We start from the raw sequence: 144,179 nt of genomic DNA, 5'->3' as shown, positions 1-144,179 counted from the left end.
ATGCTAACAAAAGTTGTAACCAGGGAGAAATTGAGAATATTCTCAGTTTCAATTGGTCTTCAAGTATGATGAAGAAGATGAGAAACAACCAGGTCCAAAAGAGGAGTCATTGTCCAACAAATGAAGTAGCGGTGGAGTTGCTATAATCAGTCTCCAAGTGGGAGATTGTTGGGTGTGGAGCCTGATTATCTTTTGTATTCAAAGGTATCGCCACATTGGACCCCAGTTCGAAATGGGCTGCCCATAAAATATTCACTGCAGGGGGGGTCTAGGGGTGTTGTGGGGAAAAGTATCCGATGCGGATGACCCTATCCCTACTCTAAAGGTGACAGTCTTTAGCAACAACTGAAAGTAAAGCTTTGATGTTTTCCTTTATGAAAGTACAGAGAGGGGGAAGAAATGATCAACCAACCTGGTATCCTTCGCTTAGTCGATCTTGATCCTCTCTCTTTGTCTCTTGTTCCCAGCTCCTTGCTCTCTTTGCCGGTCCAGCTACACACAAGCCCTGCACAAAACGAGAGAGGAAACTACAAGATACAAGTACTCATAACTGATGCATGGATTAGAGTGAATCAAATATACATGTAAATACAATACATCAATGCAATACAAGTATATAGGAGAACATACAAAACTTTATTGATAGAAGTAACAGGGTTCTGAGAAGGTTACAACCAATGATGGCTCCAATCCAGCAGCACCTCCCCAGCAGCAAGAACTCTCCTCTTCACCTCTAGTAAAACAATCACCCAATAACTCTAACTGTAATCCAACAGCACCTCCTTGCTTTACACAAAATTCCAGCCCCCTTAGACCTCATAGAAGAGCTCTATATATAGGATAGAAGAAGAGAGGATGAGTCAGCTTGAGACTGACATGAAGCTGCCTTGTGTCCTCTTCCTCTTCAGTTAATCTTCAGTTCTTGAGTCCACTTGGAGATCCTTGCTTACACATGGTGATCAAGTACCTCTTACTCATCACAAGGCGAATCTGATGAACCAAGTGTCAGTTTGGAAGCTTCCTGGGCAGTTGACACCTTGCAGGATGACTGTGCCACTTGGCCAATCTCGCCCAGCGCAGGTAGCCTTCATTACTTTTGACTTCCAGCGCAGGTACAGAGTGGGACAGTTGCATTCCAGCGCAGAAGCTCAGTTAAGCAGCTGACATGATCCAAAATAAGCCTGTTTTGAAGTGTTTTCAGGTGGAGAACTGATTGGAAGTGCTGTTGTTTGATGACCTTGTTCTTTTAGGGGTAAGAACAACATGTTTAGGGACTGAGGATCCCTGTAATTATTGACATTCCATGCTCCATGATGCGAGGCACAAAAATGTCTATAATAGTTGCCCCCTAAAGTATGAGGCCGTTTATCGGGTGAAATGCTTTATCTAGAGGATCCGAAGTTCGTTCCAGTACTGAGGAGAGTGCCCTGTAATACAATACAATACAATACATTATTTTTCATTCATCATTATTCTCATGATCTGGCTGAGGCGGGCATTCCCATGCTCAGCTTTTTATAAATACATTTTGGTACATATGACAGACGATCGTCTGAAGATAGACTGATATTTTTCTGCTGAAATTATCATCCTTTGAGTAGGATGATCATCTGCTGCAATGATGTACATGGCAAATGCTTTTATATTTCCTGAATATATATCGCAGCCTGGATGGATGAAACTAGATCCGGGGTCTTCAAACTCGTTCGATCTTCACTCTAAGTACAAGTCGATCCATGTGAGAATTGCGCTGAAGTCGAACATGGAAAGACATTGCTTGATTACCGGTCAATAATGTAAACCGTTAACAAGCGCGAGAGGAATCACCAATAATGACGATGACCCTCAAGGTACTGCAGTACAATTCACGTGGCGTGAATAAAGGACTTGGCGTCGAACGCCACGCAAAATCTTCTGGTCGAAGGTCATTGATGTATACCTGTCGCCGGAAGTGAGAAACTTGCCATTGAGGCATGCAAGCTTCAAAGTACTGATGGGGGTGTTCCTAGATCCACTTCTTGGATAATGAGCTGAAGTCGACAAGAAGCGATCCGTCAAAGGAGGGCCTTAATGAATCCCACATCAATGACACGGAACGGAGCTAATGACTTTAGTGGAGGTGAAAACAAACTGTGACATATGATTCAGGGTGGCGATCATGAATGGATGAAGGATAATGTATGGCAGTGGATGGGACACGGTTGACACTTTCAGAATGACCCCTCTTGAACATATAACGACACTGATGCGATGGATCGGTAGCATTACCCCAAATGTGGATGGTGTGGCGAGGACCATGGTGATGAGACCGGTGAATGAAACAACCCAACCCGATGTGATACGGAGGAAAAGTGTCATGTTCAAGAGTGACTTGCTACCATTAAACTTTGAATGTTCTCCCAATTTTTCCCCAGTCATTTCTGACCAGTACCTCTTTATTTTTGTCAAGCTTGAGGAGGATAACATATGCTTGTTCTATAACCTGCCCTTCGGGCAAGCCCATCGCTATGATTTAACGAGCCTAGCGATAGGGAAACTCGTTCCCGTCTAAAGACAAGTTTGTCGCTATTTAATCATTTTAACGAGTCTAACGACAAGGAAAACTCGGTCCTTTTCATTTTTAGAGAGTCTGAAAAGGTACAGAAAGTTAACTCCATGATTCCTTTTTCGTCAGCAAATCCCTTAAGTCCGAAAAAAGTATAAAACAATACAGAAGGGATGGCTGTTCGGTATTTTTAACGAGCCGAACAAGACAAGCGCTCGATCCTTTTGTGCAATAATCCCTCAGGTCCAAAAAGATTAAAATTTAGAGGAGGGATAGCGTTCCGGTCATTTAACGAGCTGGAAGGCCAAAACTCGGCAAACTTTTCATATTTTACGAGTCAGTGAAAAGAGCTGAAAGAAGACTCGTCTTTTGAGGAACGAGTGATAAACAGGGATAGCTACAGATTCCAGGTACAGGTTGGAATTTTCCAATCATGGCAGTGTCACAAGGATGGCTAGGTGAAATCACTCTTCGCAGCTGTTTCTCAAAAGAGGTAAACACACAAATGGAAGTGAATGATCGGCCAAATGAACAGTGGAGGTGATGGATGAAAACACGATCAAGGTTCTTATGGCTGATGAATTTACGATCTCAAAAGGTTATTTACCGGTTCATTTTTTCCATGAGCTTGAACTCTGAGGGAAACTTTTGCTCACACTTTTCTATTTTTTAACGAGCATAAATTCAGTCCTAAAACTGCTCGGATTTGCGTTTATTTTTTAACGAGCATGAACTATATGCTAAAACTGCTCGATATACCAGTCATATGAAGAACGCCTCTCGTAAGGACCAATTTTTATAGAGCTTATGCCTTACCACAGCTGTGCTCACTTTTGGCAAATTTTACTTTTGCCCCACAGGCTTTCTTTCATGCAAGTTTGGAAACGGCTAATCTTAAAACCAGATAAATAACCGCCCCTAGCTTGCACTCCAGAAAGTTTGCATGCCCCCAGGTATAGGATAGAATTTCGAGGCTGCCCCTCCTCTCCCCTACTTCTGCTTTTCTTTGGGTGTTCACATTTATTTGTCATCTTGCTAATCTAATGCTAACGATGCTTGTCTTCTCGTTATTTTAAGGGGTCTTACGCAGTACTCAGGCTTCCCGTCGGCCCACTTTTAACAAACAGCTATTTATGACAATAGGAGAACACTACTCAAAGATAAAACATTGGTATTATTGAGGGAGGCTTGCCTCTTTCTTATTATTCCAAAGACGGTTCGATTTGCTGCCGCAGATCAATCTCTTTCTTCGGCGGTGCCTATCATTGGGTTGTCCTAAGATGGTTACCCTCTGTCACAACAATACGGTCTCCTTCTTAATAGACTGCCCCTGCTTATCCTTCAAAACACATGTTTCGATGGGCGAGGCTTGAATTTAAAGATGGTGACTACTTGTTGTAATAAGGGAATTCCTACTCGGGCATTGCCCACTTTTTTAGACAAAGGTGAATGATTCCCAAACACATAACTTTAACAAAAGATCATTTTTCCAGAACAACCCCACTTCCTACGGACGGGGTACGGACTAGTCATGTTCTCCTGCGGAAATTTTGTCTTATACCCGGAGTTTATTCTGCCCGAAGCAGACCAGGGTGCATGCCCCCTGGGTCCTAGTCTTTCTTTCCGAATCACTTGCGCTCATCGGGAAGGAGGACCGGGGGCGGAGGCAAATCTTGAGTGAACAGACCATTTAGGATTGGTATTTGACTATTTGCGATGCGAGATCCCGGAAGTGAAAGTTGGTCTACGAGCTTGACCACCCTTCCTTCATGTGGAAAACACATTACTCTAAAGAGTGAGGAGACTATCGCTCCCATGCAATAAATATAGTCGCGTCCAAGGAGTAGGTTATAATCCAAGGGTCCTTGAACTACCAACACGTTCATCCTGACGGTCTTCCCCTTCAATGTAACAGGTACATCGGGGAGGATCCCTAATGGTCGACTGGTTCCTTTATCAAAACCTGAGAGATTTCTCAATTCAGGTAAAAGCGCCGGGGAACCCAGTGCTTTCCAAGCAACAGAGGAAAGGATACTCACAGACGCCCCTTCATCAATGATAGTACCATCCATAATCATTCTATAGATCTGGACAATGATTCTGAATGGTACACTGGCTGGTAACCGGGGTCTGCCTAGTTGATTCCAATCAAAGGATACAACCAGGTTGCTTGGCGGTGGGACCGAATATACGGCCGGATACGACTCTGATGATGTTCCTTCCTGCGATAAAGGAATGGGCGCATTGCCCTGATGCTCATCGGAGTCGGTGATGATGAAAAGAACCTGGATGGTGTCATCCTTGTTCTCATCAGTGAGGGTGTCGCATGAAGATGACTCTTCGGCGACGGTGCCATTTGAAGACGGGTCTTCAATGACGGAGTCATTGGACGATAGAACCTCTGAAGGAAGAACCGGGCCAACTGCCGTATCGACCTTTAGACTTTCGTCTAGTCTAGATTCAGTAGGTTCATTCTCAATGACCGACACTTCAGCTGACCACTTGAGTGGTTCAACTGGATTTTCAACTATCGAGGGATTAGGCGTGAGTTTTTGATATCCAGGTGGAAGTCGCACCGGTGACACCGGGCGATCTTCTAAAACTCTCTTGGCCTCATCTAAGAATGGACATTTGTGGATGGCATGATGACCTTCACACAATAGACAGGGTGATCTTGGTCCCCTTCTTCGTCCTTCACTCTCGCTAGTTGACGGAATGCAATCAACATGACAACCAGAGGTTGATGCTACCGGATTGTGCAACCTTGGGGACCAGTCCCTTAGTATCCGGGGAATACAAGGACAATCACGATGGAAATGGATCCCTTTGCAAATGACACATGGCGATTTAGGCCCGGTCGGTGCAGTGTGTGGGTTTTTGTCAGCTTTCTTCTGCTTGCCCCCAGTCGCCTTCGCAAGAGGCTCCTTCTGCTTCTTTTCTTTCTTCTTCTTTCCCTTCTTCTCCTTGGGAGGCTGACTTTTGCCGGCTCTACCTTGCGAAGATGAAGGATCAGAGGAAGTATCATAAGAAGTGGAAGGCTGGTGGGTAGTTCTAGATTGTTCTGACTGTTGATTCGAATGCTCAGGATTAGTGGCGATCTGGACTACATTAGTTGAAAAGAGCCATACAGGGAGGCCGATTGTCAATCCTGGAAGCGACAATGTAGCCATATGAGGCGCACCAACATCTCCCCAAGAGGAGAAGGGATTTGGACTTCCGCCAAGGTTTCTTCCTTGGTTGGTGGGCTCCATACTTTTCAACTGAAAGATCAACGTGGGAATAACAGGTGATTATGTTCCGCTTTAAAATAAATTTTATTAACGACGCTTTTAGACACAAACTTGCTTTTTCATGTTTTAAGAGTCGAGAAAAAGCTAAAGATGACTCTAGTCGCCTTCGATATATTAACGAGCCCGAAGTGACAAATGCTCGGTTGGACTTTTTCAGTTATAGAGTTTGAAAAAGGCCAAAAGAAACTGCTCTGGAGATCTAGGCAGAGGGTGTGCCAAACCTTTCGCGAAACCACAGAATACGTTTTACGGTACGGGTGGTCGATCTTCGTGAATGCTGTGTTCACTGCATCGCGATCAGTAGGGCGGCCGACACGGTTTCCTAAGGATAAAGGATAAAAACCTATAGGGGTCTCCCAATATACGCGACGGTACGCGGGAGCTCAAGTCCGTGTTAGTGCCACCGACTCTCAGGAGGAATCACCCACCTTCGTAGAGATCGACAGTCACTATGTTTAACGACGCCGGAACACGTCTCTACCTAGACCTCTAGATGTTTGTGTTAAATTCCAAAGCGTTGTTATGTAAATTGAGTTTATTTTAATGTTGATCTTTCTTAACAGTTTGCCTTTCAGGTTCGCCACGAGATGTATATATACAACTTCCTATATGCAATCTAAGAATGAGAAGCAAATCTTTAATCTTTCAACTTTGAAAACCTTAATCTATTTGAGGGAAAAGAAGGACACAACTTTTTCCACAGATCAAAGAACACACACTAAAATGCACATCTTCCTAAATCGTCAAGCATACAGTCAAATGCAAAATGCACAATGCATGTATTTCTTTTCGTTATCCTTAATGTTGATGCTAGACAAAAAGGAAACTGTTGTATGATTTTGAATCTAATTTCAAGTAGAAATAAACAAGCTTGTCCACAATCAAAAAGACACCTTATGATAGACTTGTTTGAACACAGGAAATGTATAGATTCAAACCATAAAAGTGAAGAGCAAACAAACTCAAATAGCCATGAACAGTAATAAAACTAACTCAAAAGATCACAAAGACACTTTTACATTTCAGGATCTAAGAGGCCACAACTATACTGGTTCGCTTTTCACAATGGGAAACTGTAACTGCAACAAGAAATACTGAAAGAACATTCACAGTTTCATCACACAACTGAGGCGGAATAATGTCAAGGAGAAGTGGCTTACAGCAAGTACAATAACCAGCAAGCAATCAGCCAAAAACAAGTGCAAACAGGGCTAAGACACAAAGGGAAACCTCTGGAAGACAATGGCTAACTGGACCAGCGCAGGTTCTAGTCTGCCAATTTGACTCTCAGCGCAGTTCCCGAAGGGAGTACCTGCGCTGTAATGCAGGCTGCCTGTGTACAGCCTGCACTGACTCACGAGAGTTTCGTCTACAAAGAATTCCGGGTCATAAAAAGCTCAAAAATGCACTGTTTTTGCTGAAATAAAAAGCTATAGGTCAAGTACAGGCTAAGGGATGATCAAGAGGATGAAAAGCTATCACAAAGAGTAAAGAGTCTTTTGTAGATTAGCTCTTTAAATCTTGAATCTGCTCAGAAAATGAGCAAGAGTAGCAGTCCCTCTACTTCGCTTTTGATATAGTCAAAAGCTTTTCGATTTGGTACTCTTTTCTTCAAGAAATGAATAGCAAAATACTACAAACACCAACAAGATACTGGGTTCCCCAGTGGAGTCGCCAGTTTGTTGTGGGGAAAAGTATCCGATGCGGATGACCCTATCCCTACTCTAAAGGTGACAGTCTTTAGCAACAACTGAAAGTAAAGCTTTGATGTTTTCCTTTATGAAAGTACAGAGAGGGGGAAGAAATGATCAACCAACCTGGTATCCTTCGCTTAGTCGATCTTGATCCTCTCTCTTTGTCTCTTGTTCCCAGCTCCTTGCTCTCTTTGCCGGTCCAGCTACACACAAGCCCTGCACAAAACGAGAGAGGAAACTACAAGATACAAGTACTCATAACTGATGCATGGATTAGAGTGAATCAAATATACATGTAAATACAATACATCAATGCAATACAAGTATATAGGAGAACATACAAAACTTTATTGATAGAAGTAACAGGGTTCTGAGAAGGTTACAACCAATGATGGCTCCAATCCAGCAGCACCTCCCCAGCAGCAAGAACTCTCCTCTTCACCTCTAGTAAAACAATCACCCAATAACTCTAACTGTAATCCAACAACACCTCCTTGCTTTACACAAAATTCCAGCCCCCTTAGACCTCATAGAAGAGCTCTATATATAGGATAGAAGAAGAGAGGATGAGTCAGCTTGAGACTGACATGAAGCTGCCTTGTGTCCTCTTCCTCTTCAGTTAATCTTCAGTTCTTGAGTCCACTTGGAGATCCTTGCTTACACATGGTGATCAAGTACCTCTTACTCATCACAAGGCGAATCTGATGAACCAAGTGTCAGTTTAGAAGCTTCCTGGGCAGTTGACACCTTGCAGGATGACTGTGCCACTTGGCCAATCTCGCCCAGCGCAGGTAGCCTTCATTACTTTTGACTTCCAGCGTAGGTACAGAGTGGGACAGTTGCATTCCAGCGCAGAAGCTCAGTTAAGCAGCTGACATGATCCAAAATAAGCTTGTTTTGAAGTGTTTTCAGGTGGAGAACTGATTGGAAGTGCTGTTGTTTGATGACCTTGTTCTTTTAGGGGTAAGAACAACATGTTTAGGGACTGAGGATCCCTGTAATTATTGACATTCCATGCTCCATGATGCGAGGCACAAAAATGTCTATAACAAGGGGGGGCGGCTGCGACCTTTGGCGAGCCCCCCCCTGGCGGGGGGTTTCGGGGGCAGTGGCCCTGAAGCTAAGAATAGATGTAAAATTGCCTTATAAAAGCATAGTAATTTGTAGTCAATCTGGGTAGTTCATTAGGTAGAGATCTAACGGTAGAAGTTATGTATAGGTTTTATACTATAAACACAGAAAATGCATAAAACAAGAGAGACACAAATATATGTGGTTCACCAAGTTTGGGCTACGTCCACGAAGAAACAACTAGTCCTTCCTTTTATATTATCCAACAAACTGAAGAGATACAACCTACAACAGATCCATTGTAACACCCTCTTTGCTTTCAATCTCCTCTCTCTTTCTCACTTAGGATACATATCTACATAGACGCAATACAATTCCCTCATATATAGTGAGGGGTTGCCTTCTAGGGCCAAAAACCCTAAATTAAACATAACTTCTAGCATCGGATCTCCACCTAATGAATGGCCCAGATTGACTAGAAATTACTATACTTTTACAAGGCAATTTTACATCTATTCTTAGCATCGGGGGCACTACCCCCGAAACCCCCCGCTAGGGGGGTCTCCCCAAAGGTCGCAGCCGCCCCCCTGGACCCCCCCTGCAGTGAATATTTTACGGGCGGCATTGCCACCCCATTTTGAATTGGGATCCAATGTGGTGATCTTTTAATACAGAAGATAATCAGGCTCCACACCCAACAATCTCCCACTAGTGACTGTTTGAAATCTGAGATGCTAAGATTCTGGAAAAATAATCTATTTTTATAAAATTGCCTCAAAGACCGTTATCTAACTTTTATAACATTATCAATTCTAGAAATCGGTTTGAGGCTTTGTCAATTTGCTATACTAGAACCAAAACCCATGTTCTAGAATTTCTCCATTCACCTTTACCTGCATGTAAAGTGAGGCAGAAGTTGGCAGTTTGGAAACTGTTGTGAATTTGGGGTTGAGGCATTAATTATTGCCTAAACATAAATCCGTACGACTTGGGTGTATCTGAGCTTATGTCGAAGTGTTCAAACAATATTTTGAACAAAAACCTCTTTCATATTTCCCTGGAGATGTGTGTCAATGTATGAAAGCCCCAAATCAGCGCAGGCATGTTGGTGGATGCAGAGCTGGTGTAGGCACAATTGCTATAGGAACTGCTACTATAGGAATGTTAGCATCTACCACAAAAAAGCCTGACATCAATGACATTTTCGTATTAAATTAAAAAAACAATAACAGTTCATAGATCAACAACTGTCAGCTCTAAATGCCTCTAAATAATATCTTAATAATGTGCAAATCGAATAATAATGATTATAAACACTTAGTACAAGCATAAAATTATTCACTTAAATTGTGAAAATTTTCGAAAAAATGGAGGCTCAACGCTCCCCCACACTGACCTTGTTGCATGTCCTCGTTCAAGCCAAACCATAAGATTATAAAACCATGGAAGAAGGCAGGGGGAATTATTAGACTAAAATTTGTCACCATGACTATTTGCAGTTAGTATGGCTCCATCAACTGTCATACTATCCTCCTTGGCAAGCCTCATACCTCTGCTCTCCATGTCAAACTTCAAGAAAGAGAGAAAGTCATTAAAAATCTATATATCTCTGGGTACGCAGTTTCTCTTAGCCTTACCTGCATGTACGCACTCCAAGTTCACAATACCTGCGTACTTGTACGCTCTGTATGTAAAGCAATGGGTGCGTACTCCTGTAAAGGTCAAAAGGCGCAAGTTTCACTCCAAAAAAGTTACTTGTGGTCATTTCTAGAGCCTTCTAGAAGCTTGTTTGACGTGTATGAAGCACCTCTAGATGGTTCATGTATCCCTACCAAAGAGGAACTTATCCCATCAAGAGGGGAGCTATCCCATCCAAAGAGGGGCTTATCCCATTGATGGTGGACCTGAATAACTTCCTCCAGAGCACTATAAATACAGGCATTGGGCCAAAGGGAGGGAAGTTGAAAGCTGAACATTCCTAAGGGTAGATGCTGCTGGAATTAGGACTCCCTTGTAAAGCTTGAGAGGAGAGATTCCCATCCTTTCCTAGCCTTATTTGAGAGTGGGTGAGCTGATCAAAGTAAAGGAAAACTCTTGCTGGACCCTAGGAGGGACTTGCACAACACCAAGGCTCAGGTTGTAATGGTTCCTTTTGTTACCTTTTAATGCAAATGAACTTATTTTTCTCAACAGATTGTTATTCATGGTTTGTTTCATATACTCCTTGGTCTGTATGATGGATATGTATTGTTTTATGAGTTTATCAGGTGCTATTTAATCTTTTGGCTTGTTAGTGAATGCAGGTTTCGAAGAGAAGGAGGAGCTCATCCGAATCGGCGAGGCTGGACTACTACAAAGCGTTGGACTAAAGGTATGTTAAAGATCCCCTGATTACTTGTATTTGCAATGCATGTTTAGAGAAAGGTAGCTTTATTTGTCTTGCTTGTCACTAGAAATCTTTTGCTTCTAGGGAGGTCGGTTGTGTCCGCACTAACGACTCTTTCCGCATGACAAAATGGCAACCATACTGGGGAATCCATTAATGTGAATGTTTTTTCCTTTGTATGAACTTTTGATCTGAGAAAAGTTATTTGTTTTCTGGTTTTTGACTATCTGACTGTGTGTTTGGGTGGGCTAGCTTAGGGTTAAATTAGATTTTAGTTTTTCTTTGTTTTGCTAGAAGTACGCAGCCTCTGAGTTGAGCACAATGCGTACCTGTACGCATTGTCGCTTTGTGCGCAGAGCGTACCCGCACCTGTGTAAACAGGTCACCTGCGTACCCCTGTCAAACTAAGAAAATTTCATTTTCCTTCTTTTTTGCCTTTTACATTTTGTTTTTAATTTGTTTTTCTGCCCAGATCCACTAGTTTTCTGCCATAAATCTTCACCTAAGCTTGTTTCGTCAGCGTCGAGGGTTTTAGTGAAATTCATAGGGATTTTGCCTTAGGGTTTGATTTTTAACTGGTCCTGTAGTGACTTTGGCATTAGAGGTTGTCAAACTTTGGATCTCCTTGGTTTTGTTCAGTCCTCTTAGGAGTCGGGCCTATCATAGAAATCACCCTTGTGAGAGACCTACCTTTGTGTCTTCTCTTTGCGAATCTCGAAAAAGTTTGTTGTTTGAACTTTGAATTTTATTCTTGAGAAAAGAGCAAAAAGATTTTGTTTTTTGTTTTGACTGGTTTTTGGTTCTGCATTAACTAGTCCTTAGTTACATTTTGACTGAGTAAAACATCCAGGAATCATCTTTAGTAAGCTTTTGACTCGTTAGATTTACTTTTATATTTATTTCTCTTAGACTTGCTTTTGAGTGGAATTGAGTTGATTTGGTTGCCATAGCTTTTTTAACTTTGATTTTTGTTAAAGTAAGTTTTACATGCTTTATTAATTAGGAAAAAATACAAAAATATCTTTTGAAGGAAAGTTTGCTTTGGTAGCATTTGTGTCTTTGAAAGAAAAATGAATTTTTGTTAAGTGAATAGTGGTCATGTGTCGTATGTTTTGAAAAGATAAAGAGTTTGTTTCTTTGTTTTTCATTGCCAAGAAAGTTGTTTTTATTTCAAAATTGCATTCTCCAACTCTCTTAGCTAGGAAATTCATTGGAAAAGGAAAAATTAGTGTAAATCATCCTAAGTGCATCTTTTTAGTGGATTTCGGTCGAGTCTACACACCATCAGTTTCATCTCCACTACCTTTTGTCTTAAAAAAGCCATAAAATTAACGCTTAAAGTAAAATCAACTTAGTAACTTTTATTTACTAGGGCTCTGAAACACCAATATAGATCAGGCTAGTGTCTTGGAGTAGGAGAGTAATTAAATCTCCAAGACAGCAAAACCAAACGAGTAGCTCATCTTGTGGTAGGATAAATCCAACTGTTTCATTTGTACTCTAAGAAAGCTCCTCTTAAAGGAGAAGCACGAGCTCGTGTCCGAACTAGTGAGGGGATCAATCCTCCCTCGTTGGGAACGACGCCAGACACGCACGTATTACAAACGGTAAACCTCGGATTAACCATTGTCGAGGAGCCAGGGGTCACTTGTCGGTAAACCTTGGATTATTGTCAAGGAGCCGGCAAGGGGATTGAGCTTGATACTCTGCCCTTGCGTGCTGTCGGAGTGTAGACTGTTCCCCCAGGTGCATTTGTTGTTGTTGGTAACCTTAGTGACCATTATCTTTAGGATTCTACCAAGGTGACGGTGGAGGGAAGATCCCACTGTACCTGGAGCAGACGTCGGCTAGACTCACTTGGATTTTCCGGGGGGTTCACTTCACTCGAGACGGTTAAAGTGGAGGAACTTGTGCCGGTCTATTCATTAAGCAGGTTGCCGGGGTAACTGTTCCGCCCACCACTTCTGTACTGAATTCGGCGATGTTGGGTTTCATCTCCAACTAGTGTTTTCGGTCCGAAAGGCTACTGTTTGTGCATGGTTTGACGCCCTAGATTCTTTAGGCGTGTGATTCAAATTTGTTTGGTTCTTTAGAGACTTTAGGTGGTTTGCTTTGAGATTTTACTTTGATTGCGTGTGCAGTAGTTAAAAGCTTTTAACTGTGGCTGAATTACCGAGATAGTCCCATAGACTTCGGGGCAAGTCTCCTGAGATTGTTACCGTGGCCGATTTGTTGAGGAAGTCCCGTAGATTGCGGGGCGAACCTCCTGAAGAGGTCCCGAGTCATTACGAAGGTTTAAAGGTCCTTGTAACTCCTAGTGGCAGTAAAGTAGGTTCACCTGAAGAAGGAGAATCGTCGTTGGTAGTCCATCCAGATTACCAAGGTCTAGAAACAGGTTATAATCCCGAAGCAGTTGCAGTTTCCGAGCTTGCTAGCAGTTTTTCATCTACTAGTGATATAGGCGAAGAACCTGAAGTATCTGAACCTGTTACTCCAACTTCTAGTACACCTGATTCACCTAGGGTAGAAAGAGTCATCACCGAAAATCTTCCTGCTGGTTTGATCACTATTGAAGAACTTGCTCCAGAGGAAGAATTAGGCGTATCTATCCTTGAAGATCAACCTACTATTGATCTAAGAGAGCGTGAATCTATCTTTTACAGTCCTCCTAGAAGTACTACTTGGTACCTTTCGTTAACCAATTATTTAGACAACTCAGGGATAAGTTTTTCTCCACCTCGAACTCCTTTTCCACCTGGAGGTATTTATACTCCTGTAAATATGTCTGGTCAGTCGTCCGTGTTCACTCAATCTCCTGAATCTTTCTTGTACGGTGGTCCTTCTATTTCTTCCGGGTATCAGTCACTTTCTGGTACTTTTGCGGGAGCATCTCCTCAACCCATTGAACATGGGTTATTAGCTGGAAACAATGGTAATAAACCGTTGGGTGTAGGGGACATTTACATGATGTCAGGGTTAGTTCCCGGTTCTCAACCTCAAGGTGGTCAATTACCGCCTGGGGGGCAGCCCCAATTAATGCCTGGGGGGCAACCTCAAGGTACACAAATTGCGTCTGGGGGGCAACTCAGGGACAGTATGTACCCATAGTACAATACATTCCTCCAGGTCAACCCCAGCCTCAATATGTACCCCAGGGTCAACCTCAGTATCAGTATTTACCTCAAGGGTATCAACCTCAAGGTCAAGGTCAACCCCAGTATCAGTATTTACCTCAAGGTTATCAACCTCAAGGCCAATACTTGAGTCAAAGTTATCAACCACCTCAAGGTCAATCATATGTTCAAGGTACGGGAACTGTGCCTTTCAGTTATCAATCATATCCTCAATCCGGTTATGGATCTCAATATCCTCAACCTGTCATGGGTCAATATCCCGGAATGAACAAAGTGTGGGATCCATCGCAAGTTCAACAGGTATTGCAGCCAAGTATACAGTTGTCATCTCAAGCTGGACAACCTTTAGTTGCTGGTCCATCCCAGCAACCAGTCCAGTCTAATGTTCAAACTTTTGTAACTTCGGTAGCTACTCAGCCCCCAATTGCACCTAGTACTCCATCTCAAACAACGGCTGCTGCAACTACCGCAACATCTGCTCCTTCCACCACACTTGCTTCTGGAGTATCGACAGCTCCGGTTTCTACTGTCTCTGCAACTACTCCTCAGACATCTTTACCATTGTCTGGATCTACGATTCAAACTATGGTTCAGATGCCTGCAGGACAACCTGGTTTAAGTACGGTTGTCACTAGTCAACCACAATTCGCTTATCAACCATACCAGGGACAGTACCAATACGGACCTGCTGTCCAACAGCCGGTTTACCAGTATCAACCGTATCCTGGGTACACTTATCAACAACCTTAGCAACCCCAGTACGGTCTGGTTAATCCTGGTTTTCCAGGAGGATATAATATCCCGAATGCGATTCCTGTTCCAAGTTATCCTGGATATCCTCCTCCTGGGATTGGTCTTGTGACCCAAAGTTTTAGGGATCCTAATCGGCAATTACCATTTATCGCAACTTTGGATTTACTAGACTTGACGCGCCTAACGAACGATCCAATACAATATCTTCCGTTCTGGCCGCCAATGCCAAATAAGTTGCCCAGTGATATACCCAAGTTCGAAGGTAAGTCTGGAGAGGATCCGTCCAATCATGTGATGACTTACCACCTCTGGTGTGCTTCAAATTCCATCTCGGATGATTCGATCCGCTTACGTCTTTTCCAGCGTACGCTCATTGGTCTCGCGGCCAAGTGGTACATTGAGTTACCACGGGCCTCTTTTTACAATTTTAGTCAGTTAGCTACCTCGTTCCTAACTCATTTTCAGTTGCCGGTCAGATACGATAATGGCACGGAGCTACTAACTTCACTAAAATAGTCGACGTCCACTTATATTTCCGATCATATACATGAATGGAGACGTCAACGGCGATTAGTGAAAGTTTTTATCCCGGACCAAATCTTAGCTGAATGGTTTGTTAAATCATTATTACTGAAGATTACTGAAGATGTAGCTAAGGCTGGAGTAGTTACTGAAGAGCAAGTTATTGCTCAAGCGTAGTACCTTGACTTAGTTTACACTCAGTCAGGTACGTTACATGAAAAGATCCTAGATCTTCCAAAGTCAAATCAAATCGCTGCTGCTCCTTCGGGATCTCATGCTGCTGATGGCATGATTGGTTCGGTAAATACTAAAAGCAAGAAGAAATCTTCAAAGAATTCTTCGCCCATTATAACCTTACCAGATTCCCCGACAGGAGAGTCTTCTCCTGAAATTTCTGCCGATATTCACGCTGTAGAGTCATCTACGGCTAAATCAAAAAACGGTGGGAAGAAGAAGGGTAAGAAGAAGGGTAAAGCAGACAAGACTCCAAAGGAGAAAACAGAAAAATCGGAAACCAATGACGAAAAGCGCAAACCTCGATATCCTTGTCTTATTTGTGAAGAGGATCATTTTACGAGAGATTGCCCCCATCAGGCCGAGGTTGTGAAAATCGTCAAAGGTTCCTCAACTCCTGCTGTTTTGAAAGATCCATTTCCAAAGCAGGAGAGTAAGATGATAGGTTATTCCTCGAGTGCCACTGAAGAATCCATATTGATGATGTCTCATGTAAGGATTGTGACTCGATCTCAAGATTATGGTAGTAAAAGTCCTGTTGATGGATCCAAAGAAGCAGAATCTTCTCGTTCAAATCCATCAACCTCAGCTCCCAGTTCTGATCCACTACAGATCGAGAAACCTAACCCTGACTTAGTAATAAAACTGCCTGCCAAGGGTGTACTTCGAAGGTCTGATTTCAATCCACATGCGAGAGCGGCCCAGAATTACAACATTGTTGAGGATTTAGCTATTTCACCCTCAGCAATGTCGGCTTTAGAAGTGCTGCAATCATGCCCAGCACAGCAAAAATTACTTTTGTCGGCTATAGGAGCTGTTGATGTTCAGGACCCGAACCTGATAATCTTTGATCTAGAAAATAGTACACCACGTCTCCCTCATCAGATGGCTTTCCAGATTCCAGTGATAGTCAAAAACAGGCCTATTCATCAGACTGTAATTGATGAGGGAGCTTCCACGTGTATTATGTCGATTCAGTGTTGGAGATCGCTTGGTTCTCCTTCGCTGAACCAATCCCCGACTATTCTTAAGGCCTTTGATGGCCGTGGGTTCCATCCGTTTGGCATTTTACAGGATTTTCCTATAGGGGTTGAGTGGAAAACCGTTAGTCTAGATGTGGAGGTGGTTGATGCCCCTCTAGACTACAACCTTCTTTTGTGTCGAAGTTGGTATTACGCTATGACAGCGGTCGTTTCATCGGTCTTCAGAGTCATAAAGTTTCCACATAATGGCAAGATCGTGACCATAGACCAGCTGGCTTATTTTTCATCCGACCCAGCCTCTTCAGAAAGTATCCAGCATGTCGGTAAAACGACTATCCCCTATAAGGATGTTGGTGTAGGATTAGTTAAAGATTCCGGTTTACTGGGAACTTTTCCTTTTCCTCCGATCAATGCAGACCCTTCATTCGCATCCATTCATATGATTACTTCAGACACTATTATTTACGATGATCCTTGGATTGTCCCATATGAATCTGAGATAGACTCATTCAGTGATGCAATGCCTTTGAGTCCATATGAAATTGCTTATGAGGCCGTGCAGTCTTTTTCCGACCCAAGTTCAACCCAAATCGACCAAATGAATGTGGTCCGTGAGGAATCCCTTTTCGCGTCAACCTCGGAGTTAATAACGTTTCCCGAAGTTGTGTCATCTGACGAACAACTTTGTGAAGTCCTATGTGTAGACGATTTACCATAGGACGATCTCCATCATAGATTGTCGTTTTTACCTGAGGATGATCGTTTTGAAAACGATTTCTCATCAATTTTTACAGCTGAATATGTCAAAGACACTCAGAGTCCAATGAAACATCTTGATTCAGAACTGAATTTGGGAAACGTTTCTCGCACTATTCCCATTGACATTTCAGTGAAGCCCGGAATTGTTGAACACATTCATATAGGTGCCTCGTGTTCAGATGACGAAATTCAAATATACAAGACCCTATTTTAGGAATTCCGCGACGTGTTTGCCTGGTCCTATGAGGAAATGCCAGGAATTGATCCCTCCATTGTTGTTCATGAGATCAAGACTTACCCGGACGCTAAACCCGTTCGGCAACGTCTGCGTCAGATCCACCCTCGGAAAGCGGCTGCAATTAAAGCAGAAGTTGAGAAGCTGTTGAAAGCAGGTTTCATTTATCTGATCCCCTTAACGGATTGGGTATCGAATATTGTTCCGGTTAATAAAAAACAGGGAACAATAAGAATATGTATCGACTATAGGGATATCAATCGTGCTTGTCCCAAGGAAAACTATCCAACGCCCTATATCGATCAAATAATTGATGATTGTGCCGATAGTGAAATATTTTCCTTTATGGACGATTTTTCCGGTTACAACCAAATCAATATTCTACCTGCCGATCAACCAAAAACGGCTTTCATTTGTCCATGGGGGACATTTGCTTATTGCAAACTACCTTTTGGGCTTAAGAGTGCGGGGGCCACTTTTCAAAGGGCGATTTCTTATGCATTTCATGACATCAAGCACATTGTGCAACCGTATTTCGATGATTTGCCCGCTCACTCCTTACGTCATGTTGATCACCTTGTCCATTTACGAGCAATTTTTATGAGGTGTAGGCATTATCGTATATGGTTGAACCCACACAAATGTGTCTTCTGCATCGAAGTGGGGCGATTGCTGGGATTTGTAGTTTCAAAAGCCGGCATTCGCGTCAATCCCTCGAAGGTCGAAGCTATCATCAAATTGCCTCCTCCTTCGAGTTTGCGCCAACTCCAAAGTTTGCAAGGGAAAGCAAACTTTTTACGCCGATTCATTCCTAACTACGCCGAGATTACCAAGGGTTTTACCGGGTTGTTGAAACAAAATGCTCAATTCTCTTGGGATGAGATAGCTCAGAAATCTTTTGATGCGCTAAAGCACGCGTTGACCCATCCACCGTTGCTGCATCCTCCCAACTACAACCAGGATTACTTTTTGTACCTCGCCGCCGCTCATTCCACCATTGGAATGGTCTTAGTATAGGAAGATGAATTCGAAACAGAACATGTGATATATTATCTTAGTAGGACGTTAAATCCCACTGAGCTAAAATATTGACATGTGGAGAAATTGGCCCTGGCGGCTGTTCAGGCTGTCCAGCGTTTCTGTCATTACATTCTTCTCCGTAAAACTACAGTCATTTCGGATTGCAACCCTATGATTTACATTTTGACTAAACAATTGCTAGGGGGCAAGTACTCTAAATGGATTGTTATCTTGCAAGAGTTCGACTTGGAGTTTGAAAAATCTAAGTCTAAGAAATCTTTAGTTTTTGCGGAATTGATGTGTGACTTCCCGCGTGCTGACACGGAAACTGTGGCAGAGGAACCCATTGCAGACAAATCTCTGTTTCTCATCAGCACTTTAGATCCGTGGTATGGGGATATAATTGTCTATCTCCAAACCCAATCCTTTCGGCCCGAAGCTTCAAAGTCGGAACGCTGAAAAATTTGATTCCAGTCCCAACAATACAAAATTATTGGAGATACTCTTTATCGTCGTGGGGCAGACTTGGTTTTTCGTCGTTGCTTAACTCATGAAGAGGCAGAAAGGGTTATGAATGACTGTCATTCTGGAGCGTGTGGCGATCATATGTCTGGGTATGCCATAGCTCAGAAGGTGTTGCGTGATGGCTACTTCTGGCCGTCCATGTTTAAAGATTGTATCATTGCGGTCCGAAAATGCCACAACTGTCAAGTGTTTGATCGCAAGATGCGCGCACCACCTACTCCTCTCCACCCTATAATTACCGTTGGTCCTTTTGCTAAATGGGGTATCGATTTTATTACATGTAACCCTCACTCGGCCGGGGGGCATGCGTATATCATCCTTGCGGTTGATTATTTTACTAAGTGGGCCGAGGCGATGCCTACATTCGAGGCTGACGGCAAGACAGCTGCGATTTTCGTATTCAATCATATTATTGCTAGGTTTGGTGTCCCACAAGCGATAATCACTGACCATGGGCGCCATTTTCGAAACATTATGATGACAGAACTTACAAGCCAGCTTGGTTTGCGTCATGTTAGTTCTACTCCTTATTATCCCCAAGCAAACGGTTTGGTTGAGTCCATCAATAAAGTTCTAGTTATCATGATCCGACGAATCATTGGTATTCATCGATCGAATTGGCACAACATGTTATTTTCAGTGCTTTGGGCATACCGAACCTCAGTGAAAACATCAACAGGGTTCACTCCTTTCCAACTAGTTTATGGTTTGGAAGCAGTGTTGCCCATTGAATGCAAAATCCCATCACTTCAAATGGCTATCGAATTACTTCCAGCTACTTCTGAAGAGGAGAAGCGTCTATTATACTTATCTAAATTAGATGAGACTCGACGTGATGCTGCATTGGCAATCGAGACTCACGCAAAAAGGATGAAAGCTCAGTATGATCGCAACGTGACCCCTCGTAATTTTTCGGAAGGAGACCTAGTGCGATTATATGATCAAGCTAACGATAAATTGGGTGCTGGTAAATTCGTTCCTATGTGGCATGGGCCCTACATTGTCAAGCGAAAGCTAGCAAAAGGGTCCTATGAGCTGGTAAATTTTGATGGGGACTCTTTGTGTAAGCCCAGAAATGGACTTTACCTAAAGAGGTATTATGCTTAAATGATGGGTATGGAGATTTAGTTAGGTTAGTTTTTCTTTCTAGTTGGTGTGTTTATTAGTATAGACAGTGTGCTTAGCTTAGAGAGTGTGTTTTTCGTCGTTATTCTGGCTTATCTTGGTTTTACTCTTGATATTGCAGATGTCGAAGCCTCTCCAAATGTACATTGGATTTGCTGATGGTGCTTGTCGTAATACACGGAATATCTCTTCCGCAGCTTGGGTTATCTATTCACCCTCTGACGAGTTAGTTTCTATGCATGGGGTGAGCCTCGGTTAAACAACAAACAACATTGCAGAATACAGTGCAATGATTGAGTTATTATCTGAATCTATTTTGTTTGGGATTCGGAGTTTGATAGTGAGGTTAGATTCTGAACTCGTTGTATTACAACTTAATAGAGTATATGCCATTAGAAATCCAGTTTTATTAAGGTTATTTTTGAGAGTGCGCCTCTTGGAACGTGAATTTGACTACATTGAATATCAGCATATTCCAAGGTCATTAAATACATTAGCAGATGCAATTTCTTCTTGAATGTTAGACAGACATTTGCAATGATCATAAATGTAAATTTAAAAACATTTCATCATACATGTTTAACAAGATAAGCCGGTAATAATGATATATATATATATATAGATAGGAGTGTGTCAAAAAATATACATCATCTTCGATCATAGGTTGAAAAACACCTTATGATCGGCAAAAATGATAAGTACAAAAAACCAAAAATGTCATATGTGTCTACAAAAAGTGACTAGCCAATCACTGGTGGTGCTCTCTATACGAGACCACTGCCTGCGCTACCCTACACAGGAACCTCCTGAAAGGTCCTGGGACTGCGACCACATAGCGCTGAAGTCGGATAGGAATATCGTCTATAGTCGTCTCTGGTATGTCCGCCGTGAGACGCTCTAGGTCCTGTTCCAGCTCGGCTAAGGTCTCTGTGGCCGCATCCTGTGGGGCCGGTGCTGGTGCAACTGGTACTCTTCTCTCGAATGGCCGGAGATTGGCCGGACGTTGTGGACCTACATCTTCATTTTGAAAATTGTCACTGTCAGTTTTGAGACGATATAAAAACAAATAAAAAGTAAATAACTTAAAAAACTTGTGAAAATGAAGTACCTATGTCGTCCCATTGTTCTCCCTGTGGAAGAACCATGTCCGGATCACCGCGAAAATCTACTCCGGCATAAGGAAAGTCCTGAATCGCAAAGACCTGGTCCTCCAACCAGTGAAAGTAACCCGCAGGAAATCGAACAACTCCCGCTCCCTCATCAGGATGCCAGGCCATCATCGTAACCCATCGCATCAACTTCGGCTCCCGAGGAGGCCCAGCTGGAACAGTGAGATGCTGTGGGATCAGCATCGGAACCCTCTCTAGGGCAAAGCTCACAACTAGAGGCCCATACCCAAAGGTCTTTAATTGCTCGTTCTTTGCCCTAGTCAGTTGGCCCTTCATATTGGCCAACACAGCGTCACACCAATTGAAAATGGTGCCTCGGTAGCAATCTATCGCCATCCGCATTTGGGACCCGATGGCAATGTGCAAAGCGGCTGCGCCGCAGAGTCTGGTAACTGTAAAGGCAATTACCATAAGTTCAGGCAGGGATATGTATTTGATTTCTATCCCTTTCTCCTGGTTTTGATTGTTGCACCACTCTAGCCGGAGGCTAGCAAGGGATTGGCCACCTGGCCTAGTTCCGGATAGAGTCAGTTGCTCGCCCCTATTAGGCAAACCAGTGAGAAAATATATGTCAGAGGGCTCTATCTCGAGCTGGTGCCCTCCGATGTAGAAGCATTGATCCTGGACGTTCCACCTTTCAACCAGCCATTCTAAGAATCGCACCTGGGCCCTCATGCCAGGTATGGCCCAGTATTTGTAGAGACCGCATGCCTTCAAAGCATCAATGGAGGGTTGATGATCTATTGCGGCCAAATCGACATATTCGTGTTCTCTTTCGCGCCAATCAAGCATGGTGGGCAATCTACACACCAGAAAACATTCATTAGAATTCATTAAATCAAAATTTGATGGTTTGATTTTGATTTTTAGGGTTTTGAAATTGCTTTGCACGGAGTACGCACCCCGCGTTCAGAAACAGAGCGTATGGACGCAGCTGTTCTGAAGGTAGGCTGCGTACTCCGGCCATTTTCCCATTAACGAAAATGTCGGGGTACGCAGGTCGCCCGTTGGGCACCTGCGTACCCCGAAAGGCGGATCCTAAAACCCCAAAGCCCTTAAAAAATCAAACTAAGGTTTAAAATGAAATTCTAAACGGATGAAAACAAAGAGGAGGATGTTGTGAAATACCTGAAAGAGACGACACTCGATTCCGACGGTCGTATTCTCCGCAAAGTCCATGGGAAGTTTCTTGCCAAAAGCCCTTTTCTCTCCTTGAATAGTAGAATGGTAAAAATGACATGGTAAAAGGTCTTTTTATAGGTTTTTTGGATAAATTAATGTTAAATTTGTTTATTTTTCACCATGGAAGGATATTTCTCAATGCATTTTTGCTTATCTTAAACAGGTATGAGTAATGTGTCGTTTTTGTGCAGGACAATAGGACTTTCAAAGAAAATTATCATTTTTCACAAACCAAAATGTCAGAGTCATCTTTTAAGCCCTTTTCTGACTCCTAAAACATGAAAAGATTGCCGAGCGTTTCTTTTACACTCGTTAAAACGAAATTAAAAGACGGTCCCCTTATAGCTCTTTTATGACCGTAAAAACAGGAAAAGATTGCCAGGTTTTTGTCGTTTCAAACTCGATATGGAAATAAAACGACGTGTCCTTGATCGCTTTTTAATTTTCAAGTCAGAGGCACTAATCATGAAAGTACTCCTTGGTCACAAGACTAAGCGGCTCTCTCAAGTATTATTTTATACTTTTTCGGGCTTGGGAGACACAACTTTACGAAAAAGTTCAACCTGGAGTCTTCTTTAGTTTTTTCAGACTCTCTAAAAATGAAAAACGCCGAGTTTCTCCTATACTGGACTCGTTAAAATTTCACAGTAAAGGACCTGTTCGATTACAAACAGGAACGGACCACTCCTTCTTAGGGTTCGAATCAAAACTAAGTTGGACTCATCCAAAGGATGAGCTTATAATCAAGCATATGTTATCCTCCTCAAGCTTGTTAAAAATAAAGAGGTACTTGCCAGAAATGGTGGGGGAAAAGAGAGAAAAATGAGCCCATTTGTTATCCTTTATCTCAGAAGAAGCCTTATTACCACTCTTGAACACGACACTTTCATTCACCTGGGTTGGGAAATCCGTTGCCTCACAGTTGATCAAACACATTGAAAGTCTTTAGCCGGGTATTAACTTTGGGTCAAATGTCACCAAGCCATCTATCGTGTCGTTATGTGTTCAAGAGGTCTCTGCAATAAACATTCATCTGCAAAATACTCGTCATCCATTTTGACCATCCCTGAGTCAGTCCTTACAGCTACATTTCTTCAACTTGATCTATGATTTCGTGTTGTGAGCTTGCCTGCAATGGGTCGCTTTCTATCGACATCAGCACATTATCTAGAAAGATGACCTAGGAATCGTCAGTACCTTGAAGTCTGCATGCATCAATGGCAGGTTTCTCGCCTTCGACGATAGTTTACATCATTGACTTTCGATCGAAGGATTCCGTGAAATGTTCGACATCAACTCATTCATTCACATCTCATGGATTGTACTGGGTACTTTGAGAACCATTGACATCACTGGTGGTCTCTCTCACGCTTGTTAACAGTTTACATCATTGACTGGTAATCAAGTGGTTTCTACCATGTTCGACATCAACTCATTTATTCACATGGATAGATTCGTACCTGTTCGGGAAGTAGAAATGAAGACCCTCGATCTAGTTTCCACCATCCAGGCTGCGAGGAGTTTTGTATTCATTGTACAGTAGACTAATCATAAACAGATGGCTGCGTCCATACTGTGTCTACAAAAGTCTATGATTATGATGTACTGCAAAATCATTCCTGTATCAGAGCAGTAGATAGTCAATTAGTTAAAGTTTTCAATCTGAGTATGGGAATGCCTACCTCAGCGATGATATGATCATATATATGTATTTTGTGTTGAATACTTGCAGGTTCCGACTGGGCTCTCCACAAAATAATCCTTGAAATGATAAAGTACTTCACCCTTCCTAGATGATATGAAACCCTAATCTACTACAGGCTTCGCACTTTAGGGGGCAATCTGTTACACTAAAATTTGTCACCATGACTATTTGCAGTTAGTATGGCTCCATCAACTGTCATACTATCCTCCTTGGCAAGCCTCATACCTCTGCTCTCCATGTCAAACTTCAAGAAAGAGAGAAAGTCATTAAAAATCTATATATCTCTGGGTACGCAGTTTCTCTTAGCCTTACCTGCGTGTACGCACTCCAAGTTCACAATACATGCGTACTTGTATGCTCTGTATGTAAAGCAATGGGTGCGTACTCCTGTAAAGGTAAAAAGGCGCAAGTTTCACTCCAAAAACGTTACTTGTGGTCATTTCTAGAGCCTTCTAGAAGCTTGTTTGACGTGTATGAAGCGCCTCCAGATGGTTTATGTATCCCTACCAAAGAGGAACTTATCCCATCAAGAGGGGAGCTATCCCATCCAAAGAGGGGCTTATCCCATTGATGGTGGACCTAAATAACTTCCTCCAGAGCACTATAAATACAGGCATTGGGCCAAAGGGAGGGAAGTTGAAAGCTGAACATTCCTAAGGGTAGATGTTGCTGGAATTAGGACTCCCTTGTAAAGCTTGAGAGGAGAGATTCCCATCATTTCCTAGCCTTATTTGAGAGTGGGTGAGCTGATCAAAGTAAAGGAAAACTCTTGCTGGACCCTAGGAGGGACTTGTACAACACCAAGGCTCAGGTTGTAATGGTTCCTTTTGTTACCTTTTAATGCAAATGAACTTATTTTTCTCAACAGATTGTTATTCATGGTTTGTTTCATATACTCCTTGGTCTGTATGATGGATATGTATTGTTTTATGAGTTTATCAGGTGCTATTTAATCTTTTGGCTTGTTAGTGAATGCAGGTTTCGAAGAGAAGGAGGAGCTCATCCGGATCGGCGAGGCTGGACTAATACAAAGCGTTGGACTAAAGGTATGTTAAAGATCACCTGATTACTTGTATTTGCAATGCATGTTTAGAGAAAGGTAGCTTTATTTGTCTTGCTTGTCACTAGAAAGCTTTTGCTTCTAGGGAGGTCGGTTGTGTCCGCACTAACGACTCTTTCCGCATGACAGGAATGTTTAAAGATCATACTATGCTTCCCGATAAAAATGTTAGCAAGAAATCTCAACAAGGAAATATTAAGGTACCATGGTATGTCATCATTTAAAGAATTCATCAAGTATGCAATATTATTATTACTATCCCAAATAAAACCATGTTACAATCTTGATGAAGATATCAATTCTACAAATGGTAAAATTGCAATGTAACAGATCAGGTACAGGAAAGCAATGCTTTGTACCAAACATTATGGAAAAAGTGTATTTCACCTTTATGATAGACATCACATACCTGCTATCTTGTTTCAAATGAATTCTCTACTTGTCATATATTTCAGAGCTCTTATTCCTGTCCAGAGTCTTATTAACAATCATGATAAAAAATCAAATCTTTGTTGAAAAGGTGCAATTTCAAGAAAATTACCATAAGATTCCCGCATCTAATACAACAATGTTCTACCTACATCACATAGTGCTTATTTAGAGGCAACCACAATCAATAGAAATTTTTTCCATCAACACCTGGTGAGTAATCATCGCTGAGTAATTCATCACTCTAAATACCATAAAGAATTGGAGTTATGATACCAAAAAAGGGAAATAAAAATAGAACAGTATGACACCTTCTTGGACCCATCAACAAACACTCTAAATTTTGTTGTCATCTAGATGCAAAAGTAAGTTTCTTCTTAATCTAGTACAAATAATTACCTTCACTAAGGGTACCACATCATTAAAGATTCTTAATTTTTGAAAGATAGAACTCAAAGCATCATGCTCAAATCATCTTAAAGCCATTATCCAAGAAAGAAAATGATGAGTTTTATGGAAAGAGAAAGATAACTAAGTAAATCATAGTATGCAATTAACTTTAATACCACAGACATGGTCCTGTTGCCCGCAGGTGTCTATAACCTCAGCAAGGAAGTCTTTTAAACCAACGAAATGCTTGTGTCTCACTTAGTAGATATAGATTCAGAGTTATATTACTTAATTTTAAAAATTAGATGAAGGCCACTGTCCTGGCTTGGTAACTAGCTAATGGAAGTTCCACTCACAAGAAGTAACATGGATGAACAGGTCGGCTCGTGATGAGACCTCCTGTCTTCTAGCTTTTCAGCTGAAAGCCATTACTCTGGCTTAGTGGCTAGCACAGTAATGTCATGCATGTTATGTCCCATGATCACGGTAGGTCGGCTCATCACGAGACCTCCTATCCTCCCCTAAATATTTTTGTAAACTCTAATTATAATTGACTTCAAAAGTCACTTAATAAGTGGGGACACAGATCTACTCCTTATGAGTACAGGATGGTGTGAAAAGTTTTTAATGACTAATTATTACTGGCTAGTTCCTCTACACTAAAGACTTATTAAAAATATCGCAGATAATGACTGAAAGATTCTTTAAGTTAATATTGATAGTGTTCCCATGAATAGCTTATTATGATCTTCACAAGAGTGGTCCACCATAGGGGGATCTCCAATAGTACCTTCTAAGGGAAACTAAAAATATATATCTGAGATGACAACTTCATTAGAGTGGTTAGTCATGGTTACTTTTGCAAAATCATGAGGTACCAAAGTGAATCATACTCAACAAGATTTGTCAAAGATGTGTGTGTTAACAACCAATGCACATCAAAAGCAATTTCAGTGGCTATGCTTTGAAATTCAAAACCCCAATTGCATTGTTGTAACAAATTTATTCATGGCATTTATTTGTTCTTCTACCCTACTCTACCATAAGAAGCGGAAGACTCCCTTTTAAGTATAAGAGAACTTTCATTGCAACCAAGTGCGCAACAATATGATAATCATATTCATGTTCAAATTTAGAAAGTATATGTGAGAAAATACCAGAAAATGAGGTACCAACTGCATTAACTGATGTGATAATACAAATTGTTGAATGATAAGGGAGGGATGAATACTAACAGTCATTTGAAACTAAGATTCTATGGGATCCATATACTCTTGGTAATTTTATTTATGGGAAACATCTGGTGCATCATGCAAATCCTCCCTTTTTCTTTTTTCATCCTCTAAAGTGAAGGCCGGATCAGGTTGGTGTTCTTCAATCTCTGCTTCTAATGGCTTCTCATCATCAAGCATGATCCATAGCTTCTGAATCTCCCTAGGAACATCTTCTGGTTCTTCACGATCTTCTTCCTCCAAAGGAGTAGACCGATTTCTAATTGATGCCAAGATGTGTACATTCTGTGAAGCAGAGACCCTAGCTTCTGCTAGAATTTGAGATAGTTCTTCGAATAGCATTACACTTCCTCACATTTTCCTACTAGCTGGGAAGTCTTGTCAGCACCGAGATTGAGAGCAGGGGGTTCTTTTAGCACCTGAAAAAATAAAAAAAATCAATTGTAATAAAAATAACAAACCAAGATTGTAAACTAAGGAAATCACACTTGCAGAAATTAAATAACCTCTGTTGCAGAAAAAAAAAAGTAACACACTTTGCAGTAAAGGAAATCAATCATTTTCAGAAAGGAAAACCTAGCTTGTGAGCTCTCTGGGAATTTCGTCCAGTGTTGGGCCTAACAAGTATGCTTCAGCAAGCAAGGGAAATCTCATTAATATAGAAATTCAATTGTGAAGTAAAGGGAAAAGCATCACAAATCATTGAGGCCTTATCCTATAATGCCTCCGCGGCAATGGTGCCAAAATGTCAGGCGGTATAAATGCAAGATTTACACCAACATCTAATTTTTCAATATAGGTAAGTAAACTTAGAGGCGTAGTATAATATATGCCAGAATATGACCTCAGGGATTTGTTAAATAAAAACCAAGCTCTTGCAAGAAATTCAAAAGGAGCATCATTCAGGAAAAATAAAAAAGACTCTTCAAAGAAAAGTAAACACACTCTAGGAATCTACTTCTGGCTCCTCTTCTGGGTTGAGTTGACTCCTGCAGTAAGTCTTCCTTAGTTGTCAAAGGGACAAAGGAATGTAGGCTCATTCAAAAGAATGTGATTCAAGAAATAAAGAATTTAAATCCTCTTAAAAATTACTGCTATGTTGCAAGCATGAAACTAGAAATCACAAGGCAACTTCATTCCAACTAATCTAAGGAAATAATCGAATGCCTTAAAAAGAATCAAGATAATAATGCACCGCTTCTCTTAAAGACAATTCAATACTTTTGTTGTAAGAGAAATATACAATAAGAACCAATATATAATTAGTGTTATTTACCCTGATCTTATTAAATACTTCATTATAATATATGCAACATTTAATTATAATGAAGAATTCTGTGAGCTTTTTATCAACAAGATTCATAATATTTTCTTATGTTAATCTAGGCACCTGCTTGCAAAAGTGCAGGAATAAATGCTTTTCTACAAAAGTGCAGGAATTTGTCTCATATAATATCAAAGACAATCATGAATACATGTTAAGTTAAGTTAACCAGAATTCTTTCTCAACAATTTTTTCACCATTGCGTCCTGGAAATAAACTTTGTTATGCAGCAATGAGATCATGGTAAATCTTTGTAATAATAAATAAGAGATGCAGTTAAAACATTCACCATTTACTTTAGTTCAAACTTTATGAAAATACATCCAAAAGAATTGATATTAAACTTAAATGAGCAGAGTAGAAAAATAAATCTTGTGGAATGAAATTGAAAATTAAATCACTGAAAAGGAAAAGGAGCTATGCAATGAAATTGTGAAATTATCTAAGATCACACTAACACCAAGCAACTAAAATGCAGAAAAAGAAAGTTAAGAGGTTTAGGGCAACGGACTAGCTGGTGGATCCAACCATCCAGCTCGTTTCCCTTGCAGCGATTAAGTCACAATATTAGAACAATACGGAGAAACAAACTTACTCAGAAGTGATTGTCAAATAAACTCATTTCATAATAGAAACGAGAATTCAGAATTTAATGCCAAAGAAATTCATTTCATATGTCTTGTTACAAATTCATGAAACAATGTTGCATTGGTTCTAGTGGTCCCCTTGAGGGATCATCCCACTAGTGCGAAGCTCCTCCCTTCCTGCACATCAAGTTCGATTCCCTCCACCTGCAAACAAATATGATTTACATAATACAAGCTTCCATATACAAAAACTAGCCTTCACACCTACGTGACTTCTTCCTTTTATAATGCTCTTTCATGGTAATTTTGGCTATATTCCTTAGAAAACAACATGGGGATTGTATCCCAAATGATATTCATCAATAGTATATCAATACAACCATTAACCCATTGAAGGAATGAAGATTTGGCACGAATTTCCCAAATCTGGCCGTTTTCTACAATTCTGGAAAAATTGGTTTTTTTAACAAAATGCGTCCAAAGAACTCTGTGTATCTCCTTAACCATTACAAATTTTGGAAAACTGTTTGGAGTAAATATAGCTTGTTATATTTTCAACAATAACTTCTCTCATAATTTTTTGGTTAGATCCATTCCCTCAAAAATCGTGCCCAAAAATGACTATTTGAAATATGAGATGCTAAGATTCCGGAAAAAACAATCTATATTTAGAAAACTACCTCAAAGACCGTTATGTAAATTTTATAACATTATGAATTTTAGAAATTAGTTTGAGGCTTTTCCAATTTGCTATATCGGGACCAAAACCCATGTTCTAGAATTTCTCCATTTGCCTTCACCTGCATGAAAAACGAGGCGAAAGTTGGTAGTTTGGAAACTGTTGTGAATATGGGGTTGAGGCATTAATTATTGCCTAAACATAAATTTGTATGACTTGGGTGCATCTTAGCTTATGGGGAAGTGTTCAAACAATATTTTGAACAAAAACCTCTTTCATATTTCCCTAGAGATGTGTCAATGTATGAAAGCTCCAAATTAGTGGAGGCATGTTGGTGCAGGCAGAGCTAGTGCAGGCACAACTGGTATATGAACTGCTACTATAGGAATGTTAGCACCTACCACAAAAGAGCCTGACATTAATGAAATTTTCATATTAAATTAACAAAACAAGAACAGTTCATAGATCAACAACTGTCAACTCCAAATGCCTCTAAATAATAACTTAATAATGCGCAAAATGAATAATAATGATTATAACCACTTAGTACATGCATAAAATTATTCAGTTAAATCATGAAAATTTTGGACAAAATGGAGGCTTAACAACCACCTGCTAGAATCCACCACTCCTAATAAGCCTCACCCAACCACCACTTGATGGAGATGTCACTCCCAATATACCATTTTTCTAGCCATTTCTAGCATGGAGCCACCACCCCTATCTTGTTTATCCACCACTTAATTGAGGCCACAACCTCCTCAAACTCTTGGAGCCACACTTTCATTCATGTTAAAATGACGCCAAGGAGAACTACAAAACTCAAAGAAAACACATCAGTCCTTTACAAAATGATAAATCTAATCAACACAAACACCGCATATGATTATTTGATAAATACATTAGCAACAAAAATATACACAATATTTATCTTTGAAACTCCCTTAGCTCTATCTCCTCACTCTCTGCTTGAGATGCTAGCTAAAAAATGATTCTTCTACCTTTTGCAACATCTACAAACTACTTCAAATTTTCTACATAATGCCCCTCACAACTTGCACACTCTTTTATTCTCTCACACTCACTCAACCAACAATATAACCAACCTAAACTCCTCCAATAAATCTCTAATATATAATTTTCTAGAATGATTAAAACAATAATTGCAATCAAAGTAATGGAGAGCTAATCATCTTTGTTCACATGCTTTAGATTGTTCTGGTATTTTGATATTTCTCCTCCTTGACCTAATCCTCCATGATATTCATTGAATGAGAGATCTTATCAAACTTAACCATCTTCTAAAATACTTCCTCATAATTTTGGACCAATTACCAAGTGCAAAAACCATAGTATTGCCCCTATAAATGTCTTAAATGTGCACAGAACCTGGGAGAAACCACCTATAGAGTGTAACGCAAGTTTTCCTTTTGAGAAGTGCATTATAACACACCATAGAACATTGAAATCCATCATTACAATGCAATTTTTTCTCATGCTACCAAGGTTACCCCTTCCAAGCCTCATTTTTTTCTATATTCTCAGCTTCAGGACTTCCAGAACTTGTCCATCTTCTACTTCAAGCACCTCCTAAAATTGTAAATCCTTGGAAAACATATTTTAAGCCTCTAATAATCATGAAAAGTTCTCCAAATCTATCCAATATTCCTCTGCAGGTATCAAGACATCATTATAAGGCTCCACCTTGCTAGGTAACTCTGCATCCTCCTGCAATTCTTCTTCCAATCAGAAAGAGTGAGATACAATCCAGGTTAACATCATGATGATACAAATAGTGCTAACTACTTGTTGACACCAATTCCAATACTGAATTCCAACATACTCCCCCTTTGGCATTAATTTCAACCTTAACCTAATCTCCATAACCTGATATGACCTCTAAATTTGATCTCGAAACTTTGAAGTTGATCTAATCTCCATACTCTCTCCATCTCTATAGTCTCTCCCCTTTTGAAATTAATGGAAAAGGGAAATACCAACATTTGGAGAACAATTTCAATAATGTGAGGGGATGAGAAAAGTACTCCTGCTGAAATACTCAACACCATGTTGATTACAAGGCTGATACAAACCAATGAACCAAGGATGTCTCTCTTGCAAGATAAGAATGTAAACAAATGAAATAAACTACCAACCATGTCTATAGCCAATACGATGCATCATATCATGCCAAACATGATGCCCCCCCGAAACATGTAATGGGGCTGCAATCATACTTGCTTTGTTGTTGTAGTAACACTTTCACTCATCTGCAATAAGCCTCCTTGCCAAATGCAAGAGACAAATCCACGTGGACTAAGACTCCAACTAAATTTGAGAAATTATGTATAATTAAGTGAAATATAAATACAAGGCTTTATGTATCAAATACATGGTTGTGATAATTACATAAGACTGACATATGACTCCTCTATAAGCATACCTATCACTAACTAATGACTATATGGACCCAAGTTTACATTATTCACCCAATGCAACAGGGTTATATCAGTGATACACAAGATAATAATTTGACACCTAATAGCCCATACATAGATGAAATTGACAAATTTTATGATACATGCTAGACACTAAGGGTCTCTCCAACACCAATGCACCAAAATATGAGACAATGATCATACATGGATTTTACGATTGTACACAAGCCTGTTCTCCTCTATGCATGCCCAATACAATGATATAACGTAAATACATGGAATCAATGAGAAACAATATATTCTCTATATACTATCAGCAATGAAAATAAAATACATGTCGTATGATATCACATGGCTACACTCAACACCTTTTCCATAAACAAGTATCTATCCTGCAAAATGTGTGCAACTCACATCAATAGTAACAATGAAACCTCTATAGCAAAATCATGATAACTACAATCATCCTCCAAATATACATGTAGAGCATAATCATATGATAACAACAACTCAAATAAAATTACATAATAAAAACAATAAATACATCCCCATCACTATTAAACAATGTATCATCAACATAAGTGCATATTCCTGTAGCACCTACTCTAGCTTTGAGCAACAAAACAACAAATAGAAAAAACAATAAGAAATCTCTCCAAAATCATCAATGTTTTGTCAATAAGTAATGCGTCTGAGAAGAAATAACTTAGAATCGATCTGTGCAACAATAACAACAATATAAGATTTTGCAATATAGCACCACCAACAACTCATCATCTCCTTGACCTCATGCTATCAAGTTCAACACACTCTCTCCTCATACAATGAGATAAAAAACCAAGCAACAAAAGCATATCAATCATAACATCATATTCAAGATGCATACTTTCATGAGACTTATGCAACAATATACTCTCTCTATACATCAGTAACAATATACCTCTAATACAACTCACACTATTTCATAAACTCATCATAACTCAGCCATGTAAATGAAAAATGTCTAAAAAACAACATGCATCATGTGTCTAGATACATACAACATAAGTAACAATATGCACACTCTAGATGTGCCAACTCCAATTTATCATCATCTAATCTCCATAATAGCCTCACATGTGTGATAATACATGACATAAATGTGATCTAGCAAAATGAGTACTAGCAATATAAAAATTATGCTTTGCAATCATAGAAACACATATTAATCTCTATGAGGCTACCACAACAAAACCAATGTCAAATAGATGCACAACAAGGTCCTCCACAATGAACACAATGCCAACAATTTGTTGGTCCATTCGAAGCAAAAGTGTTCCCCTCAATATGCGCTCTTCCTTTACTCCACATTAATCTATTTGAAGAGTACATGCTCTAAAACGTAATTACAAAACTATACACAGATTCACCACTAGTAGCATAAATCATGGTAGCATATCATCAACAAAAAAGGAACGATTTTAATTGAACCAAACTGCTATAAATGATGACACAACAAGACTCTCCCACAATTTGGTCACAAGATCTCGTTGCATATATCAATAATTAAAAATATGCAATATAAATTGTCTTCAAGAAAACACTTGGAGGCACATCACACTTGTACTAAATCAACTCCTTGATCATACGCATAAGAAAAAATGCATGGTTTTCATGCCTTGAAAAATATCATAAGAATTAAAATGAAATTGATACAAAGTTATCAGCAAATATATGTGGTTTATCCAATTAACAAAATGAAATAAGGATAAAATATGAAATAAATACAATGCTTCGAACCTCATGCGGCTCCTCTTTGTTGACAAGGTTAATCATCTCTGTGGATAGAGACGATCCCTCTAGCCCAATGAGTGGGTCTTTCAACTAAAGTGATAATCAACGAGACATCTTCTTAGATTATAATTTAAAAGTAGAACAAGAGAGATGACCTTCGTTCTAATGCTATTCAAATTTCCTTTGTTGATATCCTCGAAATTCTTGTGTCACAGACTTGTTCCTTCTTCTCTTAGTGCTTTTGTTCTTGCACAAGTAATCAAGAGACAACAAAGCATGCCAAAACCAATAGCAAATCCATTAATAACCTACTTAGCTGATCAAGGAATGCCAATACATACATGAACATATATATTTTGGGAAGATGAACCAGTATTTTTATATTATTTAAAGAATAAAGGGAAGCTTACAACCATAGTCTTGATGTTGAAAGGCTATCCTTGAGTGGCAATCCAAGTCCAAGCCAAGAAACTCTCCAAACACTCCTTCTCCAAGTCTAACGAATAGCCTCTAAGCACAAGCTCAACATATGGGTGAAAATGGACATAGACCAACCATTTGGAAATGGGAGAGGAGGAATTTATAAGCTAGGAGAGGGAGTTAGGACTCCTCCAAAGATAAGAATAGGTCCACATCTTAAGGAGGTAGCTCATAGCGATAAGACAAAGAGGTCAAGTTATGAGGATTCGACCTCATCTATGTGAAACCACCTCCATCTCGTCGCTCTAGAAGCTTCTAGATCATGAAGCTTCTCATCCTCTTTGGGAAAATTACCTTTTTTGGATCATCACGAGTATGATAGGGAACAGAGCAATGCCATCACAAGTCAAACACGGTGCAACAGGCGACCATCATGGTTTTGAGCTTCATAAGAGTGATGACCCTCATTTTAGGATTTTAAGAGCTATTTATTTAGGGAAAGCTCAAGAAATTTTCCAAGCAAAGTTAAAGGAGGGATCTAAACTGTATACATGGATGAGTATGCTATATAATGATCATGTTTCAGGCACTTCAGGGTATGTCATAGGGAAGTGCAGGAGACGTGACAAAATACTTTGTAACAAATGTCCCCTAAAGCATGAAGGCAGAACGAGGAGTGATGGATGAGATGCTTTACGAGCTTTTGGCAAGGACGGGGACATGCATTGTCAAGAAACCTGCAAATCAAGGATGCATATACATATACATGTTTGAGATCAAGACATGAATCCATGACATGGATGCAGCCATCTGGATTATGAAGACTAGATTAAAAGATCCATGGTATGGGCACAACCATCCAAATAACAAGGATCATCATAAATATAAAGTCTCACAGTATGGTCACAACCATCCGTATAGTAGAAACATGTGTACAATCATGAATGACATATAACTCCATGCAGTCTGAGCCATAACAGACAAGACTCAGGGTCTTGCATTCCATCCTGACCCGATCAATGTACAAATCCTAACATGTGAATAAACACGTTGAAGTCGAACATGCTATAAAACCACCTGATTACTGGCCAATGATGTGGACTGTAGTGTTCTATCTAGGGTACTAGACTAGACCATATTTATTATCGACCAGGATGCGTAAGCTTAGAGGCATGCGTCTAAAGTATATAGAAATAAAGGATTATTAGCTAAGTGGTTATGATGTAGGTCACAGAACTTATTTACAGAAGATTGGGGTATGTTACCTATCATCCAAACACTTAGGTCACTCTGCTAATATACCTGATTACAACACTGTCATTAAATTCATTTACCAAATTAAACACCATGTATCACTGCAAAGCAAGATTTCAATTTCCTTACAGAGACATTATACATAAAACCATTGTTTAGCAAATACTCAGCATTCACTAATATTCATACAAGATAAAAATATACAGAGATCATAAACAGATTTTGAAATGAAAACAAAGTTCATGACATTGCTTTAAAAGACAATAAAGGGATCGAATCCCTTACAGGATATGATTCACGATCTCAGTGATGGACTGTTCAAGCATTATCACAAACACAAACCATATGCATTCGATTGAAATCAACAACCAATCTTAACTATTGAAATCGGAAACCAATCTTAATTACTGTGCATGTCATGTAATACCCTAAGTTGCGAATAAAAAGGAAATGACAGTATACCAGTTTAACACAGGGCCCGTCCGCGTTCCAGAGGTATACTAGACTGTGTTCAACCGGTTATCAAATCAATGCAACAAGACAAGGATCGTGACTGTAACTGTGTTCTTGATATTAAGTTCAAACTCTGTTTCAAATGATACAACGATTACCCCTACATTGATTACACAGGACTGTATTTACATATGTTTTTTTACAACCCTTACATTTCGAAAACGAATGTACATTCATGATATGGCTGTTGCCGCTTTTACCATGTCGAGATTTTTAAAATGTTTCCATCCTAAACTGATTTCAAAAAGGAACAAAAACTAAATCAATTTAGAATGCTCTGCTGTTGCTGCCTTTGTCGCCAGTATGCCATACTTTGACCTGTGTTGACCGCGCATGTAGGAGGGTCGATTCTGCTGTAGGATAGGTATTCGTCCATGCTTGGACATTCTACTTTTCATCCCTACCTTTCGCTCTAGCCTAGCTGTTGTGCCACATGTCAAACAATGAGCCAATTACAGGATGTTGGAACTTCCTGTAACCATTTTACCAAAAACTTCTAATTCTTTAACATAAAACTCCTAAATCAATTTCAATGCATTTTAATAACTATAGGACTATTAACTAATCAATTTTCAAGGAATCTAAGAGATATATGATGAAAAGAAGTAGGAAAATGATATGTTTTAGGAGGAAAAAGGAGGTCATGGGATGGTACCAACATCTCTCCCCGACTTAAGGAATTAGCATGTCCTCATGCTAACCCCGAAGTGCTTCCCTTGAACTCTGTCCCTGCCTGGATCTCTGCTGCCTTTAGCAATGTGTCCACATTCTTTTTCACCTGGGTATCTTTCTGACCCTTGAGCTCCTGCTTTAATCTTTTGTATTTTTCTTTGAGGGTCTTCTTCTGATTGTACCACTTAGTGGCCCAATTACAAATATCCGTTTGCTCAGCCTCCAGTTCACTGATTCTCTCCCTTAACTTTTCATTCTTCTTTTGAGTTTCTTTACTCTGCGCTCGGAGCATTTCATTTTCTTTCTTGATAACTTTTTCTAGCATATTAGCCTCCATGAGCTCTTCCTTTAATTTTTCAATTTGTTTCTCCAATTTCTTCTGTCTCTTAATGGGAGGTGGTGAACCTTTTTCCTGCCTGTTATTGCTTTCTACCTCTATATCAACTCCTGGCCCTGGTGGTGAGTGGTCACCACTCTCAACATCCATTGGTATAGGTGCATTGGATTCAAGCTGGTCTTCTTGTAACTGGGCTTTTGGTGTCCTCCTTGTTCTTCGTGAGTAAGTGGTGAAAATTTTATCTTGTTCTGCCCTCTTAGCATCTTCCTTTCTCATTTTCCTAGTCCTTATGCTGCTCACAGGTAGAGGTGCCTTGCTGGCTTTGGATACTGGGATTTCTTCATCAATATCCTTCATGAACCCTGAGTCCTCCTGCAATTCTTCTTTGTCTTCCTCATCTCTAATTTGGTTAGCAGCTAAGAACTCCTTCCACATTTTCCCTCTTCTCTGCAATTCATGCTCAATAAGAATTTTAATTAAGCCAAAGTGGTATAGGCTCTTGTCTTCATTTCCCTTCTGCTTTTGAATGGTCTTCGACATCTTAGTTAGGCTTTGTAATAGAAAATATGGTAGACTGATAACACATTGTCTTTTCAAGTGGAGCAGTAATTTAATATGGTATAGATAGACAATACTGTAACGGCCTTCGCAGGTTATGAATTTTTGAAGGATATAGACCATCTCATCCCAGGGATGCATCAACCAACTTCTTGGAACACCTTTCTTCCAGTTAACTGATGAGACTCTGGATCTAGACATAAACTGCGTCCACGATTTCTCTTTAAATTGCTTTGTTTTAAAGTACTTCTCCCCTTCTGGGCTAATCCCTATTGACTGGGCTATAGTGTCCTCTGAAACCCTGAATGAGAAGTTACCTATCAGGGCTTTCTCTCCATTGAATGTGAAAGAAAATTGTTTGGTAACCTCTTCATTACTTCCATGAAATTTTTCTAAAAAGGGTAACCACTGTATCTCTCTGAGAATGGAAATGCAATCTTCATGATATTGAGAGCTGTCAAACATGCTCGGTTCGACCCTATTAGTCATCTTGGCAGAGGGTCATGCCCTAACTCTTCTCTGTTTATGTCTTGCAATTTCAACAAAGAAATTTCAATTTGTTACCTGGTGGTGTCACTCCAATATGATGCTCGGTTGACTGTCTTGTGACTTTGGTGGGAGTCGAAACTGAATGGTTATATTTCCCTTTTTGTGGCGCTCACTACTTTCAATCCTTACTGTGGAAGTCACGGGAGTTAACTGCCAGCGTGAAATAACTGAGAATGATGGTGGAATAACCACTGCACTTACTTCATAGCGTATTCATTCTTTTAGAACAGAGGAGTGTTGTACCGCTTGTATAGATGTCATCATAGGAGCGCTGAAGGCGTATATGCAATATTGGGGTATGATTTCAGGGAGTCCTCTGAATCATTTGGCTACGTCGGGTGGTGGAGTCATAATTCGGCCGTGTGGAATACAATGAATAGGCCGCTTTACATTTGTTTCTTTCCCCTTTATTTTTTAAAAACACAATCCACCACGTGTCCTGTTTCGGTTGGCATTCGGTCAAATGGAAGATGTTGGTATGGCTGTAGGATGCATTTAGCATAACAAGGTTGATGTGTTGGTAATGGGTTTAGAGGTATGAATAGGTTGAAGTATGAAAAATGATAAGAATCAGTGGGATAAGGGATGATGGAAAATGTAGGTGTCCTTGAAATCGATCATAACAGTCACAGTCATTAAATTTACATTAAAAATTAATCTAAGAAATTAAATGTTAAGAATAAGAAACATATTACTCTTTTGTTGGTTGTTGTTGTATTGACATGCTGAGTAGGACTAGTCTCTTTTGACTATTCTTTTGCTTGTTGTAACAGGTCCCCTGAGAAAGATTGAATGCAACAGGTCCCTTGAGAAAGATTGAATGCAACAGGTCCCTTGAGAAAGATTTGAAGATGTTCATGCAGCTCCTTATATGTATACAGGTTCCTTGAGCCTGGGTATTTGATGGAGTCTTAGTGCCCAGCAACCTGTGAATGAAGCTTTGTTGAAGTAACCCTGAAGTAACAGTTTCTTAACAGGTCCCTTTGATGTGTCTTAAACAGGTCCCATTACTGCTGGTGTTGATAGCATGGTCTTCTGGACAGAACAGGTCCCCCTGCATAATGTTTATAACCAGGTCCCTCTGAGATAAAACAATGACAAAACAACTTATTTATTGAAGTCTGGAATGCTGGAACAAGCTGCTTTGGAAATTTACAGTGAAGAGATAGGATAAGAAATCTTTAAGAATTTACAATGGAGAGATAAAAGAACAAAATGCTGATGCTGCTCTCCCCCACTAAAGTTTTGACTTGTCCTCAAGTCATTATTGAGTTGATAAATCAAACAGTGAACAAAAGAAAGAGAATTCTTACCCGCCAATGAATTGGTTTTCAAGTAAGAATTCGGGGTTAGAGTGTGCCAGAGGCTGGTTTTCACATCTAACCCATTAGTTTTTATATGTTTTTTATTTTTATTTATATATATATATATATATATATATAGTTTTTGTTTTATATTATTTTATTTTATTTTTTATTTCTTTTTGACTCTGAAATTGAAAGGAAATGAACTAAGGCAGTGATACTACAGCTGAGGGCTGCAGTATCTCAACCTCTCTTTGTTGAGATATTGTTTGGAGAAAATCTTGCTTGCTGATGGGCTTAGTGTATAGTTTCAGGCGATGACCATTGACAGTAAAGGAATGGCCTTCTCCATCAATAGTTTTGAGCTTGACTGAACCATTGTCGTAAGCCTGAACAATTTGGTATGGGCCCATCCAATGGGTGGTAAACTTGGCTTTATGATCTCTGAATTTAGAGTCAAAAAGTAAAGCCCAGTCACCTTCCTTGAACTGCTTCTTCTTGATATGTGCATCATGCCACTGCTTCCTTTGTTTTTGCATGAGGATTGTGGTTTCCTCTGCTTGCTGCCTCATTTCATCCAGCTGGTTCAACTACTGAATTCTTTCTTGTTGTGCTTGGTCCAAGTCAATTTGCAAATCTGCAGCCAGTTTAAAAGTATGTATTTGAAACTCAATAGGAAGCATTACCTCTTTGCCGTACACCAATTGATATGGTGTAAATCCTGTAGTATCTTTCCACGTAATTCTGTAAGCCCAGAGTGCATCTTTGAGCTTCTCTTCCCAATTCTTCCTGTTCATTGCAACAGTTTTAGTAATGATCCCTTCCAAGGTTTTATTTGTGGATTCCACCTGCCCATTGGCCTGTGGATGGTAAGGGGTACTTTTCCTATGCTTGATTTGGTATTTGTCTGTGATGTCCTTCACTAGCTTTCAGGTGAATTGAGTACCTTGATCAGTCACAATTTCCCTTGGTACTCCATACCTCACAAAAATCTCTTCAAAAAGGAAATTTACCACTGTGTGTTCGGTGGCTCTAACCAGTGCTTTTGCTTCATCCCACTTTGTGACGTAATCAGTACATACTAAGATGTACTTCTTACCATTGGAGGTTGGGTTAATGGGTCCTATAAAGTCTAGAGCCCATTTGTCAAATGGCTCTAAGTGAACTTGGGTCTGAAGGGGCATCTCATCTGTAGCTGTTGGCCTACCCATTCTTTGGTAGCTGTCACAACTCTTTACATACTTCTTGGCATCCTTGAAAATGGATGGCCAGTAGTATCCAAGAGTAAGAACTTTGAATGCTATCCGCTTAGCTGCAAAATGCCCACCACACGGTTCATCATGGCAAGATTTTAAAATATCAATTACCTCATCATTTCTTACACATCTTCTAATGATCATATCATAACTAGTGTAAAATAAATTGCCATTAAGCCATGAATATCTAGCACTTTGTTTGACTAGTCTCTTCTTTTCCTTTGCAGTAAAGTGTGGAGGTGTCCTTCCTGTAGACAAATAATTGGCCAAATCAGCATACCAAGGAGTTACTATGGAAATTGCAAATAGATTTTCATCTGGAAAAGAATCTTCAACCGGAACAACCTCACCTGGATTTTGCAGTCTAGAAAGAAAATATGCCACCTGGTTCTCTTTGCCTGGTCTATCTAACAGTGTGATGTTAAATTCCTGTAACAATAATACCCATCTGGTAACTCTGCCACTAGTTATTGGTTTATTCATTAAATGTCTAATGGCAGAATGATCAATATGTACAAAGACTTCATAACCAGTTATGTAATGTCGGAATTTATTCCCAGCATATATGATAGCAAGTGTTTCCTTTTCTGTGACTGTGTAGTTTAACTCTGCAGGTGTTAGATTTTTGCTAATGAAATAAATGGCATAATTACAAGATTCCTCTTTTTTGCCTAATGAGGCACCCACTGCGGTGTTAGATGCATCTGTGAAGATATGAAATGGTAGGCTCCAATTAGGCCCTCTCAAGACTGGTGCGGTTGATAACTTCTTTTTGAGTTGTTCGAATGCTTGTTGACAGTTCTCATTCCAGTTGAAAAGTACATCTTTGGTTAGAAGTTTAAACAAAGGTAAAGCTATTTTACTAAAATGTTCAATAAATCTTCTGTAATAGCTTGCATACCCAAGGAAACTTCTTACCTCTCTCTGATTCTGTGGAATTGGAAAATCAGCAATGATCTGGATATTTGCTGGGTCAACCTTGATGCCTTGAAAAGAAATATAGTGGCCTAACACTATCCCTTCGTTTAACATCATAAAGCACTTTTCATTACTGAGGGACAGATTAGCTTCAATACATCTTTTCAAAACTCTCTCAAGGTTTTCTAATGCATGTTCAAATGAATTGCCATATACTGAAAAATCATCCATGTAAACTTCAACACAATCATGAATTAAATCAGCGAAAATAGCTAACACAGCTCTCTGAAATGTAGCTGGAGCATTGCAAAGTCCAAATGGCAAAACATTGTAAGCATAAGTGCCCCAAGGACAGGTGAATGTGGTTTTGTCCTGGTCTTCGGAGGCTCTCCTGATCTGGTTGTAGCCACTGAAACCATCAAGAAAAGAAAATGATGATTTGCCAGCTACGGTGTCTAACGCTTGGTCAATAAATGGTAGTGGGAAATAATATTTGAGCGTTGCTTTGTTCAGCTGTCTGTAATCAACACAAATGCGCCACTTACCATTTTTCTTGGGCACTATAACCAATGGGGATACCCACTGACTGTCAGAAATAGGATATATAAAATTAACTCTCAAAAGTTTTTGCAATTCTTCTCTGACAATATCTTGGAGCATGGGGTTCATTCTTCTCTGTGGTTGCCTCACTGGTTTAATGGTGCTATCTGTATAGATATGGTGAGTGCATGTGTCGGGGTGAATCCCATGCATATCGGTGTAGTCCTAAGCAAAGGCTTTTTGGTATTTTCTCAAGAGTCGAATCAATTTCTCTTGCTGAGATGAGTCTAGGTGATTGCCTATGTTCAGAGTTTTCCCTGGACTAATCTCTATGATCTGACTCTGTGTGTTGGTGATGGATTGAACTGGAAAAATGTCATGAAATGTGGTTTGCAAAGATTGAATGGTGCATGTTTCCTGAAAGTTTTGGGCCAAAAGTACATCTGCAGCATGATATTGTTCATTTCTCAAATTTTCGGACATATCAGGTTGAGAAAGGAATAATTCTACCAAATCATTATTGTCTTGTTCTTGGAAATCATAGATTTGGTCAATGCTAAAAACAGATTGTACTTCTTCTTTATCATTAAATTTATCATCAAGCCACAAATTGTGTGTTACTGCTGGTGATTGTGCCGATGGATAAAGGGTGAGTTGTTTTCTTTCGGTCCCTCTTGAAATGATCATGTTGCCCGATCGACATCCTATGAATGCATCAGCAGTCGCTAACCATGGTCTACCAAGGATGATAGGGTGCCCTCCTAAATTGGATTTGGGTTGAAGAACTAAGAAATCCACTGGATACTCCCAAGAGTCCAATGAGACAATTATGTCCTCCAAAATCCCTTCAGGAATCACTTTAGACCTATCAGCTAGTTCTAGAACAATCGTTGTATGTTGCAAATTTATGAGCTGGAGTGTTCTCATGGTTTCAAGAGTCATGAAATTGATTGCGGCCCCAAGATCTATCAAAGTGTTTGGAATTTGTATGTTGTTAATGATGGTGGTCACTTTGGGAATGCCAGGATCAACATACTTTTCCATGGAGATGGTATTGGTCATAAGGCCTGCTAAATGTCCTACGACATGAATGGTTTGAGGATCAATCCTTTTTCTAGCAGGCTTCTTGAGACATATGTCTTTGATGGCCTTAGTATAGATGGTAATGTCTTTTATAGCTTGCAGCAGTGGAATTTTTATGTAGACATTCTTGAGTTCATCTAAGACATCAAACTGTGGTATAGACAGTGGAGGTTTTATTTGGACCAATCGGTCTGGAAAAGGTGGATGCAGTGGTTGCATCTGTTTATCTTTGGTATCATTGTTTTGTTTTCTTTGATTTGTCATTTCATTTTCATTTTCTGTGTTTTCTTCTTGCTTATCTGTTATTGGAGAATCTTTGTGGAGTACCCTACCAGACCTCAAGTTAATATTTTGCAAAGGCAGTGTGGAATATGAGGTTCCCTCTTCTACATTGTAGGCTGGCCTCTCTGCTCTATTATTTGGATTTGGGACAGTTTGAGCAGGAATTTGAGTGGGTCTGGGAGGTTGTGAGTTAGCTGGAAATTGCAGTTGTGGTGGATTTATTGGTGGAGGAGTAGGCAGTGCTTGTTGAGGAGGTTGGGGCTGATAAACAACTTGCTGAGGATACTGCTGATATGGTTGAGAATGTGATGAATACGGCTGTTGGTATTGTTGATATGGTTGTGAGTATGGTGGGTATGATTGAGGATATGTATGATAAGATTGAGAGTACTGTTGAGATGGTCTCCATTGGTGTTGTGGTTGGTTTTGGTGCTGCCATGGCATGGGTACATTCCATGAGTTTTGTGCATACATTTGATCATTTATAGGAAATTGCAAATTTTGATTTGGAAACATACATTGAGGTGCTGGCCTTGGCTGCCATGGTCACTTTGTGCCCATGTAATACACGTTTTCCATCTCTGTATTGGCTGCCATATTACAGTTCTGCAAAACCTTAAATTTAGGACAATTAAACATATCATGATGTTCAGTACAGAAAGCACAAACTTGGATGTTTTCTAGAGGGCAGTATTTTAATGCATGTTTCTTCCGGCATTTTGGGCAGAAGATAGCCATTATCTGATCTTCATCTTCTTGTTTCTTCTTAGCTTTTAAAGTGTCAATTTGGTTCCCTAGGGTGCTTAACAGATCTGTTTTAAACTCTTCTAAAAGATTCCCTATTTCGGCCCTTTTGACACTTGCAGAGGTAGATTTTGTGACTTTGGATGATAGGGTTCTCTTTCCCATTTTAGCTTTACTCCTTGAATACTTTTCACACAACTCGACGATTTCTTCAAAGGTAAGGCAGAAATGTCACCTTTTCCCATCAAGTTAAGATCATCCATGTATTCCTCTCAGATACCTTTCAAGAATATTGTGCGGATCAGATCAAGAGGCATAGTTCAGTGTTTAGATTTTTGTAAGTTGTAGACAAACCGTTCTAAATATTCCTCTAAGGTTTCATCCTCTTGCTGGCTCATTCTAAAGATATGATCTTTAGAATCTTTGGATCTGCAATAAGGCTGATATTTACTTAGAAATATTATCCTCATGCCATCCCAATCAACTATAGCATGCTCACCAAGCCTCATGAACCATCTTAAGGCTGATGCCTTTAATGTCGCTGGGAATAGTCTAAGCCTATGAGCATCCTCTGTATAGCCATATGTTCGACATACAATGTCAAACTCAAACAAGAATGAGTCTGGATCTTCTGAAGCCATACCATAGAAGTTTGGTAGCACGGATAGGGGTATGTTTTTCATTTTGATCTCATCATCTTCCCGTGGTTCATGTATAGGAAACTTAAAAGTTGACTCCTCTTCATCTCCCTGTCCTTGATGTGGTACTGATCCAGCTCCTTCCTCAGCCATTCTAATAGGTCTCTCTGTGTCAGTGTCACTTGTTTGATAGAGGATATTAAAGAAAGATTGTTCGGTCACTGTGCTACTTTCTCCTTGTGTGAAAGATCTAGGAAAGTGCTTCTTCTGCGATTTATGTGTGAATAAAGTTTGCCTTTCAATGAGGGTAAGTCTCTGTCCTGACTTTTGTTTTTCTTCTAATGCTTGGATGACTTCCTCAGCTGGTGTTGTATTCCCTAGAGAGTCTGCTCCTGATGATGATGGGTTAGCTTTTATATGGTGGGGGGTTTTTACAAATCTACCCTAACTGTCTCTAAATCTAGGCATAAATGAACATGATTTCTAACTGTGTTTTTGTTTATTTTTGTGTATTAATTTTTTTTTTTTTTGAATCCTTTAAGTACGCCTCCCCGGCAACGGCGCCAAAATGTAGTGTTCTATCTATGGTACTATACTAGACCATATTTATTATCGACCAGGATGCGTAAGCTTAGAGGCATGCGTCTAAAGTATATAGACATAAAGGATTATTAGCTAAGTGGTTATGATGTAGGTCACAGAACTTCTTTACGGAAGATTGGGGTATGTTACCTATCATCCAAACACTTAGGTCACTCTGCTAATATACCTGATTACAACACTGTCATTAAATTCATTTACCAAATTAAACACTGTGTATCACTGCAAACCAAGATTTCAATCTCCTTACAGAGACATTATACATAAAACCCTTGTTTAGCAAATACTCAGCATTCACTAATATTCATACAAGATAAAAATATACAGAGATCATAAACAGATTTTGAAATGAAAACAAAGTTCATGACATTGCTTTAAAAGACAACAAAGGGATCGAATCCCTTACAGGATACGATTCACGATCTCAGTGATGGACTGTTCAAGCATTATCACAAACACAAACCATATGCATTCGATTGAAATCAACAACCAATCTTAACTATTGAAATCGGAAACCAATCTTAATTACTGTGCATGTCATGTAATACCCTAAGTTGCGAATAAAAAGGAAATGACAGTATACCAGTTTAACGCAGGGCCCGTCCGCGTTCCAGAGGTATACTGGACTGTGTTCAACCGGTTATCAAATCAACGCAACAAGACAAGGATCGTGACTGTAACTGTGTTCTTGATATTAAGTTCAAACTCTGTTTCAAATGATACAACGATTACCCCTACATTGATTACACAGGACTGTATTTACATATGTTTTTTTACAACCCTTACATTTCGAAAACGAATGTACATTCATGATATGGCTGTTGCCGCTTTTACCATGTCGAGATTTTTAAAATGTTTCCATCCTAAACTGATTTCAAAAAGGAACAAAAACTAAATCAATTTAGAATGCTCTGTTGTTGTTGCCTTTGTCGCCAGTATGCCATACTTTGACCTGTGTTGACCGCGCATGTAGGAGGGTCGATTCTGCTGTAGGATAGGTATTCATCCATGCTTGGACATTCTACTTTTCATCCCTACCTTTCGCTCTAGCCTAGCTGTTGTGCCATATGTCAAACAATGAGCCAATTACAAGATTTTGGAACTTTTTGTAACCATTTTACCAAAAACTTCTAATTCTTTAACATAAAACTACTAAATCAATTTCAATGCATTTTAATAACTATAGGACTATTAACTAATCAATTTTCAAGGAATCTAAGAGATATATGATGAAAAGAAGTAGGCAAACGATATGTTTTAGGAGGAAAAAGGAGGTCATGGGATGGTACCAACATGGACCGTTAACAGGTATGAGAGAAACCACCAATAATGAAAATGGCTCTCAAGGTACAACAATGCATTCCATGAATGTGATAATGAAGTTGAGGTCAAACACTCACGGAATCACCTGATCGAAAATCAATAATGAAGACCTATCGACGGATGTGAAGAACTTGTCAATAAGGCATGCAAGCTCTAAGGTACTGAAACAGAGTTTGTAAGTCATCTTCTTGGATAATGAGTTGAAGTCGACAGGAAGTGATCAGTCAAAGGAGAGTCATAATGATTCTCTCATCATCCACATGAAACAATGAATAAAGTGGAATAATTTTCAATGGTGTATAGGTAAATAATTGTAGATTGGACTTCTCTTGAACATATTGGCGACACGACTCCAGAGTGTGGTAGCATTAGACTCAACATAGGACCAAGGGTCATAATGACAAGGTCGAATATTCAAATGAGAGGCAAAATGGATCACCCAAACCTGGAAGGACAAGTGACTAAGTTAGGATATCTCAAACCCGACACGAGAAATAGATGAGTGTCATGTTTAAGAGTGACATGCTGCCTATACAAATGATGTTTCATCTTGATTTCACCCCCCCACTATTTCTAGCGAGTACCTCTTTATTTTTACACAAGCTTGAAGAGGATACCATATGCTTGTCGTATAAGTTCATCTTGCGGATGAATCCATCACAGTAATTTTTACAAGTCATAGGAAGGAGAAACTTGGGCTCGTCATGGTGACAAGTCTTTCGTCGTAGAGTTTTAACGAGTTCAACATAAGAATAAATCAGTGTCTTTTCCATATTTAGAGAGTTTGAAAAAGAGACGACTAAATAAAACTCCATCATGTCCCTTTTCGTAATTTGTCTCTCGAACCTGAAAAGCTAAAAAAGAATACCCGTTAGAACCTCTTGACCATGTCGATCAAGGTGTACCTTTTTGGTAAATAATCAATCTCGGCCCAAAAAAGGGGTAAACGTATACTAAGGTGACATCGATTCATTTACTTTAACGAGTTCAAAATGACAAGTACTCGACAATCTTTTCAATGTTTGAGAATCAGAAAAGAGCTCAAAGATGACTCCACCTCGAAGAGTGAGTGGTATAAAAGGATATAAACTAGTTACGGCAATGATGGAACTGCTCAAAACATGTAATGGTCAAGAGGCTAGCTAATAAGACCACTCATCACAGATGTTCTTCAGGCAAGGGTAAAACAACCAAGTGAAAATATATGATCAGCCAAAGAGATGGTGACGATGGAATGGAAAAACCAAGGCTCATCTAGCAAAAATCTACTAACAAAATGACAATCATGAGAGGTGAAAAGGGAAATGGTTTCATTTTTTCACAAGCTTGAAACATGAGAAAAAACTATGCTTGGATTTGGTTTCATTTTTACACAAGCTTGAAACAAAGATAAACTATTCTTGGAAAAATGTTGCATGCCCCATAATAATGATTCCATTCGAGGTACATGCCCCCAAGCTTCATTTCATTCACCTAAGTGGATGGAAAGAAGGTTCACTTGCGAGATCAAGTGAAAGAATCGATTGGGATTTTATGGGATCGAATTAAAGACTCGAATTGGAAGGGGATTTGTTTCATTTTTTAACAAGCTTGACACAAGAAAAGAACCATGCTCATGAGGCCTATTTCATCTTTTAATGAGGTTTACATAGTAAAAGAACTATCCTCATAACCCTTGTTTCATTTTTTAACAAGCTTGACACAAGACAAGGAACATTGCTCCATATCCCTTTTATCATAAACTAAAAGAGTCCATGGTTTCCAATGGGTTCCCATCAGATGGGAGAACAACACTCTAGAAGGGATACATGTCCAGGGATCCACTGGAAAAATCGTTGCTCCAATGCCTCCAATACATGGTGTACTATATCACCTACTAGATCATCAGTAGATGTGGGCATGGAACAAGTGGCCACGTAATTAACCTATGGAAGGGGTGATATTTCTTGCTTATGAGAACCATTTAGAGATGATGGTTGATTGGGAGTTCATTTAGGACCAATGAATGTAAGTTGATCAATGATCAAAATGCTTCCTTCATGCGAGAAACACATCACTTGAAATAGATAAGAGACAAGAGATCCCATGACATAAACATAGTCACGGCCAAGGAGTAGATTAAAATCCAAGATGGCTTGGACAACCATCACGTCTATATAGACAGTCTTTCTTCCCAAAGTAGTAGGTAACTTAGGAAGGATCCCTAACGGTTGAATCTTTCCTCTGTTAAAAGCTAACAAATTCTAGGTGACGGGGACAAGCTGAGGAGAACCTAAATCTTTCCAAGTAGTTGAGGACATAATACTAACAGATGCACACTCATCTCTGAGTGTGCTAGGTATGTCCATATTGTAAGCTTGTACTCTAATACAAAAAGCCACATAAGATGAAAGATGATATCCTGCGATTTGACTCCAATCAAAAGAAGTGACAAAACTACTCAAAAGGGTTGTTGTAAGAATGTGAGAGCTACCCTCTTGCTCCATGGGAACATGAGAAATACTCTCTCATGCACCTTGGGAACAGGAGGTTTTCCCTCAAGTTCATTCGAAACTAAAGAAACCAAAAGAACCTGAGTAGTATGAGGCTCACTCTCTACTGAAAAGGTATGGTTAACTAAAGGTGGAGTCAAGTCTACCATTTTCTCAACCAATGATTGGTCGAGAACGGACTCATAAGACTCACTTTTAGAGAGAATGGGGTTTACCAAATATGACTTATGATCAATCACTGGATCAACTAATGAAGGACCAGGGGAAATATTTCTATACCGAGTTTGAAGACAAGGTTGAGAAGCTATAAGGTTTTCCAACTCTTTGGAAGCTTCATCCATTAAAGGACAAGGGTGAATGGGGTGACTACCTTCACACAACTTACAGGGAAATTTGACTTTTCCCCTTTTTCCTGTGGGATTTACTAGTTGAAGTTTTATCATTAGCATGATCGCCAAAGGTTGATGACAAAGGTCGATGTGAACCTATATACCACCCTTCTAAGACCTTGGGAATACCAGGACATGTCTGAAGAAGGTGGTCACCCTTAAATAACATGCAAGGTAATTTTACTTTCTGGGGCTGGTTGGAAGATTTTCCTTCATTAGTTGCATCGGTAGCAATAGTTGTTTGATTGCCCCCTTTCTTATTTTGCTTCTTCTTCTTCGGCCTCTTCTTCTTCTTCTTGTTAACTTCCTGGTTACTAGAATCCAGACTTTCACCAGGCAAAGAGGAATAATGAGGTGAAGAAATAGATGAAGAAGGTGAGGGGTCAACTTTAGGATCAACATGAGGTTGATGTTTTTCAGGTGGAGGAGAACTCAGTTGAAAAGAAGTTTCGACACTTGAAATAACCAAGGTCAAAAACAACCAAACTATAAGACCAATGGTAAATCTAGGAAGGGACAATGTTCCCATATAGGGAGAACCAGTATTTCCAAAAGAAGGAAAAGGACTAGGATTCCCATCGGAGGGGTTTCCTTGACTGGTAGACCCACAAAATGTTTTCATTGGTATCAACCTAACATCTACTGAGTATTTCCATAGGAAGGATGTTGTTCCATGGTCAATTAATTTTAGAATTTGAAACAAAGAATTTGTCTTTTCATGTTTTAAGAGTCGAGAAAAGGACGAAAAGGTGACTCTAGTTGCTTTCGTTGGTTTAGCGAGCTTGAAAGGACAAGTGCTCGATGATATTTTCAAATTTAATGAGTTAGAAAAGATCAAAATGACTACTTAGGTGAATATAGGTAAAAGGAGTACCAAGTAATTGTGAACTTCAATATACACCTTAGAAAATAAATTTACCATGGATTTGACATACGTGTAGGAAATCTCTCCAAATGTTGTTTTTAGTGTATCACGTTTATAGGGCGGCAGACTCGGCTTCCTGTGGATAAAGGTTTGCAACCTGTGGGGATATCCCTTTATATACGCGATGGTATGGGGAGCACAAGTCCGTGCTAGCATTGTCTAATGTCAAAGCAAATGACAGCTACTAAGTTTTAAAGACATCGGAACATGTCTCTAGCCTGGACCACTAAATATGAACGTTAATGTTTCATATGCTCCTTAGGTTGATTGAGAGATTTTAAAGTTAATCTTGGAATATGTTTCAATTTCAAGGCCTTAATGATGTTACTTGAACATCTAATATGCAACTATATGAGAAAAGTAAAAATTTCATTTCTATGAAAGCTAGACTAACGAAGGGAAGAAATTCCAATTAATAATACATCAAAAAAAATGTATCACGCAAAATGCCTTCCATTAACTTTCACTTTTGTCTTCCAAATGCAATGCCAAAAGTAAAAAATATTCACTTTTCACTATCCTAAATGCAACTTTTTGAAAGAAAAATGATTTTGACTTTACTAAGATGCATTTGTATGAATTATTCTTTTCTTTCCATTTTTAATGATTTGATGCACCTAATACGATTTTTAGCTTTCAATCACTGAAACATGTGATCTATTCTCAGTGATGAATCTAAAAAAATAACTTCTCAATGCAAATAATCTAATGCATTTTCACGAAAAGTAAATTTCAAAATACAAGCTAAAACAGATGAAAAACGATGTTTTGAATGATTTCTACAGAAAAAAAAAACACTGAATCAATCAACAAAACAAACATCTCAATGACACCAACAAGCAGAAAACGATGACCAATTGACCAAAAACCCTATAACTTAGTTAGATCAAATCCAATAAGACAAATTTTGCAAATTAATCAAGATAATCAATCAAAACATTGCCAAATCCAAGCATACAGGATGGGAAAAGACATTATGGGCCAAGACACACTAGATTCTTAGTAAGAAACCTCAAAAATTCTCACATTCAAGGATTATCGCTACTTTATATACACAAACCCGTGATTATCACTACTTTGCATAGGCAATTCCGTGATGGCATCACTACTTTGTATAGCAAAAGTAGTGATGATTTTAGCATGACCAAAAAATGAAGAATTTTTTTTTGTTCGCAACTGTAAAGGTAAAAATCGCGATCACCAGGATGCCATCATGACTATAAAGGCTAAACCCACGATGGGTGAGGAATATGGCCAAAAACTAAAAATATTCCAAGAAACAATCCAGACTTAGCACTCTAAAGAAGCAATTAGTGATGGTATAAACCCAGACTGATGCAGACAAGCTGAAAAATCGACGGATGGTCAAACTAGCGAAAATATCAGGGTCAGGATTGGATGGAAATGACCATAGGGTCCCCAGTGGAGTCAGAATTTTGTTGACAATGTTAATCCTCTTTGTGGACAAAAATAATCCCTCTAGCCCAATGAGTGGGTCTAGTAACTGAAGTGACAATTAACTAGACATCTTCCTATACTATAATTGAAAAGTAGAACGAGAGAGATAACCTACCTCGTTCTGATGCTATTCTGATTTCCTTTGTTGAGATTCTCGAACTGCTTGTGTCATGGACTTGTTCCTACTTCTCTCTGTGGTTATGTTCTTGTAAAAGTAATCAAGAGATAACAAAGTGTGCCAAAACAAATAGAAAATCCAATAATAACCTACTTACCGGATCAAGGGATGCCAGGCTAATACATACATGAAAATATATATATTGGGAAGATGAACCAACAGTTGTATATTATTTAATGAATAAATGGAAGCTTACAACCATAGCCCTGATGTTGAAAGGCTCTCCTTGAGTGGTAATCCAAGTCCAAGCCAAGAAACTCTCCAAAAACTCCTCCAAGACTAATGAATAGCCTCTAAGCACAAGCTCAACATAGGGGTGCAAATGGACAGAGACCAACCATTCGGGAATGGGAGAGGAGGAAATTTATAGGCTAGGAGAGGTAGTTAGGACTCCTCCAAAGATAGTATTAGGCCCACATCTCAAGGAAGTAGCTCATAGGGATAAGACAAAGAGGTCAAGTTAGGAGGATTCGACCTAATCTATGCAAAACCACCTCGAGCTCATCACTCTGGAAGCTTCTAGATCATGAAGCTTCTCATCCTCTTTGGGAAAATTACCTTTTTGGGATCATCGTGGGTATGAAAAGGAGTAGAGTGATGCCATCATGGGTCAAACATGGTGGAACAGGTTACCATCATGGTTTTGAGCTTGATAAGAGTGATGACCCTAATTTTAGGGTTTTAAGAGCTATTTCTTCAGGGAAAGCTCAAGATATTTTCCAAGCAAAGTTAAAGAAGGGATCTGAACTGTATACATGGATGAGTATACTGTATAATGATCATGTTTTGGTCACTTCAAGGTATGTCACAGGGATGTGTAGGAGGCGTGAAAAAATACCGTGTAACACTCGTTAGCCAATGCATCTCCTTCCTAACATGAAGATTTGTCTTCATACAATCTCTCCCATATGGTTGCACCTCCAATGGTCTACATGCAACTCAAGATGCGTCCATATGCTCCTCCTGAGACCATGCATGCCTCCGTTTTGGTGGGAGTCTCTTGTTGGTCCTTTTTCCTCCAAAATTTGATGGGTTGAACTTTGAGATATGCATCACCTTCTTTCTTCTTGTGTGGTTGAACTTGCATGACTTTATCCCATTGACTAGATTTCCTATAACAAATGGGAAACTTGTAATCTTTTTCCTTTGACCAATGTTGTCACACACATAGCACGTTATGTGACCAAGAAATAAAGGAATATACCCACATCTTTTGTTGATCTATTTTCTACTCCTTGAATATGCCCCGCATTTAATAGACCTATGGGCACAATAATTGCACGATAAATAGTAACCATAAAAAGGACTATTATACCTCACTATTGATGATCTTACTTGCATGCTTGCTTGATAATGCTTCTCCTTTGGCTGCTCCTTTTGTTGAGAGTACTTCATCTCTTTCCTTCTACAATATGTTGCAATATGTTTGGTTTTTTTACAATTAAAACATATAACATATCCCAAGGGTAAGAATTGCCTTATTGAAGAATAAATTTTCCTTGGCATGTTCTTTTCTCCTTTCTTGGTTGTTGGTTTTGCTAATGTTTCTCTTCTTTCATGGTGTTATTGATATTTTTATATTTTCTTGTAGATTCTTTTACACTTTATCTTCTCCTTTTTAATTCTTATTTTGAATAATTTGCTTCATCTCTTAGTGCTTCACATTTTTGTTTGATCTACTTCATCTCATTTCTCACGTCCTCTTAAGTTCTCCTTGCCTCCTATAGTAAGGTTTTCAAATCCGAAATTTATTTCTTGAAATTCTTCTCTCTCTCCTCAAGTATTTGAAGTAGCTTTTTTAAATAAATTTTTTTTAATTTTTTTTTTTTTTTTTCTGAAGAGAGATCTTCTATGATTTCCAATGTTGAGATAATCTTGGCTTGATCTTCTATCGATCCTTTATTTTCTCCACCATTGCTACTAACTTCTTTTCCATACAATGCATGTAGCTTCTCCTAGATCTACTTTGTAATCCTGAATCCATAATTTTCTCGATGTCCTAATCATGAAGATTACAATAAATTAAACATTGGGCATGTGCATTCCATTATTGATGTTGTTTTTAAGGGTATTTACTACCATAACCATTTGTCACAATTTTCAGAACTTCAAATCTGCCAGCATATTGTTATAACCCTATTTGCAAATCTATCATAGTGAGAGAGACCTAAGTTCAACTTACCTCAGTTGTTGCCTAGAATGCATCCCATTTCACCTTTTTTTTTACTTATGTGAGATTTATCCCATGATAAAATGGTGGAATTACATGATTGAGTTATTTCTCATAATTATTTTTCCAAAATATTATAATTATGATATAATAATTATTTCATAATTGAGATAATTGAGAAAAAAACATAATTGTGAAAAAAAATTCCAGAATTTGTCATTCCCAGTGAGATCAACTTGACCCACTTATATGTGTTGGCTAGGGGTCCATTATTATATAACTTTATTAACTTATCAAGCCCGTAGTTGTCTATATACATTCGTGTGAAGGATAGAATGAGCCTATATAATCTTACCAAGAGGTAAGGGGCTTTGATCAAGCATCTAAACGATAGCGCGAGGGCTCTGTTGTATTGGGAGAAGGAGGTTATAATATAAACTTGAGGAGGGGATATCATTTGTTGAACGTATATTTGTACCATTTTGTTTATAATTAATGAAATTACATGTTTCCTTTCCTGTAAATCTATGCTTATGGTTGATTTTACATGTTAATGTTTATTTGAGCTAAAGGTCTTCTGCATAAGGTTATTTGTGGTCTTTGTTTGGATATTATTGTGTGTAGGTAGTAGATCTATTACAAGAGGCAAGATCTCTTGTTTGGACAGAAGAATTTTGGCAACGAACCCAACACTCTTCACCAATCTATGAGGGTTGCAATGTGAGCTCAAACCCTTAGTGTAGGGGCTACATGCGTGATTGAATGCTTGACCATATGGATTGGCATTTATATACGTAATTGAACTAGTCATCAATTTTCTTGTCTAGTAACCTTGCTATGGCCATAAGGTTGTGGAGCAATAGCTCCTTGTGCATAATTTATCACAACATAACTGGTGCTTTCAATGAGATATTTTATCTTTTCCCCTCTTTGTTTTGATATTTCTTCTCTTTCGCTTTGGATTTGGTTTTTGTGGTCTTCCATTGAGTTCTCTATGGTTGTATGGATTCATTTCGATATCCAATAGTTTTATTTTCTTCAGATCTAAGCCAATATTAGATCTGATTTTTTTTATTATTTATTTATTTTTTTATATGAGAGAATAATATATTTGGGAATTTAAATAAAAGTACGAACTTATTTGTACAGAATTTGAGCTAGATTTCTCTCAAAATTCCATCCAAAAACAAGAAAAATAAGCATTGAATTCCTAGTTGAATTCCTTCCCTAGTTGCATGCACAGGTCAAGTTACGGTGCAGCTGGAACCTTCCTCCTGAAATTTCTCAATGTCATCAGTGCAATTGCAACCACTCTGAGAAAGGCTCATCTGTGCAACCAACGCTGCAATCCTAAAACCCTTAATTCTCCTTCAAAAGCTCTTTGTCTTAGATATGATTTGATTTTATCATTTTGTCAAGATTTCATATATGTTGCAGAACTAAACCATGGTGGTCTGTTGAATTAGATTTATGTATTGTTCTCTTGAAAGGGTTTATTGCTTCATCGATTGGATTTTAATTCCTCCTCTCCTCTCTAGTTTGATTTTGGTTTCTTGGATCTTTTGTCACTTGTATTATTAGTTGTTGGACATATTAGATATGAACCCACTTTGCTTAGTTTGTTTTGGATCCTTCTTTTCCTTTCTCTCTAGGGTTTTCCTTGGAGGTTTCATGTGCTTTGGTTTCCGTTGTTGTCCTCATCCTTGGATCTCATTTCTTAGATCTGATTGGTTAATTAAGTAACAACTAGATTTTCTTTTAATTTTAGTTTTGCAACCATATCTAGCTTTGTTTGGCCTTTTCCACTTTTTCTTGAGTGATTTCATTCTTAATTGCTTGCTTTTGATTGAAAGTGGTGTTTTTTTGTTTTGGTTGTGCAAGTTGTCACCTAAAATTTTTACTTGGGTGTGTTTGATCTATTTGTTATTTCATATTCTTGTTATCACTCCCACTTGATATTTTCTAGGCCTTCCTTCCTCTGGTGTTCAGTTTTTTCCATTATAGAACATTGACCCATCTTGAGACATTGTGCTTCAACCCTAGCTTGTTGACATTTCTTTCTAATCTTTTCACTTTTTGGCTTTCTTGTTGTTTTCTTGAGAATGTTTTCTTGGCTTTGGATTCCTATCTCTTATGCTTTTTGAGTGCATTTTGTTTTAGAATGGGGACCTTTTTGGCCTCTTCTCGGCATCTCATTTCTTGATTTGTTTTTTGGGTCTACATTTTTGCGCATTTGGGGATTGAATTTAGTCACTAGTGAGAGGTGCATTTGGTAATCATTTGAGTGTTTGGAAAGATTCTCACCCTCCTATAGTTAGCATTCATCAAATTAAAAAATAATTTTTCATATAGATGAATTACGATGTCACTAACAATAGTTTATCATCCCATCTAATTTTAATGCCGCAACTCAACTACGTAAACAACAACCATTAAGATCAACGCATTAATAAAACTCACTAGAATCGTATTTTCTTTTCAATGGTAGTACACCAACATTAGCTTAGGCTATGGTTTTCGAGATAGGTGTGTGAGTAAACTTCTCCAAAACCAAAAAACCAACTTAGTAGCCTACAATAGGGAGTTAAATCCACTTGTAGTAGTGCATTCTAGGAAGTGATTCTAACACAAGGGTCAATCATGAGGTCACACTTGGGATGAGAGATGTGACACACCCCATTTCACTTTATTTCGAGTGGCTTGGATTGCGGAATTTGCACGTATTACAAATGGTGTTATTAGAATTTTTCTATAGCACTTGGGGACCACTTGGGAGGAAAATCTCAAGGGTGTTTTAGACTTTTCTATCCTTCCCTTCCGTTTAAGTTTGGCTGACAACCATCCCCTCCAGATTTTAGTGGTGACATTAGTGGCCATTCTTTTAGGTCTCATAGATAAGTGCAGGGTCGGGCTCATCTTCTCTGTACCTAGGATGGATATTAGTCATACCCTCTCAGTGCTCTCAGGGGTGATCCATGGCTAATAAGGGCACTTGGACTGAGTTTGCAGCTAAAAGGGTTGGGAAGCAAGTCACTAGTATAACTATCTGATCACCAAATTCTTTGTCTTTGGTTTGCATGTGACTACATTTTTAGGACTTTTCTTGTGTGTGGTATTTGTTCTGAGTCAATAGTTTTCCCTTAAGGATGTTTGTACTGAATTTATTTGGTTTATATACATTTATTCACCCTGGATGAGCCCATTCATCGCCAGTCATGTCGAATTCATGGTTTTTCTCCTGAACAAAGTAGAGTTGTCATTCCTTCTCAGAGAGTACTTGTTGATGTTCAAGACATAGATCAACCCATAGTTGTGGGTTTTATACCTGGTCCTCCTAGTAGTGATTTGATATCGACCGAAACATTGGTGGATGATTTTATCACTCACGTCAATCCACCTTTGACTGATCCATTAGGACCATAAACCTAGATGGTTCTACACCTACTTACACTTACATTCCTCTTTTACCAATGGAGGAGGATATTTCCTCTTTACCCTCTACATCTACAATTTTTGCTGCTATGTCATCATTTCCACTGCTGAACGTGGTAGGACCTAAACCTCCATTGAAACCTCTCACTTGTTCTTGAAGCATTCCACTGGTCTCTTCTATGGCTCCTACAAATTTCCCTATTATTCTTTTGCCTACTTCTTCATCTACACTAGCTATTGTCATTAACCCTAGTGAGCTTATAGAATCATCGATTTTTACTCCTAGCTTTGGTCAACCTACTATTATTGTTACTCATATCGATATGGTAACCTCAAGAAATGTGTGGGGAGAATCGTCTATTTCTCCTAGCTTATCTGGGGGAAACCTTGCTTCTAATATCTCTCAAGTCTAGTACAGTCTGTTGTTTGGAGGGATGCCACCCTCTAGTACTTTTCCTTCAGCAACTACTTTACTTGGGGGAAACCATGTTATTAACACCATCACATCTACAAGTTAATCTCCTTATGTTGGTGTTACTGCACAAGGTGGCCCATCTTTTCCTATTGGGTACAACCCTGTTAACAACCATGCTTTTGGGGGTCCTTTTGTCTTTGGGGTCACTTACCAAACCCACTTAATCATGGAGGGGGCACATATGAACATCACTATAAGATCAAACTCCCTTGCAATATATAGCAAGGTGAGAATTTGACTCATGATTTCCCTCGAATGGATGAAATCCATCGACTTCTTGCACCACCACCTACTACTCAATAATCTGCTGCCTTGACTCATCCATTCCCTGCATAACCTCAACAACAAATTATTTACCAAGCTCCTCCACCTTTGCACGAGGTAAATGAGGGGCCCTATGTTCATCATGATAATAATTCATCCCTCCTTATGTGCCAAGAACATTTTAATGTGACTATGTGAGCCAAATCCTATGATCCTTTTCAGTCAAGTTCTTCTTCTAAGGACCCAACCACTCTAGTTGCTTTCACTGGATCTCTCACATTAGATAAGCATGTGGAGCCATTTTATCGCTCACCTAAGTGAGTCATTTTCATTACTAAACACACCCCATCTGCGTGGGTTACCCAACATATTAATATTTTTGAGGACTTAGCCCAAGCTCCCTATGCCATGTCTTCTTTGGAGGTTTTGTAAAGTTTCCATCAACAACATAAATCCTTTTTTTTTGCAATTTGTAGATTGGATCCCTCTGACTCAAATATTATCACATTTAATGTTGATAAGGTTTTTATTTGACTTTCACACCAAATTTACTTTTAGATTATTGTGCACATATTTCATGGGGATAGTGCTCGCACTTTGGAGGATGAAGACTCTTCTACTTGAGTCATTTCAACATCATGCTGGAAAGCTCACGGCTCTCCAGCGAGGGAAAATTTTAAGAACCACCCTAAATTTATATGTATAATAAATGGGCGAATCCCCATGATACATAGAAAAAATGGGAGGCGATTTTATCAATAATATAATATGTATATATAATTTTTTTGGAGAATCTCTCACCAGATTATATTATCTTGTAAATTCATGGCGAATCTTTCACTGAATTATAAAATCTTGTAAGATCTTGGCAAATATTTCACTGAATAATAAAACATTGTGAAGTATTGGCCAATGTTTTGTTAAAGTATGACACCATATATGATAATAGGAAAACATATTCATTAAATTGTAATATAATAACATACATGTTTGGAAAAAAGAAACATAATTTTCTCTTCCTACAAAAAATGTTGCAAGTTTCAGTGGTTGTGTTTGTCAAGGTTATTACTGTACACTCTTTCATATCCTTCTATTAGTTTTGATAATATTCCACAACAAAGTTATTTTATGTGTTGATCTTGACCACCAGTTCTGTCAAGGTAGGAGAGATTAATATTTTCTCTAACACTTTTGTCAACTTATGAGAGATTAACGTTTGTACAAATTTTGTTTTACTTTTCTCCCAACTTTTGTTTCTTTTAGTGTTTCCATCGCTACCTTGTTGATTCCATATCAAACCAATTTCTCAAATGCCAACCTAACTGTGACAAAGGACTTTCTCACTTCTACAAATTTGCAGCCTCACTATAAGGAGAAGTTGTTATATTTGTAGGGGCAATTTATAAACACTTTTGTTCACTCTCTAGGTAGTTTTCAAGCCATTGACCTTCAGGTAGTTCATCCTTCCATATGATATTTGGTCATTACACTATGTTCTTCAAGAAATAAATAAGTTATGAAAGTCATTCTACCCTGTCATGCAGTGTTTAATCGGTGGAATCCCATACCCAAAAACCTTACTTGTGGTCTTATGATGCAATCTTCTGTTTTGAGTCATTATGTTAAAATCCCTCCCCTTCAAGCAGGGTTTATGCAAGTAGTAAAATGAAATAGGTCCCCCTTACTTACCGACCTTCATTTCTCTTACCTGAATAGTTGTATCTTACCCAACCAAAAAATGGTTCCTACCTTGAATGATGGAGTTTAATAGAACAACAATAAAAGATTTATGTAAATCTGGTCCCCACCACCTGAATACCTTATGTCCTGGCATGAATGGAGGCATGCTAACGATTTCTTCATTAGTCTTCATAAAGATCATTTCAATTCATATTCATCATGGCTTCCGCTAACCACTCATATAGGGTCACCTGGTTCGGAAATGCAATTTTCTCATTAATTCTTCCCATCACTCGACCACCTTCAATCATATTCATTTCAACAATTTCATTTTGATTAGCATTTGTAAAATTTGTATGTGGTTTTTGTCATCAATAACTACTATTTTTTCTTGAATTGCTCCATCATATTCTTAAGTAGCATTGCCATGTTCATCATCATCACCTAATAGATGATAACATCCTTGAGGTAGACTCAACATGTTTATAACAAATTTTTCATCTTTATCACCAGGTATTTCAAAAACTTGGCTACAAGCCTCATCATTGGTAACAACATCATAATTGACTAGCCAAATTCCATTGCACCTACATTCCACATTAATATTAGAGGGTGTCAAGGTCCTTTCAATAGATATGCTAGCAATTTCAACTGTTTCAAACCTTTTTACCTCTCTCCATGGGTTCTTTGCCATCCAATTTATTCTCTCAAACCTTAAATAATATTTAAAAGGCCCAAACACACTTCTAGGGGTTGCAAATTATGAGTAATGTCTAATCATTTCCAAAACTATGTATTCCTATCGTGTTTACCTCTTTGGTTTGTAAAAATATGTTGTTGTGATGGCCATAAAAAATTAACATGTATATGTTTGTAAGATAGACACCTCCAGATAAAAAGTGACAAAATGTTATAGCCAAATCATAAACGATTATTTAGTCATCCATGCATTAGGATGTGCAACCATGGATATTCCTTGCTCACAATTCTTGACATGGTTCTTCATATTTTTATTTCCCTAAAACAAATATAACCTAGACATTGATAAACCAATTGTAATTGCACAACAAAATATAGTTATCCACGTTGTTGTTAGGAAACATTTTGGCACATTTCCACTCATTCTCTTGGCATTTATCCACATGCCACAATTTCTTCCAACTTGGGAAGGAAACTCGTCACAATTGCATATATATTTTTTAAACTGTATGAATGATCTTTGTATGCCTTGGATAGAGTATAATAGAACTTGGTCAGAATTGTAGGGTGTAAATCCATAGCTTTGTATCTATTTAGGATTTCAATTGTTCATAATGCCAGCTCTTGATATATTTCCTTAATTCCTGCACACCCTTATTTCCTCAAAATCCATCTTTGAATGGACTCAAAGTGGAGCAATGCTAGCCTTAAGTTGTATCAACTCTAGGTCATCACTAATTTCAAGTATCTCCTTACACCAATCAACTATTTCCTCCTTTTTTTCAATTAACACTATAATAACCCCTTTATTCTTCTTCCTTGCATGAGGTATTTAGCCAATAATGTATTGATGCTGGTGAGTTCCATGTTTTCTCACTGCAACTCTTATTAAGCATCCATTGAAGTCAACATCATAAATTTCCTTCAGCATGTACTCTTTAGTTCGACCTCTATTAACACTAATATTCTTGGTTAAACTTGCACCTTGCACTATAATTCATGAAGAAGAACCACCTTCAACATCTACATCATATGCTCTTCTGCTTTTATATCATTATTCTCTTCAAAACCTACTGGATTTAACTCCTCATTTGAGGAATATTTTTGTAGATGATCAACCCTTATCACTTGCATTCTTACCCTCACAAGAGAAACACTATTTCCTCGTGCATGACAGAAAAACATTAAACAAACAACTATTGTAGAATAATAGAGGTTGACGTAGTGCATAACAAACGAAAAACTTTAAGGTAAACATAGGTGACAAGAAACAAAACTTTAGAAGGAGAGAGTTTATGAAATAGTGTTGATCCCTAACTAAAGATTCATGGTAAGAGAAATGTTTGCAGTGACCTATAGAGCAGTATTGTAAATTGAGTTGAAGAAATGGTGCTTCCATTAATTATGGTTTAGATTTATAATGCTCCATTGGAAATCTTGATTGATGAGTCCCAAGAATAAATATACATTGTATGAAATTCCGACAGTGATCTTGAGAGCAGTATTATAAACTGAGTTGCCCCAATGGTGCTTCCATGAATTATAGATTAAATGTATAACATTCCATTGGAAAGTTGAGTGGAGAATGGTCATCGACATGGATTGAATATGAAGAATGATGATATATGTGTGTACGATTGATTTGATTATGATCTAGGGACTCTTAGTTTCTCCCAACCAATGTTGGTGCTTCTAAAGTGTTTAATGGCCCTGGTAGATTGATTTAATTAATGGTCATTTTGAATATAGTTGAATACGTTTCTACTTTGCATTATATATTACAAACTTAGTGGTGGGTCATGGAAAGCATTGAATGATAATCATTACCTATTCACGTCTGATCAAATGCACAAGGGGAAAGAAACATTGGGCTCTATATGGACTTGAGGTTATACATATTGGAACATCATTTACTACAGACATTCTCCAGCAATCAACCACTCTGTCAGATGTGATAGGTACTCTGTAGATCAAAACTGAACCTTGTTGGGCTAAACATTTGATGGTTCTTAATGTCTAAGGATTTGAAGTGTCTTTACGTTAGATCATTTAAATATGTGTTTGGACATGATGTTTTGTATGGCAGTGAACTAAGAGTCACTTTCTAGACAATTGTATAACTAGTGAGTTTATGGACTATTTTTAAACTTGTGATAATTCTTTGTTATTTTAATACCACTTTTATAATGTGTTATCAGTGTGTTGTGTTTTGATTTCTTATAGCTTTAGAGGTCAGGTTCTATCTCCATTATTGGTCCCCATTCCACTATTGGCTTCCCTCCCCTAGTTTATCATGATAGGTACTCTGTAGATCAAAACTGAACCTTGTTGGACTAAACATTTGATGGTTTTTAATGTCTAAGGATTTGAAGTGTCTTTACGTTAGATCATTTAAATATGTGTTTGGACATGATGTTTTGTATGACAGTGAACTAAGAGTCACTTTCTAGACAATTGTATGCCTAGTGAGTTTATGGACTATTTTTAAACTTGTGAGAATTCTTTGTTATTTTAATACCACTTTTATAATGTGTTATCAGTGTGCTGTGTTTTGATTTGTTATAGCTTTAGAGGTCAATTTCTATCTCCACTATTGGTCCCCATTCCAGTATTGGCTTCCCTCCCCTAGTTTATCATGATAGGTACTCTGTAGATCAAAACTGAACCTTGTTGGACTAAACATTTGATGGTTCTTAATGTCTAAGGATTTGAATTTTCTTTACATTAGATGATTTAAATATGTGTTTGGACATGATGTTTTGTATGGCAGTGAACTAAGAGTCACTTTCTAGACAATTATATGCCTAGTGAGTTTATGGACTATTTTTAAACCTGTGGGAATTCTTTGTTATTTTAATACCACTTTTATAATGTGTTATTAGTGTGCTTTGTTCTGATTTGTTATACCTTTAGAGGTCAGGTTCTACCTCCACTATTGGTCCCCATTCCACTATTGGCTTCCCTCCCCTAGTTTATCACGATAGGTACTATGTAGATCAAAACAGAACCTTGTTGGACTAAACATTTGATGGTTCTTAATGTCTAAGGATTTGAAGTGTCTTTACGTTAGATCATTTAAATATGTGTTTGGACATGATGTTTTGTATGGCAGTGAACTAAGAGTCACTTTCTAGACAATTGTATGCCTAGTGAGTTTATGGACTATTTTAAACTTGTGAGAATTCTTTGTTATTTTAATACCACCTTTATAATGTGTTATAAATGTGCTGTGTTCTGATTTTTTATAGCTTTAGAGGTCAGGTTCTATCTCCACTATTGGTCCCCATTCCATTATTGTCTTCCCTCCCCTAGTTTATCACCTGCTCCAAAATCACAAACTCATGAGGTATTGATTACAATTGAATAGAACCACTAAGAACTTGACAATAATATCAATGGAGTTGTAATAATAATAAAACATAATTAGGTCACTGTATCAGGACAATACATTAAGCATGCAATAATGCTTGTGAGAACAATCTCCATTACAACAAGAATGGCTGGGGATCATGACATCAAATACAAAAAGATTCAAATCATTGATCAACAAGAGGTGTTGCTTAAGAATAATGTATTACCCCACAAACAACACCTCATGTTTAATTTCAAATGTATTATTACACCACAAACAACACCTCATGTTTAATTTCAAATGTATTACAATGAACAACAAAGGAACTACCAACATAAAATCCCAAGAATCAAATACATGCATAACCCAGAAGGGACTTCTGTGTTTTGGCAGTGGAGTAATGAAAAATAATCCAGACTGAAAAAAATGTTATCTTTTGATGAATGACATATCACACAACTATGTAGTAATTAAGACAAATCAAGCACAATCACCACATTATCAGACATAAATTCCCATTGAAAAATCAGAGTAGCTATTCAAAAGAAAAAAATCTCTCAATTTTGCAGTCTAAACAAAAAAAACAATCACAAGAATTTGAGATGATGACTAGACACAAGAAACTCATGGCTGCTATGCAATAACCGGGTTTCCTAAATAATGTTACCTTATTCGACTAATAATACTCAAAACAAAAAAGTACATTCTACCATTTCTGAAAGAGTCGAGTTGGAATGTACATGCAGATGAAGGTTCCTCATTAAAACACCATTACTATTTGATAAACCACCACGGTTGTAGATGACTTTCAATCCTAATCTTTGACACTTGACCTAATGAAAACCTGAGCTAATTAAATCGTATTACTTTATGCCATCCATGACACAATAACAAAAGTCTTATATTTTGCAATTTTCGAGAGAGCCCAACTAGGATGTATATGCAGATGAAAAAATTTCATTGAGAAAGAAATTATTACTAATTCAAAACATTCCAAGTTTTTACTTGACACTCAATCATGGTGTTCAGAACCTGAGTTAATGGAAACATCCCAATACACCATTCCCAACATTCACAAAAGCTTTTACACCCTACTAATTCAATGAGATATTAGTTGGAATATATGTATATGTAAATGAAATTTCACCAAGGTATAGAAGCAGTTACTCATATGTTTCACAATCCCAGTTTGGAAAACTGCCATTATTCTTTTCAACACTTCCAATTGAAAATAATCTCTAGAAATGTGAGACTACACTCACTATAATTTGTGCTACTTTGAACATCCAGTTGGTTGAAAGGCCTTACATTTGGTGGTCACACAAAAAATTGTGTATTCAAGAGTCAAATATTTTGAAACAAAACTTAACCCATGTTCATCATTTAGATACTATGATTTAATTAAATAATACCCTCTCCTGTTAAGACAATTGAGACCGGAATACTATTAAATGAAAAGCTAAACAATGTTGTCAATAGGGTCTTACCTGGTCAGTGAAATATGGGTGTTGTTATCATGCCCACTGGGGTTCAACTCCCCCAAGTGACATGTTCACCTCTCGTGGACTGACATACCTCCACAAGGGGCTGCTTATTGTGTATGGGAGAAGTTACAATTCCTATGCAATTTTGGCAAAATAGATACCACCCAGACATGGTATATTTTACAGTCCTCAGGAAAATCACATCACGTCTCACAACCTTAATCCAACAATCCTTGCACTTTTTTCTTCACCCCATAAAAATCCATAACAAAATATATATATACACTTGTTTAGAATAAGTGAATCCAATAGTAATTGGATCAAATACTCCACTTATTTTTTTGTGTTTTTGGGTCTCAAATTTGTCTCTATATAAAAATTAATATTAATTCAAAATTAATATTATTTATATAATATTAATAGAACAAATTAGTATTCTTGAATTAATATTTCCCTAGGTATATTTTAATTTCATATTAGGGTTAATATTAATTTCATTTAGATCTAGGTTTAAATTAATTTCTTTTAGAGTTAATATTAATTTTAATTTTATTTAGTTCTAGAAAAAAAAAACAAAAATTAATTTCATATTAGAGTTAATATTAATTTCTCTTAGATCTAGGTATAAAATTAATAAATCAATGTTATATTATAGCAAATTAATAAAACAAATTAATAAAACATATTAATAATTTTAAAGCATTTTAATTCTATATATTAAATCTTATTAATATTAAAACAAATTTATATTATATATATAATATATTAATAAAACAAACTAATATATATATAAAATTTTAAAAATCAAATTAATATTAATATTAGATTATATAAATTTAATTAAAATTAATTAAAAAAATTTAAAGCAAATTAATATATATAATTTTTTTTTTTAAAATTAATTAAATAAAAAATTATTTCAGCCGACAGTTTGTCATTCTAAAAAAAAAAATATTTATCCTCATCACTATTTATTATTCTTTGCTGCTCCTCTGTCATCATCATTCTCATATCCTGATGATGGATCCCATTTGGGATTTGAAACGTTGGTACAAAAATGTTAAAACTGTGGATTCTCCGGACATAGATTCAAAAGATTCAAGCCACAGATCTCTGAAATCCATGTCTCTATATACTTTGCTTTCCTCTGCCCTATAGACTAAATGAGAGCTTGATTATATAGACTCAATAAACTCAATATGTAGCTTCCTAATAGTGTAAGTCCCAATTGATATAATATACTGACTAATACTAATATAATTCAAAACAGTAAGAGTAGTCAACGAGTTAAATGAAACATAGATAGGGTGTGTAAAGTGGTAAATTCTGTAATCAAACCCTGTGTAAATACCTACTCAAGCTATGTCAATTCTATTTATAAACCATGGATAGGGTGGTAAATTCATTTTATGAAGGGTGTGTAAAATAAATGTAATAATAGCAGTTTCTTTCTATTTATTGCTAACTAAGTCTTTATGCCTACTATTCCTATTACTTAGTCCTAACCAATAGAAGAGAGTCTAAATAACTATTCAGGAAAATGAAGGATTGAAAGGGTGTACCATACAAATTATGTAGACTTTTTTTGCCAATAAATAAAATAGAAAGCTCAACATCCATCACACCAAAAAGGAATTTGTATGCTTATAATGGGAAAGCACATAAATTCAAGAAAAATACAGATTTGAACATGGTTCATTGCTATAATCTACAAATGGGACCAATTCTTGCCATCCTAATGTACTAATAAAATCTTAGAAGCCCAATTGATTGCAAATGTGTCATGTATACATGGAATCTGTGCATGTGTAGAAGTATCTTAGTGAACACACTTTAAGAAACTATGTAATTGACCCAATACCTGGGCCCTTGAGAAGTATGGAATATTTCTTTCTAGGCTATATAAAATATCCATAGTCACACCACATAAATAAGTGCTATAATAGCTTCCATACAAGTTATCAATATTTTTCAACCCAAAATTCTTGTGATGAACAAAAAGAGAGTCGTACATAATTTCCAATAAAAAAAATAGAAAACTCAATATCCAACACATCGGAATAGAATCTGTTAATTCCAATGCTCAGAAAGCACATAAATTCTGACAAAATTCATCTTAAAACATTATTCATCACTATAATATACACATGGAACCAAATCTTACCAAACTGGTTATCGTCACTGAAGCCCAACCTAAAAGTTAATAAAGGACACTTTTCATCTTGTGAGCACGTCATATATCTAACTAGGATTTTCAGTGCCAACACTAGGCAATGGAAATTGGCTAGAAAATTATTCAACCTTATTTTTTAGATCAACAATGTTATTTCGTAGCTGGAAATTGTATGACTTAATAAAATCTATAAAATCTTTTAACTTTGTAGTTTTCATATAGCCCTTAGCCTTAATGGCTATTTTCACCCCCTCGTGGATAAAATCTGCAACCTTAATAAAGTCATCCTCAATAAGCCCACTAGTAGTTAATGTAGGAGTCCCTATGCATATACCACCAAGAACCATAGCACTTTTATCACTTGAAAACGTAAGGTATTAAAGTAAGCTATATCATCCCATGGAGAAAGGAAAATCAATGAATCCCTTACATCTAAATATACAAAGAAAAAATTCATGTAACCTGGTACAAAATTCTTGTTCAGTGTGATAGAAGCAACATCCAAAATGTCCTCTACTCTTGCACCATCAATGCCCTGTCCAAGCCCATTAATATATACCATGTTACATTCAACCAGCTAAATCCAATAGAAATAAATATACAAGTAGGTTGTGTACTCTAGCATATGAATAAAGGATCCTTACCAAGGGCCTCAAATCAACTAGAACTAGGTGATTTTCACTACCACCAAACACCAAATTGTAACCCAAATCCATTAGGCTCTTTGTAAGGGCTCAGTAATTTTCTACAACTTACTAAAACTATTTTACCTTTGATAAGAAAAAAAATCCATTCAAAAAATAATTCACATGAATGAATTTTACAGAAGCTTAGACATGTGAGAGTGCTACACTTGTGCTTGATAAGCCTTGAACTTTGCAGTTACATCATTTTTTAAATAAACAACCAACCCTCCTATGGTATGGTTATGTGGTCCTCCCTAGAAAGCCACAAATTATTTCATGTATCTTTTAGAAATGAAATGATACAAAAAATTTATATATCCAATATTATGATATTAGTGAGCAGGAGAACAATATGGATGATGGAGGAAAGGAAGGAGAACTCAGATTGACCTGTAACCTTGGAAAAACTACATTTTTATGGTTGTCTCTAGGTCGACCCCCAATATTGGTTCCTTCCTGAAGAATATCATGCCTCCCCAAGGACCTCGTAAAGACTAAAAATCACAACCCTCCAATCCAAAAATATTTCATAATGAAAAATATCATAAAGATAAAAATGAAAGGAAAAAAGTGAAACAATTGACAAACAATTCAAGGAACTGAATTAAAGAACATTTAAGAGAATCAAAAGGAAAATCTACACCTCTTAACTCTATAATCACTCCTCCTATGATGGGAATGACATATTTGTTTTAGTTCTTCATCGTTTATTGAACATTAATGGGATTCTTTTTCTTCTACAAGGGGGGAATGGCACAAATAGATAGCATTAATATAGATCAAAAAAAAGATCCATATAATATAGTCATATTTTTAATTGAAAGGGTGAAGTGTAGAGAAAATTAATCGCATCAACTCACCTTGTGCGTTGTAGTTGTTACTACATCACAAAAATCAAATGGACTGGCCATTATAGAAGCAACAATGTGACCATTTATGTGTGCCATGTCCATAATTAAGTATGCCCCAATTGTATTGGCAATCTTCCCAAACCACAAACTTTTTAGTACTAAAAATCATTAAAAAAATCCAACATTACATACTATAAGAACATATTAATAAAATATGCTAGATAAACATTGCTGGAAAGATTTTTTTTTTGAAAGGACTACCAATATAATATCTGTAGAAATACCCAACTTCAATACCTGCCTCATGCGAGGGTAATCAATATCCCATGGATATGGACTAGCACCAACCATGATAAGCTTGATCCTAAAAAGGGTGGCATTCTTGTCAAGCATCTCATAGTCAATGAATCCTATAACCCAAGAAAAAAAACCCGACAATTAACACTTTGGACACTTCCCCAAAAGATTGGTTCAATATTTGTCAATAATGGAACTATTTCACTCCTAGTTATTATTAGACTGGAAATGTGAGCTCACTTGTGGACTCATCTAGACGATACGACATTGATTCAAAGTAAATTGATGTAGCAGATACTCGCATTTTTGCTATCATGAATCCATGAGACAGATGCCCTCCATGCGGTAAGTCCAAACCCTAAACATTGCAAAGAAAGTCTCACATGTTACATGTCCAAATAGAAATGATAATCTTATCAAAGGAGGTTCGTAGTTCATAACCAGACACACCATAATGTGATGATGTGGTTGGAGGAGAGTTGTATAAACAAAATAATTAGCCGGGATCGAGATAATGGTTGAAAATTAACACCCCATGTACTGTTGTCAAGATGGAATGCTTCTAGGGCCCTCTGCTAGCAAAGCCTCTCACTTTGGTCAATGAATTCATTGCCAACATATTATATGCATGGCATAAATCCCAACCCAACATAGTAGTGAATAAATATAGAAAAGTGTCCAACAACTGTATCCATCATTGTGATAACAGATACTCATGCAATAACTACAGGTCTCTACACTATAACGCTAAACCCAAAAACCATTACACACATGTCAAACATTCAAACTAAAAAGTACATGTCCAAAATCTAAGATAAACTCAGCTTAACAAGAAAAAAATACCAAGTGGCAAGAAGAAACTACCAAGTAGCTCAAACACAATCACAATCATGATGGTGCCATTCTTCACATTCCAAGTTATATCTTCAGGCACTTACTTCTTACCAGGGATTCCTTTTGAATACTTGTTTATTAGACATGATCCAACAACTTCCATAACTACCCAAGATGTCAAATTTTCAAAAGAAATAAGTTCCAAGCCATTGAATTGCGACTGCTTTTCTTTCTCAATTATCACATTCATTTCAAGATTGATCTCACTCAGAGGAGGATCCATAAAGCTATGCTTTCCCTCTGCACAGAGTAATTTGCAAACTAGATAAATAAATCACAATAAATTTAGTAGCCCCGGTAACTGAGGCACAATTTGACAGGAGCATTAATTGTATTATTGAGGTCTACAATTTTTGTTTGCTGGCATTTGAGGGGAATCCAAATCAAGAACAAATTCTTTATCAAGCCATTCGTTAACCATTAACTCAAAAAAACTATAAATAAAATCAAGGTATTTGACATAGTTCATTAAATGAAGATAAGAAGCTTATTTCTAGCAACTCAATTCACAAATGAATCTTCTAAACACCTTCAAGTTAAACTATATTCAACTATGATCTGTGATTTCTTCACTTGGTCTTCAAATGTAAAGATTATCAAGGATTTCACATAGGCTATCTATACGTGTAGCAATTTCAACCAATAACAAATACATAAATAAATAAATCATAGAGTGAATTGTGAACAACATGCACACCTGGGAAGTATCAGGGTTGCGCTAGCATGAACGCCAAAGGATTTCCCATTGTCAAGCCTTTTGTGATACAAAAAGGTTTATATGATGTTGGGCGCGGGATCCCCCAAGGGAAGTTTTGGGGCTTAGAGCCCAGATTTTCGTCAAAAATTGTAACTCCGATGTAAAGACTCCACATTATGTGGGTGCGGAGCACGTAGCTTGTAAAAGAGACATTGGGTTGTCTGCCCTCAATTTTGTTAATGTAATGTCGACTGTAGAGATCTATCCATGGTCTGCGGACCATGGGATTTTATAAATAGAGAGAGCCTCTAAGTAGTCAAGGCATAGAGGGAAGAATCTAATCTAAACATGGAATAGAAGCATAATGGAAGAACAAAAGTGTAAAGTCTAGTTTGGGTCGTAGAGTAGGAGAAGGCTCTGCAGCTGAGTGCGCAAAGGCCTAGTAGTCCATAGCTAAGTGCGTAGACCCATGTAGCTAAGTATACAGGGCGAGTCAAGTCTGTAACAATTGGAAGTATTGATAAAGAGAAGTTTCATATCTATTATGTGTATTTATTTCCTGTTTTATGGATTGAATATATTGGGTATAAATTGCACTTCTATTGTTTATATGATGCACAAATATATATGATTGTATTGATTAAACGAATACAAGATATAATATCTGTTTACGTGAAGTTGACTAACATCTATAAAAAGATAAGTAAGATTCACGTTGTAGATTGGGGAAATAGTGCAGTTCTCTGCCATGGCAGCTCGAAAGCATTTCAGCCCCTGGTTAGGGCTGCACGAAAACTGATTATAATAGATCACGATGGTATTGAAGGCTAGAAGTAACCTGTGTGAAGATAGGCACAATTGGACTAAATCGACACCACAAACATCTCAAGGGTGTGGAAACTTGGTTGCAGCATCCCCCCATATTGCTTTGAGTGAGACTTCAGTCCACCCTTTGTGGGCTGATGCCGAAAGAGCTAGTAGTGCAAGGATTTGTTTGGCTAAATAACTCTAAACCTAGGTTAGGCCCCTTTAAGCCAAGAAATGGTTGCGTTGTCCGGACTAGAATCTGCATTGAGATGTTTGATGTTGTATCATTGGAATCCAACTAAGAAAGAAATTGAAGGCTAGTTGGATAGAAGAATTCATGAGTTCGCGACACAGGGGAAGGGGAACTTGTGATTAACAAAAGAAGAGTGGTTAGATTGCTACTTGTACATGGAGATCCACAAAATCTTCTTCACTTCCTTCCCTACTAAGCTATACAAGTGGATCACGAAGCTAGAAGATAGCCAAGGAAGGTGGAAACTTAACAATCCTATTGTGTGGACCCTAGAGTTAGTGCAAAGGTTGGAAGCATCAGAGGGTAATATTGTGCACGTTGTTGATCATTGGCTCGATCATATTATAGGAGGATTCATTACTGAGTTCGTGGTTGACACCTCAGTTAGCTACAACGAGGTAGAGTGATGCTTTCTCAAAGGACCACGAGGTAAGTACGTAAAGTCTTTGAATACTTGGATTAAAATGCCATTGTGCGAAAAGAGGGTTATGTAGTGACTTTGATGTTCAAGGCTACGTGAAGTGGAAAATCTTACAGGAACGAAGGAAATAAAGGACCAGAAACTAGCCCTTTGATTTCATCTTTGTGAGGGGACTAGGAAGAGCTCATGAAGGTCTCACCACGAAGTGCAATCCATTTGATAAGGCAAATAATTCCACAAATACAACCTCCACCCACACCACCACTACCTTCACCACCATCACCTCCATCTTCACCCATACCACCTCCACCACCACCATGATTCAATATGGCAATCATAGTGAAGTTTCCTATGGTCAAAGGTTTGGGAAATGAGGATCCAGACCAATTCTGGGTTGTGGTAAGGGCTGTATGGGAAGTGCAAGGAGTTAGAAATGACAATATAAAGAAAGCAACACTAGTTAGCACCCTATAGAACCGCGTGCTGACTTGGTATATTAAGCACTTCAATGATAATCCAAATGTGGGAATCGCAGATATCCAAGAAGTGCTAAATAGAGAATTTAGTAGGCCGAAGTTTGAAGCACAGTCGATCATTGGATTCAAAGAGATCATGATGCTACCAGGCAAGACTCCTTAGGAGCTGGATCAAAGGCTGAAATGTACGATTCGTGAAGGTAATATGAATCTAACGGATGGACAATATCGTGAGTGGGTTGTAGCTTCAATAATGCCACATTTAAGGAGTGCGTTATTGCAATAGAATATAACGACTCAGGTGGAGGACTTAGAGTTTGATATGAGGCTACATAAGACCCTGATGTAGGATCCTAACTTAGGAGTTCAACAGATCCACACGTAGCTAAAGAATTTATGCCTTGAGATGTAGAGTCTGAAAGAGGACAAGGCAACTTGACTAGAAGTGCACAAAAGGGTATGGTGGATAAAATGCAAGGATCAAGGTCATGACAAGGACCACTGCCTGATTTTCACAAATTACCTCGTAGGAGGAGGACCGATGCCCTTAAGACTGGAAGCACAAGAAAGACCTAGTGTGGCACCTGCTTTGTGGTGTGCGATTTGTCAAATAGCAAGAAAACATTCCATAGACAATTGTCACTTGTTACAGAAGTATACGTAAAATTTGCAACAATTGTTCTATAACTTTTGTAGGTCAGTGGGACACGATGAGCACACTTGTAGAAGCTATGAGTTAATGATGGATAGAACTCCCACCTACAGAGTTCAATTCAAAACATGGCCCCTTCACCAAAATTCAGGAATGGCGCAAACAGGATTTCAGGGGCGTGGACGAGGTTGAGGCAGAGGAGGACCTGGAAGAGGTCGTGGATAGTTGATATGCTACAATTGTGGAGGGCTAGGACATTATGCCCACAATTTCACAAACTCAACATGCCCGTCGTGTTTGTATTGCAACTTGTTTAATCATGAAACATAAGATTGTACTACACTCATAGCTAGGATATGCGACAAAGGAGCGTTACCGCCTCCCCCAACTCAAAACCTACAAATGATGAGGTCTGAGCCACATGAGGAAGATCTGAATGTGAACATTGTGCTTCGATGTGGAATCGCGATGGGAGATGAAAAAGGAAAACAACCAGAAGATAGTTCTTGGGTTCGCAAAGCTCTGGCGAAGGAAGAAAAGTTTGATCTGGAGCGCACTTGGGAAACCTTCATGGAAGCCAAGAAGAGCTTCACTAATGCCTCCACTTCCGGAAGCAAAGATAAATCAGAGCTGGAGATGGGCCCATCTATGCTCACAACATTCCTAGAGACATGTATGAAACTACTGCGTGACATTAAAGTGGTGAAATGATTACAAGAACTCATTAACAGATGTGCTGGGACTACACCAGGGGAACCCCAAGTAGTCAGGAAGATGAGAAAATATAAGACCAAAAAGGGAAGAGAAATGAGACTAACCGTGCAGATTAGAGAATATGAGATGGATCAAGTCATCCTGGATCTAGGATCGGATGCGAATGTTCTGCCGAAACATACATGGGAGCGAATGGGGTAACCTGCGATGCAGTGGTCCCCTATTCAACTAAGAATGGAAAACCAACAAAAAATAATACCCATGGGGCAATTGTAGGGAATAATCATGGATATTGAGGGAGCGAGCATGCTAGTAGACTTTGAAGTGATAGAGATTGTTGATGACAACAATCCCTACCCTGCGCTCTTAGGAACTCATTGGGCCACTGACATGAACGGGGTAATCAATCTGAAAAAGTGAACACTGATTTTTTTGAAGAAGTCACTATGTGTAATTATACCCTTGGACCCTACTAAGGGATCGCGCTATACGAAGTCGGTGTGTGACTATGAAAGTGATGATGATTTGGACTGCATCTATAAGATAACAGTGCAAAACCAGGACTGGTGAATCCCACTGCGGATGGGTGGATTTCATGGGAGCATGAAAGCTCCTGTACTTTGGATTTAGATGGGGAGACGAAATGATGGTAGAGTCAATTATGTGAGGTAACTACCATGAATTGTAATATGATGACAAGTTCGCTGCATTGCGTATCGACAGAAGTAAGAGACCTACCTACTTATGATGGTCTAAGTGAGGGAGATACCTTCTTTAATAAGTTTGAAAGGGAGGTGCAGAAAAAGCAATGCTTCCAAGCCTTGGATTGGGTACTGCATGCTATGCCCCTGAGGTGGTTGGGTACACACAAAGGGAGCTTTGATGACTGGCACGAGTGTAGGGAAATTATGTGCACACGATTTGGGAAGCCTAGGGTGTGATTGATAGACAAGTATAATGTATAGAATGATCCGTGCGCGCATCTAGCCAGGTGGGCGCAGGCATGTGGAAAACAACCTATGCGGATGCACATGAACTCCGCGCTGAAATGTATGATCAATAAGCATGTGTTGGGGGGACTGATGTGCAAATGGCTCTTAATGTTGGGAAGACATTATGTAGAAAGAATAATCACACAAATGGTTCTCTGCATAGAAGCATTCAACAAGGTATGCCATGCGCTAAACAAAGTATGTAATGTGCAGCGAAGTGATTGGGACCTGTGCGTACCTATAGTATTATGGGATTATAGGATGACATGTAAGAAAATGAAGGGACAGACACCTTTTAGCTTGTCCTTGGAGTGGAAGTTGTATGCCTATGGAAAACATCATGCCTAGTATGCGCATAGTAGTGCTCACAAGTATGACAAATTGTGGAGACCTGGATGAGAGGCTTGTGTAGTTGGAGGAGCTTTAAGAAGAAAAATTTTTGGCTGGATTTAACCAGCGGGTCCAAAAGCAAAGCGAAAAGGCTTGGCACAATCAACATATTAAGTTGCGCACCTTCAAGGTAAATGATTTGGTGTTGTTGTATGATAGTAAGTTTAATAAATTCCCAGGCAATCTCAGAATGCATTGGCTGGGACTGTATGTTATTAAGTAGATCATAGATGGTGGCATGGTGCAGTTGGTAAAGTTAAATGGAGAACTCTTCCAAGGAAAATTCAATGTCAATCATTTGAAGCTATACACAGGGGGCTCGGCCATTTGACTAGCCTACAAAAGTTCAGTCTTAGTGCTCCAGGTAGCTAAAAGGAGGTGCGGGACTATTGTAGAAATTTTGAATAATATGATACTTATTCATAGAGATTATCTTGATTATACACTATTGTGGAATACATGCATAATACATAACCTCCTCTACGTTGATCATCACTTTAGCAGCATCAAAAACAATGAAACATCAATCGCATGCACACATTAACACAGTATGTAACCCGGGAAAGCATACAGCTGAAAACCCCACACTATGTGTATATTATAATGATTGATAACATGTAACAATACATAGCACAATACTCCTCACAAGTACTCAGTACTATCTCCACCTATTACACACAAAACTAGCTCAGATCCAAACAAGTCACAGGTTCAAATCTCCTCCGCTACTTTGCCTGCCTCCACTGTACAATCCTGCAAGAGAATAACGTGAGCACAAGCTACAGTTACCTTGATATTGGCCCACACTGCGCAATCCTCATTGGCATAACTCAATCCCATTCATGTTCAAATCTCATGCACAACTGATAGTCATAACTCACCCTTTCACTTACCTCTAATACCTGTCTCTGTTGAACTGTCCATGCACTGAGTTAACTGATGTATTCTTTAGTTGCTTTATGAGTTAATAATTAGTGAATTAATTAATATTTAATTCACACAACTCATCACTAGTGTATTCTTTAGTTAGACTAAATACAACTAGTTCAACTAAGTCAAAATGAACACAACTCCATCAACTCCACATCCAACTCCACAGAACTAACATGCATGAGTTCTAACTGAAGTCCTCCATGCAATAGCTCAACTAACACATAAGAACCCACGTGATTCCTTTTTTCAGCTGCATGTGCCACATCCATAGCTCGAACTGAAGTGCTCCAAGAGAATAAGATAATGTTTAGAGTCCAAATATTACTAAGGGCTAATAATATTTGACTGTTTCTATTTTTAGCCTGGTAGTCTAAAAATAGACTCTGATCACTCCACTATGAACCAAAAATAGAAGTCCATATATTTTTCCCAACATGACCAATCATCCATAAACAACATCCTGCAACTCATAGACCATGATCCATATGTCTAAAAATAGACATAGTCTAAGAATAGACTTTGCGCCAAAAATAGCCCGCGGGACCACTTCGTGAAGGCGACTCCTTTCCACTAAGCTCCATCATCTTGTTGCATTTTCAACACTCCCTCTCAAAAATATATGGATTATCTACAACCCCTATGCTGGAACTCTAGAATGTTCTGCATGCAACACATTTGCCCGGTCCACTTGCTCCAACAACACTTGGAACAAAAACACTCCCAACTGACCACTTTGTTGGGCTAGGAACATACTCTGATGCTGAATCTCTACCTGCTACTGACAATTGCTCCCTTTCTAAACTCTATGCTACTGCAACATCTCCATGCATCTTGCACCATTGCACACCTCTCTGTGCCACCTAGCACTGTGCAAAACACTTGTGCCTCTCGCATTGCTGCAGCCTGCTAGCTATGCGCTGTCCTAGGATTCCCTGCACTGTCACTCTCTCTGCCGCTCCATCCACATCTATCTCTACCCAATCAATCAGTTCCTGCTACTCCACATCGGGCTCCCGTAGCAAGGTCTCATCCAAGAGGTTTGGTACCTCAAGGATCCTGCCCCTCCTCCTTGGGATGATCAATCCACATCACCCCACCTCCTACCTAGAGGTATGGCTGCATGCAATCCCTCAGCCCACTTGGCTTGAAGTTTCCCCCTACTAGAGGTCTCTGCATGAGTAGATGTCTCTACTCGATCTCCTCTCAGCTTCCCTTGTTGTGGCTGCTCCACAACCTCCTGAATCTATTGCACCAATCGTGGCTCCTCCGCAATTGTCTGAGACTTCTTCTGGCTCTGCATGTTGAGAGGTAATATACCCTCCCTCTCAACCACCAAGTCTCCATTAGTTGCCTCGCTGCTCAAGGCTTTGCATGCATCTTGAACCTCAAGAGCATACAGGTTCTTGACCCGTGAACCAATCTGCTTCACCTGTCTAGTGATGATGTGTCTAAGGAAAACCTTTCCCTTACTGAAGACTACATCATAGCCTCTGTCTTCCAGCATCGCGATCGACACCAAGTTTCTCTTTAGTCCTGGTACATACTTGAAATCGGTCAAGTTAAGGCGAGCTCCATGCTCCCTCTAAAAAATAATCGTGCCTACACCTGAGACACTATACTTCTCATCATTACCCATCGCTATGAGTACCTGGAGATCTTTCTCCTCCAAAGTACTGAACAAACTCTTGTCACCGGTCATGTGGAAAGAAGCTCCACTGTCAAGAAACCAACCACTTCCCACCATGGATGAAACCATGCATGCGAAGAGTGTGAAATCCAACTCAAATTGTGAAGCAAGTGCCTCACCTTCAGATCCTTCCCCGGATCCCTTATTGGATTTCTTCTTTGGGTAATTAGTAGCATAATGGCCCAACTCATGACAACAAAAGCATATCACCTTTGACTTGTCAACCTTCTCCCCATCATTAGAAGAACTAGATTTAGAAAGAGAACCCTTCTCCTTCCCCTTCTTCACCTTACTCGCTAAGGCACAGTTCTCCTCATCACGCATGGATGAAGAACTGTCTCTGGTGCTCCATTTGATCTCCTCTTGCACAAGATCCGACAAAAGTCTCTCCCATCCTGGCATTTTCTCCTGACCATTGACAGAGTCTTGATAGGAATGCCAACTCTTCAGAAGACTAAGGAGAGCCAAGCTCACCAAGTCCTCATCATCAACAGTCATCCCCACACTTCCCAGCTCATCCCGGCACTAGGTTAACTTCGTGAGATACCTGGGCATACTGTCTCCATTCTCACACTTAATGTTTCTCAGTTTATCCTTGAGCACCAGCTTCCTCTTATCGCTCTTGCTTTGGAATAGATCTGTCAATGCTTTCCACATCAAGTATGAAGAAGCCTTTCCATGCAGGCTGGACACAATGTGATCCTTCACGCCCTCCAACAGAATCCTTCGACACTTTGCTGTCTTCTTTTTCCAAGCCACAGCTTCAGCAGCATCAGTAGGCTTTGGGACCTCAGCCTCTATGAACTCCTTCAACCCATTGTCATCTAACACCGCCTCCATCCTATCTTTCCATGCAATATAGTTCGAGCTGCCTTCAAGAGCATACTCCATTCACAATCCGTTGAAAGACATTTCAACTTTGACAGCAAGAAAACACTGCTGCAAATTTGAATTCCACTAGCTCAAAACTCACCCGCTTTCGATCTAAAATTTGTGAGAACAAAGTATTTCTCATACAGAGATTGACTGTATGGGCTTTTACCAGATATCTCACCTTCCAAAAGAAGGATGAATCCAGAGGCTACCTGGCCCAATTACAGACTCTGCCTGAAGAAATAAAATGTAAACACTTTCTGAATAATAGATCTGATGATCAACAGCTCTGATACCATGTAGAAATTTTGAATAATATGACACTTATTCACAGAGATTATCCCGATTATACACTATTGCGGAATACATGCATAATACATAACCTCGTCTACATTGATCATCAATTTAGCAGCATCAAAAACAATGAAACATCAATCGCATGCACACATTAACACAATATGTAACCCGGGGAAAGCATATAGCTGAAAACCCCACACTATATGTATATTATAATGATTGAGAACATGTAACAATACATAGTACAAGACTGCTCACAAGTACTCAGTACTATCTCCACCTGTTACACACAAAACTAGCTCAGATCCGAACAAGTCACAGGTTCAAATCTCCTCCGCTGCTTTGCCTGCCTCCACTGCACAATCCTGCAAGAGAATCACGTGAGCACAAACTACAATTACCTTGATATTGGCCCACACTGTGCAATCCTCATTGGCATAACTGATCTGGATTTAAACAGGAATGCAACAAATTACAGAGATAACCATATACACAAAGATGCAGTGGAAATAATACTTCATTTCATTAATGGAAAATACTGAAATATGCTTACAACCAGAAATGGAAATAAACCAGCTAGGGCGATGGTAGCTTATCTCTGAGAAGAGATGTGATGGCTACATGCCTCTGAACTGTGTTACAATGAGGCTCGAAGGCCTATTTATTGTTGAGAAACAATGGAAAACCCTTAACATTCCAAAACCTAACCCTAGGAGATGAAACACCAAAATGTGGGCCCCATTTGGGGTAAATTGGTACATCAACTTCCCGGGGTCGTAACATTGGCATATGATCTCCGTTTGATGCGTACAATAGCTCATTAGAAAGATCTATCCGAGCACTATCATTGTTGGACCCATGTTGCCCCTGGATTCCCCAAAAAACGTCGTTTAGGGCCTCAAAACAGCTCCGGAAGTTCAGGACCCGAAAAACTGCTAAAAATAGTAAGTTGTGCTACAATTAAGGAAACTGAAAATGCTGAGAAAGACAATGGTGGGGGTCCAGGTGGACTTGGCAGGTGGCCACCAATATCCACCTGGATCATTCCTCCCCCCTTAGGAAGCAATGGTCCCCATTGCGTTGAGCTCCTCCATGAGATGAGGAAACTTCTGCTGAACTTGTTCCCTGGTGAGCCACTTGCCCTGCTGAAGGAGTTGGCCTGCTTTGACAACTCGATACAGTTGGATATTCTGTTGGCGAGTGTTCTTGATCTGTGTGTCCATGATCCGATCAGTTGCAGCTTGTTTCATGCAATCTGGATTTAATTCTGTGGGTTTGAGCTGTTCTGCAATGTCGGATGTGTCTAGCAATGGTGGAAAGTATGGCCGAAGGCGGTCCACATTGAACACTGGGTGCAGGCCAAGGAATGGGGGAATGCTGAGCTCAAATGCATTGTCTCCCATAGCCTTAGTAATGGTGTAAGGACCATATCATAGTGGTCTCAATTTCCGATAGGCTCCAGTAAGGCGTTCCTTTTGCAAATGCAACCAGACTTTGTCGCCCACCTGAAACTTGTGTGGCACCCGATGTTGATCATGTCGCTGCTTGTACTTGGCATTTGATTTCTCAAGAATGTCATGGACCTGCTGGCGAATATGTTGGATGCGCTCAATGAAGCTGGTGGCCTTATCTGTTTCGGACTGGACATGAGCTGAATTCATGTGAGTAGCTGCAAGTGGCATGGCCACATCAATGGGGCATAGTGGCTGGAATCCCAAACCCACCTGAAAAGGGCTATGGCCAGTGGAGCTGTGAAGAGCTCGGTTGTAGCTGTGCTGAACATAGGGGAGGCTCTCGTCCCATGTGCGTGGATGCTTTGAGTTATACATGCGCAGAATGTGCACAATCATCCTATTGACAACCTCTGTCTGGCCATCAGTTTGAGGATGGAAGGCTGTGGACTTCGTGTGTTTGGTGTCCAGCATTGACCAGAGACTGGACCAAAATGTGCTGAGAAACCGACTGTCCCGATCTGAGATGATAGACTGTGGGATCCCAAAGTGCACCCACACTCGTTCAAAGAAGAGTTTAGCAGTGGCTTCTGCTGTGATATTCTTCTTGCAGGCCACCATAATGGCCATCTTCGAGAACCTGTCGACGACCACAAAAACACAGTCATTTCCATGCTTAGTGGAAGGAAGGCCTGACATGTAATCCATGGAGATGGATTCCCAAGGTCGACTAGGGGTAGGCAACGGGGTATAGAGGCCGTGCTTCTTAATGGTCGGTTTGGCAATGGCACAGGCAGTACATGATCGGATGTACTTCCCAACATCCTGTCGAAGATTCGGCCAATAGAAATAATTTTGCAGTACTGCCACTATTTTCTCGACCCCGAAATGCCCAGCAGCCCGACTGTAGTGTGCTTCCCAAATCATCTTGGCACGCTCGCTTGAAGGAACACAAAGGTGACCGAGGTGGCATAATAGGGCATCCTGGAGGTGAAAATCTGCAACATGCCGACCCTCCAAGAGTGTCTGGTATGTGTGGCCGAATTCTGGGTCGCTTTTGTAGAGAAGTGGCCAATCAGAAGTCTCGTGCCCACAAGAGTTGAGCACGGTGGTTAGCGCCATGATCGGTGGTCGACTGAGGCAATCTGCAACATTATTGGTGCTGCCCTTTTTATACTTGATATTCAAGTGAAACTGTTGCAGGTATGTAGACCACTTCTGATGGCGATCATTCTGCAATTTCCCTTGGGTCTGTATGAACTGCAGGGGTCGGTGGTCTGTGTGGATGACCGTTTCCTTCCCCAAAATGTAATGCTTCCATTGTCGGCAGGCCTGTACAATGGAATACATCTCTTTATCATAAGTGGGGTACTTCCGGATTGTGTCTGAAAGTGTTTCACTGTGATATGCCACTGGATGTCCATGTTGAGTAAGGACTGCCCCAATAGCATAGTCAGAGGCATCTGTCTCGACCTCAAATGGTTGTTGTAAATCTGGTAACGCGAGCACTGGTGCCGTGCAGAGGCGATCCTTCAACTCCCTGAATGCCTTCTGTTGAGATTCAGACCAAAAGAATTTTTCTTTCGCCCCTCCCTTGGTGACTTGACTCAAGGGCCAAGAAATATGAGAAAACCCCAACACAAACCTGCGGTAGAAGTTGGCAAGACCTAGAAAGCTGCGGAGCTCTGTTAGAGTGGTTGGAGAGGGCCAATCCCGAATGACTTGGACCTTGGCTGGATCGACATGCACCCCCTGTTCATCAATGATGTATCCCAGATACTGAACCTGGGTCATGCCAAAAGTGCATTTCTCCAAATTGGCACATAGCTTGTGTTGCCGCAGTGTTTGGAGAACCTGTCGGATGTGGTGGAGGTGCTCTTCCCAACTCTGGTTGAAGATCAGAATGTCATCCAAGTATACTACTACAAAGGAGTTGGTGAATGGCCGCAAGATGTCATCCATTAGCCTCATAAAGGTTGCAGGAGCATTCGTCAATCCGAAAGGCATGACCAACCATTCGAAGAGGCCCTCCTTGGATTTGAAGGCAGTCTTCCACACATCCGAGGGTTCGATTGGTACCTGGTGATATCCTGACTTCAGATCGATCTTGCTGAAATATTTCGCCCCCTTTAGTTGGTCTAGGAGGTCATCAATCCGCGGGATCGGGTACCTATTACGGACAGTGATCTTGTTCAGCGCCCGATAGTCAATACAGAGTCTCCACGTCCCATCCTTCTTCTGTACCAACACGATCGGGCTCCCACAGGGCGATGAACTCGGACGGATGTGACCTTTCTGCAGGAGCTCCTGAATCTGCCTCTTGATTTCATTGTTCTCTAGAACGGAGCGCCGATAAATTGGTCCATTGGGTAGCGACGCACCTGGGGTCAGATCGATGGAGTGCTTGACTTGACAGTGCAGAGGAACCCCTGCTGAGGAGGTGAAGATGTCCTCGTACTCCTCCACAATCTTGTCCATCTGTAGTTGTCGTGCAGAGGGACCCCGTTTGGAGGCCGCGGCCACTGTCTTCTTCTTTCCTTGAGGGTGTATCATCAGGAAAACAAATTTCCTGGTTTTGGAAATGATCTTACTGCATTGTTTTGCAGTAATCAAGGAGATGGCGGCAGGTGGTGCTACCTCTGGTATCCTGAACAACTTATTTCCCAATGTAATAATAACAGCACGGGGCCTTGATTCATACACAGCATGTCGCTTCCACAAGTATGGTTGTCCTAGTAATACATCACAAACTTCAAGGGGAGCAATGTCACACAATACCTCATCCGTGAAGGGCTTGATGTTGTATGGAAGGCGACACTGCTGGCTCACGCGAAGATCTCGTCCTTGGTGAAGCCACCCAATGGTGTATGGTTGTGGATGTGCTGTGGTCGGTAAGCCCAACCGCTTCACGACCTCTGCTGAAATGAGGTTCTTTTGACTCCCGCTATCAACAATGAACTGTATCGGGGAGCCCTTTACCCACATCTGGGAGTGGAAGAGACGCTCCTCCTCTTCTGGATCTTCGGGTTCATTTTTCTGGATCTTTGCGGTAGCAACAGTGGTACTGGGATCCGCATCAATGATCTGCTTCCCTTTTTCATACCCCTTATCGGGTTCTGACTCAGAGTCGGAACATGCATCTGATTCTGAAACCTTTAGCTCAGCCACCAATGACTGCTTGGCCCGACACTCACTTGTGTTGTGAGTGGAGCTCTTATGGAACTCGCACCATTTTCCAATGTCCTTTCTCGGCTTTGCAGCACTGTTCTTTGCTTGCAGCTTCGGCTGGTTGTCTTGGGCTGTCCCACCTTGGCTTTGTCCTTTGTTCTGTGGTTTAGGAGCACCTTTCCCCTGCTTTGGATTTGCAGATCCAAAGTCTCGCTTCTTTTGTTTAAACTTCTGCTCAACCTTGACAGCATATCGGTATGCTGCGCCGAGCGAGGGGATGTTTAGGAATTGTATTTCTTCTTGGATGTACTTGTGCAGGAAGCCACGGTATTTGAGTATCAAATGTTGCTCCGAATCCTTGATACCCAACTTTGTGCGAAGGGTATGGAAAAGATTGGTGAACTCCGGCACGTCTTGGTCCCTTCCCTGCCGCAGCGTGGTCCACTTTATGTATTCATCCTCATAGCTTCCGACAGGGTAGTACTGCTCCTTGATGGCATCCCGGAACGAATCCTAGGTGGGTGCGGCTGAAAATAGTGAGCCAGTACTTTCATCCTTCTGCTCGCAGTAGGTTTCCCACCAGTCCTTGACGTGGGGGGCTGCTTTGAGAAGAGCAAAAACAATCTTTTCCCGACTCGAAAATTCATGAACAGAAAAATAACCCTCTAGCAGATTTAACCATTTATCTACGGCATCTATGTCTATCTGACCCTCAAATATGGGGATTTCAAAATTAACTTGTACCTTAAAGGGTGTGGCGTTTCCAGAGTAGCTGCTGGAAGCCGATGCGTTGCTTCTGGGTAGCCGTTGAAGGATCTGGGCAAAGCTGTCCATCATCGCATTCTATTGTCGCTCGAGGGCTTCTTCGAGCAAGATTTTGATGGGATCTCCTGCCCCCTCGTCTTTCTTCTCATCCGCCATGGGAGGCCGTCGGGATCTGCGAGGCTGGTCTTGCAAAGGTTCAACCAGTTCAAGCCCTAACTCCTTATATCCCGACCTTGTTGGGGACATGCAAAGAAAAACAGAGAAAAAGCATACCACTCTGATACCACTGATCCGGATTTAAACAGGAACGCAACAAATTACAGAGATAACCATATACACAAAGATGCAGCGGAAATAATACTTCATTTCATTAATGGAAAATACTGAAAGATGCTTACAACCAGAAATGGAAATAAACCAGCTAGGGCGATGGTAGCTTATCTCTGAGAAGAGATGTGATGGCTACATGCCTCTGAACTGTGTTACAATGAGGCTCAAAGGCCTATTTATTGTTGAGAAACAATGGAAAACCCTTCCAAAACCTAACCCTAGGAGATGAAACGCTAAACTGTGGGCCCCGTTTGGGGTAAATTGGTACATCAACTTCCCGGGGTCGTAACTTTGGCATATGATCTCCGTTTGACGCGTACAATAGCTCATTAGAAAGATCTATCCGAGCACTATCATTGTTGGAACGACCAACATCGGTCCATTCCATGGACCCATGTTGCCCCCGGATTCCCCAAAAAACATCGTTTAGGGCCTCAAAATGGCTCCGGAAGTTCAGGACCCGAAAAACTGCTAAAAATAGTAATTTGTGCTACAATTAAGGAAACTGAAAATGCTGAGAAAGAAAATGGTGGGGGTCCAGGTGGACTTGGCAGATGGCCACCAATATCCACCTGGATCAAACTCAATCCCATGCATGTGCAAATCTCATGCACAACTGATAGTCACAACTCACCCTTTCACTTACCTCTAACACCTGTCTCTGTTGAACTGTCCATGCACTGAGTTAACTGATGTATTCTTTAGTTGCTTTATGAGTTAATAATTAGTGAATTAATTAATATTTAATTCACACAACTCATCACTAGTGTATTCTTTAGTTAGACTAAATACAACTAGTTCAACTAAGTCAAACTGAACACAACTCCATCAACTCCACAGAACTCAAATGCATGAATTCTAACTGAAGTCCTCCATGCAATAGCTCAACTAACACATAAGAAACCATGTGATTCCTTTTGTCAGCTGTATGTGCCACATCCGTAGCTTGAACTGAAGTGCTCCAAGAGAATAAGATAATGTTTAGAGTCCAAATATTACTAAGGGCTAATAATATTTGACTGTTTCTATTTTTAGCCTGGCAGTCTAAAAATAGACTCTGATCACTCCGCTGTGAACCAAAAATAGAATTCCATCTATTTTTTCCAACATGACCAATAATCCATAAAAAACATCCTGCAACTCATAGACCATGATCCATATGTCTAAAAATAGACATAGTCTAAAAATAGACTTTGTGCCAAAAATAGCCTGCGGGACCACTTAGTGAAGGCGACTCCTTTCCACTAAGCTCCATCATCTTGTTGCATTTTCAACACTCCCTCTCAACAAGATATGGATTATCTTCATCCCCTATCCTGCAACTCTGTAATGTTCTGCATGCAACACATTTTCCCAGTCCACTTGCTCCAACAACACTTGGAACAAAAAAACTTCGAGTGATACTTCAGTCCGCGCTCCGCGGGCTGATGCCGAAAGGGCCAGTAGTGTAGGGATTTGTTTGGATAAATAACTCCGAACCTAGATCAAGCCCCGTCAAGCCAAAATATGATGGACACAGCCTCAAACTTTCAAACCTCCTAATTTTCTGCCTTTCTATTGCCAGGGAACCCCAGAAACTAGTTGTGAAGTTTTGGGCATCAAATTTGCAGTTGGGTCAAATTTTATTGACCCAACAATCCCATCCCTACTGCTCCACTACCTATTATGACCTGTAATGAATATGTTTTCACCTGAAACAAGAGCTATCCTCTGTGCCCACTTCAAAATGTGAAAAATAATCAAATATTAGGAGACATGTGAATCCAGAACTTGATGTATTGTGGATAATTCTTTGGCAGAGGTAGACATGAAAGACACCAAAAGAAGCACTAGTTCGAATTTGCCTCCTGCACATTGTTGACTTGGGTTCGAATTGTAGATAATATACAAAACAAGAATATCACACATGCAGGAGCAACTGACTTGGGTTCGAATCACAGATAATATATAGAACAAGAATATCACACATATTCATAGATAATATATATAACAAGAATATCACCTTGGCAAGCACCAACAAAGAAAGGCCATGGATAAGTTTTATCAACCTTTAGATTGAAACCCACCTTGGAATTTTAACCTTTGGAGTCATTTTTATGCCTTCATATAGGTATTTTTATTTGATGATGTACCTAAAAAGGAGGGATCTCCTTGTCTACAAAATTGTTATTCCTTCTTTCTAGTCCAAATGGCTCTAGAGGCAATTAGGGGCAATGATCTATGTTATTTGAGTGCTCTATAATCAAACAAACCAACAAGGAAGCCTCTAGCCAAGTACCCTATCCTCAAATAAGGGGAGAATAACACCCCATACCTCCTGAGAAGAAATACAAATGAACACTAGCACATGGTCTATTGTTTCTCCTTCACATTTGCATAGAGTACAAATTCTAGGACCCTACCTTGCCCTATTTTGTAGAACCTCTGATGTCAAAACATTATTCGTTAGGGCCAACCACATAAAAATCATGGATTTCATTGAATATTTAACTTTCCAAACCTTCCCCACCACCAAGCTACTACTACTGCTCCATCATCAAAGATAACCTTGTACCACAAGCTAGCTGTCAACAGTCATATGGTAGGATTATTGGGCCATACAACTTTCTTGGGTGAAGAAGACATGGAGACAACTCTTTGCTCCTAAATGCAACCAATGTTGAGTTAAAAAAAAAAAAATCTTGATTTTTTACTGAGCAACAACAAAATATACAAAATTTCCTTGTGACAGAGTTGCTCAAATGAAATCTTCATCTTCAAACATTTACATATCAAGATCATAAAATGCAAATCAAATTTCTTTCTTATTCCATAGACTCCAACTGCGAGATCCAAAAAAAAACATCAAGTTTGTTTACCCCAACATGCCAACAAATAGCAAGCCCCAACTATATAATATAAGAAAGTAGTAGGTATCCCAAAGACCTGAAGGGGATCTAATGGAAAGAAGTGACCATTGTCAGAAGCCTTCCAATCAATATATAAATATATAAATGTAGATTTATTATTATTTTAATTGGAAATATTCAATTAAATAATAAAATTTAATTACATCTCTCCCAATCTAAATTGCTTATTAGCATAATTCACTACCTTCATACGTCTTACATTTTTTAACAACATTGTAACATGTGGATTAATTTCATTTTTGGTGCACAATATCCACCTTTTAGGAAAATATGGTGCAGTGGCCCAACCCCTATAGATCATTATGACAAACTAAGAATAACAGAGAAGATGAAAGGTTGTACAAACCAGCATATTTTCAAACAACTAATCCAACATCAGTACCTTAAATTTTTCATGAAGATACCATATTGAGAATGATTGAAAAATGGTGGGAAATATGGGTAGCGACTATCTCTCCTCTGTGAGGGTGATGCAAGAATGTTTATTGCATCAACCCTGGGGACATCTCCTTTGCCCCTCTTGGAAATTCCACCTTTGGACTGAGTCAAGTCTTGGGTTTCTAATGCTTAACTGCTAATGAATTGTCCAATTCATATCCACCTGTCAACGATACCCCGTCCATGTCTTGATCGTCTTGGTTAAGGAGCTATCTTAGCTCACGAGACTACTCACCTTGTATGTCCTCATGTCATTCCCAATAATGCTATGGTTCTAGGTTTTCCATGGCATCATCAACCTTTAGGAATCAAGTAGTTCAACCTTTTATGGCATGGCCCCATCATGGTGTGATATATGGTACCTAAACTCCTCCATGAGTTCATGTATGGAAATCCTTGGGCCATGCCTAGCAATGGGCACACTTTGACGTGGCCTATTAGACTGAGTTGTGCTTGTACATTTTTTATGTAGGAGTGTGATTATGCTATCAATTTTTTGGTTTGGTGTGTAATGAGGGTATTTTTCATGCCTTATTTATGCCAAAAATCCCCAAAACATTATAAAATCTAAATTTGGGATCAAGTAATGTTGGAACTGTATTAATGGGCGATGGCTTGATGATACAAGAAGGTAGTTCCGTGAGAGCAACAGGAAAAAATTCTCAGATACCAGTAAGTAATGCATATTTTGGTCGTGTTGTAAATGCTCTAGCCCAACCCATTGATGGTAAGGGTCAAATTTCAGCTTCCGAATTTCGACTGATTGAATCTCTCGCTCCATGTATCAAAAAATAAAAAATATATGGTCTTTTTTTACCTCATCCATGTTCTATTTCTTTCATTGTATGATTTAATGATGGGTCTCATATTTATATATGGTTTTTGTAGGATAGGGTTATGTTTCTATTGCGACATCCATTAGAGCTTGGGCATGTTTCTCATGAACTTGGAATATTGGGTTAGGTCACATATCACTATCTTTGATGCATTGTTGACCATCAATGCCATCGTTGTGCCTTAGGTTTGACCCCGTAAAGTTGTGGCATTAGCCACTCTTCTCTCTTATGCATGTCGTAGATTGGTGGTAGATCCTACTTATACATGGATGCCCGTGTTTAGCACCTTTTATTTTGTCATGGTATCCATGTAGTCGATTACATTATCCTTTTGGAATCCCTCCTTTTAACTCACCATGCACTAGAATCTAAGGCTCATGCCCTCTTCTTTGTCATATTAATGGCCTTATCCTGAGAGGATTCCACATTCCTATCCCTTATGATTGCCACTTTTTCTCAACCTATTTCTGCATGATAGGCCTTGGTTTTCTCATTCCACCATCATTATCTGCTTCGCCTATCATCCACTTTCACTTGGTTTTTTTACCCTTTCTTGGAGGAACCACTGTGATAAGTGGTCTTATTAGTCAACCTCTTGACTCATTTATGTTTTGAGTAGTTCCACCATTACTGGGACTAGTTGTTACCCTTAATACCATTCATTCCTTAAGGAGGAGTTTCACTTAAGCTATTTTTAGACTCCTTAACATTAGAAAAGATTGGAAAGTGAAATTGTATCCTTCATTCTCATTAAATTACTTGAATGGATGTCTATTCAATATAAGTTTAACCCTTTTCTAGATTAAGTAGAATAGTTATGAAAAAGGAACACTCTACTCCTTTATGGCTAGAAGATTTTGCCTTCTATCATTTTGTCTCTTTTTTGGGCTAGGGGGGGATACATTTATGAAAAAGGAACCTATTGAGCATACTTTTCTTCTCTTTTGTGATCATTAAACCATGAAGGAGACTGAAAAGAGAAAAGGGAAAGGAAGATTTATTTTTCATAATCATCAAAATGGAAATGTTAGTTGTGGCACCCTTGAACATGGCACCTATCTGCACCATTATCTCATAGTTGGGTTTTAGCTTGCATAGGATCTGTACCATATATATGAGTCAATGTACTCCTGTATTTGGTTACTCTTCCAGTCATATGGAGCATGCTTCAATGCCTCTTATTTTTTTGCATGATATCACACATTTCTCATTAGTCATGCTACCAAGTCACTTTTGTGTCATGTTGTTATATGTTCAAGGGAAGTCTTAGCCTACATCAGCCATCTGCAGTTTCCTATTGACCTTTTTGAGTCAGCCATCACTGTTTCAGTTGTACTTCATTTCTTCATGACTTCATCCATCCACTACATCATCTTGGTTTTTCTGTGTAGATTGATGGGGGATACATTAAGGTCCTCCTTCAACGGATCTTTTCCTATCAACTTCAACTCATTATCGAAGATCTTGATCTAGGAACCAGTAATATCTTGGAGCTTGCATACCTCAGTGGCAGGATTCCTCATGATCGACAGTGGGTATACATCATTGGCTCCTAGTTGGTCAAGTTCACTGGTGTTTGATTTCAGCTCATATATTCACACTTAATGGATTGTACTAGGTACCTTGGGGTCCCTTTTCATTATTGGTGGGTCCCCTTGTGTCTTTTAATGGTACACCTCATTGATCGGTAATTATATTATTTCTACCATGCTCGAAATCATCTCATCTATTCACATGACATAGATTCATATCATCGGGGTTATGTTAGGGACATCTCACTCTTGCATGGCACCCCTCCCAGGCTACGTTGGAGTTATGTATCATTTATGTACTTTCAATACTACTCTGGGACACCTCATGTCTATTATGTTTCCATAGTCCTATTGTTTTATACTATGACATAGATCCACATAGTATTTGTCGATGGCTATGATATGTTTGATGAGTCACATGGATCCACTCAGTATTGTCTATGGCCATGTCTTAGCATTTCATGTCATGGATCTAGAGTGTATGTTTTGGTAGCCATGTTCTGTATCTCTTTATCATGGAGCATGGGTATGTCTGTGTCAATGATGTTATAAGTACAGTTGATAATTTTGCATTTGAGTTCTTACAATCCAACTTCGTAATCTTGGTTCCTTCCTCCCATTTTGAGCTTTGAGTTCTGTTGTAATGCATTCCATCTGTTGGTTTCTCTTATGACCTCATCCATAAAGGGGCATATGTTATAACCCTATTATCCACTCTATCATAGTTAGAGAGACCCAAGTTCAACTTACCTCAATTTCTAGCTAGAATGCATCCCCTTTCACCTTTTCTTTTACTTATGTAATATTTATCCCATGGTAAAAGGGTGGAATTACATGATTGAATCATTTCTCATAATTAATTTTCCAAAATATTATAATTATGAGATAATAGTTATTTCATAATTGAGATAACTGAGAAAGAAATCATAGTTGTGAAAAAGGTTTCTATACTTTTTCATTCCCAAGGAGATCAAAGTTGACTCAAATGTGTATGAGTTGGATAGGGGTCCATTCTCAAGCCCCTAGGTGTCTAGATACATTCTATCAGAGGATAGAATGAACCTATATTATCTCACTAAGTAGAAAGGGGGTTGGATTGAGCATTCAAACTATAGTGTGATAGCTCTGTTGAATTGGGATAAGGAGATGATACTATAAGCTTGAGGAGAGGATCTCATTTTTTGAAAGTATAATTGTACCATTTTATTTATGATTAATAAAATTACATGTTCCCTTTCCTATAAATCTATGTTTATGATTGATTATACATGTTAATGTTTATTTAAGCTAATGGTATTCTGTGGAAGGCTATTTGTTGTCTTTGTTTGGTGATGCATGTGTGTAGGTGGTATATCTATTGTAGGAGGAAAGATCTATTGGTTGGAGTGAAGACTTTTCGAAATTAACTTAACACTCTTCATCAATCTGCAAGGGTTTCCAATGTCAGCTCAAACCCTTAGTGTAGGGGCTACATGCATGATTGATTGCTTGAGCATATGGATTTGGATTTATATTTTTAATTTGAGTGGTCATATATTTTTCTATCTAGTAACCTTGATAGGGCCATAAGGTTGTAGATCAATAGCTCCTTGAGCATAATTTTTCACAACACTAATGATCTAGCCACCTTCAAGTGTTTGATGAGAATTCTGTTGTGCCCTTACCTGGATAATTTTGTGATAATAATTTTTGATGTTATATTGATATATTAAAAGAATGAAGAGAAGAATGCAATAAACCTAGTAGTAGTATTAAGACTTTTGAGGGAGCATCAGTTGTATGCGAAGCTCAACAAATGTAGTTTATTTCAAACTTAGGTTCATTACATGGGACATGTTGTTTCCAAGGAAGGGATAATAGTGGATCCAGAAATGATTATGGCTATCATGGAGTGTAAAAATCTTTAAAATGTGGATGAAGATAGATCATTCACAGGACTAGCAGGTTATTACTAGCAGTTCATCAGGAAATTTTGAAAGATTGGCTATCCTATCACATCATTGTAGAGAAAAATGAAGAAGTTTGAATGGAATGCTATGTGTGTAGATAGTTTTGATTATTTGAAGCATTTTCTTACAAAAGCTCCAGTTTTAAAGATTGCAAATCCTAATAAGGAGTTTTTAGTTTGCACATATTCTTACAAGGAAGGATTCAGTGGAGACTTGTTGCAGGAAGCAAAGGTGGTTTTCTATGAACCAAGGAAGTTGAATTAGAATGAACATAGCCATGTGAATCACTATCTTGAGTTGGTATCTATCATTCATGCATTGAAGATGTGGAGATATTATCTTCTTGGCAGGAGTGTAACACCCTCCTCCCACATATACCCAAGTAACTAGCCAACCTAGGTAAACATGTGACGAGAGGCCACTATGATATGATTCAACCTCCTAAGTCACATTGAAAAACTAGAACTAGCATAAACATGTCATACATACCTTCAACATCAGCATTAGGAACCTTAGGAACCATCCCAACCTTTCTTCCTGTTGTCACCTTCTACAAAAATTGTTCCAGCTGTAAAAAAGAGTGCAAAGGAGTAGAGATTTCTGAATCCATGTTCCAAGCCATAGAAGCACACAAAGCCTAGATTAGACCATCTCCAAATGATAATGCTCTAAACAATCTTTCCAATGGTATGTGGAAGTACCAGAATGTAATTTTGGATCAAAAGTTAGAGCAAGTTGAAGTTTTTCCTCTTAAAACTAAGAGACAAAAGGAAAACTTGGAAAACTCTAATTTTGAGTTCATGTCCATTCACCACATGTCCAATCGGAAATTGGTGATCAGAAGCACATGCATATGGTACATTGGAGATCGGAGGTCCCTCACATCACAAAGCGCATATCGGAGGATCAAGAAACATGGCATTTGGCATTTCGTGTAGTAGAGGTCCGATATCACAAATTGCACATCAGTGATTTCACATTAGTGACAGTAAGCGCATATCTTTGATCCACTAAGTCGGGGCTAGCACATCAGTGATCGACAATCAGAACTCCAAGCATGAGAAATTTTAAAAAGTTGTGAAATCCAAAATGGCCAATTGTGTGTTAAACCATCAAAAAGCGCCAGGGAGGGCCGATTACAATTAACAAAGAAATTCAACGCAAAACCAAGGGCAGACTGGCCTTTTATCTCTCCTCTAGAGGGCCACATGGTGGAATACTATTGGTCCCGATAAAGCCATGTGGCATCTGAAATCACCATGATGTGGTAGTTCAGAGGAAAAGTGGCGTGCAGATTTGGAATTTTCAAGGGTCATAAGGGGCCAAAACAGGGTGACATGTGTCACCACTCACAAGGTAACATGTGGCAAAGGATGACGTCATCTTGCAGATCGAAAATCAGAAGATGAGAAAAATCATTGTATCAATTTTAAACCTCTAATTAAAAAAATCTAATTGAAGGACTCTGTTGCGGGGGCTAGCACCATGGTCATGAGAGCTCAAAGGAACCAAGAGCTATTTTCACAAGGCAGGCAAAAACATAAATATATTTTTACATGTTAAAATTATAAGGTTAGGCAGAAACGGTTTAAAAAAGGTTTTATATGTTAACACCTGGCGCAAACCCTCCCCTGTTCCCTCTCCACGTGGACTAGACCACATCGCATGTCAAAATCACAAGTTTTGGGAGGGTGCAACCATACGAAAGGATTAGAAATCCCTGATCTTTGAGCTCTGATATTGTAAAATGGACCCAGACTCATATGTATTATGGTCCTATGTATTATGCATTAGGACTGGTTATAATGCAATATATCAAAGAATTGACCCCTGACCTAGCTAAAGGGATTTTAGCTCCTGAAGGCTTAGGCCATGAGTCCCTAGGTTTCAATCATATAGTTTCTACCTAATCCCCTGGGGCTAAGGCAGAAAAGGCCAATTAGAGATCGTCATTTGCAATTTCTAAAGCATGTTCATTTTAAATTTCTCGAACGGCCTGAACTTTGATACAATTGTATAACCCTTTCAAAGGGCACATTGAGTTCCAAAGGATTTTTAAATAAGGAAAGGGGATGGATGAGATGGCAATTGTGCTTAGGACATGTTATGGCCATCATGGGTGATCACTCCCAATTTCCTGTAAGTGAAGAATTAAAGTTGTTAAGGCTAAAAGTGACAGGGAACCGGTCAATATAGTATGAAGAGTAATGTGGTAGAGATGTGGCTAGCTTAGAGACCATCCAAGGAAATGGCGTGGAGATATTTTTACAACATCATCATTTTAGTTTCACATGTTAATTTTGTTATATTTTATTTCGTTGTTTTTACTATTCTGAGTATTGTATTTTCAAGAAAGGCATCTTTCTGTTGTAATAATTTGGGGCGATAGAGCCTGCACGCCGAGCCATAGAGTCAAGCAGACAGCTAGAGGCTCAGGCTTGAGATATTTTTGTAACTGATTTCCAATTTCTTCCTCTCCTTATAAAAGGAAGGAAGAAACTCTTAACAAAGGTTAAACATTTTTGGTTAAGGCTTCATTGTTACGGGACCTTTTCCTGGTTTTCTAAAGGCATGTTTGAAGCTTGTTGTATGTTGGTTTTCTTCTAGAGATTACTACAAAGTTCCAATTGATTTCAACTTATTAGATTTTTAGTATGTTCTTCTCTGGTTTCTTCATATGTGTTTAAAATTCTTCATAGATTGCATGCCAAGTAGAAACTAGTTGTATTTCCCTTCAGATTCATATTCATTTAAATAAAAACATTGATGGATAATGCATGTTTCATGGTGGAAATTGAGTCTTTAAAAATTGCTCCATGCATCTTAGCGTTTAACAACCATCTCTCTCACTCCTTTCTCTCTGAGTCCTAATATGTAGAATTATTATACCTTAAGCATTATATTATGGACTCATCTTCTATTGTCTTCTCCCATTACCTATGTTTCAACAATTAAATCGTTGCACATTTCTAATCTGATTTGGCCTCTTGTGAGTTGAAGATTATTTATTGAGTACATCCTGTACATAAGTTGCTTCATATATTGTACCTTTATAAATGGTTCTGAATCAAAACCTTTTACATCATTTATCACAAACCAAAGTGTTGCAAGTCTTTAATATAAATTTTGCAAGCACTCTTTAAGATGTCCTAGGCAATGGTATTCCCCTTCAACCCAAGGTTGTCTCTAGGAATCTTTCATATATCTTGACGCACTTGTGCTACAGGTGCTAGAAAAAGTAGCAACATATTTTTTGAGTCGTTGTTGGGGAATGATTGTGAAATACTTTTCCCTGGGTACGACAAATCTTTGCATTCCCTCTAACAGGTGAGAAAGGGAAGTGAGGATTGAAGATTTCTCAAATTGGTGACTCCACTATATGAATGCATTTATAAACACCTTGACGACTCCACTGTTTGTATTTTTATTTAATCATTCTGGCTTATAATAGGGCCCATACCCGCTTAGATACCTCTCAAAAAAAACGCCATCTGTATCTAACCCAAAAAGAATAATATTCAAAAGGATTTGGAAAGAAAAGACTCAAATACCAATGCTACTATCTATTCATTTCCTTAAATCTCCTCTTCCATTTCACAGAAGTCCATAATTTATTGTTCTAAAGATTCCCTCCTAGAGACCTAGTATATCCTCTATAAATTGGTCAGCTACTCAGTGCCACCTCCCTAGAGGTAAAACAAGAAGTTGAGGAGATAAAATATAAACTCCAAAGCACTCCTAACCATAGTGTGAATAGTTTCTCATTCCACTGTCAATTAGTTGTATTACCATTGGTAATACCTCAGGATCCTCTTGTAATTCAAGTACCACCACCTCTGATCCAAATGGTTGTCCTAGTCTTCTTGTTAAACAAATATTCTCCCTTAAACCTGCCTCAACCTTTAAATGTTATGCATAGGACTATCTCACGCTCCTGCCCAGTTATAATGTAGAAGGTGATATAACAACACATATACCCATAGAAATTTTATGTGCCTTTGTAGAAAATCTAAATGTTGAACACCAGGATGTAGTGTTGAGATTTTTCGTCTAATATTTGGACGGGGAAGTTGGTAAATGGTTTAAATCCTTGCCAAATTCTACCATTAACACTTGCGAAGAAATGGAGAACTCCTTTATGTAGAAATGGGGTGAGAAGAGAGACCATGGATACATTCTCACTCAGTTTAATGCTGTCAAGAAGAAATATGGTGAGGATATCTGAGATTTTATTAAAATATTGAATACATGGTACAACAATCTGTTTGCTCAATTCAAACCTCCACAGGTTGCTACCCTAGTAGCCTTTGTTGGGGCCTTTGATTCAGAATTTGGCTTCACACTCAAAGAGAGGAAGTCTCATTCCTTAGAAAAAATTCAAACTGATGCTCTCGAGGTAGAATAAAATTTTACCTCAACTGGGAAGCCAAGAGGATGATCTAATCTCAGAGAGAAGAAAAAGGGAAAAGAAAAATCAACTTCCTCAAGTGGGAGAGAATTCCAAGAATAGAGGATATATGAGATGGATAAGTTGATAAAGAACTTATCAAGAAAACTGACAAAAATGGAGCTAGAGAATAAAAGTCTTCAAAGATATAACTTCCTAGTTGCTAATCAAGGTTTTAATCCCCGATATAGAATGCCTCCCTTAAAGAGAAACAAGACCACATTCATCCTCCATTGTATATAGAAGATGATGCAAAGGAATTGATACCAAATACAAGTGATGTTTAGGGGAACTTGTATTGCTCTTTCTTTGATAAAGGACAAGAACTTTGAACATATGAAGAAGAGGAGGAGGAGCTTGATGCAAAAATAGATTATGATGAGATTGATGACTACTACAAGCAAATCATTGATGTCATGCAAGCTCAGTTGCATAAGAAATATGATCTATGATCATATAGAAAAATATCAAGAGGACAAGATCAGAACGAAGGTACTTTTTCCAAGGAACCTCCTAAGCCTGTTGACAAGGGGAAGGGACCTGTAGATCTAATCATTCCAAGAAACAAATATTCCTTAGATTAGAATTTCTATAATCCTGAGGTCATCAAAGAAGGTAAATCACCACCCCCTATTAGACTCATCCATGCAAAAGAAAAGGAGCATGTAGGAATTAAAGGCCCTACCATATTTAACCTTTAGAAATAGCTTGAGAAATTCATGGTCCCAGTCCCATTGTCCGAGCTCTTAAAACAACCCACCTACAAGGCCCAAGTCTCGCAGTTTATGTTTCCTTCCACTTTAGTCCAACCAGTTGAAAGTTTAAACCTGCAAGAAGAAAGGTCAATGGTAGTCTTTGGAACTCATGTTGAAGAACAATATCCATCAACTCCACCTTTCTATGTTACTCTAGTAGTACATGATCTCCTTCTCCTTTATTGCATGTTGGACTTGGGAGTTTCTCATAGTTTGATGCGATTATCAATGATGGAGAAACTGGGTCTAGAGATAATCAGAGAATATAACTATATTTATTCTTTTGACTTGAAGAGGGTCAAGTTCTTGGGGATGATCAAGGACCTGGTGGTGAATTTGGCCCAGATCCGAGTGAAAAGTGTGGTGGTGGACATTGTAGTTGTTGATATCCTTGTGAGGTTTGGTATGATTTTGTCCAGGTCTTGGGGATCAAATATTGAAGGTTCCATCAAGGTGGATCTTAGCTATGCTACCATTCCTATCTTTGGTGGAGAGGAAAGGAGACTATACATAGAATCCAAATCCATTAAAATAGTCACAAGAGCTAATTTCTCAAATAATGCTCCTATTTATGGGATAGAAAGGGATATTCCTGCTTCATTCTAGAATAAGATGACTTCATTCTAGAAGAAACACAGGCACAACCCGCAGTCAAATTAGAGCAACAACTCAAAGATTGTTGCAAATTCTGGAAGTTTACTTTGATGGTACAAACTCTAAAGAAGGAAATGGAGTAGGGGTATTGTTGATATCTCTAGAGGGTATCTTGATTCCCCTCTCTTTAAAATTAGAATTTGAGGAAACCAACAATGTGGTAGAATATGAGGCATTGTTATTAGGCCTGCAAGCAACGAAGAATCTAAACATTGACTACCTTACTATATTTGGAGACTCAGAACTAGTAGTGAAGGAAATCAAGGACCAATTCCAAACCTAACAACCCCAACTGAGGGCTTAATGTCGAATTATTTTCCAGGGAATGAAATCGAATGGTTGATTCTTTAGCGATAGCTGCCAGCAACTTCAAGCCACCAAAAATCCACTACTTAGGTATGAAATTGAAGTTAGGTACAGACCATCAGTGCCTGACAATGTGAAACACTGGCAAGTGTTTGAGGACGATGAGAAAATCAAGAGTTTCATGGAATTCATTGGGGAATTCTCAAAATCTGTGATTGACCAAGAAGAAGAAGAAGAAGAAGTGACAAAAGAATATCCAACTACATGGGAGGAAAATATCGTAGGACATAGAGTTTTGCAGTTGAAGGGAAATGCCATTCCACAAGGTATAGTTCCTTTGGAGAGGATATTAAAATCCAATGATCTAGCTTTTAATCCTACTAAAAAGGAAGTTGATGAACATGTGGAGGATTGCAACATATGCTCAAAGGAAAAACCCTAGATGATTAAGTTGTCAAAAGGGATCCCTGATCAATACAAACAAAGGTACTTAAATCTCTTAAAATCCTATAAAGATGTTTTTGCTTGGTCTTATGATGATTTAAATACTTTTGATGTAAATTTTATTCAACATAAGATTCCTTTAAAGAGTGGGATGAAGCCTTGTAAGTAGAAACTCATACAGATCAATCCCCTTCTACTCCCATCCATTGAGAAGGAAGTGAAGAAGTTGCTTCAGGCTAAGATCATTGTACCACTGAGGTACTCAGAATGGGTTGTAAATATGGTTCATGTTAGGAAGAAGAATGGAGAAATAATATTGTGCGTATATTTTAGGAACCTCAACAGAGCTTCTTTGAAGGACAACTACCCATTACCTAAAATGGACCATATTTTATAGAAGGTAGTTGTCTCTACCCGAATGTTTATGATGGATGGGTTTTCAGGGTATAATTAGATAGCAGTACATCTTGATTATTAGAAGAATAATTATTTCACTCGACCTTGGTGGACCTTCATGTATGCAAGGATGCCATTCGGCCTTATAAACACAGGAGCAACTTTCCATAGGGCAATAAACATAGCTTTCATGGGAGAGAAGGAAAAATTATTGGTGGTTTATCTCGATGATATCATTGTTTTCTCAAAAACATATGAGGACCATATTGAACATGTGAAAGTCACCTTTGAGAAATGCAAGAAGTATATGTTGTCTCTAAATCCCAAGAAATCCTAGTTCTCTTTGAGGGAAGGAAAGTTGTTGGGCCACATTGTAGCATAGGAAGGGGTAAAGATCGATCCTAAGCGGGTGGAGACCATCAATCATATTTCCATACCAATAAATAAAAGGGAGGTCCAATTCTTCTTGGGGAGGATTAATATCTTGAGAAGATTTGTTCCTAACTATGCAGAAATAATGAAAGGCATTATGGAGATGTTGAAGAAGGAGAATGAAGTAAAGTGGAGCCTAGATTCTCGAGAACCCTTCTCTAGAATCAAGAGAGATTTTGTATAGGCTCTAGTGTTAGTCAGCCCAGACTATTCAAGGTCATTTTACATATTTTATTTTGTCTCCCCCCATACTGTAGCTGCTATATTACTATAGAAAAATAAGGAAGGCCATGAGAAACCTATAGCTTTCTTCAGCCAGGTGCTGTAGGATGTTGAACTGAAATATAATATATTGGAAAAACATGCATATTCTCTAGTCAAAGCTCTGAAGGCTTTTAGATTTTATTTTTTACACTCAAAGATTGTGGCTTATGTCCCAACAGCAGTTGTTAAGGACATCTTAGTGAAAAGGGACAGTGATGGTAAAAGGGGTAAGTGGATTGAAAAAATCCAACAGTATGACATGGATGTAAATCCCAGTAAACTTGTTAAAGGAAAAGGGTTGGCCAAAATCCTATCGGGATCAACCTTTTAATAGAAGAAGATGAAGAGGGGACACAACCCATGATTGAGACTTCAGTCAAAAAGATTCATATCAAATATGGAACATCTACCTAGTATCGGAATGTCAACCACTATCTCCATTTTTCAAGTGCCCAGAGAAGATGGAAAAATCCAAGTACAGAGCATTGAGGTCTGAAGCCCAAAAGTTTGTTATATCCAACGGGAAACTATACTGGAAAGACCTGGTGGGAATTCTACTATTGTGTTTGGTTGACACAGAAACTCAAAGAATGATGGATGAGTTCCATAGTGGCGTTTCTGGGGGGGAACTACAACATGAAGACAACACTACATAATATATTGAAAGTAGGGTTCTATTGGCCCAAACTATTTGGATATTTTCACTCTTATGATAGGTCCAATTAGTAGTGTCAAGTGTTTGCTGAAAAGTAGAAATTAACTCCACTCCCTTTTATCCCTATTTTTGTAGAAGAACCCTTCAAGCAATGGGGATAGGACTTTATTAGAGGGATGTTGGGTTGTGTTATATTCTTTCCACGACTAGCCCACGTAGTTTATGGGGGGGGAGTAGGGGGTTTTAGGGGGGTGGTTAGGTCCCCTCTACGGGGTCTGGGGTAGCACCCCGGGGAATTTTTTTTTGGACCCTATATTAGGTCGGGCAGACCTACCTATGGTTTTGTGCATGGTTTTCGCACATGGTTTTGGACGCGATGGTTTTCGATCCATGGTATTGGATGCTTTGGCATGTATAGATATCTATTGTAACATTGAAAGAAACATAATGAAAAATCAAGCTCGTAGTCCCAGTTTTGAGATCCAGGGGAAAATATCTGTGTATATGTGTTTTATGTGTTATGATCTCACATTATTTCTTTTCAGTGGTTTAGAATTCATATGCAGGTAATTTCTATACAAGGTTAAAACCTACAATTGGTATCAGAGCTGTTTTGGCTTTAAGGGGACAGCTTTGTTGCTGAGGGGTGTCACTCGGGCCTGTGGTAGACCTTGTTCAATGGGAGATCTGCCGGATCGATTCTGGTGGTGAAAGAAGATGGTGAACACTAGAAAGATAGAGATCAAGAAATTTAATGGTTAGAGTTTTTGAGTTATGGAAACTCAAGATGGAGGATTTTTTGGTGGATAAAGATCAGTGGATCGCGGTAGATCCACGTACTAAACCAACCGGAGTGTCTGATGAAGAATGGAAGAATTTGTGACGGAAGGCTAAGAGTACAATACGATTGTGTGTCACATATTTAGTATTTTTTATTATATCAGGGGAAGCTACGGTGAAGGCTTTGTGGGACAAATTAGGGACTTTGTACCAATCTAAGTCTCCAGTGAATAAACTGTTCCTATGGAAAAAATTGTTTAACCTGAGGATGAAAGATGGAGACTCGGTGACAGAACAACTGAACGCATTTAATAATATGGTAAGTCAGTTATTATCTGTTGATATTAAAATTTCGGATGAAGATATGTGCATCAATTTGTTGTGTTCTCTACCAGATTCATGAGATAGTCTAGTTATTGCAATAGGTAGCAATGCAACTTCCTTGCAGTTTGATGAAATAGTCTCATCCTTGCTGATGGAGGAGATGAGACGGAAAAATATGGACAGACAGAATGGCAATGCCTTGTCTATATGATGACGGTCTCATAACAGAAATAAAAATTAGTCATTGAGTAAGAGATCTAAATCTCTAGGAAAACCTGTAAAGGTGGTGTGCTGGAAATGCGGAAAGGAAGGGCACTACAAACGGGATTGTAAATCTAAAGCTCCTGACAAAGGAAATGGATCTGATGATGCTCCTTATGCGGAGATGAAAACCACCTCAGATGAAGGTGGGGATGTATACTTAGCTTCTTCAAGTGCACATGTAGATCATGATGCATGGTTGATTGACTCAAGTGCATCCTTTCACTTCACTTCCCATAGGGAGTGGTTCTGCGAGTATGAGAAATATGATGGTGGTGATGTCTTTTTAGGGGATGATAGGAAGGCTATAATATTTGGTTGCAGAAAAGTAAAATTGGATTTGCAAGGTTGAAGGGTTAGAACACTTCCGGGTGTTCTGCATATTCTTGCGTTGGCCAAAAATCTAATTTCTATCAGCAAGTTGGATGATGCAGGTATAAAACAACGTTCAAGAAGGATAACTGCAAGATGGTTCGGGGAGCACTGGTATTGATGCAGGGAGTTCGGATTGGAACTCTATACAAGATGCAAGGTAGCACTGTTGTTGATAGGTGCAATAGTTCTATGGTTCTTAAAAGTGGAGCAGAAAATCTAGTGGTCTCTAGAGAGAAAACCATGTTATGGCATCAAAGCCTTGGACATATTGGAGAGAAGGGCCTTTGAATACTTCATGGTAAAGGTATGGTAGAAGGTATGAGTAATATCTATCTGGATTTTGATTTATATGAAAATTGTGTATATGGGAAGCAGAATCAAGTGAGTTTCCCCTCTGGTGCTAAGAGGGCAAAACAAATATTAGAGCTTGTGCACGGTGATGTGTTTGGACCTGTGAAGGTTCTATCACTAGATAAGTCTTTGTACTATGTATCATTTATAGATGAATTCTCAAGGAATACATGGATATATTTCCTTAAGAAGAAATCTGAAGTCTTTGACAGGTTTAAATAATTTAAGGCTCTGGTGGAAAACTGGACAGAGAAGAAGATAAAGGTGTTGAGGACAGATAATGGTGGAGAGTTATGCAGTAAGGAATTTGAAGAATTCTGTAAGAAGTGTGGTATAGCATGATAAAATACTACTCCATATACACCTGAGCAAAATGGAGTTGCAGAAAGAATGGACAAGACGTTGATGGGAAGGGAAAGAAGCATGCTCAGTGGTGCTGAGTTAGGATAGCAATTCTGGGCATAGGTAGTGGAGACAACATGTTACCTAGTCAACATATCACCTTCATTAGCGTTGGAGGATAAGACTCCACGAGTGGTATGGACTGGTAAGAAACCCTCTCTTTCACATTTGAGGGTATTTGGATGTGATTCATATGTACATGTTCCAAAGGAGAAAAGAACTAAGTTGGATAGTAAATCTGAAAAGTGCATCTTTATTAGGTTATAAGCTTTGGAACCCAGTAACAAGGAATGTTGTGTATAGCTAAGATGTGGTGCTCAGAGAGGTGAAAGATGTTATTAAACATGAAGTCTCATCAAAGGAACTTGAGAAGATAGATTTTGAGCTAAAGGAGGAAGAATCAAACTCTATAGCAGAAGAGGAATCAGAATATGAAGAGCCACAAACTTCAGTTGTAAGAAGATCAATTCGAGAAAGAAGGCAACCAGAAAGGTATAGTCCATCTGCTTTCTACTCAAAAATTTCTTTATCTATTACTAATGATGATCCCAGAACTGTGAAGGAAGTAGTAGATTCAAAGGATGGAAAACTCTGGAAAGAGGCCATGGTTGATGAAATGGCATCTTTGCACAAAAATGAGGCTTGGGATTTGGTGGAGTTTCCGAATCAAAGGAAACCCATTAGTAGCAAATGGGTGTTCAAGAAGAAGATAAACACAGAGGAAAAAATGGAGAAATACAAAGCTCGGTTGGTAGCAAAAGATTATTCCCAGTTGCCAGGAATTGATTTTGGTGATATTTTTTCTCCTGTTGCCAAGGTAGCTTCTATTAGATTACTTGTATCTGTTGTTGCTGCTTTTGATTTTGAGGTACAATAGATGGATGTGAAGACAACATTTCTTCACGGGGATCTGGAAGAGGAGGTCTACATGAAGAAACCTAAAGGCTTTGCGGTGAAGGGTAAGAAAGAACTGGTATGCAAGTTAAAGAAGTCTCTGTATAGGTTAAAATAGTCACCAAGGATGTGGTATCAAAAATTTGATACATTGATACAGGGACTTGACTTCACTAGAAGAAAAGCAGATCACTATGTATATTTTAAATTAATTGGTGACCATGTTATTTATTTGGTCTTGTATGTGGATGATATGTTGATGCTTGGAAATGACAAAAAAATTATCTGGGATTTGAAGACCCAATTGTCCTCCAAATTTGACATGAAAGATCTTGGTGCTGCAAACTGTATTTTGGGAATGGAAATTAAAATAGGTCGGGGAAAGTGGAAGCTCTGGTTAAACCAAAGGAAGTATGTCAAGACAATACTACAGAGGTTTAATATGCCGGATAGTAAACCGGTGAAGGCTCCTATTCCTGTAGGTGTGACATTATATGCTGAACAGTGTCCCAAGACACAAGAAGGGGAAGAGGACATGTCTCATGTTCCATATGCAAGTGCAGTCGGTAGCCTGATGTATGAAATGGTTGGTACTAGACCAGACATTGCACATGTAGTGGGAGTATTAAGCGGGTTTATGTCAAAACCAGGGAAGGAGCACTAGACAACACTGAAGCGGGTTTTCAGGTATTTGTGTGGCACTAGTGATTATGGTTTTTGCTACCAAGGAATACCAGGATTGGACAGAGTGTTGGATATTCATGGTTTTGTTGATGCAAACTGGGCTGGAGATCTAGGTCCGAGATGATCTACAAGTGGGTATGTGTTTAACCTATTTGGAGGTGTAGTCAGTTGGATGAGTAAGAAACAATCTATAGTGGCACTATCAACTATAGAGGCAGAATACATGGTAGGCACTCATGCAAGGAAGGAAGCGATTTGGTGTAGAGATTGTGTTCAAGTATGGGGTTATTACAGGGAGCTATAAGGATAGATTGTGATAGCCAAAGTGCAATTTTCTTAGAAAAGAACCCTACTTATCATTCAAAGATAAAGCACATTGATGTCCAGTATCACTTTGTGAGGGATATGATAGAAGACAAAAAGGTGTTGCTAGTAAAGGTGGACACTTTGAAGAATATTGCAGATGCATTGAAAAAATTTGTGAGCTGTGAGAAGTTCTCTTGGTGTAGAGAAACAATGGGCATTTCAGGGCTAGATAAATGACTAAGCTCTCATGTGGCCTCTTGTCGAAAGAAAACAACAAGTGGGAGAATTTTGGGTTGTGTTATATTCTTTCCACAACTAGCCCACGTATTTTACGAGGGGCTAGAGCCGGGGGGCGGGGCGTAGAGCCCCCCCTTCGTTGCACCAGCTGTGTAGCTAGGGGGTCACAGGGGGGTGGCATCCACCACTATGCATGGGGTTTGAGGGACTAGTTAGCCCCCCTCTACGGGGTCTAGGGCAGCACCCTGGGGAAAACTTTTTTGGACCATATATTAGGTTGGGCAGACCTACCTATGGTTTTGTGCATGGCTTTCACACATGGTTTTGGAAGCGATGGTTTTCGGTCCATGATATTGGATGCTTCAGCATGTATAAATATGTATTGTAACATTGAAAGGAACATAATGAAAAGTCAAGCTGGTAGTCCTGGTTTTGGGATCCAGGGGAAAATCTCTATGTATATGTGTTTTATGTGTTATGCTCTCGCATTATTTTTTCTGTGGTTTAGAATTTGTATACAGGTAATTTCTCTACAGGGTTAAAACCTACAAGAGATACATCCCCCTTCCAACAGCCAATGTAAGTGGGTCCAACAGCTAGTATAAGAGGATCCTCATAGCCACAGACTATTTCACCATGTTGGTAGAAGAAATCCCAGCTGGGAATCCAAATGACACAGTGGTAATAAATTTTTTGGAGGAGAATATCATGGCTAGGTTTGAATGTCCTATGAAGGTTGTGACTGATAACACCCAAGATTTTAAGTCTGAAAAATTTAGCACCTTTTATCATAAATTTAACATCACAGTTGGCCACTCTACTACCTACTATCCTCAAGGAAATGGGATGGCTGAGTCTCTGAACAAAATGATGGAGAGAATCCCTAAGAAGACACTTGCAAAAAGCCAAAGGAACTGGGATTCTCAACTAAAATTTTCACTATGGGCAAAAAGGGTCACTCCAAGAAGATCCAAGGGTAAATCACCTTTTGAGTTGGTATATGGAAAAGTATCTATATTCCCTATAGAGCTTGCTCTTTTGATTGATAAGATGCCACAAGATGTGGAAGAATAATCCAACTCCCTGACTAGAAGGATAAATCAATTATTCGAGCTCCAGGAGACCAGGAACAGGTAAATCACAAGTTAGACAACTACCAACAAAGAATGAAATCATTGTTTAATAAGAAAGCTAAAGATAGGCCTCTCCGACTAGGAGATTTAGTTCTGAGGTGGGATGTAGAAGAGAAGAAAAAGGAAAAGATGGTAAATTTGATCCCTTATGGTTTGGACACTTCAAGATTGTTGAGACTAAAGGAAACAATACTTTTATGATGGAGAACTTGGAGGGTGAAATGCTTCATCTTCTTATGAATGGGAAATTCCTCAAAATTTATTTCCAGTGTTAAGAGGTTCAATTCTCACCCATTGTACATACCAATGAGCCATTGTAAAATATCAACAATGCTTTCAGTTTTTTGTATTTCTGTTTTTGTTTTTATATACATGAATAAAATGACTCCATGCCCAATATATAGAAGGATACTAGTCTGCATGTTCTCAGCACCTTGTTAGCAAGGCACTATCCCTAGTTGGAGCAAATGTTGTCACCTTATGCAAAAAGTGTTCCAACTGTAAAAAAATGAGTGCAAAGGAGTAGATAGGTATGCAGCCATCTTCCAAGCCATAGAAGCACACAAAGCCTAAATTGTAGGTTTGAACCTTGTACAAAAATTACTTGCATATGAATTCTAAAAACAGAAAATAAACAATGGTGAAAGCATAACACATAAAACTAATATACACAAATATTTTCCCCTGGATCCCAAAACTAGGACTACTAGATTGATTTTTCATTATATTCATTTTAATGTTACAATACATATTTATACATGATGAAGCATCCATAAACCCTAATCAATTAACCTTGGATTAGAACATAACCGTAGTTCCCTTGACTGGATCTAAAAAATACCATGGACCGAAAACCATTGCGCCCAAAACCATGTGCGAAAACCATAGGTAGGTTCACCCACCTAATATAGGGTCCAAAAAAAAAATTCCTAGGGCGCTGCCCCGAACCCCATAGAGGGGGGCTATCGCCCCCCTCAAATCCCCCTGTGACCCCACCGCTGCATAGCAAAGGGGTCACTTTGTCCCCCCTCTGACCCCCCAGTTTGACTACCGGGGCTAATTGTGGAAAGAATATAACAGAACCCAACAATCTCCCACTTGTTGTTTTCTTTCCAAAAGAGAGATTAGTTATTTATCCAACCCTACAATGCCCATTGTTTCTCTACACCAAGAGAACTTCTTAGAGCTCACAGATTTTGTCAATGCATCTATAGTATTCTCCAAAGTGTCCACCTTTACCAACAACCCCTTTTTCTCTTCGATCATATCCCTCACAAAGTGATACTGAACATCAATGTGCTTTATCTTTGAATGGTAAGCGGGGTTATTTGCCAAGAAAATTTCACTTTGGTTATCACAGTCTATTCTTATAGCTCCCTATACTATCCCCATACTTCAACACAATCTCTACAACCAAACTACTTCCTTGCTTGCGTGAGTGGCTGCCATGTATTCTACCTCTGTAGTTGATAGTGCCAATACATATTGTTTCTTATTCATCCAACTGACTACACCTCCAAATAGGTTAAACACATACTCACTTGTAGATCTTCTCTTATCCAGATCTCCAGCCCTGTCTACATCAAAAAAGCCACGAATATCAAAAATTCTATCCAATCCTTGTCTTCATTGGTAGCACAAACCATAATCACTAGTGCCATTCAAATACGTGAAAGCCCACTTCATTGCTATCCAAAGCTCCTTCCCTGGTTTTGACATAAACCTGCTCAATACTCCCACTACACGTGCAATGTCTAGTCTAGTACAGATCATCTCATACATTAGGCTATTAACTGCATTTCCATATGAAACACGGGACATGTCCTCTTCCTCTTCTTGTGTCATGGGACACTATTCAGCAGATAACTTTACACCTACAGGAATAGGAACCTTCACCGGTTTACTATCCTGCATATTAAACCTCTATAGTATTGTCTTGAAATACTTTCTCTGGTTTAACAGAGATTCCTCTTTTCCCGATCTCTTTTAATTTCCATGCCCAAAATATAGTTTGCAGCACCAATATCTTTCATGTCGAACTTGGAGGACAATTGGGTCTTCAAATCCTAGATAATTTCTTTGTCGTTTCCAACTAGCAACATATCATCCACATACAAGACCAGATAAATAAACACGGTGACCAATTAATTTAAAATACACACATTGATCTTCTTTACTTCTGGTGAAGCCAAGTCCTCGTATAAATGTATCAAATTTTTGATACCACATCCTTGGTGATTGTTTTAACCTAAGAGACTTTTTTAACTTGCATACTAGTTCTTTCTTACCCTTCATCGCAAAGCCTTTAGGTTGCTTCATGTAGATCTCTTCTTCCAGATCCCCGTGAAGAAATTATGTCTTCACATCCATCTATTCTACCTCAAAACCAAAATTAGTGGAAACAAATAAAAGTAATCTAATAGAAACTACCTTGGCAACAGGAGAAATAATATCACCAAAACCAATTCCTAGCACCTAGGAATAATCTTTTGCTACCAATCGAGATTTGTATTTCTCCACCTTTCCTTTTGCATTCATCTTCTTCTTGAACACCCATTTGCTTGGGTTTCCTTCTAGCCGGTAACTCCACCAGATCCCAAGCCTCATGTCATTTCATCAACCATGACCTCTTTCTATAGTTTTCCATCCTCTGAATCTACTGCTTCCTTCACTGTTCTGGGATCATAATCAGTAATAGATAAAGAAAATATTGAACATAAATCAGATGGACTATACCTTTCTAGCTACCTTCTTTCTCGAACTGATCTTCTCACAACCGGAGTTTATGTCTCTTCATCTTCTAATTCCTCTTCCGCTGTAGAGACTGATTCTTCCTCCTTAAGCTCAAACTCCATCTTCTCAGATTCCTTTGGTTGGGAATCATGTTTAATAGCATATTTCACCTCTCTGAACACCACATCTCGGTTGTACACAACCTTCCTTATTACTGGGTTCTAAATCTTATAACCCTTTAAACCATCCTTATACCCAATAAATATGCACTTTTAAGATTTACTATCCAAATTTGTTCTTTTCTCCTTTCAAACATGTACATATGCATCACATCCAAATACCCTCAGATGTGAAAGAGAAGGTTTCTTACCAGTCCATACCTCTTGTGGAGTCTTATCCTCCAACGTTGATGAAGGTGATTTGTTGACTAGGTAACATGCAATCTCCACTGCCTCTCCCCAGATTTCTTGTCCTAACCCGACACCACTGAGCATGCTTCTTTCCCTTTCCATCAACATCTTATTCATTCCTTCTACAACTCCATTTTGCTAAGGTGTTTATGGAGTAGTCTTCGATTGTGCTATACCACACTTCTTATATAAATCTTCAAATTCCTTCTTGAAAAACTCTCCACTGGTATCTATTCTCAGCACCTTTATCTTCTTCTCTGTCTCGTTTTCAACTAGAGCCTTAAATTCTTTAAACTTGTCAAAGACTTCAGACTTATTCTTGAGGAAATATATCCATGATTCCTTGAGAAGTCATCTATAAATGATACATGGTACACAAACTTACCCAGTGATGGAACCTTCACAGCTCTAAACACATCACTGTGCACAAGCTCTAATATCTGTTTCACCTTCTTACCACTACAGGGAAAACTCACCTGATTCTACTTCCCATATACACAATTTTCCCAGAAATGAAAATCCAGAGAATTATTATTCATACCTTCTACCATAATTTTTCCATGAAGTATTCGAAGGCCCTTCTCTCCAATATGTCCAAGCCTTTGATGCCATAGCATGGTCTTTTCTCCAAAGACCACTAGATTTTCTTCTCCACTTTCAGGAACCACAAAACTATTGCACCCCTCAATAACAGTGCTACCTTGCAGCTTGTACAGAGTTCCAATCCAAACTCCCCACATCAATACCAGTGCTCCCAAACCATCTTGCAGGTATCTTTCTCAAACACTATTTTTACACCTTCATCATCCAGCTTGCTTACAAAAATAAGATTTTTGGCTAATGCAGGAATATGCAGAACAACCAGAAGTGTTCTAATCCTTCCACCTTGAAACTTCAACTTAACTTTTCTGCGGCCAATGATTCTAGCCTTCCTATCATCCCCCAAGAAGACATCACCACCATCATATTTCTCATACTCACAGAACCAGTCTCTATGGGGAGTGAAGTGAAAGGATACACTTGAGTCAATCAACCTATTATTGGGAAATCTAGTGTCCATGTAGATCTACTAGTCCCACTAAGACTGGTAGCTATCTTAGAAACAAACAAACTAAAAATACTTTTGTTTTCCTTTATGAGAAGTAGATAAGAGGGAAACAAAGGAGACCAACCTCTGTCTTGCACTTGGTTCCTTGCTTGATTCCTCTCCCTTCTAATAGATCTTTGCCACTCGCTTCCTCATCTACCCAACATCAAAGAGCACCTATGGAATCAAAGTAGAATAACACTATCCAAGAACAGAGATCTACTATCACAAACAATATAGGACCAGATATATATTGACCACACAAATGCATATATCATCAATCATACAAGAATGTGGAGGAAAACTTGAATAGCTTTATTAATATCAAGAATAGCAAAGAGGATTACAACCAATTGTTCTGACCTAGCATCATCCTCTCAGCAAGAAATCCCTTCTTCACCTCATGAAAAGCTTAGATCACCCAACACTATGATGTTACACGAAGAAACAAGCAGCACTTCCTTACAAGATACAAAATTCCAGCCTCCTGATCTCTGGGATGAGGGATCCATATATAGATGATTGCAGGGGGGTGAGTCAGCTTCTGGGATTCTTATTAGTGTCCTCTCTCTGATAGTTCTTGATTCCACTTGGAGATTGATGATCTCTTACTCATCCCTGGGCGAATTCAGAGAGGCAAGTGTCACAGGAGAAGTTTTTGGAAGATTCCATGATCATCCACCTCTCAACTTGACTCTGCCATTTGTCCACTCTCACCCATCGCACCCCATAGAAGGGCTTTTCAGTATGCATCGCACCTCTCGTGTGCATTTAGGTGGGATGCATCGCACTTTGACCATGGAGCAGGTGAGATGGTCCAGTTTTGACCAGTTCTGAGCAGTTTTTCATGGAGAACTTCTGGGAGATGATGTAATCAGCTGACCTTGTTCTTTTAGGGTATGGAACAACAATTTTAGGGACTTAGGAGCCCTTGGTTTATGGACATGTTTGATTGGGGTTGTAGTGCCCAAAAATGTCTATAACACAACCATGCCTCATGATATACATGTGTACTTGAAGAAGAAGCCAAGTACACACCCCACCTTCATCTGAGGTGGTTTTCGCCTCTGTAGAAGGAGCATCATCAGATCCCTTTCCTTTCTCAGGAGATTTAGATTTACAGTCCCTTTTGTAGTTCCCTTCCTTTCTACATTTCTAGCACACCTTTCTAGGTTTTCCTGGAGATTTAGATCTCCCACTCGATGACTTATTTTTTGTTTTGTTTTGGGACCATCCTCATACAGAAAAGGCATCACCATTTAGGCTCTCCATATTTTTCCGTCTCATCTGCTCTATCAGCAAGGCTGAGACTATTTCATCAAGCTGTAAGGCAGTTGAATTACTACCTATTGCACATATCTTCATCTAAAATGTTAATATCAACAGATAGTAACTAACTTACCACAATATTAAATGCATTCAGATTCTCTATCACTGAGTCTCCATCTTTCATCCTCAAGTTATATAGCTTTTTCATAGTAACAGTTTATTCACCAGAGACTTAGTTTGGTATAAAGTCCCTAACTTGTCCCACAAAGCCTTCATCGTAAATTTCCTTGATACATTCAACAATACTGATCTGAGACACACAATTGTATTGTGCTTTTTTCCTTCCGATCCAACTTCTTCCATTCTTCATCAGAAACTCCCCTTGTTTTAGTACCCTGATCTACTACGATCCATTGATCTTTATCCACCAACAAATCCTCCATCTTGATTTTCCACAACTCAAAACTATGACCATTAAATTTCTCGATCTCTATCTTTCTAGTGCTCACCATCTTCTTTCACCACCAGAATCGATCCTCTAGATCTCCCATTGAACAGGGTCTGCCATAGGCCCGAGAAAAAACCCTCAACAGTAAAGGCGTCCCCTTGAAGCCAAAACATCTCTGATGCCAAATGGAGGTTTTAACCCCATACAGAAACTACCTGCATATGAATTCTAAAAATAGAAAATAAACAATCACAAGAGCATAACACATAAAGCAAATATACACAGAGATTTTCCCCTGGATCCCAAAACCGGGACTACCAATTTGATTTTTCATTATATTCCTTTCAATTTTACAATACATATTTATACATGCTAAAGCATCCATAAACCCCAACCCATTAACACTAGATCAGAACATAACCATAGTTCCCTTGACTAGATCTACAAAATATCATGGACCGAAAACCATCGTGCCAAAAACCATGTGTGAAAAACATGCACAAAACCATAGGTAGGTTCACCCACCTAATATAAGGTCCAAAAAAAAAATTCTCAGGGCGCTGCCCCGGACCCCGTAGAGAGGGGCTACTGCCCCCCACTATGCACACCGCAACGAAGGGGGGACTAGTCATGGAAAGAATATAATACAACCCAGCACAAATAATACCATATCCAAATGATCGTGCTCTAAACAATATTTCCAAAAGTATGTGGAAATCCCATAATGGAATTCTGAATCAAATGTTAGATCAAGTTAAAGTTATGCCTCTCAAAACCAGGAGACAAAGGGAAAACTTGAAAATTTCTAATTTTTAGTTTGTGTCCATCCGCCACATGTCCAATTATAAATTGGTGATCAGAAGTGGAGGCATATGGTACATCAGAGATCGGAGGTCCCTGGCATCGGTGAGGCAAATCAGAGATCTCAACACATTGCAAATTGCATATCAGAGGATCATGCAACATGGCATTCAACACTTTGTCTAGCAAAGGTCTGATATTGTAAATTGCACATTTACGATTGCACATCAGTGACACGAAGCGGATATCAGTGATCAAATGATTCAGGGCTAGCACATCGATGATTGGCAATCAAAACTCCAAGCATGACAACTTTAAAAAAGCTACGAAATCCAAAAAGACTGATTGTGTCTTAAACCACTGGTAAGTGTCGGGGAGGGCTGATTATGATTAACAAAGAAATTCAATACAAAACCAAGGGAAGACAAGCCTTTTCTCTCTCCTCTAGAGGGCCACGTGGAAAAACACTATTGGTCTTGATAAAGCCACATGGCATCTAACATCACCATGACATGGTAGTACGGAGGACACGTAGCATGTATATCCGACATTTTCAAGGGTCATAAGGGGCCAAAACAAGGTGACACATGTCACCACTCACAAGTGAAATGTGGCAAAGGATGATGTCATATCACAAATCAACGATTGGAAGATGAGGAAAATCGTTGTATCAAGTTTAAACCTCTAATTTAAAAAGTATGATTGAAGGACTCCAATGTGAGGGCTAGCACCATGGTCATGAGAGCTCCAAGCAACCAAGAGCAATTAACACAAGGCAGGCAGCAACATAAATATATGCTTTACATGTTAAAATTATAAGGTTAGGTGGAAAAAGTTTAAAAAAGGTTTTATATAATAACACCCGGCGCGGGCAGTCCCCTATTCCCTCTCCACATGGACCAGACCACATCGCATGTAACAATCGCAAGTTTTCAGAGGGTGAAACCAGAGGCAAGGATTAGATATCCCCAATCTCCAAGCTCTGATATTGCAAAATGGGCCCATGTGCATATGTAGTATGGTCCTATGTATTATGCATTGGGGCCGGTTATAATGAAATATATCAAAGAATCAACCCCCGACCTAGATAAAGGGATTTTAGCTCTTGAATGATTAGGCCTTGAGTCCTGAGGATTCTATCATATAGTTTCCACCTAAGCCCCTGGGTCTAAGGCAGAAAGGGCTAATTGGAGATCACCATTTGAAATTTTATAAAGCCTATTCAATTTAAATTTCTCGAACGGCCTGAACTTTGATACAACTGTATAACTGTTTCAAAGGGCATGTTGAGTTCCGGAGGATTGATAAAGAATGAAAGGGGATGGATGAGATGGCAACTGTTCTTAGGACATGTTATGGCCATCATGGGTGATCACTCCCGGTTTCTTGTAAGTGAAGAATTAAAGTTGTTAAGATTGAAAGCAATAGGGAACTGGTCAAGATAGTATGAAGAGTAATGTGGTATATATGTGGCTAGATTAGAGGCCATCCAAGGAAATGGTGTGAAGATATTTTTATAACATCACTATTTCAGTTTCACACGTTAATTGTGTTCTGTTTTATTTCATTGTTTTTACTATTCTAAGTATTGTATTTTCAAGGAAGGCATGTTTTTGTTGTAATAATTTGGGGCGATAGAGACTACATGCCAAGATAGCTAGTCAAGAAGACAATTGGAGGCTTAGTCCTAAGATATTTTTGTAACTGATTTCCAAGTTATTCCACTCCTTATAAAAGGAAGGAAGAAACACTTAAGAAAGGTTCATAATTTTTGGGAAAGACTTCTCTCTTATGGGACCTCTTCCTGGTTTTCTAAAGGCATGTCTAAAGCTTGTTTTATGCTATTTTTGCTCAAGATATTAAGACAAAGTTCCAGGTGATTCCAACTTATTAGATTTTCAATCTGTTATTCTCTCTTTGTTTCTTCATATGTGTTTAAAATGCTTCACAGATTGCATGTCAAGTCGCAACTAGTTGTATTTCCATTTAGAGATAGATTCATTTAAATCAAAACATTGATGGATAATTCTTGTTTGATGATGGAAATTTAGTCTTTAAAAAGTTCTCCATGCATCGTAGAATTTCACAACCCTCTCTCTCGCTCATTTCTCTCTGAGTCTTGATATATAGAATTCTTAGACCTTAAGCTTTATATGATGGACTCCTCTTCTATTTTCTTCTCCCATTACCCATGTTTATACAATTAAATCGCTACACATTCCTAATCTGATTTGGCCTCCTGTGAGTTGAAGATTATTTCCTAAGTACTCTTGTACAAAAATTGCTTCATATATTGTACCTTTATGATTGGTTCTGAATCAAACCCATTTACATCATTTGTGACAAACCGAAGTGCTACAAGTCTATGTCAATCACTCTTTAAGATGTCCTAGGCACTGGTCTTCCCCTTCAACCCGAGGTTATCTCTAGGAAGCTTTCATATCTCCTAAAGAACTTGCGCTACAGGTACTAGAAAAAGAAACAACACTATCAATGAGCCCCTTGGTCCCACTGAGATTTTAGACCAATTGACCGCTGTACACTCCCATGATATGGGCATGACAACGTCCAAGAGGGTTTGTATGCTCTCATGACAAGGCATGCCAGCATCCAAGGACTAAATTTCATAGTGTTGTGAAAGCGTCTGTGGGATTTGAGCCACTTTTTTAGGCCCAAACCTGAGGTCACTACCCAGAATTGAATGAAACTCTCAGAACAACAAGATAACAAGAAAATGGAAATACAAATGCAATTACTTGAATAAGACCTTGACTAGACCCCTACTAGCCATGATAGGCATTTCACCAAACATATCATGCATATGTAATATTTAGATTTTAACCTCATACAAAAATTACCTGCATACGAATTCTAAAACACAAAAAATAAACAATGCAAGAGCATAACACATAAAACACATATACACAGAGATTTTCCCCTGGATCCCAAAACCAGAACTACCAGCTTGATTTTTCATTATGTTCCTTTCAATGTTACAATACATATTTGTACATGTCAAAGCATCCAATACCATGGACTAAAAACCATCACGTCCAAAACCATGGACCGAAAACCATCGCATCCAAAACCATGTGCAAAAAACATGCACAAAACCATAGGTAGGTTCGCCCATAGTATTAAATGCGTTCAAATGCTCTGTCACCAAGTCTCCATCTTTCATCCTCAAGTTATACAATTTTTTCCATAGGAACAGTTTATTCACCAGAGACTTAGAATGGTACAAATTCCATAACTTGTCCCACAAATCCTTCGTCATAGCTTCCCCTGATACATTCAGTAATACTAAATCTGAGACACACAATCGTATTGTGCTCTTTGCCTTCCAATCCAACTTCTTCCATTCTTCATCAGACACTCTTGTTGGTTTAGTACCTGGATCTATTGCGATCCACTGATCTTTATCCACCAACAGATCCTCCATCTTGAGTTTCCATAACTCAAAATAGGCCCGAGCGAAACCCCTCAGCAACAAAGGCGTCCCTTTGAAGCCAAAACATATCTGATACCAAATGTAGGTTTTAACCCCATATAGAAATTACCTGCATACAAATTCTAAAACACAGAAAATAAACAATGTGAGAGCATAACACATAAAACACATATACACAAAGATTTTCCCTTGGATCCCAACACTGTTACTACCAGCTTGATTTTTCATTATGTTCCTTTCAGTGTAGCAATACGTTTTTGTACGTGTCAAAGCATCCAATACCATGGATCGAAAGCCATCGCGACCAAAACCATGGACCAAAAAACATGCACAAAACCATAGGTAGGTTCGCCCAACCTAATATAGGGTCCAAAAAACAAATTTTTCTGGGGCATTGTCGTGGACCCCATAGAGGGGGGTTACTTGCACCCCTCAAACCCCCTGTGACCCCCCCGCTACACAGTCGGCGCAATGAAGGGGGAGCTTCGCCCCCCCTATCACCCCCAGTTAAATACGTGGGTTAGTTGTGGAAAGAATATAACACAACCCAACATAATATATAGGTGTAACTGACATATCTAAGCATAGGGGTCTCATAGTCATCTGAGAATCCCTAAGAAGCATTGATGCCTCAACACATTAGCTTCCATTTCATCCATTAAGTAATAGATGCATTGTTCATTCATTCATAAGTAAAAACATGATGAAAGTAGTATAAAGATACTGCCATAAAACACATACATAACCTACATAATAGCAACAGAAATACCAAAGAAATCACAACCATATGACCCACATATAATTAGCGTAATACTTATAAAATAACAAAGATAAAAAAAACTCATATTATTGATGCAAAGGAAAACCAATTGCGATATTTCCACAAACCACCCGACTGTAGACATGGCTAAGCCAAAACTCTCTTGAGCCGGTCACTTCATTCCATATTCCAAGCATGAATGTGGGATCTCATAAAACACATCAATCCAAAACCATCCAAGGATTCCAGAGGCCAACCACCTCAACCCATTAAATAGTCATTCCACCTCACAGTCATAAATCAAATAAACCATCACCATATTGGTCTCTATCCAATCCTTCCAATGCTCCAAACCATTTGTTCCAACCAAGGCTCCAGGACTAGTAACTCAAACCACAATAGTTGTTGGGCTCTAGAGTGTTTTTCCAACCAAGGCTCTAGGACTAGTAACTCAACCCACCAAGTGCTCCAGAGTGTTCTTCCAACCAAGGCTCTAGGACTAAAAACTCAACCCAATCTATTAAAGGGCTCTAGAGCATTTGTCCAACCAAGGCTCCAGGAACTAGTAACGCACACCAATCTAAGGAAACATGAGAAGCAACCATAAAACAAAGAAAATGAACCCACAACACCATGGCTATCCAAGAAATGCCAAGGCTAGGAAAATACATTGTCAATCAAGGCAATGCTTCCTGCCAGTGACAGATCATGACCAATAAACCACATGCATATGCCATTCATGCCAAAAGTAGTTAGGAAAACATACATGAAACTCGACATCTACAAGCAAAACCCACTGTAGTTGCTGATCCCGATGTCCTCTCGTGCTTTCCTTATCTTCCTTTTCCTTGTTGCTCCAAAAATCAAACCATGCCACATCATCCAAGAGTGATCCAAGAAAGCTCTAAGTGTCCAATAATGAGAGAGAGAGAGAGAGAGGAAATGAGAGAGCTCCAAAAATGAACTGACAAAAGATTACCAACTGATACTCCAAAGCCTTTTAATCAAATATGCCTCTATTTTCTTAATTTTCCATTATTTTCCTTCATTTTCCTCCTCACATGCAACTGTTGGGCAGTGAATACGACCACTTTTTAACACTTATTTCATCCATTTTTACTCTTCTTTATCATGTCATTTATTATAATTTATTATATAAATCCATTTTATAATGATTTATGCTCTTATGGATGAATATTATTTATTCTCCTTTATTTCTAATAAATTGATGATTATGCATGATTTTATCAATGATATTTTTAATAAATTGGTTGTAACATTATTCACCATTTTTAGCCTCCAAGATAATTTCCATATTGAAGATTTGATCATTAATATTCCAACTCAGAAATTATTTGGAATAAGAAGTGATAGTTTTGCGATTGAGATTCTTGGCAAATGAAGAAGAATTTGGAAAATCCGAAACATGGGTTTTGTCCAGAACGGACCAAATTAACTTTAGGTAAGAATGGTTTGCCCAAATTCGGCTTTTATTGAGAGAAACGTAGGGTTCTTTGAGCACGATTTTCTTAGATTTGTTGTGTGGCTGTTTTCCAAATCTCAGCTACAAAGCCAAATTTTCCTTGCTCTTATTGAAAGATGGATGGAAATATATTTTCTTGTTAATCAATTGGTTATAAAGAATCTAATATTGTTATGAGAGATCATATTTACTATTTGATTTCTCCTCTTTATGATTATAAAAGGAGAGTATGTATTATGTATTGGAGGAGGATGGCTGAGAGAATGCAGAATTGGGAATGATGGATTCAGAATTATGATTTGAGAATTAGAGATTCAGAATTAAGGATTCATGATTCATGATAGGATAGGAGGAAAAAGGGATTGTTGCATGTTGTAATTCTCAAGGCTTTTGCTATTGTAATGCCAACCAAGTTTAATGATTAATATATGATTTGGGAGTTGCTGTTCATTCTTCTCATCTGAAGTAGCCCAGCAGCATCCGCTGGCGGCTAAGGGCCCAGCCTCTAGTGGATTAAGCTGCTGCTGTAATATATCTTCACGATTTTTGTTGTGTGATGGTTTGATTTAATTCTTATTTCTTTGAATCGTATTGCCTTACAGTTTCATGTTTTTATAGTGAGCTGTTATAGTATTTTATGAAATTGTTTTATTGCACAAGTTGTGATTGAATCGCGTGGTTTTTCTTTTCCATTATAACAAAGATTATTATCCTTTTCAACTTATATTGTTATGATGTTCAATTCAAGTATAAAGCTGCATTGTTCATTTCAGAATTTGATGTTCACTATAGATTGCTGTTCATTTCTATTGAAATAGCTTTGCTTTTCATTCCAGTAATTTAACAACTTTCTATTCATTATAGCTATAATAGTTTGGCTATTCATTTATAATACTTAGCACTGTTGTTCATTTACTTTCTACAATTATTTAAGATTGCCTTTCAGCATTCTTCTAGTTAGCACAATTGTCTCATTCCAATTAAGTCGCAGTAGCACGATTGATTTAGTTCTTTGCAATTTCCAATTGGTTATTTAGTGTTGTGTGTGAGACCAACAACTGTAAAGGACATTGACTATCGCTGCCTAAGTTCTTAGATTGTGGATCTTATTTATGCTTGATTTAATTTATATCAGTTAAACAAGGAATGAGTTATTGCTACTGTATCCTTGACTGATAATTGTTGTGGTTTTTTCAGTGAATGATTTAAGTTTCAGAATGTTAACTTTATTTTAATTGTAAGTAGATTTTATTTCAAGCATTCATTTACTTTTGCATTTTAAGCACTATAATGCAAAACATTACTCTTGAGTAAATAGCTGCCTCAGACTGAGTACACTCTTGAAATAAAAAGTCGTCCCTAGGTTGAAAATTAATGTGAAGATAATTAGGAGTTAAAAATACACCTTTTATCGCTCAACAACAACCTATGACATTTCACCTCCCTTTTCTCCTAATTTCCATTATTTTCATAAATAAATCTTCCAAAAATTCCATTTTCCTTTCCAAAGCCTTAGCCATTTCATTTCCCAATTTCCTTATCCATTAATAACCAAATGAACACCCACACTAAGATATCTTTCTCAACATTCAGATTGGAATAAGTGTCCCATCAACTATGGTTATTATTTTTCCTTATTAACTTTTTTTACATGGAATTTCACCAAGACTGTTACAGAACACTCCCCCTTGGGGAACACCGTCCTCAGTGTTCAACAAAAACCTATACCCACAAGACTATTGTGATAAAAACATATTGTCGATGGAGCTTTATAACTTAGCTCATTGCAGTATTTACAATGATCAACCTACTAAAAAGAAAACCAACATGAAAATATAACAAAAATAAAATCATAATGACATCACACCCATACTACTTATTGGAGCTTTATAACATAGCTCATGGAAATATTTACATCCATATACATATGTACGTATACCAAACATCACCAAAACATGTACCAAAATATATACCAAGGCATATACCAAAACACCATACCAAAACTGCTTTGATTCAACAGACAAAAAAGGAATGATACATATCCCACACCTGATCCACCATCTCACATGTAGCTTCATTGGGCCCAAAGTGATTCCATTACACCTTAACCTGCTCGATTTCTCGGTTCCAGAGAATGAGCATCTTTTTCTGCAATATATATTGAAGCTTCGGCTGGAATTCTCCATCTGGTTCCACCTACAATACAGACTAGTCAATCACATGATCAACATCTTTAACATACTTCTTAAGAAATGAAACATGGAAAACATCATGGAATTTCACCATCAGAGGCAGTGCAACTCAATAGGCTACTGGCCCAATCCTCTCAATAATGTTGAGGGGTCCACAAAACTGTGGTGCTATCTTGGCACATTAACCAATTTGTAGGGAGCTCTTCTCTAGTTTGATTTGTTAGTGCCTAAATCTACCTCAGGTTGAGAAAGGTAGGATCTAGGGTAACATCAAACCACACTTAACCTAGTAGCTAGCTAGCCCTACCCGGTCGGGAGAGGGATCTCTCCTTGTCAATCTCATAAAAGATTGCCTATGAAGCTTGAGATGACTGATCTAATGACTAATTTTAGGCTAGGTATGTGTACAGAGGTGTTTGATTGAATTTGATGATGTTTTGTTAGCTCAAATGGAAGGGCAGATTTTGGGTCTTGGGAATGAGGCTCAGTTTTGCAGAGGTCTCAATGGGGCAAGGTAGGCAAGTGATTTGATACTTCAAATTGAATGAAATGGAGAGATTTAGACAGGTGAGGAGTTGAAGAGGGCAAGAGAACCTCAGGGATCCTCTTCAAACAGTTGAAAACATCAATAACTAAGCAAACCCTAGGTAGAGCACTACAATTTCAATGGATTCTACCTTTATCCTTGTTTGTTTTAGTTGAGAAGAAGCAAGGGAAATAATCGCATGCATAAACACATATAAACTAAAAATTTACTGAAGGAAACACAATACCAAAGCAAGATGCCACATGAATCCCATAGAGTGCTGCAAACTCTGGTCTATTCCTTAGCCAAAACTACTGAAAAATGTATACAATGAAGCTCCAAGCTTTCTCAAAAGTCCAACCATGCTAGTGACTAAAAAATCACAACATATAGGAAAAAAACAACTCATCCTAGCCTCTAGTGGTCGAGCTCATGAGTTTAGGAGCTGTTCCATCTAATTCTAAACTAAGAACTACAAATTAGGCAATGGAACAACTTGCCTCTAGAAACTAGGGAATTGATTCATTCAGTTGCAAACTATTTTTGATAGATGAATCTACCTCCATGAGTGAAAATTTGACATAAATACATCAAGATCCATCAATTTACATTAAATTACATCATGAGTTTGACATTAAGAAGGAGAAAAGTCAAACTATCAAGAAACTAGGCAAAAAACAGAGTATACTTGGTCAAACTGAGCAAAATTTCCCCAATGCACTGCGCTGATTTCTCTATGCATAGTGCCTATTTGTAGCCACTTTTGGAGGCCTTCCTGGTATCCAAATTTTCTCCAAGTGTGCTTTTTGGAACATTCTACCTGTCTACATTCCAGAACAAGTGGAAATTTCAAATTTGGCCTCCATTTGACCCTCCAAAATGGAGTTCTCCCAACACTACTCCCTATGTGTCAAAATAGGGGCAGTAAGGTCATGTTTTGGGTGTTTTTAACCTTTTTAGGGGCACAAAACCTGTCAAAATGTCTTGGCCATTGGTATGAATTCATATTTTTCCAAGACAAATCCAAAGATGCTAATTTTTTATCATTTGGAGGCCTCCATCAAAAGCGAGCGCCAGGTGGCGCGAGACATTGGGAAGAAAATTCTGTGTTTTAGCCCAAAAATTTCAAAAATGCAAAAAGTGTCCCAAATTTTTTGAAATTTGGGCTGAGTGTTCTCCATCAAGTGCTATGTTGGGCCAAGGAAGTATCAACTAAGATCTAAAGTTTATCTTGTGCTTTTTGCCTCCTCGATCTCTTCTTCAACTTGGCCTTCAAGTTCCTGATTCTAGCTTGGCACACCATATTCCTTAACAAATAGTGATATGCCATATTTCTCAACATAGTTTTCTCATTGATGGCATTCTCTAGCATCCTCTCTAAGTGGATATTAGTCCTCTCCAACCAAGACTCATGATCAACATTGATTTCTTGCTCAAGTGTTGTGAACTTGACTTTCCTCCTTTTGGCATCTTCCTGGTTTTCTCGTATGTTTCTTAGTTCCATTATGGTTTGCTAATCCTCTGGTTTCTTGTTTCTTTGCTCCAGGTACTTTATTATCCACTTGGCTCTTTCCAAGTTGAGGGGCAAAGCATTGATGTCCATTTGTTGCTCTTGGATGACCTCCTTGAGCTTTGAGCTTTATGGGCCCAAATCAGTGTCATCATCCTGAATGAGAATGAAATTGGTCTCCTGCTCACCTAAAGGCCCCTCATCATGTAATGGCCTCTTTCCCTTATCCAGAACCTACTGTGCTAAAGAAGGAAGTGAGACCCCTTCCAGGGTGGGTGGAGATAATACTCGCTTTGCTGCTGCAAACAACTGCCTAGTGCCCTTTTGATAGGTGACAAACACTGGCACACTAGCATTCTGTGTCTAATGACCCTTTGACTGATGAGAAAGTCCACCTGTCTCATGAAAAGTCTCTAGAGGTATCTGAGGAGCTGTGAAGAACTCATGAGAAATGAAATCCTCCCATGTGATGCCCTGCAAACCAAGCTAATGCATGACCACAATTTTGATGAGTGCAAAATGATATATACTATTAAACTGCTGCTGAGGAGTCTTATGTTGTACTAGGGTGGTCATGTTCTCAATATTTCAGCACATGAAGTAGGGGAGATTCATCATTCTCACCCTGGTAAAGTGCATCAACAATATGATATGATAAGCATATAGGCGAGAAAACCGGCCCTCACAACTGAAATACTTCATTATGAGTTTCATCAAGGGAGCATATGAGTCTTTCAGGTACCGAAAGGGAAAAAATCTGCTGAGTTGTCTCAAATAACCGAGCTTGATGTATGATTCATAATGTTCCCTGTCAATCTATTACCTTTTATTCCACTGCTCTCTGACATTAGGAATTCAGTTGCTAGAGAAATAGGCTCTGGTGTTAAGGTGAATGTCACACTAGCTAGAGTGGTTTGGCCATTATGTAGATGAAGCACAAACAATTGGGCTAACTCATGATGATACTAGACTGTAGAAACCATCTCACAGAACTGATAATAGGATTGGTGTTGGAAGTATGTGATAGCAAGAGCGCAGGCCTGCAGCTAAGCAAGTGAAGTAGGCTCCTCTCATATATGTTTGTCACCCTTGTGAGGTCTCCTTTGTGCATGTATTTCTATAGGAGAGTCATTGTGTGTTTCTTCATCTCGGTCATATGAAGGATCAAATTCCATGCTTGCTAATGTGTGATTTTTCTTGATGAGTATGAAGAGATTTATGGTTATTTTATTTTTTTGCCACCAAGGGTAAGAATGTATGAGGGACTATGGAGGGAGAGGGTATGAGGGGTTTTGGGAATATTATGACAAGTTTTTTGGGAAATAGGGAGTTTAGGGAATAGTGTGTAAGCTTAGGGACAACAATTAGGGTTTAGGGATTTTGGAATTAGGATTTGGGAAAATGAGATTTGGGGATAGGGGTGAATGATTTTTTAGGAATATGGGAGTTAGGGAGTGAGTGGATGAACTTGGGAAACAAATGGAGGAATCAAAAGTGAGGGAGTGGTGGAGTGGACTTGGTAGCAAAATGACAAATGCAAACCCTAGGCAATCGTTTTTTGAGAAATTGCAAGGGAGTAGGGTTTGAGTTTTTTCACACAACCACCATAAATTTTTAAGAAAAACTCTTTCACTAGCAAGGAAAAGGGATTGACTTACTTGTAGACTGGAATATTTGAGCAATTTTGGCAATTTGAGGGGTTTATAATGAAATCAGGCTTGGTAGCTCTATGCGCCGTGCCTCCTGTATGCGCCACACCAGTATAAATTTAACACTGTGGAGGGTGACCCAATGTGTTGCACCACTTTGTTGAGGCCCCGAAAATCGGGTTGACAACAAGAGGGATACCCGCCCAGTCCGGACCTTGGTTGGCAGGTCCTTATCCGTTTGGTATAGCGGGTCTGACTGGGGATAATGGGACCAGTTTCCCAATCTATGAGTTTGTGTGTGTAGAATTTGATGTTGCTGATCTAACAGTTCCTATTTAAGATATTCTAATTCTAACTTTAATCTAATTCTATGCTATTGTATTCTAATAAACAGCACATCTAAGTCTATACTAACCCGGGATGTAATTATTCTATTATGCGATCTAAAGAGATTTCAAATAACAACTGGTAATAAAGATCATCAGTGGTTATAAGAAAGGAAATCAATAAAGATGAACCACTTCGCATCAAAAGTTAGACAAAACAGTTGTGAAAAACATATCGCATAATGAGCTATTCATACATTAAACATAAATAAATAGCTATCACCGTACAAAAGTGCCAAATGATAACTCAGGCATTCATGCAATAATACATAAACAACTAAAAACTGTATATCACTTTAACATATAAGCAGAAATGGTCAAGAGATAAAAGTACCATTTATGACTAGTCCTACTCATAAGCTTCAAGTGACAATGATTTATCTCTCCTTTCTCTAACATCCACTAAGAGTACAAAAGTGCAACATCAGTAGCAGATATCAAATGCAAACATTAACAGATCTTGATCCATTCATTCACCAAAACCTCCTCTGAGGGTGAAAAAGTGCATGTTCTGAGGACAAGTTTTTGATAAATTTCTGGACCCTTCTCTAAATTCATGAGAAGGGTTTAAGTACTTAACTAAATAACTTAACTACACAGATTCAGGATACGGTTTAAATGACCACCGTTTTTCTAAGCAAAACTATTTCTAAAAATTAAATCTAATATCTAACTATTTCTGCATTTGCTCCTTAATGTTGCAAGCATTCAGTATTTGCCTGGGTAAAGTTGGTTGACTATCTTCCGCTTTTGGTTGAGCTCAGAAAACATAAATGGTAAGAGCTGGCATCGTCTTTTCAGAAAAATCAATGATATACTCGAGAGTCATCTTCTGACTATGTGGCTTCACCGCGTATGCTCAGTAATAATCCAAGTTCAACTTGGTTAACCCTTGAATCGCTTCTGCCTTTTCTCTAGCTTTCTGTTTCTAGTTTGTTCTTTACCATTGCTTTCTTGCATTTTTCGGGCTTACAAGTGACTGAGTAGTTAGAGGCTTTGCTTTTTGAGCAATTTTCTCAGTGATGCACGATTAGCGCTAGGCGCTAATCGCGCATCGGAAACTGCCTCCGTTCTTTGATCCGGGTTTCTCTGATGCATTTTTTTCCCTTTTGCGCCTTTTTCTTCACTGGGTATAAAGCTTCAAAATTTGTAAAAATAATGCTTTTGTGAGCTGTTGACCTTGAGCGTTAAATTGCCTATTGATATCAACATCGTTCAATACTCATTCAACCATGCCTATAAATGAAAGATCTGTAATGGATGGCTCAGCAACTTTCTGTGAATCTGCGGCTCTGTTGCATGTGGGTGTCTTTTCTCTATCTTTGAGCATTGGAGTTTTACCCTTTTTCCTCATAGCTTCCTGCACATTTCTTTGTGTATCTTTTGTTTTTCGTTCCTGCAGTTCACAAGTGAGGAGAGAGTAATGATAATAAAAATCGACAGGAAAGCTTTAAATGCTACAGATATGCAAAAACATGCCACCTGACGTAAACTGGCTCTTCGAACAACACAAAACCATATTTTATTAACAACTGGCATATAATTCATTAATTATCATTAAAGCGCGTATCCAGTTCTTGGTTTATGGAAAACTTTTCTTGAATATTGAGCCAGGAAAATTTGTGATGGAATGTTTCTGCGATCTGCATCGCAGTATCGCATTTCGCTGTATCGCATTACCACAATTTCATCGTGTTGTGCTATCGCAAGGTTGCTTGATCGCACTATCGCAAGATCGCGGATCGCAGTATCGCAGTATTGCAAAATCGCAGATCGCTGTAATCGTTAAATCGTTATGTGTTTTTCATGCAATTTTGTGATATGTGATATGCGATATCGCATATCGGTGATTTTTTAAGGTTTTCCAATGTGAGTGTTTATTAATGGATGCGATGCTATGGAGTTCACGTTGCGATCTTGCAGTTTATCATTTTCACTCATAAGGAAACACCCTATCATTCTTTGCGCAATGCGATGTTTCTTAAGGAGTAACATGTATGAGCACTAATTGATTTTTTTGAATTTTTTAACTAAGGGTCCCCACTTACATAGTGTTATTGCTAATACTAAATAAGGAGGGGGGTTGTTAATGGCCACAACACACTTGTATGTGCCGCACCTCTCACCCAATGCACCGCGCCTCCAAAACTGGAACTCTTTGTTGCGATTTCGCTTCCTTTCTCCAACAAGACCTTCACTTTGCTCAATCTTTCTTCTTTTAGTGCCAATGAGCTTTTTGAATTGTAAAGATGACTTATATACAAGAGATTTTGATTTTTCCTTCATAAAACCCACTTTTATAATGTTTGCAATGTGACTTACTTTTTCAACTCTGTTTTTGGGCAGTTTATTTTATTTGTGCCTTTGATGAACTGAATGACTTGATTTTTTGTTTCCCTTGCGGGGGATGGAGCTACTGAAGCTTGGAAAGATGACCAGGGTTGCCACTGAAGTGATTTACATATAAGAGAACTGAAATTACATGAATTTATACAACAAAAACCTAAAATATTCTGTTTTTTGGAAAAATAAATTTTTGAGCATGAGATTATGAAATTTATTGGTACCAAAACTTTATTCAACCTCCTCATGTGCCTGCTGACCATTATTGGACATTTTGAAGACCATTTTGATGAAACCCTAGACCTAATGAAACTGAAACCCTAGAAATGACTCTTGCAAATTTAAAGACAAAAAGTGACTGCAGATGATCTTGATGAATGGAAATGGGCCAGTAGGTAAAGGACATGAGGGAAAATGTACAACAAGCCACTACCGTCAGATGATCCATGCTCCTAATGGAATGCAGCTGACTGAGCGAGACACCTAATATGCAATGCAACAAGAGAATTTGATCTTTGACGGAGGGATGAAGATACTGACACTAACATTGGCTCCAATGGGGATGGTAGCTCCTTGGAGGTGCTAAGAACTACAAATCTCTGGGAAAGTAGGCAGTGCCTTTGTCCATCGGGCTATGGAGTCAATAACTTCGACAAACCAAAACGAGACTCTTGACTCAATTTCAGGACTGAAATTTACTTGAAAGACTCAATTTCAAGACTGAAATTGATTAAAAGACTTGACTCGAACAAACCAAACAAAAACTGAAATCAAACCTCAGTTTTATAGCCTTCACCTTGGGCCCCAAACTAAAAGAATGATACAGTACAAACTTGCAATGGAATTTAAACAAACTAGTATGTACAAAGATACATATGACAACAGAAAATACTTCAAAAATAGTATTGTTTGAGTAGCCGACCATTGACCGGCACACCGGGATAGTCTTCTCCATTCATTTCTTGCAAAAGGAAAGAATTTTGGCCCAGATATGCAGCAATCCTGTAAGGTCCTTTCCAAAGATTTTCAAACTTGCCATGCTTACCTTTCTCTTCATTTCTTGCATCCCATTTCAGCACTATGTCTTATATTTGAAACTTGTCTACCTTTGCCTTTCGGTCATATATCTTCTTGATTCTCTCTTATAGCTTGAAAGTGTTCAAAAATACCTCCTCTCTAGTTTGTTTCAAATGAATCATTTGATTGATTCTCCGCTGCAAATGATCATCTTCGTTTCCCGCTTCTTGTAGGAGTTTAACCTCTGGGACTGCAAGAGAGGTCAAGAATACTGTGTCCACACCATACACAAGCTCGAAAGGAGACATGCCTATAGATTTCTTTTAACTTACTCTGTCTGCCCAAAGTGCGTTGACCATCTTTTTCTGCCAACTTTTCTTGTTTGTTTCCAACAGCTTTTTGATAATGTTGACCAAAGATTTATTTGAGGATTCCGCCAATCCATTACCTTATGGTTAATAGGTGGTTGAGTGCCCAAAAGTTATTTGATATTTATGACAAAATTCAATCATCCTTTTAGATTTAAAAGTTGCTGCATTGTTAGTGATCAACTTATTTGGATAGCCAAAATGAGACAAAATGTTGTTTTCAAGAAATGAAATGATTACCGAATCAGTGACCTGCCTCGTGGGAATCACCTCAATCCATTTGGTGAAATAATCCATCGATGTGAGGATCCATTTATGCTGTGCTGAAGAAGAAGGATGGATCTCGCCAATGAAATTCAAACCCCACTACTGAAATGGAGAACTTACTTCTATGGGCTTGAGTAGTAAAGGCTGCAATTTCCTCCTACCTTGAAAAATCTGACATTCGTGGCAGCTTGCTACTATTTTGTACACATCAACAAAAAGAGTTGGCCAATAATATCCCTCTCTCAAAATTTTATTGGCTGTTGTCTTCCAGAAAAGATGGCCTCTGCAATCTCCCTTGTGAAAGTCTTCCATAACCTGTTTTTCCTCTTCTTCAACCAAACAATTGAGCAAGACACCACTGGGATCTTTCCAATAGAGTGCATTATTCATGATACAAAACTTGGCAGCCTTCAATTTTAGGGTCCTACTTTTGTTCTTAGCCATTCCAGGTGGTGATGACAGATTTTGGAGTACATAAACAATTTCCAAATACCAAGGAGAAAGAAGAAAAATTTCTGATACCTGAGCGGGCAAACTCTCTTTATCTTCCTCGGACATAGCAGCAATGAGATTGATGTCCAAGGCGTGAAAATTTGGCTCAGCCATTAGCTTAGCCAGCCCCTATCCTTTGATGAGCTTTGTCGGTTTGATCTCCACTTCATATTCCAACAAGGCATCAATCCATTTGTCTCTTTTCCCCTCTGGATTTGTTTGCACTAAGACATCTTTAACAACAGTGTTAGGAACATAAGCAAGGATGTGAGAATGTAGAATATAAACCCGAAAATATTTCAATGCCTTTACCAAAGCAAGGGCCTATTTTTCAATAATATTGAACTTTAATGCTGCATCCCTTATGGTTCTACTGAAAAATCTAATTGCTTTCTCAAGCTGGTCTCTAATCTCCATCAAGACCGCTACCATAGTGTGATCCAAAGAAAATGAAAACAAAATGAAATCCTAAGTATAGTCCAGGCTGATCAAAACCAGAGCTGAAGAAAGGGACAATTTCACCAAATTGAAAGACTTAATTGCTTCCTCAGTCCACTTCACTACACTATCTTTTTTGAGCATGTTTGTGATTTCCCTTAAATTTTCTACAAGATTGGGCACAAAGCAACATAAGAAATTCATCTTACCATTGAATGATTGGATCTCTTTCTTACTTCGTGGAAAATCAATCTTTTGAATGGCTTCCACCCAAGCTGGATCAATGCAGATGCCCTCCTTTGATATAATATGACCGAGAAGCTTGCCTTCATCCATGGCAAACAGACTTTTCTTTGGATTTAGAGATATACCATATTTCCTACACCACTGAAATACAATCTTCAGATGATATAAGTGCTCTTCATCTGAGTTAGAGAAAATTGTCAATTCATCAAGATAAACAACAAGAAAAACATCTTTTTCGTTAGCAAATGCGATATCCATCACCCTCTGAAAGGTTGCACCAGCGTTTTTCAGTCCGAAAGGCATCTTTGCATAGTGAAAAGTTCCCCATGAAGTGGTGAACGTTGTTTTGTCTCTGTCATCCTCATGGACCAGAATTTGGTTATACCTGGAATACCCATCAAGTAGCAACATGCGGGAAGCCCCAACTACTCTTTGAAGTATGTCATTCATCTTAGGCAATGGATAGTTATCTTTCAAAGATACTTTATTCAGATTTCTAAAATCAATACATAACTGAATCTCACCTATTTTCTTGCGCATGAGCACCAAATTAGAAATCCAATCGGAAAATCTTATGGGAACAATGATACCCACTTTGTACAACCAATTAACTTCCTTCGCAATTGAGGGCAACAGCTTTGGATTTATTATTCTTAGCTTCTGACATAAATGCTTTTGATTTGGCTTGATCGGGATGATATGTTGAATGATGCTTGTGTCATATGCCTTGAAATCTGAATAATCCCAAGAAAATACATCAGTAAAAGAAGATAGTAAACTGATATACTTTGTTTTTACCTGTGGAGGCAATGCCTTTGATAACTTCACCATTTTAGGAATTTCAGCTGATCCAATGTTCACATCCTCAACTCCTTTTTCGGTTGGCAGCAAGCTCAGTTTCTGGGCCACATCATCCTGATCAAATAGCTCCTCTAAAGGTATTATACCTTTAGGTATTGACTTCTATATCCGCCTCACCATCATCACACTCCACATCAATAGAATTGTCTTTGAATTTACCTTCATTTTGTAGAAATTCATCGATCTCTTCATCATCTTGAAACACTTGCCAATACCTTTGATTGTCGGGGACAGCTGGGTGATGTTTCACATAATTCTCAAACTTGTTGTTTGAATTCATCGGAATTTTCAAATTACTTGCTACTGTTGCAAGTGAATCCACAATGACATTCTGAACACGAGGGACACATGTCAAAGTGTAATACGAAAATACTCTCAAGATATCTAATACCACATTGTGGTAGGCCCGTATTCGGGGATGCTTAGCTTGATATTCCCCTTTCACTTGCTTGATAACTAACTCGGAGTCACCACACACTGAAATCCTTTTAGCTTTCAACTTTCTAAGAATTTTCAAACTAGCAATTAAAGCCTCATATTCAGCCTCATTATTTGAACAGTCAAAAGCTAGTTTATAAGAGCAGACCCTTACATTGCTTGGCACTTTGTTTGGGGTGAAAATAGGGCTGTGTATCCAAATGCCAATTCCAGCACCTTCCCTTCCTACTGCACCATCAAAATCCATGCTCCACAGGCCTGCTTCGTCCTCTTCCAAATGATGAAATTATGTTTTCTCTGTTACTCTTCCTTGTTGTCCATCAATATGTTGCTACTGTCAGAAGGCTGATTGCTCAGTGGTACTATCAAGTCTTTTTCTTTCTTGCTTTAAGACCTCTCTGAAATTTTTAGTAATCTTGGGAATGTCTTCTATTTCAACTACTTGGCTATTTACATCATTAAAGCTATCTGAATACAAAACAAATGATTCTAAATCAGTATGTACATAGTTGACTGGATGATTAACTGGTTTCTCCTTGCTAGTGATCATATACTTCTTCTTTTGCTCCTAGTATAATTTTCTCATTTGATCGAACATGGGAATGGTAGCATAGGAGAAATCAAGTTGCATTGTCCCTTTAATCTTTGCTCCCCAGATCTGGAAAGAAGCATGCTAAATCTAGGAGGTATATCCACCATGACCACATCCATCAAAACATTTTTAGCCGAAATCTGATCCAAATTGACCACCAAATCTTTGATTAGACCAATGCACCTTACTCTACCAGAATCAAAGGAGTAGAGGTCATGATATTTTCTAATGATATCCAATCCCAATTTCTCCATGATGGCCTTAGGCATGAGATTATGAGAGACTCCAGAATCAAACATAGCATTCTGTAATACATAGTCATGCACCCTAAGGCTGATGTAAAAAGGAGCTACATCACTATCTTGAGACTGACCTTCCAATGCTGGACCAAAAATCAACTCAGGTCTATCATCCTCCATGTTCACCATATCAGATGATGGATCTAACTTCTAAATATTAGACACCTGACCTTTGTAGTTGATGTTCTTCATCAACTCAGTCAAAGGAATAGAAACTTTTAACTTAGCAATTTCATTTTCTAAGTTAAAGAATGAAGTATTTTCTACCTCTTTCACTGAAACATCCTTCTTTTCAGCTTTCTCCTTTGATACACTTGGCTAATTGGATCTTTCATTTGCTGATGGCGTTTTGTTAGTGGTAGGATCAGCTGTCTCTTTTCCATTTTTCTGCACAATGGGAGGATCATTCTTTGGTGTTGTTGTCTCCTTCGTTTTCTAAATTGGATTTATGGGCACATCTCTACTTCTGAGTGAATATTGTTGCTGCTAGGCTGACAAAGCATTCATGTATCCTCTTTGATATTCATCGGACTCCTCCTCAAGAACTGTTTCATTTGCCAAGATGAAATTTTCATCCCTTTGTATAGCTGAATTCTCAGAATACTCCTCATCTTCAATAATAAAAATTGGCATATCATCAGGTGTAAATAAATGATTCTCTTCTCCAATTACATTCTCCTCGTCATTTGATTCCGGACCATGTACAAAATTCTGTTGTAAGGGTGTCTTTACCTGTTGTTGCGCTGCTTGGTCTTCTGCTCGCTGTTCTCTTTGCTTGATTCTAAATTGTGGTTGTTGCTGAACATGAAAGTTGGGATTTCTGACTTGTGTTTCAGGCTTGTCAATTGTCAATCTTTCAAACATCCTCTCCATCTTCCGGAGCACCTAATCTAAAGTGGAAACATCTTCCTTCATTGTTACCTTCTTTTCAGCCTTTGTTCTAGCTCTCTTGGTAAGCAGATTAGCTTCAACACTGACTGCAATTTTCTGCATGTCTTCCAAAGTGGCCGGATCCCTTTCTCTTAATTGATAGGCCATATCAGGATCAAAACCATCCGGAAACTTAATAAAATCCAACCCCATAGGTGGCTTTATATGATTAGGAATTGCATTGTAAACTGAATTGAATCTAATACAATAATATTGAACAGACTCACCAACATTCCGCTTGATGTTCCCATATTCGGAAAGGATCTGAAGAGGATTTTTCTTCACTTCCCAGCGATCCAAGAATTGTCTCTGAAGATTAGTCAATGTGGTGATACTTGCATCTGAAAAATCTCTGAACCACTTCCTCACTTCACCACCAAAGGTTTGTACAAACAGTCTCATTGTCACATTTTCTGCATCAATCTCATGAAGGTCAAAGAAATCTGTCATCCTATCCACATGTTCTTGAGTTGTAACACCATGAGGAGTGCCATCAAACAATGGAATTTTGCTTTGATAATCAGCGAGCATATCATCCAAATTTTGAGGCAACACAAGGGGTGCAAAATGAGCAGCCATTTCTCTTGGTGGATTTGCAATCGGTCTTGGGGATGTTGGGGGAGTGGGTGCAGCTGATGTATGGGGTGTATGAGGTGGGGATGGTGGTGAAGAAATTTTAGATGTTTGAGGGGTAGAAGGAGTGGACAGAGGTGACACCACTGCAGATTTTTTATCAGAGATAGAAGGCTGCACGGGAATGGTGGGAATGAAGGGAGTTTCAGTAGGAATTCCAGAGCTAGATGCAATCACGGAGGACCCAAGGGTTGCAGATGCAGACTCTAAGAAATCAATGATGTTTGAAGCCACAATTGAAGTTTGGAGTTGTTTCAAGATATAATCATCAATTGATTTATTGGCCTTTTCAGTTTCAAGATCTTTGACAAACTCTGGATTTAGGACAGTAGAACCTACAACACTTTTAGATTTAGTCTCAAACAACGACAGATCAAACTATTCATAAAACTCTTGATCTTCAAGATACTCAAAAACCACATGACATGAACGAGATTTGAACACGGGAATCACAGAACTTTCTTGGCGAAGGATTCTCGGAATATGTTATGAAACCAGCTCAAGAAAAGATAGAAAAGATAGATAAACGCCTTAGAATTCAGCCTCTTCAAGGGGGAAACCTCCTTTACATTACATAAATGAGCAATTCTTGGATGATACAAATGAAAAGACCTCCTTTCTATATATAGGAGTCTAAGGGGTCATAACATAATCAGAGCCGACATAACAATAATAATGTAAGGGCACAATAATAACAATAGTGGGCTTCTATGGGGCACAATAGTAACAATATGGGCACTACATGGGTACATCAATATAATAAGTGGGTTATACTAATAACAATAAGGGGTTACACTAGTAGTATAGGGGCCTAACATGCCCCTCTCCTTCAAAAAGCGTTGTCCTCAACGATTGAGTAGTCCTTGATGCTTCTGTATAAAATTATTGTCCTCCCATGTGGAATATTCAGTGGGTAAGTTCTTCCACTTGACGAGATACTCTGAAATTGATTGATTTCGTAGCTGTCAAGTTCTTGTTTCTGTGACTGCTCCAGGTTCCAATATGATTTTTCCTTCCTCTTTAATTTCTGGCAATATTGTTTGAATTGGGATCTTTTGCAACTTTTGAATAAGTGGCCATACTTCTTCATCCTTCTTCCATTCATCCCTTGCTTTGTTTATCCAATCTGGTTGGATAATATAAATAGCACAAAACAATGCTTCCACATCCTCATCCTTGAAGAGTCTTCCCATTCGATAAGGTCGCCATTTTTTAAGTGCATGTAGTATTGCCAACATTTCCTTCTCATAAATAGCTTGCTTGAGATGTAGTAGTAAAAATACCCAATCACCTACATCAAAACATTTTTCACTACGATGTTGATCTACCTGTTGTTTCGTTTGATTTTGCACCGAAGTGGCGTTATCCTTTAAAAGTTGGAGAACTTGTTGTTAATGCTCGATGTGATCTTTCATTGCTTGAACCTTTTTCTTCTTGATATGTCCTTCTATCTCTAGAGTTTGAGGAGTGGTAATTTCTTCCAATCCTTTACAAGATATGGTCGGATTCATTTCTTGATGCTCAATGTGATCTTTCACTTCTTGAACATTTTTCTTCTTTATATGTCCTTCTATCTTGATAGTTTGAGGAGTGGTAATTTCGAACAATGAATTAAAAGATATGGTTGGATTCATTTCTTCTTTCTCGATGTGATCTTTCACTTCTTGCACCTTTTTCTTCTTGATATGTCCTTCTATCTTGAGAGTTTGAGGAGTGGTAATTCTTGTCAATGTTTTACAAGATATGGTCTGATTCATTTCTTCTTTCTCTGGGGTGGGGTCCTAGCGTATATCTTCTTCTTTTGATGTTTCTTGATCCTTTTCTTCCTCCTCTTCATATTCTATGTAAAATAATTTCTTCTCAGCACACTTATGACCTTTAGTGCATTTGCTATCACAATTGTAACAAAACCCTTTTTCTCTTTTTTCTTCCAATTGTTGTGGTGTAACCCTTGTAGGTTGTGGAAGGCTAGGAGAAACAACACTTCCATCTTTATAGTTGTGAGGGGTACGCTTCCTGGTTTCCATAATTTTGCTTTCCACTATGTCACAAAGCCCTTTTACTCTTTCCAATTGTTGTGGTGTTGCTCTAAAGAAGGTGTTGCTCTTTGTATCCTCATAATGTGCTATCATTTCCTCCGTGAAAATTGACCACGTAACAAGTTGTTTACGAGAACAAAGCCCTTCGTACCATAAAAATTGATTTGGTTCTAAATATGAAGATTCAATACATACCTTTTGTAACAGTTGTACACCATGTAGATCAAAATATTGCTCCATCTGAAGTATCCAATTTACCGGATCCTTGCCATCAAACTTCCTCATCTTGCTTTTTCTTGATTTTAGGAGCTCGACCTTGAAACGACTGTAACTATGTGCTTTCGGATCTTTAAGTTCTGAAATTGTGACCTGTAGTAGCCCTCTGTGTCCTCTTTCTAATGCCACTAGTTTGATCCAAATTGGATTCTCCAAGAAAGAGTCATGCACAATCTCCCCAGATGACCTGATTATAGACTAGTTCAGTAGGGTGAACTTGTAAAACGTGCCACAAGTCATTGTTTCAACCTTTGGATCTGAAACATGCATATAAGAAACTACAGTCCATCCTCTTTCTGTACCTTCTTATGAAATTTCAATCCGATCCCAAGAGAGAAATTTATGATGATTTTCCCCAGGTCACCTGTTTGGAATGTAATTCAGGAGTCTGCAAAAAGACCAACTTCCTCAGATCATATCTCCGCAAATATAGTGCAAAAATCTCTGAAATTTGGACTCGAGGTTCAGCGGGATTTCTTCTCAAATGGGTTTTTTTTGCAACTTCTGAAACGTCACAGAAAAAAGGTTATAGCAAAAATTCCACGATGACCTGTTTAGAGCAGCGAAACCCTAGAATCCAAAGCTCTGATACCAAATGTTATGAAACCAGCTCAAGAAAAGATAGAAAAGATAGATAAACGCCTTAGAATTCAACCTCTTCGAGGGGGAAACCTCCTTTACATTACATAAATGAACAATTCTTGGATGATACAAATGAAAAGACCTCCTTTCTATATATAGGAGTCTAAGGGGTCATAACATAATCAGAGCTGACATAATAATAATAATGTAAGGGCACAATAATAACAATAGTGGGCTTCTATGGGGCACAATAGTAACAATATGGGCACTACATGGGTATATAAATATAATAAGTGGGTTATACTAATAACAATAAGGGGTTACACTAGTAGTATAGGGGTCTAACAGAATAAGATTGGGATTTTCATACACAGGAGGTGGATCAGGATCCGGATTTGCTCTGGTATATCTTCTAGAAGCCAGTGTGTTATTATTTCCAAGAAATCAAATGGACATTATCAACTTGCTCAGCCTATCAAACTCTAAACTTATCATGCAAAAGCTTAGAATTATCAAATTTAATAGGGTAATTTTCAAGTTAGATATTCCATTTATAAGACTAGACCAGAGATTGACGGAAGTAGATTTTATCTACTTGCGCTAATGCAAAGCAAAAGCGTTTCAAAGGCTACCTGGCTAATATTTAGACTCTTTCTGTAGTTTATAAAATGAAGAACACTAAAAAACAAACAATTTCTTCCCCAGTATGGTCGCCACTATGTTAGTGCCTAAATCTACCTCAGGCTAAGAAAGGTAGGATCTAGGGTAACATCAAACCATGCTTAACCTGGTAGCTAGCCCTACCAGGTCGAGAGAGGGCTCTCTCCTTGTCAATCTCAGAAAGGATGGCCTATGAAGCTTGAGATGACTGATCTAATGACTGATTTTAGGCTAGGTATGTGTACAGAGGTGTTTGATTGAATTTGATGATGTTTTGTTGGCTCAAATGGAAAGGTAGATTTTGGGTCTTGGGAATGAGGCTCAGTTTTGCAGAGGTCTCAATGGGGCAAGGTAGGCAAGTGATTTGATACTTCAAATTGAATGAAATGGAGAGATTTATATAGGTGAGGAGTTGAAGAGGGCAATAAAACCTCAGGGATCCTCTTCAAACAGCTGAAAACATCAATAACTAAGCAAACCCTAGGTAGAGCACTGCAATTTCAATGGATTCTACCTTTATCCTTGTTTGTTTTAGCTAAGAAGAAGCAAGAGAGATAATGGCATACATAAACACATATAAAATTACAATTTACTAAAGGAAACAAAATACCAAAGCAAGGTGCCACATGAATCCCATAGAGTGCTGCAAGCCCTGGTCTATTCCTTAGCCAACACTGCTAAAAAATGTATACAATGAAGCTCCAAGCTTTCTCAAAAGTCCAACCATGCTAGTGACTGAAAAATCACAAGATATAGGGAAAAAAAAACTCATCCTATCCTATAGGGGTCAAGCTCATGATTTTAGGAGCTGTTCCATCTAATTCTAAACTGAGAACTACAAATTAGGCAGTGGAACAGCTTGCCTCTAGAAACTAGGGAACTGATTCATTAAGTGGCAAACTACTTTTTGATAAATGAATCTACCTCCATGAGTGAGAATTTGACATAACTACAGCAAGATCCATAAATTTACATTAAATTACATCATGAGTTTTACATTAAGAAGGATAAAAGTCAAACTATCAAGAAACTAGGCGAAAAACAAAGTCTACTTGGTCAAACTGAGCAAAATTTCCCCAATGCGTCGTGCTGATTTCTCTATGTGTAGCACTTGTTTGCAGCCACTTTTGGAGGTCTTTGCGATTTCCAATTTTTCTCCAAGTGTGCTTGTTAGAAATTTCTACCTGTCTAATTTCTAGAACAAGTGGAATATTTGAATTTGGCCTCCATTTGCCCCTCCAAAACTGAGTTCTCCCAACACTACTTCCTCTGTGTCAAATTAGGGGCAGTAAGGTCATTTTTTGGGTGTTTTTGACCTTTTTGGGGGCTCAAAACCTGTGAAAATTTCTTGGCCATTGGTAGGCATGCATATTTTTCCAAGAAAAATCCAAATATGCTGAGTTTTTTTCACTTGGAGGCCTCCATAAAAAGCGAGCACCAGGTGGCGCGGTGCATTGGGCAGAAAATTCTGTGTTTTAGCCCAAAAATTTCAAAAATACAAAAAGTGTCCCAAATTTTTTGAAATTTGGGTTGAGTGTTCTCCATCAAGTGATGTTTTGGGCCAAGGAAGCCTCAGCTATGATCTTAATTTTATCTTGCACTCTTTTCCTCCTCGATCTCTTCTTCAACTTGGCCTTCAAGTTCCTGATTCTAGCTTGGCGCACCATATTCCTTGACAAATAGTGATATGCCATGTTTCTCAACATATTTTTCTTGTTGATGGCCTTCTCCAACATCCTCTCTAAGTGGATATTAGTCCTCTCCAACCAAGACTCACAATGAGCAATGGTTTCTTGCTCAAGTGTTATGAACTTGACTTTACTCCTTTTGGCAGCTTGCTGGTTTTCTCGTATGTTTCTTAGTTCCATTATGGTTTGTTGATCCTCTAGTTGCTTGTTTCTTTGCTCTAGGGAATTTATTATCCACTTGGCTCTTTCCAAGTTGAGGGACAGAGCATTGATGTCTGCCTATTGCTCTTGGATGACCTCCTTGAGCTTTGAGCTTTGTGGGCCCAAATCAGTGTTATCATCCTTAATGAGAATGAAATCGGTCTCCTGCTCACCTGAAGGCCCCTCATCATGTAATGGCCTCTTGCCCTTATCCAGAACCTATTGTGCTGAATAAGGAAGCGAGACCCCTTCCATGCCAAGTGGAGATAATACTCGCTTTGCTGTTGCAAACAACTGTCCAGTGCCCTTTTGATAGGTGACAAACACCGACATACTATTGGTCTATTTCTCATGACCCTCCTGCTGATGAGAAGGTCCACTTGTCTCATGAAAAGTATCTGGAGGTACCTGAGGAGCTTTGAAGAACTCATGAGAAATGAAATCCTCCCATGTGATGCCCTGCAAACCAAGCTGATGCATGACCATAATTTTGATGAGTGCAAAATGATATATATTGTTAAACTACTGCTGAGCAGTCTTCTGTTGTACTAGGGTGGTCATCTTCTCAATATTTCGGCACATGAAGTAGGGAGATTCATCATTCTCACCCTGGTAAAGTGCATCAACAATCTGATATGATAAGCATATAGGTGAGACAACCGGCCCTCACAGTTGAAATACTTCGTTATGAGTTTCATCAGGGGAGCATATGAGTCTTTCAGGTACCGTAAGGGAAAAACTCTACTGAGTTGTCTCAAACAACCAGGCTTGATGTATGGTTCATAATTTTCCCTGTCAATCTGCTGCATTTTATTCCACTGCTCTCCGACATTAGGAATGCCGGTTGCTAGAGAAATAGACTCCGGTGTTAAGGTGAATGTCACACCAGCTAGAGGGGTTTCACCATTATGTAGATGAAGCACAAACAACCGAGCTAACTCATGATGATACTGGACTCTAGCAACCATCTCACAAAACTGATAACAGGATTGGCGTTGGAAGCATGTGATAGCAAGAGGGTAGGCCTGCAGCTTAGCAAGTGAAGTAGGCTCCTCTCGTATATGTTTTCCACCCTTGTGAGGTCTCCTTGGTGCATGCATTTCTATAGGAGAGTCATTGTGTGTTTCTTCATCTTGGTCATATGAAGGATCAGATTCCATGCTTGCTAATGTGTGAGTTTTCTTGATGAGTATGAAGAGATTTATGGTGATTTTAGTTTTTTGCCACCAAGGGTAAGAATGTATGAGAGACTGTGGAGGGAGAGGGTATGAGGGCTTTTGGGCATATTATGACAAGTTTTTCGGGAAATAGGGAGTTTAGGGAATAGTGTGTAAGCTTAGGGACAACAATTAGGGTTTAGGGATTTTGGAATTAGGATTTGGGAAAATGAGATTTGGGGATAGGGGTGAATGATTTTTTAGGAATATGGGAGTTAGGGAGTGAGTGGATGAACTTGGGAAACAAATGGAGGAATCAAAAGTGAGGGAGTGGTGGAGTGGACATGGCAGCAAAATGACAAATGCAAACCTTAGGCAATTGTTTTTTGAGAAATTGAAAGGGAGTAGGGTTTGAGTTTTTTCACACAACCACCATAAATTTTTAAGAAAAACTCTTTCACTAGCAAGGAAAAGGGATTGACTTACTTGCACACTAGAAGATTTGAGCAATTTTGGCAATTTGAGGGAGTTTATGATGAAATTGTGCTTGGCATCTCTATGCATCGTGGCACAAACCCAATGCACCACACCTCCTATATGTGCCACACCAGTATAACTTTAACACTGTGGAGGGCGACCCAATGCGCCATGCCACTTGTATGTGCCGCGCCTCCAAAACTAAAACTCTTTGCTGCGATTTTGCTTCCTTTCTCCAACACAACCTTCACTTTGCTCAATCTTTCTTCTTTAAGTGCCAATGAGCTTTTTGAATTGTAAAGATGACTTATATACAAGAAATTTTGATTTTTCCTTCATAAAACCCACTTTTATAATGTTTGCAATGTGACTTACTTTTTCAACTCTGTTTTTTGGTAGTTTTTTTTTTGTGCCTTTGATGAATTGAATGACTTGATTTTTTTTTTGCCTTGCAGGGGATTGAGCTACTGAAGCTTGCCAAGATTACCAAGGTTTCCACTGAAGTGATTTACATATAAGAGAACTGAAATTACATGAATTTATAGAACAAAAACCTAAAATACTTTGTTTTTCCTCAAAACAGGGTTTTTAGGAAAAATACATTTCTGAGCATGAGATTATGAAATTTATTGGTACTAAAACTTTATTCAACCTCCTCATGCACCTACTGACCGTTATTAGACATTTTAAAGACCATTTTGATGAAACCCTAGACCTAATGAAACTGAAACCCTAGAAATGACTCTTGGAAATTTAAAGACAAAAAGTGACTGTAGATGATCCTTATGAATGGAAATGGGCCAGAAGGTGAAGGACATGAGGGAAAATGTACAACAAGCCACTACCGTTAGATGATCCATGCTCCTAATGGAATGCATCTGACTGAGCGAGACACCTAATATGCAATGCAACAAGAGAATTTAATCTCTGACGGAGGGATGAAGATACCGACACTAACATGATGCACAAGTACACCTATTCCCCAACCTGGAACTTCATGAAAAACCTATTCCGATATGCATAACTCTTCTGCCCATCCTAAGTTGCCTTCAAATTATTCTTTATTACCTTCATTTCCTATTTTATGTCCACCAACATGTCTAGTCCAATCAACACCATGTTAAATGGATCACTCCAACTTATGGGAGTATTTCAACTCCACCCATACAATGCCTCAAACGGAATCATCTTCAAAGATTCTTGATACCCATTTTTATAAGTGAAATCTACCAATGGAGGATACTCTTCCCACTTTAACTGTTGATGCATCATAGACATCCTCAACATCTCCTCTAATATCATGTTTACCCTCTCTGTCTTTCCATCAGTCTGCTGATGATAAGTTGTACTGAAGGCCAACTTTGTGCCCAAACCTGCAAATAACTCCTTCCAAAACTTGGAATGGAACTTCGCATCCCTATTTGACACAATCCTCTTTGGAATACCATGCAATTTTACCACATCTCTGATGAATACCTGTGCATTGTTAGTTGAGAATGTAGACTTCACTAGAATGAGGTGCGTGACCTTTGTCAACATGTCCACAACAACCATGATGGAATCATGTTGTCTCACTACCCTCAGAAAACCTGTGATAAAGTCCATGGAAAATACCTCCCATTTCCATTATGGAAGCGCAATCAGCTATAGCAGTCCACTTGGATTC

At 38.8% G+C, this 144,179-nt stretch overlaps 1 pseudogene; it reads right to left on the bottom strand.

The window, feature by feature from the left end:
• Positions 1–27,784: 27,784 nt before the first annotated feature.
• On the bottom strand, positions 27,785–134,743 carry LOC149227974 (serine hydroxymethyltransferase 3, chloroplastic-like; annotated as a pseudogene).
• Positions 134,744–144,179: the final 9,436 nt, after the last annotated feature.

Source organism: Pinus tabuliformis, chromosome J (assembly GCF_031772625.1).
Source record: "Pinus tabuliformis cultivar Carrire ecotype Pingquan chromosome J, CPIR1, whole genome shotgun sequence".
NCBI classification, from domain to species: Eukaryota; Viridiplantae; Streptophyta; class Pinopsida; order Pinales; family Pinaceae; genus Pinus; species Pinus tabuliformis.
This window is presented reverse-complemented; position numbering and strand designations above follow the sequence as displayed.